Raw genomic sequence first — 144,179 nt, 5'->3', positions numbered from 1 at the left:
CGCGATTTTGCTATGCTATGCACTGCATAGCAAAATCGCGGCAAATATCGCTCCGCCGCGCGTTCGCGTTCCCGGCAAAAACGAATCGCGGTAGTGGAAATGACCTACCGCAATTCCTATGTTAAAAAGCAAACCGTAGCGATTGTAAAATCGCTAGCGGTTTGCGTTTTTGCGATTCAGCCAGCGCAAACGCGCTGGTGGAAAAGGGCCCTTAAGGTTTGTACACATTTTATAAATAAAAAAAAATGTATAGTGCTTTTTTCCTGTTGAACTCAAAGCGCTTGAGAGGTAGCTACTAGGGGCGACACTCAGTAGGCAGTAGCAGTGTTAGGGAGTCTTGCCCAAGGATTCCTTACTGAATAGGCACAACCAAAATTTGAATCCTGGTCTCCTATGTCAGAGGCTGTGTCCTTAACCAGTACACTGTCCAGCCACTTTTTTAGGTTAAATTCATCCGAGGTGGTCCCTAAGGCGAGAAATGAGTGTATGTACAGCAGCACCAATATGTTGATGGGAAATCTGGCATGGTGGGTCATGTTGCCTGAATGTAGCCCAACAGTACTGTACTCTCCCTCGCTCCCCTCCTTCCATTGTGTGTCGTCCCCCATAGAAACAGAATGCATCACTAGTAGCCTGCAGTGCACACCGGGCATTTTACAACAAGCACACTACCTTCATAACATGAACAACTGCCCTGTAACATGCGCGTTTTCATACATGCTTGAGCCCAGGAACACGCAGCCATTGTGCAGGCGCATGCGAAGGAGCCGCCAACCTAACTGGTCGGTGTCCACTATGGAGGGCTCCCCAGGAGAGTAGCAGAGAGCGGAGCTGCGGTGAGGGACACATAGGCTTCTAGGGGCTGGAGGAAGCCAAGTAAATCTGCTATAATTAGTTTTGCCTCCTGTATCCTTTAATTTGTAATATCTATACTTTATGTCTGTGTATCTTACTCTCTATGGGCTCAATTCACTAAAGCGTGCTAACACTTAGCACAACAGTGATAAGCCGCTTTGCACGTGATATCATGTGCAAAGTATCATTATCACGTGCTAAGTATCATTATCACGTGAAGACACTGCAGATACTTAGCATGTGATAATGATACTTTGCACGTGCAAAGCCTTTAGACGCGCGTTTGCACGCATAAAGCCTTTACACGTGATAACTGAGTTATCACGCTTTAGTGAATCGAGCCCCATGTCCATTAAGCAACTGCCAAGTCAAATTCCTTGTAAGTGCAAACTTATTTGGCCAAATAAAAATTATTCTGATTTTGTATCTATGATCTATCGCCTGAAAGAACTGATCGCTCAAAGACCCATATACTATTTTTTTCCAAGGAGATATGCGCTTTGAGTCCTATGGGAGAAAAGCGCTTCACAAATATTATTGTATTGTATTGTATTATTGTATTTTAAAATCTTAAGAAATAAAGTACATTTAAAGCTCCCAGCATATAAATAAGAAAATACTGAAAATAAGTTTAATATTACCGTTTTACCTACTTGTTAGTACTTTTTCAACTGCTGAATTTTCTTTTAACCACTTAAAGCGGACCCAAACCAAACATTTTTTTTTATTAAAAATATTTAGTTGCACCACTCTGACACATACAAAGATAAATAAACACTCCTTCAAACCTATGATAATTTCAGTGCATGCTTTTCATCCTTCTTTTTTTATAGCTAGGGTTATACTGGGGGCAGCCATTAGCAATTCCTCCATTGCCGGACACCATCTACTCCACCAGTTTGCCGGAAAAATCCTGGCAATTTGAAAGGAAGGGAGGGGTTCCTCCAATAAATGTAAAATATTTTATATTTGTCATCATGCAGCTGAAAAAAGGCTGCTATTTATTATTATAATTTAGAAAATAGATTTTATTTCTGAAATCTTGTATTTTTAATTTGGGTCCACTTTAAGGACCAGGCTGTTTCTGCAGTATCTGTGCTGCGTGGGCTCTCCAGCCCGCAGCACAGATCATGATTACAGCAGGGCGATCAGACTTCCCCCCTTTTTTCCCCACTAGGGGGATGACCTGCTGGGGGGGTCTGATCGCCGCCGAGGAGCCCCCCTCCGCAGCGATTTCCGCCCTCTCTGCCCTTCCCTCCCTCTCCCTTCCCCTATGGGCTGCGCAGGACGGATATCCGTCCTGCGCCGTATAGGATAGGCTTCAGCCTATCAAATGACGGCGATCCCCGGCTAATCAGAGGCCGGGGATCGCTGATCTCCTTCACGCCGCTGCTGTATTGATATAAACAGCGGGGATTTCTTCCCCGCGTGTTTACATTATGCGTGCAAGCCGCGATCAGCGTCTCGCACACTGTTCACGGAGACACCGTTTCCATGCAAAACCACAAACGACCAGCCGCCGCCTATCGGCGTTAGCTGTTCGTTAAATTAAGATAAGTCAAAAAAATTATCTCCTGGGAGAAAACTCAGGAGAAAAAGTTAATTGGATAAGTGCCAAAAGGTATCTACATTTTTATGGAAAAACCATTACAGGACAATTATAAACATTGCAAGCATAAACGCAGCAGGCTTAAGAGGTTGTCTACAAAGAAGAAACACCACAGGCTGCAAAATGTATATCCAGGGATATCCACGTACAGTATCCATGCATAATTATTAGCGGTATAACTAAAGCACTGACTGTTAAAGAGATGTAGTATTTTGACAATCGTACTGAAATAGTGTACTGCGGTCACGTTCTATTATTATTTAGTGCAAAGAATCATACTTTGAATCATTTGGCATGGCATGAAAATCATAGTTGGCTACAGTCCAAACTGGAAAATGAACGTGCAGACTCTGATGCTGGCTTATGGAAACAACAGTGATCAGACATCTTTTTCTGAAATATCAGATTAATATTTCCATTGACATGTCTTGGCTGACAGTTATTCACAGTTACCCACAAACATGAAATCCTTGCCTAAGGGCCCGTTCAGATCAGAAATGCGGATGGCCATGCGTGCGGAAACGCGTGCGGACCGCAACGCGTACGAACGCATGGCCATCCGCGTTTGTGTGCGTTGCGTGGCTGACCCCATCACTGAAAGTGAATGGGACAGCCACGCGTTTTTGCAAAATCTGCGTGCAGCATGCGTCCCCGGACCGCACAGGTCCGGAACGCATGCAGTGTGAACATCAGACATTGCACTCTATGCAATGTCTGATGTCGTGCGTTTTGGCCACCTGCACGCGTTTCCAAAACGCGGCTGGAAACGCGTGCAGTGTGAACGGGCCCTAATCCTGTTAAAAACCATAAAACTGCATAACTGTTTTCTCATATCTGTGGATAGCTTAATGGCATGGTGCATGGGAGTCTTTGTAGCTGTGACAAGTTTCTGACATGTTGATAAGCAGTTGCTACTAATGTTAACCAATATTATTATTAATGATTTATATAGCGCCATGATCTTCTGTGGTGCTACACAATGGACGAAAGAAACAAGCATAATTAGAAGTGGAAGACACTGTATGTAAAGGTGCATACACTACTTCCACCAACGACGGGTCTGTCAGACCCTCCCATTGGGTGGACATTCTGCCGCCAGTAGCACGTGTGTATGCCGAGCGGATCGTTCAGAAACAGCCTTATCAGTTTGTTACAGTAGTGCATGTGTACGCACCTTTACAGTGAAAATTGTATGGTGATCATTAGCAAAACATGCAGCAATTTATAAGACTCAAAAAGAGAGAGCGCTGTCCTTGCAAGCTTACACTCAAAATATGTGACACTGGAGAAGTCTGTCACTGCATAGATGTGTATTGTAGCCAGCTACAAAGTCTCTTGTGTGACATGATTAAAAGACAGGGATGAAACAATATACCTAAGTTCTTATGGTTTTTAGTGTGATTTGCCTTCTTAAAACAGAAGGTATTTGCTATAATTCTGCTTTAAGGGAACATCTGTAGTTACCCACAATGCACCACTACTGAATATGCAAATTATCTCCTTATGCTCCTGAAGCCGGGCTTACACCCAGAACTGCTGGTGTATAGCCAGCCTATAGCTTTAAATTGTATAGAGCTGTAAAGCTATAAAGTTATAGGCTTGCTATTCACCAGCAGTTCTGGATGTAAGCCTGGCTTCAGGAGCATAAATAGATAGATAGATTTGCATATTCAGTTGCAGTGCATTGTGGGTAACCACAGATGTTCACTTAAAGCTGAATTATCACAAGTACCTTTTGTTTTATGAAGGCAAACCACACCAAGCATTGCTTTTTAGTAGGAGGGCCTTTTGGTCTCTTTTAGGCCCCTATACTTACCTAGTGGTGTGGGTCACCCCGAGCTGCTTGGTTACTCTATGGTTTTTAGAGATTCCTTCACACTGTTCAACTAACCTTCAGTTTTCTACTATAGTCCTGCTGCAGCCTGCATGTTTCTCGTTAAGTCTTTGTTCACACCACATAAAGGCTGTGATTTACCAAGACAAAGAATTGCAAACAGAGGAGTAAATACGAACAACAAATGTAAGGTGACCATACAGCAGGGGATTTGGCGGCTGATCGACCATCCAATTAGATAATTATTATCGAATAAGATGCAAATCGCCAAAAGCATGCCCGGTCGAAAATGCAACCAATTTTGGCATAAAATTGTTTGAATGTATCGATTGGACATGCTTGTTGGGACACAGCAACGAAGAGGAAAAGTATTAATGCAGGGGCATGGGGGTGCATGTATACTAGATGGGCGGTGGATGCATCGTCACAAGGTCTATTCCTGAGAGATTTAATGCAGAAATCTCTCGGGAATCGGTCTGCTGGTGTATGGGCAGGCAACAGTTCAGGCATTAGGAGGGGCGCGCGGGTGGAGGGGTTGGCTGGAGGTGTTAATGTCAGACATTAGAAGGGAGGGTTAGTATGAGAATAGGGGGCCAGATAAGTCTACAGAAAAATATTGGTACATTACCGATATTTTAACTAACGGCATCACCTGGTGTGAGTGCTACAGGTGGCACAGCAATACGTATATGGATCCCCTAGCTTGGTATTTTTTTCCTGCAGGAATTGCAAGGGAATTTTCAGCAGCACAGTGCCACTGGGGCAACAGCATTCAATCTGTAAAGATAGTTTCAGGAGAAAAATATTGAAAACGTGTATCAGGCTTCAGAGTGCAATCGATTGCACGAGGTTTGCATCTGACTGTGTGTGTCCATGTATCTTGTGTCCATCTTCCACCTTGTGGTGACTGGGGGTATTGCAGGCTGTGATCACTATCGTAGCCTTTCTCCCTTCCCAAAGCAAGTTCTTTCCTCTTCCCTTTTCCCTAAATTAGGGCTCTCCCTTCTTGATTTAGAGTTAGGGCATAAGGTAGGAGGAAGTTGGCAGGCGAATCTCCTGTGTACCGGTCTGCAAAGCCAGATTATAAGTTTCAGGTGAGGCAGTTGAAGCTCACATCATCATTCCGCATCACCCAAGACTGTCATTATAGACAGACGATGTGTGAGTGACTGCCCCACTGCTGTTCTGCCTCCAGCCTACACATACAAGATCCCGAGCAGGACTATTAAGTAGAATCATGGCATCCAGCAGCGTAGCTACAGAGCCAAGGGCCCAGTGTATATTATAAAGTGGGCCCTCAGCATTGTATCGCTTGATACAGAACACCAAAAGCCAGAGCCGGTTCAAGTAACAATTGGGCCCTAGGGCAAGATTAGCCTGGGGGCCCCCCAACAGACACCCCTGACCAAAAAGCGTTATTAGAGGCCCTTTGTTGCAACCAAATTTCCCTCCTGGGCCCCTGAGCTGGCTGCTGACCCTCCCCAAATCACCTCCCAACTTAACAGACTCTGCAGAGTCCCTGGGGAGCAACAGTTAAGATGAGGGAGGGACACCTTGGGGGCCCCTACAGGCTCTGGGGCCCTGGGGCAATTGCCCATTTTTTCCAATGGTAGCTCCGGCCATGTCAAAAGCAGCTTTACAAGAACAGGCACAGTGTAAGAGCGTTGTAAGGTAAAGACAAGGAATGGTTTGTTAATGTTTGCCACTATTCAAAACACATATAGAGATAATCATTACCACTATAGCACCAATGAAGAGCTAATGCATCAACAGGAGGAGGGCCCCCATGTGGGTCCCTCAGGTCCATAGGCCCTGGTGCAGTCACTACCGCTGCATTCCCTGTGCCACTGGGAGCACCGCTAACATTCAGGGTATGGGTCCCAAATGTTTCACTCTTGTGGTGCCACTGCTTCTTGTGTTTTTTTTTTAGTTCTGACTCTTGTATATCTTAGTTTTATTGTGTTTCTTTGATAGCATATGGTGTTTTCGTCTTGCGTTCCTGTCTAGCTAAGTACTGGTTAGATTGCCTTTGTGGTCATCCCTTTGTTGCTAGTTGTGCTCTTTGTGTCTTTAGTATTGTCTTTTCTCTATTCCCTTGTGTTCCATGGTTACTGTGGCAGCCCTACATTTACTCCCACCATCCCTGTGGCCCGTGCTCCACATTTCCCATGTTCCTTTGTTCTCTGCCTGGTTTGATTGTGTCCCTTTAGTTCTTCATTACTCTTATCTTTACAGTTAATTGTTACAGTTAGCTGTGCCAGTATTTCCAATTACCCTGGGAAACCTCCTTTACCTTCAGGATTATCTGCAGCTATATATCTAGACACTACAATGAGTGGCAACACTATTAGAGACAGCACACTAAAGGTGGCCATACATCAGACGACTTGGCGGCCAATCAACCATCCGATTTGATTATTGTAATTGAACTGGATTAAAATTGGTGCTGCCAAGTGCATGCCCGACCAACTATGCGGATAGATTCGGGACTAAAATTGGTCGCATTGTCGATCGCGCATGCTGCAAGATTTCGGGCCAAAGTTGGTTGGTCGAGTGTAAAGCAGAATGGTGGGCGATTTCAGAACGAGCGACAAAACAACAAAACCCAGGCCTCTTCCGCTGTAATGTATTAATGTCCCCCAAACACCCCCCCCCCGGTGTGTACATTTATACATTACCTGTCCTGTAGCAGCCTTCTGCGCAGTGTCGGCTGTTAGAACCCGGAGAGATGGATGGATATCGTTAAAGGTTGACACAGGACAGGTAATGTATAAATGCACACACTAGGGGGGGGGTTGGGGGTAGGCACATTCATACATCAAGGGGGCAGCAGCAGGGCAGACGTGCCGGGCTCGGCCGATTCCTTGAAAATTACATGCTGATATCGGACGGGAATCGGGCTGTAGTATATGGGCGGCTTTGACAAAGAGACAAATTTATCTTTAATCAGCTTCGATTAGAGATACATTTGTGTCTTTGTCGAATCTGCCCATAATCTTCAGGTGTATGGCTACATTAACTCTAGCTTAGATTTCAGCCTTAAAGGGTAACTAAAGTGAAGTAAAAGTGGCCAGTTTAACTTACCTGGGGCTTCTTCCAACACCATGCAGTCCTCGTGTTCCCTCACCATCATTCCACTCTTTTCCCTTCAGCCGCTGCGCTGTGTTTGTTGTACAGCGCCATGGAATACTGTAGGTTGGGGCTTTATAAATTAATATTAATAATCTGCATTGGGGAACACTGTAGCCATAAATGGGTACACCTGGTTAGCGTCAATGTTCTGGTAGCCTGTGGCATTAAGAGAGTAATTTGGGAAAACATTCCTCAAACCATGACTCCACCACCACCCACTTCTAGATTTGTCATTTGGCAAGACAAGTCCATGGATTTGCGTTGTTTGCATTACATTCTAATCTCGCCATTAGCTGGGTTGAGAAAGAACTGAGACTCATTGGACCAAGCAACCTTTCTCCATTCATCAAGTGTCCAATTGTGATGCCTCTGGGCTCATAGCAGACATGCTTTCCTGTTTATCTATGATAGCAAAGGCACCTTAGATAGTCTCTGCTGTTAAAACCAGGATTTATCATATTCTGTGTTTAGACATGCATTTTTTTAACAGTTGAAATTTTATTTATGAATTGTACAAAATACAACAATTAAAGCAGAACTGAAACACGGTAACCTAATTCCCCTGCTGCGGCTCACTTTTCTTCACACAGTGGAAGCCAACTTCTAGGTCGATGTCCAATGCGCCCTGGCCACACGTATCCTGGTAAGCGTTCCCGAGGCCAGGAGCATCCTGCCCAGGCACAGTACCAGAAAATCTCTACGCTCCCGGCGATGGGAGCGTGAATGAGGATGCGCCAGGCACAGTGCACTCCAGCTAATCTAGTCAGACTTCAGTCAGAAACACCTGATCTGTATGCTTGTTCAATAGGTAGGAATATTCAGTAGTCCATAGCTAGTAATATTAGAGAGAGAGGCTCAGCAGGACAGCCAGGCAATCTGCATGGTTTACAAGGACATCAATATGTGAACCTCCATATCCCTCTCAGTTCACGTGTTCTTTAATTATTTTAATCTTTTATAGTAAAACCAGGCCTTAATTACCAAATGTCCCCCTTTATTCTCCTCAGGATGTACACAGGATTGCTGTAGTGAGACCCATTTCTGTATGCCTAAAGGCCCATCCATGCTTTTTATTGATGCCTCGGACAACATCGCTGGGCCGACGCTGTACAGACTTGTGGTTACTTGTATAGCTGATAACCCATTCTGTGGCAATGCGGGGAGGTGGGGGGCCGATGGAGCAGCACAGACGTGACTTCACGTGGCAGATGGGGCGAGCAGTGTTTACAAAGGTATTGACTGTCGCTCGACTAAGTTTATCCCCCTCTGTGGGCTACAGTACACATGCTGGATTATCCACGGTCGTGGTCAGCTGGCATGTGTGCGCAGCTTTACAGTGGTCTGGCTCCCATTCACTGCATTGTCCACTGCTTCCTTTTCCTTACTACTATCTGCTATTGCCCCTCCCACCCCCAGAATTTGGGAAACAAAGTGTTCACCTGGTAGGAGATCCTGTTCTGCAGTTCAGCTGCCATGTCTTGCCTTTTTGGCACTTAATGACAGTCTCTGCTCTAATTTATCCCAAAGGTGTTCTGTAGTGGCAATTGGTGATTTAAGGCTTGGATGCATCTGCATGGCCATGCAAACCCATTCCATAAAGGATGAAGCTCTCTAGACAATGTTCTTACGCTAATCTGATAGCCATATGATTTTCTGAGGTGCAATGTCCACCTCAGTATGCACTGACCCAGCTCTGTGATTTTAAGTGGGCTACCACTTAAATTGCTCTTACTTTCACTAACAATTACAGTAAAATATTTAGTTGCAAGGAAATTTCATGAATTAACTGATTGGAGAGGTGGCAACAAGCCCTTACACCATGATAGGATTCCTATCATGGTGTAAGGGCTTGTTAATACTGGCACAAGTGGTAGACATGGATTCTCTCAGGGTATGGAGTCAAAGTGACCACAGGTCTTCACCAGAGAAAGGTGCAAGGGATGATGGGCCATCAACCCTAGTGGGTGGCAGGTTACTTTGCTGCTTGTTGGTCACCACCAGATCATGACCACTGGGAAGGTATTACCTGGCCCTCAGAAGTTGTGTTCTGCTAGGTAAACTTTTATGGCTGTACTTTGCTTACCAGTAATGTTTCCCGTATTCTGGATAAGGTACTGACAAGAGAAAAGCTGTCACTTTCATGCCTGAAAAGAGAGAAGCTGTCACTTGCATGCCTGAAAATTAACGTTTTCAGGCAGCAAAATAAAAAAAAGATAAACAGCCTGGTTATTAACATGTTTTGCACTGTACATACACATGTTTATCTCATCATTTCACAAGTCAACTCAAGTACACTTTAATTTAAAGTACCCATGAAGTGTGGGAAAAAATGTGAATTAATCCTATGGTGGGCTAGATTAAGTGCTGTTGACCATTCCCTGATCCTTCCCATTCCCCCAATATTTAACCGGTCCCTTCAGCCGAATAATCTGGAGGAAGTGCAGCATGCTTCTGAGTTGCGAGCTGCGCATGTCCAGCAGAGCCGGATTTACCATAAGGGCTGGTTCACACGGGCGTCTGCCCCGCGTTTACCGCCAGCGTTCAGGACTCGGTGTTAAACGTTCCCATTTACTCGGTGTAAATGGGAACGTTTATACCGGGCTTTTGCTGGCGTTTGCGTGAACGTGGCGTTCAGATCCGATTTTCCCTGGCGTTCGAGGCGACCCTGGACGCTACATGTAGGGAAAGCCACTGAAAACTCAAATGCGACACTGCCACAACACCGCCGAACGCAACGCCTCCGAAAGCCGGGCAGACTCTCGTGTGAACCAGCCCTAAGGCACTGTAGGCACGTGCCAACAGGCACCATATGATGAAAAGGCGGATCACTCCCCTCCCCAAGGGCCTTCTCCCCTCCTTTCCTATGCAGAGTCCTGAAAAGAGTGTAAATGAGAGGTTACTCACCTGTCTCTCGGTATTCCACTGACGAGGTCTCTCTTCAGCCAGGGGCACCTCTAGCTAATTAATACTGAGGTTGTTCTAGCTACCTATTACTTGGGGCAACTCTAGCTACTTATTGTTGAGGGTACTTCTGGCTACCTAATACTAAGGGGAACCTGTATCTACCTATGATGGGCAAGGGAAGTAAGAGAGAAGTGACAGCTGGGGCAGCCATCACACGTCAGGTACAGTCTGGTAGGGGTTTGTAGGTTCAAGGAGGGCAAAGTGTAAGGTGCCAGGACATCTGTGCCTATAGGCTCCTGTGTGGTAAATCCGAGTCTGATGACCAGTAAAGGAAAGTGCTCATGTGCGAAAGAAAGAAGATGCGATGGGTGCTCTCTTTCACTGGGCACATGCGGTTCGCAACACCCACATGTGCAGTTCAGACTCGCTTGTTCATCACAGGGTGAACATCTGGGAGGCTGTTAGTGAAGCTGTCTGAAGGCGGAGAACAGTGGGGGACTCCAAAAACAATGAGCAGTCAGAGGATGGTCAGGAGTAAATGCACTCTTGCCCCACTGTTCTTTTTATAAACTTTATGCACACTTAGGGTGTGCTTTGAATAAGGTTAAGAGGGCACTTACTTACCATAGCTTAGCTTGTCCTTAGTTGTCCAACATTGTTTTCCCATGCAAGCTGGCATAGGTACAAGACTGAATACACAGGGCCAGGGTTGCTGCTTTTCCTAGGTAAACGTCAGGTACAGCACACTCCTGGCTCAACTCTTACCTGTCTGGACGTTCTTTCATGGTCTCCTATGCCAATACCAACTCCTCTCCACGCCCACTGTCTGTGGGAGTACCACAAGGGTCCGTCCTTGGACCCCTCCTCTTTTCTATTTACACCCATGGCCTGGGACAGATAATAAGCTCTTTTGGGTTTCAATACCACCTCTATGCTGATGACCCCCATATTTATTGTTCTGCCCCAGACCTCTCCACACTACTATCAAAAGTCCCCAAATGTCTATCCGCTGTATCTACATTTATGTCATCCCGCTTCCTTAAACTCAATATGAGCAAAACGGAGATTGTGATATTTCCACCTTCGCTCTCTGTTCCACCTCCCATTGTCACAATCAATGTAGAGAACACCCCAATAGCATCAACCCCCAAAGCTCGTTGCCTAGGGGTAACTCTGGACTCTGAGCTCTCCTTTAAACCACATATTAACACTTTAACTACCTCCTGCTACTTCCATCTCAAAAACATCTCCAGAATCCGTCCCTTCCTTTCACAAGAAGCAACTAAAATGCTTGTGCATGCCCTAATCATCTCCCGTCTTGACTACTGCAACACCCTACTCTGTGGTCTACCAAAAAGCAGACTTGCACCTCTCCAATCCCTACTAAACTCTGCGGCCCGTCTCATCCACCTCTCTTCTAGATCCTCTGAGGCAGCCCCTCTCTGCCAATCCCTCCATTGGTTACCAGTTGCCCAAAGGATCCAGTTTAAACTTCTCACACTTGCATACAAAGCTCTACACAAGCTGGCGCCTCCATACATTTCCTCTTTAATCTCCAGATACCTCCCCGCTCGGACCCTCCGTTCCTCACAGGAGACCCTTTTGTCCTCCAGCCTAGTCACCTCCTCTCACTCTCGCATCCAAGACTTCTCACGGGCGGTCCCTCTCCTTTGGAACTCTCTCCCTCAGCCGGTTCGTCATGCCACGAGTCTGGAAACCTTCAAACGTACTCTGAAAACACACCTGTTCAGACAAGCCTATAATTTGCTATAGGCAGCACTGAAGTCACACTGGCTCACCCACTAATCCTGGTGTTTCCTTCCCCTTTGTTTCCTCCCCACTACCCTCTAGATTGTAAGCTTGCAAGGGCAGGGACCTCCTCCTAGTGTTTCTCATACTGCTGTAATTTTAACATATGTATATGTACCAACTACATATCAACTATGTATGTATCTGTATTTATTCTATTCAATGTCATGACTGTACAGTGTCTTGTATTTCTTATGTATATTTGTTCCCCATTATTTGTTTGTACTATGTCCAGCGCTACGGAAGATGTTGGCGCTATATAAATAAAAAATAATAATAATAATAAACCAAGCACGTGCTTGGGGCTTCACAAGTCACAGGGGCCTCCTATGCTGCCAGGCCACCCTGCCTGTGACTTGCATGGCGCAGTGACCACAAAGTATACTTCATACACAGAAGTGCCGCACAGTTACTGTGCACTGCTCTCCTTTCTTTGGGTCTCTGCTGATCTGCAGGTCTGTGAGGATTGGGTATGCAGAGGTAACATGAAGTTACATACCCCAACTGACACCAATGCCCTCTAAGGGGGGACACCTTTGGCAAGATATACTGGGGGTAGCTATCTATATTGGGGAGACCCCTTTGCTAGCTATACTGGGGGAGGCTTCCTATACTGGGGCATAGGCACCTTTTGAAAATTTTCGAGGGTGGCAAAAAGGGGTTGGCAAGCTGTGCGGTGCCGAAAAATGAGGGGAATGGGTGTGGCAATGGACTAGAATATGGGTGTGGTCACAGGCGGAGCCAAATTTACATGAACTTAGCAATGGTGGGACATTAGACTAGGGCTATGGTAGGGATTAGATTGTAAGCGCCTCCGACACAGATGCCCCCCCCAGTTTAGGTAGTGACAGAGACTCGCCATGTTTAGTGACAGGGACCCCCCCAGCCTAGGTGATGACAGGTGCCCCGCAGTTTTAGGTAGTGACAGGAACCCCCCATGTTTAGTGACAGGGACCCTCCCCGAGTTTAGGTGGTGAAAGGTGCCCCCCAGTTTTAGGTAGTGACAGGGACCCCCCCAGTTTAGGTAGTAACAGGTGCCCCACAGTTTTAGGTAGTGATGGGGACCCCCCATGTTTAATTACAGGTGCCCCCCAGTTTTAGGTTGTGACCGGGACCCCCACTCACCATCAGTCACTCCCCCTGGCCGTCCCTGCTGCCTATCATGTAATAGACAGCGTGCCAGCAGCCAGCATCAGACCTCTGATCAGCCGGCGACCAGTGAGAAGCAGGCACATGGTACTCCCATGGTCACAGCGCTGCATATGCGGTAGTGATGTCACTTCTGCATATCAATGCAGTGTCAACGAGGTCCTAGCGCCCGCTCTCAGTGCTCCCCGGCTGATCGGAGGTCTGACGCTGACTGCTGGCACTCTTCCTATTACATGATAGGTAGCGGGGCGGCCAGGGGGGGTGACTGACAGCCAGGTGGGCGGCTGAGGGTCGGGGGGGGGGGGAGCTGCTCTATTTCACCCCTATGTGCGGAAGCCCATGTACTGGGGGGCCACCTTGGCTACCTATACTGGGGAAGGCTACCTATAATAGGGGGGCCACCTTGGCTACTTAAACTGGGGAGGCTACCTATAATAGGGGGGCCACCTTGGCTACTTATACTGGGGAGGTGCACCTTTGGCTACATACCAAAGGGGGCAATTGCCCCAGGGCCCTCCAAGGCATCTCCCCCCCCCCCTTCCTCTCCAGCTATGATGACACTATTCATGCCTGCAGATAATGAGGAAGAGAAGAAGTCCAGAGGATACAGCAGAGTGCTGCCTCCTGTGTCCTGCCTGGATTAGATAAGACTCTGCTATGTGTACACTCTGCATTTGTAGGTTAAAAGAGAAGGGGAATAATGGCGACCCCACCAATGCTGTTTGGGGACATATGATGGACTCCTAATGATATTGTGTGGCTGGGGGAAGGGGGGTAGGATGGGACCTGGCAGCCAGCTCAGGGGCCCAGGATGTTGAATATTCTGTGAGGAGTTGGGCTGTGCTAGGGGGCCCCCAAGCTACTTTTGTCCCGGGCCATATTGTAGCTAGATTTAGCTCAGCCTATACTGGAGGGCTACCTTTTTCTTTTTTCTTTTTTTTTTGGGGGGGGGGGGGGTGGATGCAGCTCTGGCTACCTTTAATTTCAGGAGAAGAAACCTCTCATGGGAGAAGAAACCTCTTATGGGGGGGGGTTGTGTACTCATATTATGTGCCGCTAGGGGAAACAAACACCTTACCAGCACTCTTGCACAGGGTGGTAATTGCCCATGGAAACATGTAAGTCATCAGCTTCCTTTTCCATTTTCTCATAAAGTTCTCGAGTGCAATTTTAATTTGACAATTCATAATACCATGAAAAATTGTGAGTAGCGGACTGTAACAAGGTGACAGATAATATAAGTGAAAGTAGCAGAGGCCTCCTTTAGGAATACCATCCTATTACAGTAGAGTCTCGGTTATCCAGGGTTAAGTGTGCTTTCTGGTTGCTTGAGACTCATGGTTAAAAATAGCCCTAGCTAATACAGAACTAATTCTCCCTCTATATACTGTACATACCATGAACTCTGTATTAAATGTTAAAATACAGTAACTGAAAGTATATTAACCTTGGAAGAGCCGTGGAACTCAACAGCCGACAAGTAGAGATGTGGCGAACGGTTCCCAAACCGTTCGCCGGCGAACATCTCTGAATCCCTGCGGGGGTTTACTACTTCCGGGTCGCTCTGACCCGGAGTAGTATGCCTGCGCTGCCCGGCGGAGCGTGTCCTAGATCGCGCTCCTGTTGCCGGGCACTTTCTGCGCATGTGCGTGACGTCATGAACGACGTCAAGCTCATGTGCAGAGAGTGCCCAGCAACAGGAGCGCGATCTAGGACGCACTCCGCCGGGCAGCGCAGGTGTACTACTCCGGGTCAGAGCGACCCGGAAGTAGTAAACACCCCAGAGATGTTCGCCCGGCGAACTGTTCGCCACATCTCTACCGACAAGCTGCTTAAGAAGTTGGCCTTCACCACTGTGAGTATTGTGGGGGATTTGTGCTGGTGGGTTAGCTGAGTTCTGGATAACTGGGACTCTACTGGTTCTCCTAACGGAGGCCTCTGCTGATTTGATTTAACATTTGTTGTCACTCTTCATAGTGATGCGACTACCATCAATAGTATGTTGACACTGCTACTAATTTTTATTTCATCACACTAAAGCGTGATAACTCAGTTATCACGTGTAAAGGCTTTGCACGTGCAAAGTCTCATTATCACGTGCTAAGTATCATTATCAGGTGCTAAGTATCATTATCGCGTGCTAAGTATCATTATCACGTGAAGTCACTGCAGAACACGCAAACGGAATGTAGATCATGAATTATTACTGTATACAGTACATAAAGCGACGCACGTTAAACTTTGCGCGCGGCGTATTACATTAACTCACATGTCAATGTAAGCACTATTGCTGATTTCATTACCAAACTCTATATTCTGATCGTGCGAAGCGCCATAGTTTTCAATGGCATTCTGTACTTAGCGCGTGAAGCGTAACGCTGTTCGTGCGATAAAATTTAACACACGAACGGTGGAATCTGCTCACACGCACAATGCTTTACACACGTGTTTGCACGTGCAAGCCTTTACACGTGATGAGCTATCACGCTTTAGTGAATCGAGCCCATTGTGCACGTGAACAGTTTCCACCATTCACGTGTTAAGTTTTATCGCACGAACAGCGTTACGCTTCACACGCTAAGTGCGGAATGCCATTGAAAACTATGGCACTTCGCATGATCAGAATATAGAGTTTGGTAATGAAATCAGCAATAGTGCTTACATTAACATGTGTGTTAATGTAAGCTGCCGCGCACAAAGTTTAATGTGCGTCGCTTTATGTACTGTATACAGTAATAAATCATGATTTACATTCCCTTCACGTGATCTGCAGTGACTTCACGAATTAATGATACTTAGCACGTGATAATGATACTTAGCACCTGATAATGATACTTAGCACCTGATAATGATACTTAGCACGTGATATCATGTGCAAAGCGGCTTATCACTGTCGTGCTAAATGTCAGCACTCTTTAGTGAATCGAGCCCCATATACGCTTTGTGGGTGGTAATGTCTTATTTTTAATATGAAGGACGTTCCTGCACAGAAAGCTCACAGCATTTGCAAGCATTGATAGACTGCAGACATTTGCATTCTACTCATGTACCTCACACAGGTCTGCATTCCTGCAGCCATCGCCTGTACCCTCCACAGGATAGATGGGAGTGCTTTCCTGAGGGAAACTACCAGCTCTATCCCACGGGTAACATGCCTTCCTCTGCTTCCTATTCGCCTGGTCAAACACACAACAACTTTTGGAGGGTGAAGGGGCGCATGACCTAAATGGTAAGAATTCACTACTACCTAGTTTCTTCTGTTTAGTTTTAGTCTAGGGAGAAATAGGGCCAAAGGTTTGAAGATTAAAATGTAAACACCAAAATCTATTATAATTACAAGAGTGTTTCAAATTATTTCCTTAAACTATGGCATAATTTACCTCTAGTCAAGGTCTCTATTGGTGCTGAAAGAGGAAACTGCTTGACCTCTGTGCGACCTCTGATCCTTAGGGTCAGAGCCCATGGAATGCACAGATGTCATGGTTCATAAGTAAGGACAGAAAAGCTCCGAATTCCCAGGCAGAGAGGCGCCAGTGTGTGGATGGATCTAACATGTACACCTTCTCCACCCCCCACACTTGGATGTTCTGCTCCCCACACATGTTCTACATTCCTGTCTAACATGTATGTGCCCATCCCAGACTCCACAACAGGACCCACTGCATACACTCACCTCTGGCTTCCTGGAAAACAAATGCACTGCACAGAAAAACATTCCCCTGCTCGCTACCAACTTTTTTTCCCTCAGTGGTTTGTGAAAAACAGTCTGATTTATAAATGGTGTATGCAACAGTACAAATGGACAACACTGAAAGGAAATACAATCTTGATGCCCCGATTTCTCCCCTCACACCTCACAGAAAGAGAATGATTTGGTTTGTACAGCACCACGGAATATGTTGGTGCTTTATAAGCCAATAATTCAAATAATTACCATTAATAATTTGGCTTCCTTATTTCAGTAATGTGTCTAATTTAAGTGCCATTGTTCATTGACAGGAATGGTGCCTATATATGGAACAATCAAATAGTTAGATTTTCCTATTTATTCGACCAAAACAATCAAATAGAAAAGAAATTGAAAATATTATTTTTTCGATCAATAAACAACGATCGATTATTCAATTTTTTAATAAAAATCTGATCGGATGTATTGGAAAATTTAGGTCGATTGCTTGGAAAATTGAATGATGTATGGCGGGTTTGATAAAATAATCTAATAGATCAAAGGGCTAATTCACACTACAAGAGCTTTTGTAAGCGCTTTGTGATTTTACGAGCTCTTGCACTGGAGCGATGTGATTTGGTAAAAATCCCCCATAGCATTGCATTAGCAAGAGCTTTTCAAATCTCCAGCGTTTAAAAAGCTCTTGCAGTGTGAATTAACCCAAAATGTAAAAAAAAAAAAAAATTTGAAATTGAATCTTGTATTGTACCTTTGGTGCCCATTAACGATACAATTTTTTACTAAATGCAATCTTTTGATGGGATTTGAATGATCGTAACTAATTGGATGGCAATTATCGATTGCTCACATTTACAGAATGATTCTTTCTTCAAATTCGATCATGAAACTTTTGGATCAATTTTATCCTATTTAGCAATCAATCAAAGAATCGTTCTATATCAATTGCCTTTGTAAACGGCAAATTTTCTATACAATTCGAACATAAAAATTGCACCGAAAGATCGCATTTGGTGAAAAAAATTGTACTGCACCATTTTTCAGACATCTTTGAAGTCTGGCAGGTTGCTATCAGCAACCACTTGTTGCAATGATCAGCCCACGTGAATGGTGCACAATTAGCAGGGAAGCACTGTGTAGAAGGTAAAGTTAAGGTAGCTATACACTTACCGATATTTATGTTCGATCAACCTATGGATTCTATTTTTAAATGGAATTGTGGGTTCAATGAAAAATAATCAACATTGGCCTGAAAATCAAAATTCTGATGATCTAGCAGAAAATTGCACAGAAATCGGCTGTCATTTCATCTGTTTTCAATCGACCATAGATTGATTTACTGTTTCTGACCATGCAATTTGACATCAATCTCAGGGCAGCTTTTAGTAATCGAAACACATATTTGATCCATTAGGATTATAGCTACCTGATATTGCTGCCACTGTGTGGGGCTCGCTACCACTGTGTGGGGCTTTGATCGATTTCTTCTTAATCTTAATTAAAAAAAAGTTGGTTGTTCTATTGTTCGATCAGAACTCAGTGGATGTATGGCTACCGTTTGGCATACAAATCCATACACAAGACCTGCCCAACCTACATCTCTGACCTGGTCAGCAGATATACACCTGGCCGCCCACTTCGCTCCTCCAATGACCTCCTCTTAACCACCCCACGCATCTCGCACTCCCATGCCAGACTGCAGGACTTCACTAGAGCTGCCCTTATCCTGTGGAACTCTCTCCCACTGCCCATCAGGCTCGCTCCCACCTTCAACACCTTCAAAAAAGCACTCAAAACTCACTTCTTCAAGGAGGCCTACATCAACTCAACACTACCATAATCCTTTCTGCCCATAACTTCTTGCTGCACCCCCTCCTTTTGTGTCTCCAACCCTTCCCTCTAGATTGTAAGCCTTTGGCAGGGCCCTCTCCCCTTGTGTAACATACTTGACTGTGTGCACTGTACCCAGAATTTGGAACTGGTAATTTTTTACCACTACCATTCCAGTTTATGATCTGGCATTGTACTCCTATCTGCATTGTGTTGTGTATCTTCTTGCTATTACCTGTATTGTTGTATCTATGGTATGTTACCTGTATTGTTCTTCACCCCTGTTATCATTGTCTGTAATCCTATTTATTGTACAGTGCTGCGTAATATGTTGGCGCTATATAAATCTAATAAATAATAATAATACCGTGCTGCCTTTTTTTGGCTGCTAAATTACCATCAATACAAATTCATGACATTTGCCAGGCATATACACTAACTACAGTATCCACAATCAGCGATCAATTCTACAGCCTAGATTAGGGCAGATCAAGCGATCTCTGCATCAGGTCATAGTTTATGCCAGGACTGGTCTTCTATCTAGCTAATTGCATAATCAGCTGCCAGGGAGCCAAGCATTTCCCCTGGCCTGAGACAGACATTGTGAAGAGCTCAGCTGTCTTTGTAGCTTGTGTGTGGTAGTGGTGGGGGTTCTTCATCAAAGGGATTCACATACCATCAGCTAGATATTACCAGCAGTAGTACCTCTAAAGACATCCTCCGTGAACATCCGCCACTAAAGCATTATGAAATGCTGCCTTTCATTCCTGGATGTTTTGGAATTCATGCTGCAGTTTATAACTGACACAAAACAAAGTCTAACATTAAAAAAAAACAAAGAACAAAAAGAAATGTAAGCACACACCACACATTGAATCTCCTTTCCTGGTTTATAGGGTATGTATATGATATTTTCCAAAGGTGTGCATATGATCTCTCCAAATACATGTTTACTGAAAAATGGTTTGAACAGTCCAAAAATGTTCAATGATTAGCTTAGTAACCTCTTCCCAGTAGCTTGCATAGCGCTCTTAACCCCTTCACTGCTCCAGGTCATACATTGCTGAGGAATGTGCTGTCAAGCCTTGCAGCCACCGATGGTCAACGTAGGTCAAAGGTTAAACAGAATGTTGGAGTTGCATACTCCTTTCAAACTGAGTTCTGCCTGATCAAAGGATCCCCAAATTAGTTTGCCTTTCAATCACTATAATTGTCAGCCTGGCTCAGAGCTGGAGAAACATTCTTTTAAATCCTGGTTCCAATCTTTGGGGATTTTTTTTAAAGGGGAGGGGGGTGTAGCTGGTGTATACTGTTAGCCTAGGGGGCCCTGAAGTAACGGGAAGCTCCCTCACACCCAGTATAACCAATGAAAAGTTAATTAGTGAAAGTTGTCCTTTACCAATTAAATTGTCTCACTGTGACACCTTCTCCATGAAGTAAGAAGTACATAAATGACCAATCAGGGTGCAGTTTCTGCAGTGCTACAGGCTGAAGCACAATTGCAGGCAGATGTTTTAAAAACAAAAACAAAAACTAGTTTAATAGCTTTTTTGGTTAAAAAAAAACAAAACAAAAAAAAACAACTTTTTTTTTCTTAAACACAACTACGTTAAATACCTGAATCTGCCTCTAAGCTGGCTTCCGGTAACCACACTACAAGAGCTTTTCTAAGCACTTGTGATTTTAAAAGCTCTTGCTAATGTTGTCCTATGTGAGTGTTCACACTGGAGCGATGTGATTTTGTAAAAATCCCCCATAGCATTGCATTAGCAAGAGCTTCTAAATTCTCTAGCTTTTAAAAAGCTCTTGTAGTGTGAACGGGTCCAGGGCCCTTTTCCCACTACCGGTAGCAGCGTTTTGTGATCTGATTTAGATCGCTTGTGGATTGCAAATCGTTAGGTAATGTGGCACTGATGGAAACCGTGCTGGTATGTTTCCATAACTGCATTTGCGACGTGAGTCTTCTGGATGGCAATTGCCAGTCCTTTTCCCATTTTTCTTGCATAGCAATTGTGGCGCTATAAGATTTTTTTCCGGTCTGGCCATTAAGATTTTTCTGCCCACCGATTTTTCCCCTCCCGTAGCAAATCGCAAACACACCGTATACTCATCTGATCGTAACTGTATCATGTTTCTTAGTGAAAAAGAGCCCTTATGCCTTTATATAGCCTTTACATTGCAATTTGTATGATGTTCCTTGCTTTAATGATGGTCTGATCAATCTGTTCAGCTCCTTTACAATTAAATAACAGAATGGGAGACTACACACAGATATATAGATTATCTGCAGTGTAGAAAAATATGGCCAACTTAGCCATGTTTGTGTTTTGCTGATGAGAGAATCACACAAGAGGCTGAACTGATGTACAAATCTTTTGGCAGTGTGATATTACATACTATTATTATTATCCTATATTATTATTGATTTATAAAGCACCAACATATTCCATAGCGCTGTACAAAGAAAGAAACAAACATAGGGTACAAAATAATACAGACAAGGGTATACACCAATATGTAGAGTTGGTACAAAATACAGGTTTGTTACAAAATACAGAATTGGTAATTACAGTGACAAAATTAATATGAATAAATGTGTAACAAATTCCAAGACACAAAAGGATGAGAGAGTCCTGCCCTTGCGAGCTTCCAATCTGATGTGTCAGCATAATATGCAGTATGTCAAAAGGAAGAAAGTACCCAGAAACAGCACCCACTAACTGTGACAATCTTACCTTCCAGCAGCAGGTCCCGCCACGTCTCGGACGGGGTCCGTGCTGCTGGCGAAGCTCCCACGCTGACATCTTCCGGCGGCATCCTCGGCTCCCCTGTGGCGGTGAATTCTAGCGCACGCATGCGCAATGCGTCCAAATGGACGCGCGTGAGACCTGAAAGGTCTTATAGCTTAAGGAGGCGGGTTTGAACAACGTCAGCGGTGATGTCATTTTGATGACAATACCATGCAGGAGGTGCTGCTAATTTGGGAGTGGTTTCTGGGATTGTGTATTTTGTATTTAAGGCCAGAGCTCTCAGTCGCTCACCGGCCTTGATACTAATCAGTTTGCTGGTTCTTGGCCTAGTTAATGAGTTTTGAGAGCTACATTTATATATTGTGCTTCAGCACAATATATATGTACTCAAGTCAGTCAGTATCTATTTTGTAATTATATTTTGTAAAATTATCATATCCTAATATTATATTTAGAGTAACATCATATTGTATATTTATCTGTGTACCGACCTCTTGCCTATCTTGACCTCGCTTCTGTCTTGTCCTTCTGTTTTACTGCCAACTGATGCACATGTTGACTCGGTCTGTCCCTGACTATTCTACTGCTAAATCCTACCACTACGACTGACATCTGATTCACGTGAATGACCCTGCCTGTTTACTGACTCTGATTTTGCCTAACGACTTTGTACCTCGATACTTCTGACTTTGTGTACGACTTCGGCCTGAACCTTACTACACTTTACTCACTACATACTACGCTTTACTCACTACTTGTGAATAGTACTAGTTACACTAACTCATCACGTATCAGCGTAATACTAACCAAATTCAAATAATAGAAATCTATTATTGACAAGATATTGTATATTACTAAATAAAAATAATTTAAAAAAAATCACCAGCAGGTGATGTGACATGGGTAGTGTCATAAGTCATAACAGAGTACAGTAACATAATAGTACATGGTCCAATTGATCCAAAAATATATGCAAAGATAAAAGCATGTAAAAAAAAAAGAGGTGGATAATCAATAAACCAAATGAACCGCCAGAGCCCCGAATTACCGATACGCGCCCCGCGCAGCATAGCATTGCTGCTATGGGGTGCCCAGTTTCGGCGCTCGGCTCTCAGAGCCGCGCGTCAGAAACAGCTGATCCGCAAGATGACTGCTGCATGAGGTCCATTCTCTTACAACAATTAAACTAACTAGGCTTCTGATGATCCCTCTGGTCTTGGCCTGCTCTTGCTAGTTTACTTTAGGTCTGATTCTAGTGCTGCTTTGGTTCCTTATGTTTGGAGGGCCAGTTTGTCTCTGAACAGGAAAATTGTATCTAATGCCTGATAGTGGAACTACTCTTCCAAATGCTGGATCCACACCATACAATTTTTTGGCAGATTTACCTGCCAGATGGATTATTTCCAGCATGTCCGATCTGAGGATCGATCGATTTTTTTTTAGCAATTTTCTGATCGATTTCCATAGAAACAAACGGAAATCGATCAGAAAATTGATCCCCAGATCGAACATGCTGGAAATAATCCATCTGGTAGGTAAATCTGCCAAAAATTGTATGGTGTGGATCCAGCATTACAGTGGCTCACAGACTAGTTCAGCGCACAGCTGCATAAGTAAGCATAAGGTTTTGCAAGTTCCTGTATACTTTTCTATAGCAACATAAAAGGTCCTCTGCCTTTATGACAAATGTGGCATGCAGTAGTCAGTAGTCAGTAGGAAAAAACATTTTTATGACAGTTGATGGCACTAATAGGCAATTACTATGTAATGAGATTTTGAAATGTGTATATACTTTCTTACGTGTGGTTCTTCTATTCCTGCATCCCAGTTCCTACTCTGTTGTGAGGGTGCACCCGTAAATACTGTACTGCAGCTTACAAGTTACCCAGAACATGGAAAATGAGATCACAGTCCGCTGCAAGAGGAGGCCTACTATGAAACTTCCACCACAGCATGAGTACACCATGAAATTACCCTCTTAATGTGCTAGATAATTCACATGTCTTTTGACATTTGTGTAGAAACCCTTTGGCAATACTGTTATGGGAAAAATGTTAAAAATGTAAGTCTGTTTAAGCCCAGTGAATGTAATTACTTCATCTAATGTTGCTATTGTGGAGCAGAAATATACCAATGTTTAACAATAGTCAATGCATTTCCCAAGGAAGACAATCGTCATTTTAAAATAGTTTTTCAGCCCACAATAGTAAAATTACAAGTTTTTTATGCTCTCCCACACACTTAACATTTTTCCTCCATTTATTCCAAGTGCGTGTTAAGAAAATGCAGGTTTAATATATAATGAAACGAGGAAAAAACATCTCTTTCAGGTTAACTACATTCATTATAAGCATTTTAGCAAATGTTATGGCAGATGCTTTTCATCTCTTCTGCAGATATAAAATGTAATGTGGGCTGGTCTGTCTAACATATTCTTCTGATCACTATCAGTGTGGTAGAACTAAACATTACAACAGTGGCGGCCTAACTACAATTCATGCCCCGCCCCCAATGATGGGGCCCCCCAGTGGTGTAATGGTTAAGGGCTCTGCCTCTGACACAGGAGACCTGGGTTCGAATCTCGGCACTGCCTGTTCAGTAAGCCAGCACCTATTCAGTGGGAGACCTTAGGCAAGTCTCCCTAACACTGCTACTGCCTATAGAGCGCATCCTAGTGGCTGCAGCTCTGGAGCTTTGAGTCTGCCAGGAGAAAAGCGCAATATAAATGTTATTTGTCTTGTCATTGATCACAGTGCTTCCTTTGTTGCCCTTCACTGCTGTGGGCCCATCTCACAAGGGTCATGAAACAAATGTGGCCATCATGATCTTCACACCCATAACAAGTGTAGCTTGTAGTGTGATTTTCTGTATATATAAATTATTTATATTGCATCTATAATAAAAGACATCCAAGTCAATTATTTTCTAAGTTGCATCCTACTATTCAGCCAACCAGACCGAATCCTAGCTTTCGGAAAAGATGCTATTCAGAAGTATTGTTCATTATAGCCAGAATAGTGTGTTTTAACCGTTTTATTCGCAGGTCTTAGAATCAGTGAAGATTAGGTCCTCTGTCCGTTACAGAGGTGGTGGCAGTTTTGTACCCTGAAATATTGTAGTTTTGTACTCTTGTAGCTCGCAAGCTCCTAGGGAGGCGTGTGATAGGGAAGATTAGTAGTTGGGGCCCCAAACAGCTCTGGGCCCGCTTGCAATTGCAGGAGCTGCTCCCCTCTAGTTATGCTCCTGCATTACAAACCCCTGGCATTCCTTTGTATATACACAAATAATTAAATGTATCTCACTAAAATCTATCTTCTGTTATAGGGCGTGCCTGTGGATTAGGTGAGCCGCGCGGCCGCTAATTGTATTTACACATGGGGAGTGAAGGAGACATGGGGGGCTTGGAGCACAATACAGGGGGACAGAAAGGGACAAAGGAGGACACGGGGACACACAGGGGAACCAGGGGATGGGACAGAAGGGGACAAAGGCGGACACAGGGAGACACATGGGGGCTGAGGAGGACAGAAGGGGACAAAGGAGGACACAGGGAGACACATGGGGGCTGAGGAGGACAGAAGGGGACAAAGGAGGACACAGGGAGACACAGAGGGACAGAAGGGAACAAAGGAGGACACGGGGAGACACAGGGGGACAGAAGGGGAAAAAAGGAGGACACACAGGGGGACCAATGAGGATAAAAGGGGACAGAAGTGGATACATGGGGGCAAAGAAGGAAACAGGGACGCACACAAAAGGAGGACACAGGGGACACACAGGGGCAGCAAAGGAGGATAGAAGGGGACATATGGGGGAGCAAATAAGGACATGGGGACACATGGGTAGCAAAGGAAGACACCCGGACAGAAGGCGACACACATGGGATGCAAAAAAGGACACAGGAACAGAAGGGGACACATGGGTACATAAGGGAACACTGGATGTCACATGGGGACAGAACGGGACACAGAAGGACAGATGGGTGACACAGAAGGACACATGGGGACACAGGAGGACACAATAATTGGGGAGAACATCTTCAAGATACTCCTGGACCATGGACGCACCAGGTTTAGTATATATGTTATGGCCAGGACCTGAAGTCTGGCCACTTCGGGTTCTGGTCAGCCAAAATGCGAAGTGGATGTGGTACTGTGGCCAATGTGAGAAATGAATAAAGTCTGGCGGATCAAGCTCCTCTCCTTGCCCCCCTCGATGGCTCCTCCCCTGCCCCCTATTATAACCTCTGGCAGGTGGTCCAGTATCCATACCCACCCTCTACCTCCCCACCCACACCAAGTTATTCATCACTGCAGGGAAGCACTTGGAGGAGCAGACAGTAGGAGTGCTGTAGACATTGCTCCCACCAGCACCCATTCTGTAGTGTCCATGTATAGGAACGAAATAGGTGGCACGAATCCCTGCTTCTCATGGTACTTCCCTGCAGTTACGAATGAAAACTTGTTGTAGGGGAAGCGGGGCGAGGGGGAAGATACAGGGTGGGTAGGGATACTGGACCAGCTGCCAGTGGTGAGAGGAGGGGGCAGGGGGAGGAGCCAGAGCCGCTGGACCCTATTAATTTCTCACATTGGCCGCAGTAGCACAGCCACTTCGCATTTTGGCCGGCCAGAACCCGAAGTGGCCAGACTTCGGGTTCTGGCTGTAACATATATTTTTTTCCCTGTTTTTTGTCTTCTAAACCTAGTTGCGTCTTATAGTCCGGAGCATCTTATATGCTGAAAAATACGGTAATATGATCTAACCTATTTTCAAGCGAGGCAAAATTAATTTATTCTCTTTTCCAATTAAAAACTTTAGTCTAATTAGCCTTTTATAGTATGTACTGATAAAGCTCAAAGGTCAGGGAAGCACAAAAGGGCTTGCTGAATATTTTGGTTATTTAATTTCTATGTTAAATATATTTTTGAGCAGAGTTTGGACACTTTAATAGAAATCTTTGCCCTTTGGTCAATTACAAAATAAGTATGACAAGGGATCATTTTGTTCAATTTACAGTATAAGGGATATGGTAATGTTTAGAGAGGAACTCCAGTGAAAATAATGTAATAAAAAAGTGCTTCATTTTTACAATAATTATGTATAAATTATTTAGTCAGTGTTTGCCCATTGTAACATATTTTAAATCCCTGATTTATATTCTGACATTTATCACATGGTGACATTTTTACTACTGGCAAGTGATGTAGCTGCTGATTGCTGTTTTGGCAGTTGGAAACAGCTGTAAACAGCTATTTCCCACAATGCAGCAAGGTTCACAGACAGGAAACTGCCAAGAGTACGTACTCAGAATTTCTTTGTGGGAGGGGTTTCACCACAATATCAGCCATATAGCGCCCCCTGATGGTCTGCTTGTGAAAAGGAATAGCTTTCTCATGTAAAAGGAGGTATCAGCTACTGATTGGTATAAAGTTCAATTCTTGGTCGGAGTTTCTCTTTAAGAGCTGTTGACATGTCCAAAGACTCCAGTGAGATGTTCACTTTGGGTTCTGACTTTCAGGCCCATATATAGGGCATTTTATTTTGGTAATTTGCTTTGAAAGTCTGGTACACAATATAAATCAGTCTCTTTCCTCTAGGATATGTATAGCAAATAGTCTCATAAGGCGTTAGAGAATCTGCAGGTATTGTATTTTTAAAAAGGCAATTTAAGAGAACAGAAAAATAACATTGAAATTAGACATGAACATTGATAATGTTGCTGACCTGTCTTTGGAAATCAGTGGGAAGGGGTAATGCTTGAACAAAAGGATCCCTTGTCATACTTATTTTGTAATTGACCAAAGGGCAAACATTTCTAGCAAAGTGTCCAAACTCTGCTCAAAAATACCTAAAGCTACTTACATACATGTGAATGACGAACAAACTTTTAATTGATGAAAGAACGACCTAAGCAAAGTCAGTTTTTAAATGTGTGTAATGATCTGATCGTTAGAACAAACGTTACATCACATAAAGCAACTATTACGCTTGCACATAAAAATGAAACGTTCCATGGAGAAATAGCGAAATGCGCATGTCAAGTCTAGTACGAACGACCGTTTCCAATGATGTACTACTTTTGCAAACAATCGTCGTTGGGAAAAATCCGAAAAGCTAGATCGTTCATTTTTAACAAACTAGCTCGTCCGTCATTAGACTAAATGGTCGTTGGCTGCTTTTTTTTAAACGATCGTCGTTTGAAACGATCGGGGAACGATCGTTTCAAACGACTATAGTCGCATGTGTGTACGCACCTTAAGACCTGCAGACTATATGTAAAATGCCCTATATATATGGGCCACACATTACCATTCGAAAGAAAAAAGTGTTTAATCTGGCAATATTAAAATATTTTTATCTGACATCTGTGTTTTATTTAAATTGCTCAAATGCTATACATTTATCAGCCTGCCAGAATTTACAGAGAAAAATAAAGTTGCTTTTTTGCAATTATTGCAATATATGATGAAATGGCAAGTTCCATCAAAGGGATCGCTTACTAAACCAGTCCTTAAATTCACAACTGAAAAATGCTTACATGTGTGTGTTATGCTTTCACTTTTATAAGTCCTATCACATGTTGCTGAGGAATCCAGGCCCCAGTCCCATTAATATCAGCAGCCTGGAGTGCTCTTATTTTTATATCTACTCTTATGCTGTTCACAACTGCAGACATCTCTCTTCCCTCAAAGCCTTGTACACTTGTGCAAGTACTGGTGATCGATCTTGCGGGTGATAGATGGGGTTTGAGTTTGTACAGATGGAGGGGAAGAAGGGCCAATGGTGCGGCGCACATCAGAGCAGCACACAGATCGGGCCGGGTGGTAGAAAAATAATGGCCTCAACCAAGACAATCTGCCAGGCTGATCACTGACCGATGCATTGAGGGGGATTGGGGGCCACTGTTTAGATCTCAGCAGAAATCTAATCAACAGCGGATCAAACTACTAATAATGTAGTAATTTATCACTTCATGCCGTACAACACTATGCGACTGTTCCTCTATCAGTGCCAACATTGCACAGCTGGCCATGTGTGGAGTTGGGTGGGGCATAAGCCAGGGAGGAGTCTTTCATTGTGATGGCTGTTATTATTTATATCCATGTGATCAAAAGCACAGCCCCAAGCATTACCCCTTCCCACTGACTTCCAAAGACAGGGACTGTCTGATGTCAGCAACATTATCAATGTTCATGTCTAATTTCAATGTTATTTTTCTGTTCTCTTAAAGGGGTTCTTTCGCGAAAAAAGTAGGCAGTTAAAAAATGTGACAGATGACAGGTTTTGGGCCAGTCCATCTTTTTAAGGGGGATTCTCAGGGCTTTCTTTGTTTTCAACAGCATTTCCTGAACAGCAGTTTAACTGCCAAAATAGCAAGATACCAGCCGGCCTCCCTAATCACTTGCACACTATTATGTCAGTTAGATTTTGCAACTGCTGTTCAGGAAATGCTGTTGAAAACAAAGAAAGCCCTGAGAATCCCCCTAAGGCTCCCTGCACACTGCAAATCCATTTTCCGATTCCGATTCCGATTCCGTTTCCGATTCCGTTTCCGATTCCGTTTCCGATTTTCCCTGAATACATTCAACAGAAAAACGGATCAAAAAACGCAGCATGCAGTTAAGATTAAAAATCTGAATCGGAATCGGATGTAAAAACAGATTAAAAAGCGGAATCGGAATCTGAAATGCATGCAGTGTGCAAGAGGCCTTAAAAAGATGGACTGGCCCAAAACCTGTCATCTGTCACATTTTTTAACTGCCTACTTTTTTCGCTAAAGAACCCCTTTAAATTGCTTTTTTCTAAATATGTGTGGAGAGTGGGACTAAGGCTACATTTCCACCATGATCTTTTCAAGGTATTTGCCTGGAACCTGAAACGTCATTATTAGCCTTAAAGTCTCCATACACTTGTACCTTGCCACCCAATGTGGCAAAACAATCAATTCCTCTCTGATGGGAAAGGAAGTGATTTCTACCGCACATATCACATCAATATTCAATAGATTTCATCTAGAAAACTGCTGAAAATTGATCAGACCATAGCATTGCACTGTGGTTTTGCCCCGCTACTGATCAAAGCAAATCTGTTGTCCTGTCCGATTGATAGAATCAGTAGATTGAAATTCTGTTAATCTGACATGTTGGGGCAATAGATTTGTGGCTAATTTGATAAGTGTATGGTCACCTTTTCTGGTGTTACTCAGTTTCTCATGTCTTGTGTACTGTAAAGTTCCCAACTTCCCACAAGATAACAAATGAGTCATCCTGGGCAAATGTAGCTGTGTTCTTATTATGTCCTGTTTCATTGACGACATCCATCTCCACTCAAGGGAAAACTGTTGTAGCTGGATGAACTGTGCAGACTGCTTGAACTAGCGCATATATCACAGGTTAAGTAGCACTGCATTAAATTATAAGCAATGGACTGACATAAGAAAGCCAGGACAAGTTACTAGAAGGGTGACATCTTGCAGTGCTGTTTAAGTTAAGGACTCTGTCTGTTTCAGTTGTTTCTTTAGTTCACAGAGAAGAAAGATGTAAGAGAATTTGAGGCCCAAGAGGTATATGCCGTAAGATATCTGCAGTGAAAGAGGCCTTTGTTTCTGGGTGTGTGTTTAAAGCTGGAGCGATAGATCAGGAGGGATACCCAGGGATATCAGCTCCCTGATGGATTCATTACATTCCCACAAACTTGCAATCTCAAGCTTGTTTGATTAAGTCTCAGTTGCCATAGTTACAGAATGGGGCCTTCTGGCCAGCATGACCCATGACCCCACTGAAAGGCTAGGAGGGACATGATCCTATAGATTTGACCCAGCTATTTCAGGGCTCCTAGCCTGGGGCAAGGAAATATCTCTTAGAGTTAAAGGGCTATTTAAATTTTATTTTAAACATTTTCTTCAGGAAATAACCATATATCCCATTTCCGTGTGTGCCCTGAGTGACCTTCATCTTTCCTATGTATGTTTACCAGCGTAGGGGAAAAAGTTAAAGCCCATGGAGTGATTTATTGGCACACCACAAACAGGATGCCACAGATTGATTCTTGCAAAGTCAAGTACAGCAAGCTTTTTTTTTTTTTTTGCATACTTCTCTTAATGGTGATGAAAAAAGTAACGTATTCCATTCAGGCTGATGAGCAACTGCAGCAAAAAATGTAAGGTAGGTTCACACTATAACTCCTGAAAGCCGGCCAGGGAGAGTACAGGGAGGTCCGACGGGGAGCTTTGTGTTGCACAAGCATCCATCAAGACACCATAGTGGTGTATTTGTATGTCCAGGGTCACATTTGTGGAAAAGGTCACAAAGGCCTGGGTCTTGGGTGGCAGGAGGCAAGAGGGGCACCTGAGCATGAAAGAAGTGTTGCTACATATGAAAGTGAAGGCTGAAAATGGAGAACAACCAGTGGCGTCATTAGGGCTAAAGATCTGAAGCATGTGCTCCGGATCGCCGCACACTGTGCACCGAACCTCTGGTCACATGATGCGGGGCACTTTAGTCCCCGAAAGGAAGCAGCAGCATCTGTTGCTATGACGCTGTCACTCTCTGCTCCCCTTGCAGCACAGTGGCCAGCATAGCTAGCATCAACCCTGCTGCTCCACCCCTTCTCCTTGTCACTTCCAATATTGGCCACACTGAAGCTCTGCCTCCCAGCCATTTTGAATGGAGCGTGGTCTTCCTGGGCCTGATGGGGAGAATCATCATCAGCAGCAGCAAGTGTTTCCCAAGGAGAGAGGAATGAACGACAAATGAAAAATGGAAATTGATGCCTAATGGAGCTGTACATGATAGAGAGGGACTATATACATAGATCAAACAAACGAAAGTAAGATCCGCAGCGATGTCTTCACACGTAACTTTATTTAGGACATATCCCAATACAGTTAAGCCTGGTAGCTGACATGTTTCGGACCGAAGCCCTTAATCATATGATAAATAAAGTTACGTGTGAAGACATCGCTGCGGATCTTACTTTTGTTTGTTTGTTCCATTGGGTTTGCTGCCTGTGATCCTGCACTGTCTACCACAGCACAGTAGATCGGTTTTTCTCGTTTTTTATTATATACATAGATGATACACATGGAAGAGGGGGCTGCACATGGAACCGGAGGGGTGCTGCTCACATGAAAGGGGAGCCCTAGCATACTTATCCTAGGGGCACAAAAAGTATAAATCCAGCCTTGTGCATGTCCCCATGTCACGTGACTCCAAATCCTTTTGGTTGCAGAGATCCACATTGATATATCCAAAAGCATTCCTTTTTAGGAGTTCCCTGTCAAAATCACCTCAACTGGCAATGATATTCAATTAGTAATGCTCATGACGTACAAACTGTATGGTATGCCACACTGTAATTTTGCTCTAATGGGGACACAAACACTATTAAAGCACACCTAAAGTGAGAGGGATATGGAGGCTAATTTCATTTTAAACAATGCAAATTGCCTGGCTGTCCTCCTGAACATCTGGCTCAGCCCTTTTGCCACAGACCCTGAACAAGCAAACGCTCTGACTGAAGTCTGACCTTGGTGATTCAGACACTACTGCAGCCAAAGAGATCAACAGGACTGCTGGTCAACTGGTATTGTTTAAAGGGGAACAAATATGGCCACCACATGCCTCTCGCTTCCGGTTTCCTTTAAAAGCCTTAAAAAAGTCTTAACCCTATCTCTTCCCACTGTACTAAAAAAATACCTTTTGTGTCTGTAAACTACTAGAGGTGCCCAAAAAGATTTCTACAATCATTTTAAAAGGTTTGAAAGAAGGGGTAATGTTGGCTTACCTCCCTCTGAAGATACACACTGTGTGTATGTGGTGGAATTTTACAATTTTCAATTTTATGGCACAAAAACACAAGGACTATGGGCTTTAATTGGTGGTTGCATTCCTTGCAACCTGACTTGTGAGTGCAATTTATTTATTTACATATTAATTGGTTGGTGTACCAATATACTACACTATTGGCTCCTGGTCTTTGTTTTGTGTTTTTTTGGTTCCCTGTGTTCTGCAAAGATCATTGGGTTCCCATCTTTCAAGTGTATGTTCAAGCACATGCCTTTGTAAGGATGGATTGTAAGATATAATGTTTGTGCTGTCTTTTGTCCACAAGATGGCAGTGCAGAGTATGTATTAGAAGAGCACATGGAGTTGGCCTCCCAAAGCTAGGGTGCACAGTAGGTTTGGGTCTCTAGATGTCAAAACACTTAAAACCTTTGAAGGAGTAAACAATAATCTAGAGAGGAGGGGTGACTAATCACATGAGTGGATTGCACTGGTACACTAGTCCTCCTGACTGAAGTCGCAAGATGAATACTCACCTCTCAAGACAGGAAGATGGATCCCAGTGATGTCCCATGAAAACGAGCGCTCTCCGATCCATCTTCCTGGTGGCGGGTATACAAGACGGCACACAAAGGGCGCGAATGAGAGTTCAAGTTCTCACGGTACTTTGTGTTTTGGTCATATCTCAAAGATCCGGTCCGCCGTGATGGTTATTTTCGACGCGTACGCGTGTCATTTGCGTAATCGTGTGCCTTTACCCATGTCGCAAGAACGCATAAACAATCTCTCGTCACTCAAAAAATCCACTGTCGACGGTAAAATCACATAGTGGATATGGGCTTTTAGGGTGGTCATACACTATTACATTAGTGAGAGATCAGGTAAAAGATTAATTTGTTCCAGATATTGATCTATTACATTTTTTACTAGTCTGCACCATTATACTGTATGTAATACAAGATTTCAGCAGAAATTCTTACATCGATCTCAATGCTGCAGCTGCAAACTTTGTTCTGCCTGATGCAGTACAAACCAATGCTGCTAGTGAAACCCTGGAGCGAGTTGTTAAAATAGTCATTGTTGGCACTGAACTACCATCACTGGAACTCTTGTATAAGACTCGCTGTATGAGAAGGGCTAAAAACATTATCAAGTATAAGACTCACCCTGGAAATGACTTGTTTGAGCTCCTTCCATCAGCTAGACATTTTAGGTCAATCCACATACAAACAAGCTTTTTCCCATCTGCCATAAACTTGATAAACTCTGAATCCTCTCTGAAATAATGAACTCTGTGTACAAATTGTTTAAATATTTGAATTACCTGGCATATAATTCCTTCATTTCTACCTTTGTTACTTTCACTATGTTCCCTACATGCACCATGGTGCTGTCATAAAAAGTAATTTCGTTGTGTTACACAATGACAAAAAATGCTTGAATCTTGAAATGTAGAGCCTCAGTTTTCACCCTGCTTCTGCCCTAGGCCACCTGGCAATTTCTAGTGGGATCAATTGTCAATTATCACCTTTCTAATCTTTATAGGATCAATATTTTTGTTTAAATGTTTTTATTCGTTTTAAGGTACTGTTATGAGATACACAATATCTATGCACTATATACCGTATATTCTGGCGTATAAGACAACTGGGCGTATAAGACGACCCCCAACTTTTCCATTTAAAATATAGAGTTTGGGATATACTCGCCGTAATAAGACTACCCCTGTTCCAATGCACACCAAATAAAAATAAAAAAAAAATCATACACTGGTGCTATGTATGAACAGATACTGGTGCTGTACTGTATGTGGTACCCAGTATATAACAGTATATAGGTGATTGACTGGTTGGATTGGTCAACTCTCCCTCTCCTAGTGGATTGGTCAGCTCTCCTTGTCTACCTGTTTATCAGAGCAGAGCAGTATTGCAGAATAGATTGAGCTGTGCCCATATGACACACCTCTTTCACCCTTCTGGCCCACCCTTGTATCCTATTTACCTTCTCCTCTGCCTCTCAGATCTCGCACAAATGTGCGCCTGCGCCGCTTCACTACAGTCCTCAGCAGCGAGATCTGAGAGTCAGTAACAGGATATTGAGTATCACCCGACATCAATGACACCCGGCGTATAAGACGACCCCTGACTTATACGCCAGAATATATATTTTTTTAATCGAATCTGATGAAAATCGGTGCCGCACAGAGCACGCCCGATCAACAATTCGACCAATTTCAGGAGGACAATTTTGTTTACACTATTGGGATAGAAGTCAAGTTTCATAATATATATGAATTGATACCACAGCATGGATTACTGCAATATAAAAAAATATAACTTTTATTGCTCATAAATATAAAACCTCATAATAAAAAACCCTCTAATAGGGTACTACCAGCGAAAGTCCCACAGTTCGCACTGTAACATATGTGACAAGGCGATAAAAAAAATCGCCTATGCACCTAATCTGAGGCCTCTAAATACAGTCTATTGAATTTTAGAAAATCTGTTTAGATATGTCCATCTATGGTTCAAAAATAAACAGGTAAATGATTATGTGCTCCAAAGGAGAGTCATCCATCATCCATAGATATGCAGGGAACCATAAAGCAGATTATGCTGTGAGCTATACTATATAGTATGCATAACAGATGTTACCATCAGATAGGCCTAAGAGGATATAGTTCGATATACAAGTTTGTGTACTTGTTTCCAATACTGTTAACTGTGCCTTCTATAGATTGCCATGAGTGCAACAGAGCAGACAAATTAGAATGGTCTCACCATATTTATCCTCAAGTCTCAGTAGATTCACTGGATATTTTCAGTAAACCAGCTTGAAGACCTTCATCCACCACTCTGGCGACGTCTCGCCTTGTGGCTATAGCCACTCAATGTCGCACCCTCGGCTGCCTTAATAGCATATATAAAGTCCAGAGTTTCAGGAGGAAATTAGTTGCATGTATCGATCAGCCAACATGCTCGGGGTGACCCGACCTGACAACAACCACGTGCGGAAGAACGAGGACACTCAGTGTGGACAGTGGCAGGTAAACTATAACTGCAGGCACCAGGGTGGTGGGGGGTAACATAAGACATTAGGGGGACAGTGGCCAAGGGTGGCGTAGCGGCATCACAAGGCAGATTCCCACAAGATTTCAGGCTGAAATCAATCAGGAATCAGCCTGAGGTTTATGTTGGCCAACAGATTTCTCTCCGATCAGATTTGATCAAAGAAAGCTCTCTTGGTTGATCGGACGCCAAAATCACTAGATGTATGGTTACCTTAACATGTAAATGTGTCAAAACTGCAGGTTTTTACACTAAGTTCAAATCTTATTTAGCTCAAACTGCTACAAACGTAAAGGGAGAAAGGAAACTCATTTAAGGTTTGATACATAACTAGAGGGAGGCTCTCTATATTATAGAGCCTTTCCAGTCTTCTGTCTTTCCTGTGAAGTGGCTGGATAGTGTACTGGTTAAGGGCACTGCCTTTGACATGGGAGACCAGGGTTCGAATCCTGGCTAGAAAGTACCTATTCAGTAAGGAGTTCAAGGCAAGACTCCCTAACACTGCAGGGTGGCCTCCTGAGCGTGTCCCAGTGGCTGCAGCTCTTGAGCGCTTTGAGTCCGACAGGAGAAAAGCGCTATACAAATGTTCGGATTATTATTGTTTCTGTGCCATCCACAGGTGAAGTTATTCAACTTGCTAGGTTGAATTGCTCATTGGTACTCCTTTGGCAGCCTTCAGAACTACTCACTAGCCCAAGTAGTTCCGAAGATGAGCCCATCCGTACTGCGCACAAGTCTGACCTTGCACATTTGCATTAAGGATTCGCTCATTGTCAGGAACCGGCCCCGCGGCACACCTGCAGATACGGTTCCCGACTGTGGGTTTGACCAGATTGAGAGGGAAGCAGCCTTATTCAAGCTACAACAAGGCTGTCGCCCCTCAAAGCACTTCTCACTGCCACCACTAGCTGCTGTTAAACACTTCCACGATTCCCACTCTGCTGTTGAGTGATCTGCACACAGTCCGCGTTTTCATATTTGGGTCAGCTTTGCGCTTAGGCCAAACACGGGAACGCCACACACACACAATACAATCGTACAGTAGCAAGGCACAATCAAGCACTGAACTTGTAACGTAAATTACACTGCAGTCTCTTTCTAGGCTATTTTTATTATTTATTATTATTATTTATTGGATTTATATAGCACCAACATATTACGCAGCGCTGTACAATACATAAGATTACAGACAATGATAACAGGGGTGACCGACAGCACAATACAGGTAATACACAATAGATTATTATTATTTTTTATTTATATAGCACCAACATCTTCCATAGAGCTGTACATAGTACAAACAAATAATGGGGAACAAATATACATAAGAAATACCAGACACCGTACATACAGTCATGACATTGAATAGAATGAATACAGATACATACATAGTTGATGTGTAGTTGGTACATGTACATATGTTAAAATTACAGCAATGTGAGAAACACTAGGAGGAGGAGGCTATGAGCGTTGGCTTAGTACAGCAGAAGTCAAACTTATTATATAAATATTTAATATTCCAAACAGTGGAACAGTGCAGACAAGAATACAGTATATACAAAAAGATTTACAAAACAAAGTAAAAATCACAACGATAAAAGTTACAAAGATACACAAGACAGTTTGCATAAAATAAAATGGGGATAAACGTTACCAGCATATAGATCTGAGTGTTGTTGCGAGGAGAACGCGGTTCTGGTCAGACCAGGTTAGTCCTAGCGTATTGCTATCTCCAAAGAACTACGAGTTGTGACTATCCTAGCTGATGTTTTATAGCAAAATGTGTGGCCCGGGGCCACTCAAATGTCCAGATCCAGGAATAATCCAATTTCCTCAGGTGTGACAGCCCATCCTTGCTGGCCATGACATGCCACTTCAAAGCTTTTCCTGTTTATACATATAGACTTCAAAACACTTCACACACTTCCAGCAGGCTGTCATATGTAAACTTCAAACATTCATGTGTTAGCTGCCAACTGTCCAGACTCATTTAGTCTGGATTGTATATTGGTCAACAGGTAGCTGTTTACATGAATACTGTCACAGGAGCCCTAGTGGCTGACCGCACTTAGCCTTCTAAACGGTGCCAGCGCACAGATCGTGCGAACTCTGGTCGCAGTCAATGCGCAGGAACCGTTAAGAATTAGCCGCAGACAACTCAGAAGGGAGCCTGTGAGACACGGGTGATTACAACTTCACCCACTGGTTCAGAGTAAACTGCCACCACCGCGGTTATCATGGGAACGTGGAGCCCACTAACTGACTAGTCCTGCGAATAAAACGGTTAAACACACGATATTCTGTCTAGCCAACAACAAACAAACGGTAGCGTATCTTCAGAGACTCGGGATCAGTTCTGTGTGTGCTGATAAGCAGGGTAGCGGAACAGTGAATGACTTGGAGGAAGTCTTTTATTCACACAATATAAATAATTAATATATACAGACAATTATTAAAATCACAATTATTAAGACGGTAATAGCCAGTATGAAAAATAAAAGAAGGGAGAAAAATACTTAGTTCCTGGAAAGATGTCCTTTTTGTGGGAAAATCATCAGTTCAAGCAAAACGGTTTCAAGTTCTTAGAGTTCTTTGTTTCAGAGTAAAGTTCAGCAAGATTTAAAATCCAAACAAAATGGAGGATGTCCTTTGTTTCAGCTCTGTCAAGATGGCCACCACTTGTTCCTCATAGTGGCCGTGTGTCATGAAGATGGTAAAGGGAGGAATTGATGCCCTCCTGCTGGCCAGGTGCTTTTGATGAAGCTGGTTTGGGGGTGTGGCAGTGCCAGCCCCCTCTGAGCTACCAGCAAATGACAGTTCATTCCCTCTGAGAGATTTTAGAGCTAAACTTATGAATTGCTGTAACTCCTGAGCCATACATGTTACATTTAGGGGGGTAACAGCTTCATACTTGGAGGAAAATACAGATTAATATGATATCCGACATGGCTAGTGCAGCAGATCAGGGTCCTGGGTAGATTCATACCTGGGTTGTAGGGGCCCCGGGCCCCTCTCGACTGGTATCAAGAGATCCAGCATGACCCTACGGATCCAATGATACCGCTCTCATAACCACCCTATTTATTGTATTCTGTAAATGGGCAAAAGATTATATAGTACATTCATTTCTTCCTGCTAAGGCTGGAGTCAGCCTGACTGGAGTCCAGCTGTGTCTGCTCTTGGGATCTCCTTTTTTTGAAAGGCCCTGTTGGCTCCTTCAATTAACATCTGAATGTGAGATCAGCTAGGTGTCACCTTATACCTGATGGATGGGCCATCAGCACAGCTTGAAGCCAGGGACTCTCTGGGCCCAGGCTCATTAGCATATCAAAAGAGCCATCCAGCCTTTAGGATGGTGCTCTCCCTCTGCTAAGAAAAGGACTTCAGCTGCCCCTACCCACTCAACCCAGATTGTATCGATTTGAAGCGCAATCGATGCAGGGAATCGAGTGCGATCGCTTTTTCTTCATGGGCGGTTCCAGGACGCGCCTGCGGCCCCGCAACCGTCCGTGACAAATACAAAGTTCAAAGCAATGCAACACCTTTCCAGGATGCAGGACAAAAGCAGAGGTTGTTATGTAATTACCTGTTTCCTTGTTATGGCACTCTAGACTTCTGTACTACAAGTTACAGGTGACAAAGCAAAGTACACATATGAGACAGTATTTCATAGCAGATCAAAGGTAAATGACCTCACTGGCTATTGACTAATTAGCCATCTCCTAATTAGAGGCTAGGTAGACAGTCCCTAATTAAATGTCTAGGTTCATTTGCCTATCCAACGTAATTGATCTATTTAAATGCAGACAATGGTAACTTTTCCTGCTGGCCACTGAATGCAGAGTTAATTTACATTCACATAAGGAACTCACATTCGCAGCCCGGTGTCCATTTACCCTGAAGCCAGCTGGCTTTGAGCAGACTTACACAGATGACACAGGCAGAAAAGGTGAAAATATGGCTTCCACGAGATACAATATGGCTGCTATGTTCTGCATATTACCGTACATATCATCATCACCACATATATCCTCACACTCATCTTCTGGACTACTTAGAGATGCTAGTAGTTCCAAAAGCTGCATCTGGTGTACCGAAGAAAGTGAAATAACTTACATTGGGAATGACGCAGCAATGACGGGATGGACTGAGGACCGGGAAAGCTCTATGGTATGCAGAGGCTTCCCACTTATTAGGTATGTATCCAATCTGAAGTGAGTTTCCTCCCTTCATCTTTGCTTTAAATAACATGATCTTGCCCCTTACTGTCATCTATCTGGTATTGGGCAGTGTATTAATGAATATTGCTTAAATCCAGACAGTGAGACCACCTACTGATGTTTAGGTTTCAGAGGTTCAAAGGCTAGATTTATACATTAAGCCAACATTCTTCTGGCTCCCTTTCCAAGTGTAGCTACTGCCCTCCCATTCCATGTGCATCCCCCTCTTCCATGTATATCATCCACGAAAAACAGTGCTTTTTCTTTCATATACAGTTCCCTTGGACAGCAACTCCCTTTTCCATGTACTGCTCCCCACTTGCAGTCTCCCTGTTCCATTTGCAACCTACTCTTCCATTTTCAACAACCCCACTTCCATTTCTAGCTGTCCCTTTGGACAGCTGTTGCACAAGACCCAGGTCTCTGTGGCCTTTCCATTCATTGATCTGAGCCCCCATTAGAAAGACTGATGGCTTCTATGAGAAGCCGCAATCTTTCTGAAGAAAAAAAAGTTTCACGTCCTCCCTTCACTTCCTGTAAGCATGATCACACGCTTGCAGGATGGAAAATAAATGACTACTCAAACTACATCTATATACAATTTTTTTATAAACAGACACACAATTACATTTAAAATTAACTGTTTACCCCCACACTCTCCAAAAATACCCGAATACATTTTTTAATAAAAAATAATAATAATAATATTACAAACAAAAAAATAGTTACCTAAGGGTTTGAACTTTTTTTTAATATGCATGTCAAGAGGGTATATTACTATTATTATTATTTTTTTAATTATAAGCTTGTAGATAGTGATGGACGTAAAACTGAAAAAATGCACCTTTATTTTCAAAGAAAATATTGGCGCCATACATTGTGTTAGGGTAATAATTAAAATGGTGTAATAACCAGGACAAATGGGTAAATAAAATATGTGGATTTTAATTCTGGTAGCATGCATTATTTTAAAGCTATAATGGCCGAAATCTGAGAAATAATGAAATTTTTCATTTTTTTTTCTTAATATTTCCATTAAAATGCATTTAGAAAAAAATAATTCTTAGCAAAATGTACCACCCAAAGAAAGCCTAATTGGTGGGGAAAAAAACAAGATATATATCATTTCATTGTGATAAGCAGTGATAAAGTTATTGCCAAATGAATGGGAGGTGAAAATTGTTTGGATGCATAAGGTGAAAAAACGACTAAAGGCTGAAGTGATTAAAGTTAGAGAGAATGAAAGGAGAGGAAAGACAGAAAGGGAGGGAGGAATAGAACTGTTGCTGGAAGTGGGGAAAGGGGGGGGGGGGGGGGTTGTGGAGAAGTGACAGGTCTAATGTTTGCCTGGAGCTTTTCAATATAGAAGACCACCACTCTTTCCAGATAATTTTAGACCTGCAACAAGGGGGTTGGTGGTATCCTCAGGTATTCTTTATATAATGCTGGGAGTACACGTTCGTTTTTGAGGCAGATAGATGGTTAGATAGATAATTTCCAACATGTCCGGACTCCCGTTCGATCGTTTTGCTGCTCGATTCCTGATAGAAGGGAATGGAAAAAGATGAGAAAAACTAGCGGAAGATAAGAGTATCGACTGCAAAATTGAGCAGCAAAAACGATTGAGCGGAGAATCGAGCGGCAGAAACGAAACGTGTATGCCTAGCATAAGGGTAGTCGGGTTTTTTTGAATTTAAGCATTGTGACAACAAAGCTCTCATTTTTTCAAATATTATTACACATGACAGCCGGGACTTAGAGACTATTTCTCCCACACAACTGCTATGATCTGTTTTATGGCCGTGTAGAAGTATGAAACTATAATTCTGGAGGTTTTTTTCTGTATTTTGTACCTACTCTATTTTGTACACTGGAGTATACCATAGTCTGTATTATTATGTACCCTATATTTGTTTCTTACTTTGTACAGCTTCATGGAATATGTTGGCGCTTTATAAATCAATAATAATAATAGGTGCTGGCTTACTGAACAGGAAGAGACAAGATTTGAACCCATGTCTCCTTTATCCATTTGGCATTGGATCAGTTAACTCTCCACCAGTACAATCCTAGAAGGACAGTGGTTTTCCATAGAACTTCAGTAGAAATGTTCAATGTAGTAGATCCACTGTTATCAGTAAATCGCTTTTTTACTATAGTCAGGCCAGCTTGACTGAACAAGCTGAACATTTCACAAAGATGACACCAATGATTCAGGGTGGAGAAGGCCCGGATAAAATATGGGGAGTTTAAGTAGGAGGCTGATTGTACTTAGCAAAACATTACCTAGCTGCCAAAGTAGAGGCTCAGATACAGTATGTATAAAAAAAAATATACCGTATATAGGGCTTGATTCACTAAACCGTGATAAGTCATATCACAGCCATTTTCACGCGAAAACTCACCATTGCGCGCGAAGATTTGCAATCGCGCGCAAACGCGAAAATGCACGCGAAAACGGCTGTGATATGACGGTTTAGTAAATCAAGCCCCTAGCGTAAGGTTAGGTCTGCTTCAAAGTAATACAATAAGAATTGAAAAATTATCTGATGAAGTAGGAAGAAACCAGACCACAAACTACATCTGTATTTAATTCTATGCCTTTGGTGCAACGCAAGTGAAAAAGTTGCGCTTTGAACAGCTGCTAAGAGAAAGACTTAAAAAAAATTGTTGCCTTTACTCTGAGCACTGTTGGTTGAACACAAAACAATTAGCATCTCGTACACAAGAAGCCAGATCTTATTTCCAGGTTGTGAAGGAAGAGGAAGTGTTGGTGTGCATTTTATTGAGCTGGTCTCACAGAAAGCTGTAAAGGATGGGAGCAGGAAGCCTGCAGGATACAGTCATCCTTTTTTATTCACAAAGCTGGGATCAGATGTCAAACCACACACTGCAATCTGTTACAGGGAATACCATGAGGACAGCAGGCAGGGGAGCTTAGTCCCCTGGAGACTACTTCACAGAATGCCAGAAATGTGCTGCCAGGAACCCACCACTGAGGTGCTTGCATGAGGTTTTGTTATACCACATCACAGTTTACACAAATGCACTCTTCAAACACATTGTACTCATTTCATTTGTGTTTACTTTTTTTCTAGAGTAGCATGATTCACATCTGAATCAAACAGCAGATCCAGATACAGTGAACAACATGGTGCTTGAAGATTTTTGTACATTTTGAAAGTGCAGCTGGCAGCCTTTCATTACATGCTAGTTCGCCTTCACGTCTTAGCTAATTAAAATACTGAGCATCATTTAGATAAACACTTCCAGAGGTGTTAAAGATGGCCACACGCAATACAAGAAAATTATCCACTTTTACTGCAATTTTATAAAAACAATAGGTTGTGCAGGAAAATAATCCATTCGAGAAATCTGATCAGATTTCCTGTAGTTTTTTGGGGGGATTTTTTTCTTTTGTTTAAAAGAAAATTGCAAATGGTGGATTTTTTATGAAAATTGAATGATTGAAAACTGAATGGTAGATTGACAATTTCTTGATGTATAGACCCAAGCATTTTCTTTTCATAATTAGGGATACGTTGAAGATTGGTGATACGTTGGTCAGATTTTTGAAATACATATCCTCACTTATTTCCAGATACAAACCCAATCGCAATCTGCACATGATCTTCTGTTGTCCTCCGCTAGAATTACCTCCTTACATTCACGTTTACAAGATTTTGCACGCACTTCACCCCTCCTCTGGAATGCCCTCCCACAACACATCCGTCACTCGCCAACCTATGTTACCTTTAACCTCCTTGGCGGTTAGCCCGAGCTAGGGTCGGGGTGGAAAACCGCAGCTAAGAGCGGTGATCTCGACCTCTGCTCAGGGTAGCCACTGGAGGCTGAATGTAGAGCAATGCGCGCAGCGGGAGTGTTTCTACACCTCCTTCCCCTCCAGGGGATCCCGACGTCGGCTGGCATTCTTCTTTTTCTCTTTTAGGGCTCTGCTTCCTGCTGGTGAGATCGCCGGCTGTCATCATGACGACAGCCGGCAATTTCACTTTAGAGTTGCAGCGCCCCCCGGAGGATGGAGGCTTAACTGCAGCGCTGGAGCCAGGGAGGTGAGTGATTGCTGCAGAGGCGTAGCTAGGGTTTTCAGCGCCCGGGGACAAAGACTATTAATGCGCCCCCCAAAGTTAAGGTTGCAGCGCGCCTCAACAAAAAGGGGCGTGGCCACATAATAAATGTGGGCGTGGTTATGGGTGGAGCCAAATATATATGGAGGTTAACAGGCTCACGCTCACCCACCCTCCCTCAGTATGTACCTTCCAGCATGTTCCAAGACAAATTCAGCAATCATGAGCCCCCCCCCCCTCCCCCCATCAAGACAAATTCAGCAATCATGAGCAAACATGAGGCCCCCAACATGACCAACTCAGCAATCATGAGGCCCCCAACAAGACAAATTTAGCAATCATGAGGCCCCCAACAAGACAAATTCAGCAATCATGAGGCCCCCAACAAGACAAATTCAGCGATCTTGAGGCCCCCAACACGACAAATTCAGTAACCATGAGGCCCCCAACAAGACAAATTCAGCAGTAATGAGGCACATAAATAGACAGCATTTCACATAAATAGGCAGAATGCCCCCTTAATATGGTAGACACCTCTCACCTGGCAGCAGTTCTCCAAAATACACTCAATCTGACAGCAGTGGTTCCCCAAAAATAGGTAGCCCCAGGTCTATAGGTGTCCCCAGAATAGGTGGCCAGCAGTATAGATGTCCCCAGAATAGGTGGCCAGCGGTATAGATGTCCCCAGAACAGGTAGCCAGGGGTAGAGATGTCCACAGAACAGGTAGCCAGGGGTATATGTGCCCAGTATATGTAGGCAGGGGTATGTGTGCCCAGTATATGTAGCCAGAGGTATATGTGCCCAGTATATGTAGCCAGGGGTATATGTGCCCAGTATATTTAGACAGGGGTATATGTGCCCAGTATATGTAGGCAGGGGTATATGTGCCCAGTATATGTAGGCAGGGGTATATGTGCCCAATATATGTAGGCAGGGGTATATATGCCCAGTATATGTAGGCAGGGGTATATATGCCCAGTATATGTAGGCAGGGGTATATAAGCCCAGTATATGTAGGCAGGTGTATATGTTCTCAGTGTAACGATTGTGGAACTTTCTCCGTGATCAGTGCACAACGCGTGCGCTGACACGGCGGAAATCCTCCACAAGCGTATATTTGCAGGCACCCAGCAAAATAGGGAAATTCCTGTCGGCAGATGGCGCTGGGGAGTGCAGAGGAACCAATCCTCTGTACCTCCACAAGTGCCAGACAGGAATTGTACGAAGCGCAGAACGCAATCGCAAGAGAGGCAATTGCGAATGAGATTGAGCAAAGGGACAGGTTGTATGTGTGTGCGCCAATCCAGTCGCCACCCCGCGACCGCGCACACACACAACAGCAGATACAAAATAGGAACGCGATCGCGAGAGGTGCGATCGCCAGACGTGACACAAGGCAGATCAGAATAGAATACGAGGGTAGCAAAGGCACAGCAAATAATACAATAAGGAGATACGGAAAATAACAAACGCTAGCTAACCGCGAACACTGCACTCATTCGCAACAGTGCACGCGGTTATGCGCGATCTCCATGTGATAAGCACAATAGAGACAAGCACGCCTAACTAACCATTAACAGACAAACATGAAACAGAGGACGCGAGCGCTTGCTTAACGGTTACCTCACCGAGCCTCCAGCAAGCGTAGCGGACAAGACAGACACACGAAAACAGGGACAAACGAGAGATAGGATCCACAGCACTAGCGAAAAGTGGCTAGCGTGATCCAGGTACAGAGTAGCAGAACAGAAGGATCCCCAGCGCTAGCGAAAAGTGGCTAGCGCGATCCCAGAAGACAGAACAGAAGGATCCCCAGCGCTAGCGAAAAGTAGCTAGCGCGATCCCAGGAGACAGAACAGAAGAGATAGCTGGTAGCAACCGCTGCGCCAGCTATACTCCAAGAACAGAGATCAGAACCATTTCCTGTCCACCACCGCTGGGACAGGACAATGGCAACAGGCAAGACAAGACAGAACAGGCAATACAGATAATACAACCTGACTGGGCTAGAAGGGGAGCCTAAAGCAACCCCCAGGAATTAACTATACTAGATAGCAATGGCTGACACTCCAGCAGTGTCCATCAGGAACAGACCATGGAAAGGAAATGACCAGCAAAGCCTTCTGGGAAACATAAAGCTCTTATAGTGCCAGTCATCAAAGAAGGCAGGTAGGGGATTTGCATAACGAATGTATGCAAATTCCCCAGCAAGAGAACAGACCAGAAACTTGCAATGGAAAGACAGGTCTCTGTTTCAGAGACCTGCAGCCCACAGACTGGAGGAATGGACAAACAGCTGTCTGCCTGTGCAGCCAGCTGAGCGGATCATCACACTCAGTATATATAGCCAGGGGTATATGTCCCTAGTATATGTAGTCAGGGGTATATGTCCCCAGTATATATAGTCAGGGGTATATGTGCCCAGTATATGTAGGCAGGGGTATATGTGCCCAATATATGTAGGCAGGGGTATATATGCCCAGTATATGTAGGCAGGGGTATATATGCCCAGTATATGTAGGCAGGGGTATATATGCCCAGTATATGTAGGCAGGTGTATATGTTCTCAGTATATAGAGCCAGGGGTATATGTCCCCAGTATATGTAGTCAGGGGTATATGTCCCCAGTATATATAGTCAGGGTTATATGTGCCCAGTATATGTAGTCAGGGGTATATGTCCCCAGTATATATAGTCAGGGGTATATGTGCCCAGTATATGTAGCCAGGTGTATATGTGCCCAGTATATGTAGTGGGGGGTATATGTCCCCAGTATATGTAGTCAGGGGTATATGTGCCCAGTATATGTAGCCAGGGGTATATATGCCCAGTATATGTAGCCAGGGGTATATGTGCCCAGTATATGTAGCCAGGGGTATAATATGTGCCCAGTATATGTAGCCAGGGGTATAATATGTGCCCAGTACATGTAGCCAGGAGTATATATGCCCAGTATATGTAGCCAGGGGTATATGTGCCCAGTATATGTAGCCAGGGGTATAATATGTGCCCAGTATATATAGTCAGGGGTATATGTGCCCAGTATATGTAGCCAGGGGTATATGTGCCCAGTATATGTAGCCAGGGGTATATATGCCCAGTATATGTATCCAGGGGTATAATATGTGCCCAGTATATGTAGCCAGGGGTATATATGCCCAGTATATGTAGGCAGGGGTATATATGCCCAGTATATGTAGGCAGGGGTATATATGCCCAGTATATGTAGGCAAGGGTATATATGCCCAGTATATGTAGGCAGGGGTATATGTGCCCAGAGTAGGTAGCCAGGTGTCCCCCTCCCTGGCTCCCCAGCAGGAGGAGAGCAGTGCAGAGAAGAGGGAGAGCTGCTTTCCCTTCCTCGCTGTCCCCTCCATTAATGTCCGGGTGGCTGGCAGCGGTGGGCGGAACTTACCTCCGTCTCGTCGCAGTACCGGATGGATTTGCCGCTACTCTGGTCTGGTCCAGACCAGAGCAGCGGCTGTGGCACCCGAACTTCCGGCGCTGGAGCGAGACGGAGGTAAGTCCCGCCCGCTGCGCCAGACACCCGGACATTAATGGAGGGGACAGCGAGGGAGGGAGAGCACCCAAAGGTGAGGGAAGGAGGGGGGAGATGGCCCCTATTCCCTACCGCTGCTCACAGCTCTCCCTGTTCTCTGCGCTGCTCCCCTCCCCAGGAAAAAAAAAAAAAAAGCAGCTCAGCTGGGCGCCCTTAGGGACCCGGCGCCCGGGGGCACTTGACCTACCCCGACCCCCCCTAGCTCCGCGCCTGGATTGCTGGGCTGCTGCAGATCTCCCTGGCAGCATGATTTTTTCCAGGTTTTAGGGTCTGAAAGGGTGCAAAAAATTGCACCACTTTTAGACCCTAAAATTTGGAAAGAATCAAAACGCCAAGGGGGTTAAATGCTCTATAAAAACTCATTTGTTCCGACAAGCATATGCGCTACCTTAGGCCACTTCCCTTTGTCCTAAGACCAAATTGCACTCCTACTAGGTATCCTAAAACAGACTGCCTCTATATATTTGTTATATACTACCCCTCCTCTTGTTCCCTACCCCCCATTCCCTTTAGATTGTAAGCAGGGCCGGTTTAAGCAACAATGGGGTCCCAGGGCAAAATAAACCTGGGGGCCCCCCCCCAACAGGGGACCTTTTTTGCAGCTGGTATAGTCAGGGTGTGAAGTCCCAATCGGTCGGAGCTCCACATTCTGGCTATCCCAGCCTGCATGGGGGACAAGGGGTTAAAAAGTTTCAGGAGGGGGGACCCCACATAATTTATTTATTTTTTAAATTCCCACACTCTAAACATAAAAAAATTTGGGAAAATAGGAAAAAATGGCAGGGATCTTCATACAACCATATTGCGGCTGTATAGCGATCCCTGGCCAAAGCGGCTGCGTATAGACCCCCTGGAAACCCCGTCAGGAAATTTATTGCGCTTTCGTTTGATGCATGTAAAATTAAACTACCGTTAGGTTTGCTACTAAAAGTGACATTTACCGCATTTAAAAGTATATTTTTTTCCTTCGAAACTTTAAAATCGATTTTCTCAAAAACTATAAGGTTTTTTTTAAAAATAGTTTTTTTTCCTCTTATTCCTAATGATCTCCTTAACATATCCTGCAAATTTAGGGTTTCTAGCATTTAAGGAGGATTTGCTATTAACCATTAAAGTCGGCAGGTTTTTAAATGTGTATTTTTTTTCCTTTGAAACTTTAAAATCGATTTTCTCAAAAACTATAAGGCCGATTTGAAAAAAAAAATTTCCTCTTGTATCCACTGGGGGCCCCTACAAGCTCTGGGGCCCTGGGGCAGCTGCCTCCTTTGCCTCTATGGTAGCGCCGGCCCTGATTGTAAGCTCACAAGGGCAGGGCTCTCTCCCCCTTTTGTGTCTTGGAAATCATTATACATTTTATTTATCATGTTACTTTTATCACTGTCATTACCAATTCTGTATTTGTATTCTGTATCATTTTCGTATTTTGTCACTAATTATGTATTTTGTATTTTGGTGTACACCATTGTCTGTATTATTATGTACCCCATGTTTGTTTCTTACTTTGTACAGTGCCACTGAATATGTTGGCGCTTTATAAATCAATAATAATAATAATAGTCAGAAAAATTGATTGTAAGTCTTAAATTGAAAAACTAAAAAATACATCAGATGTCAGCTGAGAGTAAGAAAATATAGATACTTTTTTATGTTGAATTTTATATATAATTTTTTTTTTATATTAGGGACCTGCTATGAAAAATAGTATGGTAGTAGACAATGGTGCCAACACCTTAGAGAGGTGACATCCACATCCACGTGCCCTGCTTCACACTTGTCACTTGTGAACATGTGGGGTTGAGTTATGTGGTGTTTCTCACATGGCAGGTCATCAGCCACTTATACTGCTCCCCAACTAGATTGCATCAAGAATGCAGCCTGCTGCACCACAGGTTGTGTGTGGACAGAACAGCACAGTGCAACTTTAGCCAATGCATAAGATGAGTGAACAGCGCAGGGTGGTTACACATTACCTTCTGAAGCTGGGCACTCAGACATCAACACAGTCACCTCCCTACATCAGCAAAGAGCAGTGGCATTTCAAGCATCTGTAGTGAGGTGGACCCTGTCTGACAGCATGATCCAATTACAGACAAACACTCTTACCATATGTAAGTAGATTACAGCTGTCCTGGTTAAATAATGGTGACTGGATAACCGCCATTACAAGCACACACAGTTGACCAGCGTCTGTCTGTGCTTGAGAGTCTGGTTCACAAACGCCTGACCCAGTACCTCAATGCCAACTCCCTGCTAGACCCACTGCAATCTGGATTTCAGCCTGCCCTCTCAACCGAAACAGCTCCCACCAAAGTGGTCAATTACCTTGCCTTAGCTAAAGCTGAAGGCAAATACTCCATTATCCTCCTCCTTGACCTTTCAGCAGCTTTTTGATACAGTGGACCATCCCCTACTCCTCCAGTCCCTCCAGTCCATGGGCATTCATGACCTAGACTTGGCCTGGCTCTCATCCTACCTCTCCAGCCACAGTTTCACAACCTCCTTCAATGAGTCCTCATCCATCCCCAACCCCCTCTCTGTAGGAGTCCCCCAAGACTCGATCCTTGGCCCATTAGTCCTTAGTCATCGTTCTCCCTATACACATCCTCCATTGGCAAGATTATCTCCCCCATGGGTTTTAACTATCATCTGTATGCAGATGACACACAGATCTACCCCCACACCCCTGACCTATCCACCACTACCATGGACAAGGTCTCCTCCTGCCTATCAGCCATCTCCACCTGTATGTCCGCTAGGTTCCTGAAACTAAAGCTGGACAAATCACAATTTATGATCTTCCCACCCTGGCCATTCCTGACCCTCCCAGATGTGTAGGTCACTGTTAATGAAACTACCATTCGCCCTACCTCTAGAGCCCGCTGTCTGAGTGTCACCTGGACTCCACACTCTCCTTCACCCCCACATCCAAAACCTCACAAAGTCCTGCAACTTCCACCTCTGTAACATCTGCAAGATCTGCCCTTTCCATGCCATTATAATTTTCCGCCTTGACTACTGCAACACCCTTCTGTCTGGTCTCCCTATGACCCGAATTACCCTGCTGAAGTCCATCATGAATGCGGCAGCCAGAATTATCCACTCCTCCCATCGCTCCACCACGGCGGCTCCCCTCTGTGAATCCCTCCACTGGCTTCCTATCCAGTCCAGAATCAGACTCAAGATACTGTGTCTGGCCTACAAATCTGTCCACAAAACCTGTCCAACCTACATTTCCAATCTTACCCAGAGAAACATACCTAGCCACTCACTCCGCTTCTCCAATGAACTTTGCTTGCCCCCTGCACCACCCAATCCCATGCACGCATCCAGGACTTCTCAAGAGCTGCTCTAACACTATGGAACTCCCTAACTCCCCCCATTATTTATTTATTGGATTTATAAAGCGCCAACATATTACGCAGCGCCGGACATTAGTTTAGGTTACATTAGGGTTTCTCCCTCCTTCAACATCTTCCAGAAGGCCCTCAAAACTCACCTTTTCACTCTGGCCTACCCCCCTCACTAGTGCTCTAAACCCGCAGCAGAACTCTGGTCCCCTACCTTTCGTGTCCTTACCTCTCCCTCTAGATTGTAAGCCTTTGGGCAGGGTCTTCCTCCTGGGTGCATATTATTTCGGCGCAGCTCAATTCGGAGCGGGGAGAGCTGAATGACGGCTCTCCCCACTGCCACTAAACTCTGAGGCAGCGTTAAATACTATTCCCCCTCCGAGTTGTCGCAACTCGGAGGGAGATGTAATTCTGGGTCTGGCAGCTGCCAGAGCCCCAAATTACCGCTACGCGGGGCGCGCATCATAGTATTGCTGTTATGATGGCGCCCAGTTTTGGCGCTCGGCTCTCAGAGCCGTGCGCTGAAATGAGCTGATCTGCTTCCTCCTTTTGTCTCCTACCTGTTCTTGCACCTCCATTACCGTCCTATGGATCTGAGTGAACTCTTGAGTGAACTCTACTTGCCTAATCTCCATGCTCCCATACAATGACTGACTAAGCATTACCTTGTACTCATACTGTGCTGCGTGATCTGGTTTGCATATATTCCTGTATTGTCTTATTGCTGAATGTCACCCCTAAATATTTTCTGTAACCTTAACAAATGTCCAGAGCTGCGTAAAATGTTGGGGCTTTATAAATACAATGAATAAATAAATAAATAAATACCAGGCCTAGTGAAGGCTAGAGCAATCCATGACCTAACAGGGCAGAAGAGCAGGTTTCCTGTGAGTAGTCTAGCATCTTGGACATATACCCTACACTCCTAGTATTTCTGCTGGGCATTAGGCCAGCTGGTAGGCAAGGGTAAGGGTGCACTGGAGCACACTGGTAAGTCAGAAGCCTAAAGCTGTGGTTCTGGACAAGGATTAGCTGAATGAGGAGGAGAAGTGAGCAATGTCTGATGGCCTGGACAGTACGGAGAGCTAAAATACAGGAGAGCAAGATCTGGGAGTTAGGTGACACTGAACTCCAGCAGAAGCAGTCAAAAGAGGACATAGACATCCTAAGCAGCCAGAAAGAGATTGGCTGCCAACATTATGCACTACTGGTTTCCATCAAGAAGAGAGAATTACTGTTTGGCTACCCCCTCCACATGGCACCCTGTAACACATTTAGTCCCACCCACATGACACCTACTAACTCCCATAGCTCCATTCGGCTGGCACACGGCACTCACATGGCACTCAGTACCTTCCATAGTCTGCACCCACATTCCAACCACCTGCTTGGCACCTAGTACCCCTATAGCCTGCACCCACATACCTAGTACTCACATGGCACCCTGTACCATTATAACATACACACATACCCAGCACCCACATGGCACTCAATATTCTCGTAGCCCCCACACACATACCCAGAACCCACATGGCACCATAACACCTGCAGCCCACACCCACATACACAGCACTTAAATCGCATCCTTTACCCTTGTAGCATGCACCCACATACCCAGCACCCATATGGCACTCTGTACCCCCCCTAGCTTGTACCCACATAGCACCATGTAACATGTTTAGCTCCACCCATATGACAACCACTTACTCTTATAGCCCCACTCAGCTGGAACCCAGCACTCACATGTCACTCCGCATCTGCGTACCCATCACCCACTTGGCAACCAGTACCTCTATAATCTGCACCCACATACCCAGCACTTACATGCCATCCTGTACCTTGTAGCACACATTCACATACCCAACACCAACATGGTACCCTGTACCTACATACCCAGCACCCACATGATGGCACACAATACCCCCATAGCCCACAATCATATACCCAGAACCCACATGGTACCCACTAGCCCCTATAGCCTGCCCCCATATGGCACACAGCATCTACTTGACATTCAGCACCCACATGACACTCAGTACCCACAAATCTTGGTTCCAGCACCCAAATGAAAACCCAGTGCATCCTATAGCCTACATTCAACACCCACGTGGAATCCACTACCCACATAACATTTTCCCAGCAGCCACATGGCAACCAGCACCTATATAGCCCCCACCCAATAACCACATGGCACCCAGTACAGTTTAGCACCACCTGCAAATTGACACCCAATACTCCTTAGCACCTACTGCAAGTTGGCACTCAGCAGTGCTTGTCACCAACTGATTATTGGCTCTCATTGCTGCTTAGCACCCACTGCAACTTGGCACCCAGGACTGCCCAGCACAGCACACCCTACAGCTTGGCACCCAGTACTGCATATCACTCAATGCTACTTGGCACACAGTACTGCTTAGCTCCCTCTGCAGCTTGGCACCCAGTACTGCTTAGCACCTGCTGCAACTTGGCACCCACTGCTGCTTATCACCTGTTGCAAATTGGCACCCACTATTGCTCACCACTTGCTGTGACCTGACACCCATTATGGCTCAGAACCCAGAGCTGCTCAGCACTCATGGCAACTTGGCACCCATTGCTAATTGGCACCCAGTACTGCTTATCACCAGCTGCAACTTGGCACCCAGTACTGCTTATTATCTGCTGCTACATGGCACCTTGTACTGCTTACCACCTGCTGCAACATGGCACTCACTGCAGCTCAGCACCCAATAATGCTTAGCACCCACTGTAACTTGGCACTCAGTACTGTCCAGCTTGACACCGAGAATGCAAAACCTATATTAAAATGAAGTTTAGAAGAACAAGAGAAGCGGGCACTGTCCAAGTGTTGCATTTACTTTTTAAGAAGTTGCATATTCAGGTGAATAATTGAATATACATCTGCTTGAGAAATAAATGCAACACTTGGACAGTGTCCGCTTCTCTTGCTCTTCTAAACTTCATGCTGCCTTCCTATAGCACGTCTAATCATCTGCACAGCAGTGCTATACCAGCGGTGAGCAAGGTGAAACAAAGCAGGATCATCATTCAGGCAACCTTGGCCGGTGCCTGGGGCCTAGTAAGTGTCAAGGGGCTCACCTGCCACCTTCTTTGACTTCTCTCCACTTCAGCTCACCAAATGGACCACAAGGGGGCCCCAAATCCACTAATGTGCCTAGGGCCCCATTACATCTTAATCCATCTCTAAGGACGGCGATCCCCTGGCCGTCTCCTCATAACCAAAGTGCCACAGATTTCTTTCTCTTTTGTTGTACTTATATTAAAGGATACGTCCAGGCACAAAAAAAAATGTAAAATCCACTTACCTGGGGCTTCCTCCAGCCCCTGGCAGGCCGACCTGTGCCTTCGCCGCTGCTCCAGAGGCTCCCGGTCTTCTCTGCTGCAGACGTCAGGTTGGCCTCCGGGTCGGCTTCTTGTGCGCTCCACCACGCGGGTCACGTCATCAGGACAATACTCCACAGGCGCATTAGTTCTGCGCCTGCGCAGTTCCGTCCTGATGACGTCGGTCAGACCACGTGACCCGCGCTGTGGAGCGCACAAGAAGCCGACCCGGAAGCCGACCTGGCTAGGTCGACTTCTGCAGCGGAGAAGACCGGGAGCCACCGGTGCTGCAGCGAGGGCACAGGTCGGCTGCAAGGGCCTGGACGTATCCTTTAGAATGGACTTGGTTCTTTAAAATCTGTTAGCAAAAACAAATATATATGTACAGTGAACAGTGTAAAGGGGCCCATGCACTGGTCGATTTCAGCTATCGATCGATTCTATAGAAATTCTATAGAAATCGATTCTATCAAATTCCCAGATCGATCGATTTGTGGCCAATTTCGATCGATTTGATCTATCTGCCAGGATGGAAAATCTAGGTTGTTCTGCTGCTGGCAGAAAATCGATGGCCCATAGAGTTGCATTGAATCTAATGGTCCAATAATGCATTTAGATCGATTTCCAATAGATTTCATTCTGAAATCTATTGGAAATCTGTTCCTTGTGCGTGGCACACATCAGATTCCTGTCAGATTCGACCTGACAGACATCTGACAGAAATCTGATGGCCGGATCATCTGCAAATCTATAAGTGTATGGCCACCTTAACTCATTGGGGAAGCACAAGATACAATTATACCGTGCTGGCAGGTCTGTGCCTAGAAAAAAACCCTGCAAGACCATGAATCTAATGGGACAAAGCTCCAACCAGTCATAAGGTGGCCATACAGTTATAGATTTGCAGCAGATTCGACCATCAGATAGATTTCTGTCAAATGTCTGTCAAGTCAAATCTGACAGGAATCTGATGTGTGCCACACACTAGGAACAGATTTCCATGGGAAATCTATTGGAAATCGATCTAAATGCATTATTGGACCATTAGATCCAATGCAACTCTATGGGCCATGGCAGCAGATCGACCTAGATTTTCCATCCAGTCAGATAGGTCAAATCCATCAAAATCGATCTAAATCGACCGCAAATCAATCGAAAGATTTGATAGAATCGATTTCCGATCAATCGATTGGCTGAAATCGACCAGTGTATGGGCCCCTATAGACCAGCTCCTACACAGCAGGTATAATTACTTGTGATAGCCTGCACCGCAGGCTATAGCTACAAGCTAAACCCATACTAAACCAACACACAAAACAGTAGAGTAGCTAAGGAGCTGTGGGCCCCGATGCAAGCTTTACATGCCCCCCCCCCCAAGCACTCTATACATAACAATTGATACGGCGCACCAAAACCTGATGAGGACAACCACAGTGTCAGAGGGGCAAGTAAGGGATGGGAAACAGGTTGTTAATGCTTACTACTATTTAAAGCATCTATAGAAGTGATTATTACCGGGCCAATAGAGATCTAATATTGTGCTTGAGGGAGGGCTCCTCGGGGGCCCTCTGACCCAAGGTCACCACGCCATCCAGCCACAGTGGCCACGCTCCTCCCCCTGAAGGCCATTGGCTGACACGTCAGAGTATGCGTCCATGTGGAGAGAGAGGAGTACTGCTGCTGGATGAGTTCTCTCGAGTCACTGACTGGATAAGGCAAGTGCAGCCAGGGCTCACTAGTTAGAGGCAGGGTGGGGGATGTTGGGAAGCCAGTCAGCCATTCCATATGTGAGAGGGAGAGAGCGGGGGTTGTGTTGTTCAGCCCATCTACACCATACGATTTGTCATGTGATCGATATGCGATCGCTGATCAAATTGATAAAATCCAACATGCCCGATCAGGTTTCAATTCGATTTGCGTTGATAACGAACGCATATCGAATCGAACCCTGATCAAACATGTTGGATTTTATTGATTTGATCAGCGATCACATATCGATCGCATGAAAAATCGTATGTGAGAGGGAGAGAGAGGGGGTTGTGTTGCCCACAGCACAGCAATGTAAAGCCCCATCTACACCATACGGTTTTTCATGCGATCCATATACGATCGCTGATCAAATTAATAAAATAAAACATATCCGATCCGGATTCGATTCGCGTTGATAACAAAAGCAAATCGAATCAAATCCTGATCTAATATGTTGGACTTTATCGATTCGATCAGCGATCGCATATCGATCGCATGAAAAATTGTATGGTGTAAACCTTTCAGGAATCCCCCCTTGAAAATCCTGGATTTGCCCCTGCCACTGACACAAAACATACAATAAAAACCTCCCACTGTGTTTAAACCTATTTTAGTTCCTGGACGTAGTCTCTACGTCCAGGAACCATGCACGCTCTGGCGCGCTCCCGCGGCTGATCGCGCGTGTGCACGCGCGCTCCCGGCCCGCGGTTCGTTAGCCAGGCAATCAGTGAATCGGGCTATAGTGCCCGATCACTGATTCTTCTCCCCCGCTGAAAAAGCGACAGCTTCTCCCGGAAGCTGCGCTTTTTCTGGCTGTTGCCTCCCCCATGCGTCTCTCTAAGCGTTTGTTACGCTTAGAGTGACGTCATGTAAACAAATTCATGGCCGCCATCTTGTGGCCAAAAAGTAAAACTACAACTAAAATTAAAAAAAAAAAAAAAAAAACACACAATTACATTATAAAACTATTGTTTACATCCCACCCTCCCAAAAATACCCAAATAAAATGTTTAATATAAAAAAAAACAAAAAACATTACAATAAAACAAAACTTAAATATTTACCTAAGGGTCTAAACTTTTTAAATATCAATGTAAAGATGAAATATTTCTATATTTTTTTTATTTTAAACTTGTAAATAGTGATAGATGTAAAACAGAAAAAATGCACCTTTATTTCCAAATAAAATATTGTCGCCATACATTGTGATAGGGACATAATTTTAACGGTGTAATAACCCGGACATATGGGCAAATACAATACGTGAGTTTTAATTATGGAGGCATGTATTATTTTAAAACTATAATGGCTGAAAACTGAGAAATAATGAATTTTTTCCGTTTTTTTCTTATTCTTCCTGTTAAAATGCATTTACAGTAAAGTGGCTCTTAGCAAAATGTACCCCCTAAAGAAAGCCTAATTGGTGGCGGAAAAAAACAAGATATAGATCAGTTCATTGTGATAAGTAGTGATAAAGTTATAGGCTAATCAATGGGAGGTGAACATTGCTCAAGTGAAAACGACGGAACGCGAATGGGTTAACCTCATAAAAGGGGTAACAAATCACAGTGCAAGGTGCATATTGTGCAAGGTATGCCCCAGTCAGAACTGATTATGTATGGCAGAGAAAGGTTCATGTTTTATATATGTGTGCTGATTTCATGTACATCATGAGAGCCTATAAATCAATATACATGAATAAACGTAGATACATGTGCATGCATATGAGATGTTTTTGGTTGTTATAATATGCTTTAAAATTACAGTACTGGTAACAGTTTATACAATACTGTAACAAACTTTTGAGACGTTCGAGACGTCTGTAACTCAAGATGTTTATAAAGAAGGAGTGTGTCTGCTTAGTTTATTGTTACATACTGCTGTATGTTTTACGTTGTACTAATATGCAGCTACTATCCCCTGTACAGTGTACACACACAGTGTAGCTAATGAAAGGCAGAACGACGTACAGCGTGAGCACGCTCCACATCATTGCCCTCAAGAGAGATGGCCGAAGCGGAATAGGGGAATGGGAATAGGGCGGCTTCTGATTGGGCGCATAAAGCTTACGAGATCACGCGGCGCCCGCTCTCAGGCAGGCTACATGATGGGTGCTTTCCACTAAGCCGCTGGTGTCTGTTGAACACCTGAGGACAGGAAAACCACAGAGGGAGGCAAAAGATGGCAACAAAAAGTAAGAACGAGAGAAAAATAGCTGTCCAACTGTCCCTAGCGCAGACAGTGCTGCACAAATGTACCATTGATCAGGAGACAGTGTTCTCTCTGGGGGTACTAGTAACAAGAAAGGATAAACTCTGGGCAGGATGGTGAGGGAGATTGAGCAAAAAAGTTATGTGCCCAGGGAAGAAGACGAGAATAAAGAATAGTAGGAGTTAAGATCCTTAGAAGTATGGTAGCATGGTGGTGTAGTGGTTATTGCACTTTCACCTTACAGCACTGAGGTTCCTGGCCCTAATCTGGGCAGAACACTGGCGTTTTTAATCTTTATTGGGTACACCTGTTAATTACTTTTTAACACATGTAACTCAAATGGCTAAAAAGCCAATCACATGGCAGTAGGGATGAGCGGTAAAAATTTCTCAAAAAATGAAAACCTCCCACCAGAGTGTGTACAGGGTCACTTTAAACTGTGCATCTACTTGGGGAGGAGTATGAGCAGACTGGTTTGAAAAGATCGAGATGCAACAGTAGCTCAAATAGAGTGCTGTAAAAATAGCGCAGGAGATTTTGGAGCAGCCAAATGCCACCATAGGCCGTAATAGGAATTACTGCTATAGCAGCGCTCAGTGAGTGATTTGGGCGCCGTCAGAAGATGGAGCACACATAACTGCAAAAACACTGTAATTTAGCCGCCAGCAATAGTTTGATGCCGAATGACGTCTTTCCCCACTATCCATGGCAGCCTGGCGGGGGAATAGTAATTAACTCCGCTGGGACTTGTGCAGGAGCAGGGTAAGCTGTTATCGGCTTTCCCCTGCGCAAAAATCTCCCAACTGCTATGTAATAGGTATGCGCTCAAATAACCACTTGTTTCTATCAAGGTTTGCAGAACACATAACATATTGAACCTTGAAGCAGATGGGCTGCAGCAGAAGAGAACCATACTGGCTTTCAATCCTGTCCGCTAAGGGCGAGGCTACAATTAGCACAGGCTCACTATAATCCTATGTAATAAAACCCTAACTGTCCCTGTGTCATCCTCCTGTCCCTATGTCCCATGTGGTTTGGCTACTGTGCATGTGTGTAGCCATTGGGACAGGAGAAGGACGGGGCCAGGGGGTGCGGGCAGGTGCGCGTGTGCACGCTGATATGCGATGAGAGAGACCTAGAGCCTGTTTTTAAACGGGCTTAGGTATACTAGTTGGAAAATAAAAGATTGGATAAATATTGCCTGGTCTGATGAGTCTTGATTCCAGCTGTGATACTCAGATGGTAGGGTGAGAATTTGGCATGAACAACATGAAAGCACAGATCCATCCTTCCCTGTGTCAACCATTCAAGCTGACTGTATGAGTGTAATGTTATGGGGGACGTGTTGTTTGCACCCTTAGTACTAGTTGATTATCATTTAAAGTACATCTGAAGTGAAAAGAATATGGAGGCTGCCATATTTATTTCCTGTTAATCAATACCAGTTGCCTGGCAGTCCTACTCGGAGCAGTGCTTTTCAGCGCTGCTAGATTTGGGCGCAGCCAGCGCCGCCATAGACTGTAATGGGAATCAGTCTATAGCGGCGCTCAGTGAGGAAGGTCGGCTCCGTCAGAAGACGGAGCCGAAGTTGCTTAAAAAACACAATAATTCGGCCTCCAGCAATCGCTGGAAGCCGAATTATTTCATTTCCCCACTATCCATGTCGGCCCGGAGGGGGAATAGTAATTAAAACGCCCCGGACTTGTGCAGAAGCAGGACCAGCCATTTAACAGCTGGATCCTGCGCCCAAGTCTACCAGCGCCGTATTCAAATGTACGCGTCCTACTGATCTATTTGGCTGCACAACACCAGAAACAAGCATGCAGCTAATCTGGTCAGATCCGACAATCGTGAAGGCTGTTGCCGCACGGAAAACTAAAATTGCGAAATAGTGAGGTAAATACCTCATGTTAATGCACAACAAATTTCACATGCAGTAAAACAAGTGAGATGTGTTCAGTATACTATCACCAGCCTGGAGTTGTTGGTATGATAACAAACAGCCATTTGTGAGGTTACAGGAGAGAGAAGGGAAAATAGAGGGTAGAGAAAAAAGGACAGCTAATTAAACGCTTCAGGAAAGTAAGAAAAACATATTTTTTCCTAAAGTAAAACACAAATTCACAGTATTATTGTGTAGCAATTAAAATTCCAATGGTTTTGAGCCGATACAAAGGTGATGTTCATTTTGCTATCTGTATGAGGCCTGAGTGAGTGTTTAGGGAGTGCTTTAAATCGCTAGAGATTTCCCTAAACGCTCTGCCAATGTAAATGGATGGGACAGATTCCACTACCGCGATTGCGATTAAGCAAATCGCAATCTCAGGACATGCAGCATTTTGGGAGTCTTTTCATTCTAATGTATTGTATTGGAGCAGGGAAACTGCTCCCAAAATTGCTTGCAAAACACTCTCACAAATCGCTAGTGATTGCAATAGTACTTTGCGCTTTCTAGTAGGTTTCAGGCCTCACATATGGCTTCCATTTTCCATGCACTGCAATAATCCTTCAAATACTGAATGAAGTACCGCAAGAGGTAAAAATCTTTGTGAATTGTGAGTTACGAACGCTCGACTTACGAACGACCCGCCGATACGAACGAACGGCATGGATTCTCTGTTTCCATGGGAACAAGCCAATTTTTTTTTTCAAATTGGACTTGTAGTTTTAGAGAAAATCGACTTAAAAAAAATAAAAGAAAAAATGGCTTTTAAACGTGTATAAACATGTACAAAGGGCAGCGGGGACACTGGAGGCACAGAGGAGGTACAGGGGACAGAGATGGCACAATATTCCAACTTAAGAACAGATTCAGGTTAAGAACGAACCTACAGTCTCTATCTTGTTCATTAACCGAGGACTATCTGTATTACAAAGTGTAAAAATCTTAGTGAATGCTAAGAAAAAATAAATTACTGCTTGAGGTAATTTACTTCACGTGAAATGAATATGTCATAGGGAACTGAGCCCATTGCCTGTTGCAGCTGGGTTATATCTATGCATAAATGAACAATAGGCCAGAGGAGCGTAAAAGAACATTTCACCCTTCATCCACTTGCTGTACAGTCGTGCTGCCTGGTACTGTAAAGGCCCGTATCCACCTTGCGATTTTTCCAACAATTTTCCTGATGACTGGTGATTTTTTTTTTTGAGCGATGAGCGGCCGTTTACACGATCTCGCAATATGGGCACAGGTACACAATCACTCGATTCTTGCTTAGAGTCGTGCAGCGATAACTGTCACAGCGGAGTGGATCTTTAAGATCCCCGACGACTCCCGCGCTAAGTACCATCTCCCTGCATCGCGAGGTGAGTACATAGATTTAGGGCAGTTTAGTCTGCTTTATGGACTGAATAGGAGAGCAGGAGGAGCCATGCTGCTGGGACAGCAATAAAATAATAGCACTGATTGTTAGTGAAGCAACATGACACATCACTAGTATCAATGTCCATGATGTCGGAATCGTTATAGGCAGTGAAACTTTAATGTATTTACAAGTGTTTACAAACTGCGCCAGCCTTTGTCCTGAACGGTTGCTTAGGGCACCACGATTTTCTTGCTTGGAAGGGGTGCCAGAACTGCCACAAAGCTCCATCCCTCTTGCTACCTAATTCTTGGGGGCACCTCTGGCTGCCTTATAACGTGAACACCTTTTACTTCCCTATACTAGGTGGCACCTCTGGCTACCTTATACTGTGAATGCCTTTGACTACCTAATACTAGGGGGCACCTCTGTCTGCTTAGGCCCCTGTGCTTGTTTTTCACTTGATCTTCAATGTGTTGTCATTTTTTGTTGATAGTCTGCAATCAGTTACATAAATATCCAGCTCAGCTCACTGTCGAGCACCATGTTCTGACCTATGCAAATTGGACTATGAGCTATAGGGAAAATAGCTATAGCATCTGGCTTGTTCCACAACTAAGTGAACTACTGAAAAGGAAACGGCTAATGCCATGAGACAGCTGTACCTAAATTGTCATCGAACAGTTACTAGGCACAGCTAGTGGATGTCAAAAATGTAAAAATATTTGTCTTTTTGCAATGTATAAAGGAGTTTTAGTTTGACGTCCTAGTTAGTTGGGAAACTTAAGGCAGGTTTTAAATGCATTTTAAAGTTCAGCTGAACTCCAGTCCCAGATGCCGAGGAGGCAATGTGTACATTAAAAATGCCTACTTATGTGTCAAAATCTTTTTCTCTCCTAGGCTTCTTTTCAATTTCAGTGCGAAGGTGACTAATCCCTCTTTGCAGCTCTGTTCCCTGACTACACTCGCTTCAGAGGAGCTTACAGTAACTGATAACAAGTGAGTTATTTTTCATTCTTTGAATATGCATTGTAACACTCACGTTAAAGGACAACTGTAGTGAGAGGTATATGGAGGCTGCCATATTTATTTTCTTTTAAACAATACCAGTTGTCTGGCAGCCCTGCTGATCTATTTGGCTGCAGTAGTGTCTTAATAACTGCAGAAACAAGCATGCAGCTAATCTTGTCAGATCTGACAATGTCAGAAACACCTGATCTGCTGCATGCTTGTTCAGGGTCTGGGGCTAAAAGTATTTGAAGCAGGGGATCAGCAGGACAGCCAGGCAACTGGTATTGTTTAAAAGGAAATAAATATGGAAGCCTCTCACTTCAGTTATCCTTTAAGTGGACAGGTGTGATTGAACCTTATGTCTGCAGTTATGAATTGTTAAGGCCTCTGTCACATCAATGACATTGTAATTCCAACTCTTCAAAATGCAGGAGCAAGGTTAAATCAGTTATTTTTTTAATGTTGTCCATACACTTCATTGTGGTGCATTAAAGATCTCCTGGATGCTTTATTTGGTTGACCTATCTCTTAGCACTTACTGCAGTTGGGCTGCCAGGGAACTGTTAAAGGGATACTGTAGGGGGATCGGGGGAAAATGAGCTGAACTTACCCGGGGCTTCTAATGGTCCCCCGCAGACATCCTGTGCCCGCGCAGCCGCTCACCGATGCTCCGGCCCCGCCTCCGGTTCACTTCTGGAATTTCTGACTTTAAAGTCAGAAAACCACTGCGCCTGCGTTGCCGTGTCCTCGATCCCGCTGATGTCATCAAGAGCGCACAGCGCAGGCCCAGTATGGTCTGTGTCTGCGAAGTACACTCCTGGTGATATCAGTGGGAGCGAGGACACGGCAACGCAGGCGCAGTGGTTTTCTGACTTTAAAGTCAGAAATTCCAGAAGTGAACCGGAGGCGGGGCCAGAGCATTGGGGAGTGGCTGCGCCAACACAGGATGTCTGCGGGGGACCATTAGAAGCCCCGGGTAAGTTCAGCTCATTTTCCCCCAACCCCCCATACAGTATCCCTTTAAAATCCCTGTGGCTAAACAGAGGTAAGCCTATCTTATTATTTGCAGGGAAAACCTGCTACAGGTCTGCAAATGGTTTATCCCAGTATGCTGCCAGCCCAGTCTGACACAGAGCACATGCAAGCGCTGTAACACATCGCACCTAAAGCCAAGCGATTCTAGTGTGAGCAATTCAGAACAGTCTGCATGGACTGCCTGCCCTGGAACAAAAAGTGTGCTGTGTACATCATGCCATATAGTGTGAATCCAGCCTTAGATGTATAATCTCAATGTCCATATAAATGAAAAGACCTATTGTAGGATACCTGAAGAGAGTGCAGGAGATGCTTGAAATTGTAATGTTTTTTTTTTGTAGACATCTAGAAAAACAGTGACCAATGACAAGAACATATAAATACAGTTTTAGAAATGTAATAGTTGTTTTTTTGTTAACTACCCTGTTTCTCTGAAATTAAGACATCCCCTGGGCGTAAGCCCTAGCAGGAAATTTGAGCATGCTCAAAATATAAGCTGTACCCCAAAAGTAAGCCCTAACGGCAGTAAGGGGAAAAATTCTGGCAACTTGTGCCATTACTGGAGCCGATGGTCTTGTGGCAGGGGGGGGGGGTTTAATCATTGAGCCAATCACTGGTCGACTCCAGTGGGAACACAATACTTCCCCATAGGCTTAAAGGGAACCTGAACTGAGTAAAATTATTTGAAATAAACACATGACATAACTGCCAATGAATATTATACTAACCTGCTAACCTGTAGAAACACAGTAGAAAGGTAATACAGTGATATATGTTGAAGTTTTTAATCAGTTTACAGTTCTGAATTGCATTAGGAAATAAATGGCTAAGGGTGCATACACACATGCGACTATAGTCGTTTGGAACGATCGTTCCCCGATCCTTTCAAACGACGATCGTTAGGAAAAGAGCAGCCAACGACCATTAAGTCTAACGACGGACGAGCTAGATCGTTCAAAACGAATGATCTAGCTTGGTGGATTTTTCCCAACGACGAACGTTTGCAAAAGTAGTACATCGTTGGAAACAATCGTTCGTACTAGGCTTGACATGTGCATTTCACTATTTCTCCATGGAACTTTTCATTTTTATGCGCAGGCGCAATAGTTACTTTTACGTGATGTAACGTTCCTTCTAACGATCAGATCGTTACACACCTTTTAAAACTAACTTTACTTAGGTCGTTCTTTCATCAATTAAAAGTTCGTTCGTCGTTGACAACAAACGATCGTTGTCGCATGTGTGTACGTAGCATTAGTATATGAGAAGCAGAAAATCCTTATTGTATCAAATATTAGGGTGGCGTTTGCATGCCGCATCACTCCAGGTTTATAGAACAACTTTCTTGGAGCACCCCTTCTCATTTGCAGTGTTTTTTATGTTGATACATATTATACAATATTTGATTTTTTTTCCCTGTCTATACTGTTTGCAGTTCAGAGAAGCAGGTGATTATCTACCCAGTACATTTGTTAGGAGCAGCAAATCTGCTTTCTGAGAGCCTGAAAATGAAGACTGTGCTCATGGTAGCAGAGAAGCCTTCCTTGGCCCAGTCTATTGCCAAAATCCTTTCCAAAGGTAAGATGTGATCGTAACGGCTTCATGTAGTCTACTCCATGTGTGCAGTTTTGGGGTACAAAACAGCCTACATGGAATGCAAAAACATCAATCAATGCTTGCTTAAAGGATAGGTGCATTAATAAATAACTGTGCCTTCAAATTGTTCCTTACAAAGTGTTCACTCTCGGAGGGATCATATGCAGTCTCCCTGCATGCAGAACTGCACTAGCTGTGATAGCTCATGTTAATCAATGGGCTTGTTCACATCTAATGTGCTGCTCGCTGCTGCGTTACCATTGCCCACAGTCGGCTTCTGTCAGCAGACTTTGGATGATGTGTGCAGAAAACACAGATTAAAAACAAAAAATAATCTTCAGAAAACTGTAGTTGTTTTCTGCAGCCGTAAGAGTGAACCCTCTGTGACACCTTCCATGGACTGTAATTCCACAGTGTCCTGTATAGTTATGTTTTGAGACAGGACCGAATAACTGGAGGTATATTATATCCACAGGCGGCCTCCTGTCTGTAACATATCCTTTTTATATTTCCATCCTCTGCTGGTTTTTGACAGACTTGGTACTTTCAATGAATGTCAATGGTATTATACTGTATCTAGGAGACACATGCTGGTTTCTTTACTAATGTACCCCAGACCTCCAGTGGTGGTGAATCTCACAGGCATGAACCATCCTCTTTCAGGGCAGTTCATCTGGAAAGGGACTACAAGTAGGAGCACTGGCCTTATGTCACTACTGCTGTCACTACCGTGATAAGGGGAGACACCACGGTCCCAGCTTATTGTATGCACTTTTTGCATATCAAATTTGGCCTGGAGAGGGGGGGAAGGTAGAGTTTGACATGTATGCTCTAGGGGGAATAACTTGTTGGGTGTGTATGATTATTCCCTTTTTGTCCTGTGCTGCATGCACAGCTATTGTACGCTCTGGTCTTCTCAAACTATTCATTGTTTTATGTGAAAGTTTCACCTTTATATATGTTTTTTTTGTTTTTGAAAAACCCCCAAAAACTGAGCATTTGATGATAGTGAAATGACAATGCCACAACTATGTTTTGTTCTAGAGCTATACCTGGAAAAATAATATGCAAATTATTACTAGTTAGTGAGTATTCCCGACAGTGTCCACCATGTATGCCCAGTGCAGAAGAATGCATGATTTTACTGTGCAGCATCTATCAACATTTTAATTAACCTCCTTGGCGGTAACCCCGTGTGTGACACGGGGTAAGCCGCCGGAGGGTGCCGCTCAGGCCCTGCTGGGCCGATTTACATAATTTTTCTTTCAATTGCTCTGATCGCCGCCGCCGATGCGCCGCTACCCGCCGCGGAAACAGGCCCCCCCCCCCCCCCCGCATACCCCTTGCGCAGCCTGGCCAATCTCCGCCAGGCTGCACTATGGGGTGGATCGGGACTCCCTGTGACGCCATGAAGACGGGGGAAGCCCTCAAGGAAATCACGTTCAGAACGGGATTTCCTTATGGGCAAGCGGCGCCAGCGGCGATCGGAGGGGACGGGCGAACGCCGCGGGTAGGGGGGAAGCATGTAGCTAGCGCTAGGCTAGCTACATGCTAAAAAAAGGCGAAAAAACCCCCTCCCGCTGCTGCGCTGCCGCGGGAATTATACCGCCAGGGGAGTTAATCACATTTCCATGAAAAAGCATCAGGGAGGGATCACTCTTGTGTCTGTGGAATACGGCAGCAGTTTTCTGCAGACAGTTTAGTTTTTAGTATCTGGTTTCTGCACGAGTCGTGTGTGTGTGTGTGTGTGTGTGTGTGTGTGTGTGTGTGTGTGTGTGTGTGTGTGTGTGTGTGTGTGTGTGTGTGTGTGTGTGTGCGTGTGCGCGTGCGTGCGTGCGTGCGTGCGTGCTTGCAGTTGCCTGCCTCACGTTTGTGGGTATTTGTATCCGAATAACCACAGTTTCAGAATTCCAGTTTTACAGCTGGTGGGCAGTTTGAGTATTTATATATGTGTAAATTAAAGAATAGTTGCACGATGGAAATGAACTCACCACCAGTGTGAAGCTGATGGCAGGTGTGTCAGTGAAAAGTAAACCCAGGTCTTAGAGAGGGAAAAAGTTGTGCAGCTATTGGAAATCTAGCTGAAAGGGTGAAACCCCTCCCACAGTGTAGGCCTAATTAAAATTCGACCTACTGATGCACAGCCTTGTGGGTAATGACATCACATGCAGCTCATTCCTGATTGGCATATGCTGATATTAAAGGCTGGATATCTAAGCACTCATAGCTCCTACACATTTCCGAACGACCTTTGTGCCAAATTACAGCCCCACAGGTTCACAAGATAGCATCGATATACCCTATCTCAGGAGCCAGCAGGACTGGCACAGACGTAGTTTGGGGGGGGGGTACCCTCCCTCCCTCCCTCAAATTTTATGTTGGAGCTATGAGCTCAAAGATATCCAACCTTAAGTATCAGAAGCATAATATAATATTGTAGAAATAGGAGGATCAGACACAGCATCGGCATAGCAGCCTCATGGAGAGCAGAGAAATAGTAGTAGCAGCACATGATCCGATACAGCACTGACATAGCAGCCTGGTGGAGAGCAGAAAATAACAGTGAAACCCGGTCTCTTTCATACTAATATTTGTGCCAAAATTTTGCTGTGATTGCTTTTGCAATTCTTGTTCAGGGAATGAGCATTTCTCCCTGAATGAGAATTGCAAACAGTTGTGTTAAAATAGTGGGGATTTTGCAGCGATGGTCAGTGTGAAACAGGGCCCTAAGCAATGTGGATAAACTTGGCTACCTTATAAGGAAAAAGGGGGCGTGACTTCAACTTAGGGAACAAAATGCCCCTCTAGCTCTGTGCACCAGTAGTAAACATGATTCCTACCATGTTGCATGAGGCACATTTTTCTACGCCACCCTGCTAGGGTAAGAGGATTTAATTTCCTTATAACACTCTTTTCCTTTGTTTTGTTAAAAAAAAAAATCTTACAGTTCCTTTTAAACTCATTACTGCTTTCTTTTGCAGGATCTGCAAACTCTCGGAAGGGATTAAATGGTGCATGTTCTGTCCATGACTACTCAGGTTCATTCATGGGACAGACCGTGCGTTTCAAAATGACGTCTGTGTGCGGCCATGTAATGAGCTTGGATTTCATAGGTATGCTTTAAATTATTATCTTTCACAATCCCAGGTAAACTGGAGTTCCTTTGCCCTTCTTTAGTGATGTCTGCTGTGCAGATGGGAAGAATATTACTTGGTAAACGTTGCATAGTGTATGTCTAACCTTATAAAGCTTCCATAGTCTTGCATGCTGAATATTTACATATAATTATCTCAATGTAGAGTTCCTCTATTAATCTCTGCCTCTTGCTGGTCACTGCTCTGTCATGTAAAGCCCACTGGCCAGTGGAAAGTCTGATACATGTGACTGGCAGAGCAGAAAAGAGGGAAGTTGCCAGAGCGTGCCTATCACATCTCCAGCATGTAGGGTAGTGTGTAATGGCCCGTACTCACGGGCTGCAAAACTCGCCTGTCGCCAGCACACGTGAGCGTGTGGGCGAAACAGGCCGGCGACAGCTTCTCGCCAGGTCCCTCCGCGTACACATGCGGAAGAGGGACCAGCGGCAAGGCGGAAGCTGTCGCTGACGTTCCTCCTCCCCCCGCCGGAAGCTCACCGGAAGGTCTGTGAACCTCAATGGAGGTTGCTGTCGCTAGTCCGCGTACTCACGCAGACTAGCGACAGTTGCGGCGGGGGGGCAGCGGCGACTGTCGCCATGCGATTGAAAGTTTCAATCGCATGGCGACATAGCGACGGGCGACAGTTCGGGGGCGCGCGCGCGTGCGACGGCCCATACTCACGGGCGACCTGTCGCCGCAACACGCGCGCGCCGCGTGTTGAGGCGACAAAAGTCCCTCGTGAGTATGGGCCATAACACAAATTAATCTTACATCTTTGTGCCAGAAGCCAACCTACAGGTCTGTTTGTATTGCCATGTCTACAAAGTTTCGATTATTAAAGAGTAACTGTCAGGCTGCAGAAGCTAATTTAAACCTCTATTCTCCTGTGTTAAACAGTTTAGAAGGAAGCCCAAAAGCAATTAGTGAAGATAAAAATCTCAGTTACCTTTGATGTGTGCTTATCAGCAAGTCTGTTATTCTTAAGAAGACGCAAGCCGCATACCATACTGCAAAGCATTCTGGGGCTCTCCCCTCGGCTGCTAATGAGACTTTACAGCAGCTTGTAATCGCGTAGCACTGATAAATCTCGGGCAGAGTACACTGCAGGAGTCAGCTTTTGTTCCTAGCCACATGACTCATTAATATTCACTGCACACTGTGTTATTTAGTACCAGCTTATCTGTGATCAGGAAGCAGGCAGGACATGACGACACATTTGACAGAAAAACATGGAGCCTGCCATGAGCTGTCAGGAGCATCTATCTCTGCATATACTATATACAAATTCTGTGAAATCCAAACGTGGACAGTGAAATGCATATGTAATGTAAGTACAGCCAATCTTTAGCTACTGATATATGTGTTTATTTTCTCTGAGACCTTATACCTAACAGCTCCTCTTTAACTAGTGGTCTCATAAGTATGTGAAATGTAACAAACTCTGTGCTACTATAATTTTTTTAACCAGTGTAAAATACAGTTTGTGCCTCTGTCAGGTGTTTATTGTTGCATGTATCCTAGTCATTGTCTGGTGTTCAGTAAGTCTAACTTTCTAGTTCTTGTTTCTTAATCTTCTCCCTTTCTGGAGAATCCCTTGGGAGAGAAGGGGACACCAATCAGCAAATGGGTGTAAAAACCGTGGCATGGGTAATGGTTAGACTCTGCTGGGTTTTTATTGTTCTTGTATTCCAATTGATGACATTTCCCCTTTTTGTCCAGTGACTGATGACACTGGGGCAGAAAAGCATACTTTCAAATATGTATGGCTGTCAAAAGAAAATAAGTTTGGATAAATATCTTAGCTGGACATGTTTTGTAGTTGACAGGTTTCTCCTTCTGGGTGGTCTTATCCGGCTTCCTGTTATGCCCCTTGAACTAAATATTCAAGGGAAGTGTCGCAGTAGGGACCAAAACAGCTGGAAAACCTATCAATGCCTCTAACCCTTCCTCACTCTGATTAAAATTTAACAACTTTGGTTGGGTTCCACTATAGATCAAAGCAGCTTTTTCAAGAAGAACCAGTTGTAGGACCGCTTGTATCTGAGTGCACAGTGCATCTTCTCCTCAGCTTAGTGAGCTGTAAAATCCACAGTCAAAACAAGTACCAAAAGTTGGTAATTGTTAGTCAATAGGCAGAGTAAGAGTGGTGGACATTAAAATCCTAATCTCCATGGTCCACTTTAAACCAAGTCAAGAAGATTAAAACCGCATATGTCCATTTCTTAACCTAATAAATAATTTGCATTGAATGTATAATTCAAACATTATTGCATTTATTGAAATAAAATTTTATAAGAAAGTGTCCTGCTCATCTTGGCAGTGGTTGTTTACTACCTTTCACTTAGAAAATAAGCAGGAGGTACCGTAGTTTGGTTAGAAGTGTATGTTACAGCTTATAGCTAATAAATGCCTAAGAACTACCAGTGGTCTCCACATCACAGTTTGAGAGCTACTGCTTTAAGGACAACTGTAGCGAGAGGTATATGAGGCTGCCATATTTATTTCCTTTTGAGCAATACCAGTTGCCTGGCTATCCTGCTATTTCTCTGCCTCTACTACTTTCAGCCATAGACCCTGAACAAGCATGCAGCAGATCAGGGGTTTCTTACATTATTGTCAGATCTGACAAGACTAGCTGCATGCTTGTTTCTGGTCTTATTCGGACACTACTGCAGCCAAATAGATCAGCAGGGCTGCCAGGCAACTGGTATTGTTTAATAGGAAATAAGTATGGCAGCCTCCAAATTCCTCTCACTCCAGTTCTCCTTTAAAGAGCCACTTGGAAGGATGGGAGGAAGTGAGTGCAGGTAAGTGTACCCTGCATATGTGTCCGGCAGCCATTGCTTGATGAGGCAGTCTCCTAGCAAATACATGGGTGTGCAGTGCTCTTCCTTCTTGCTGCGATGTGAATGAGCAGTTATGGACTCCCGTGGGAGTCTTTAGTTAATTGGCTGAATGGATTTGAAGGATGCCATAAACAGGAAGTGGTGTGCGACCATTTAGGAGCAATATCTTCCAGCACGCTGATACAGCTGTGCTTCTGAATAGGTATGGATACTTGTAATACCATGTTTTTCTTTTCACAAAACCTGTCCGGATCATTCTACATAGCAGACAAATATTGGGGGTTGATGCACAAAGCAGGGGTAGTACAGTAGAATCACTTTATAGTGAACTCCAAGGGACCTGCCCAAGTAATTTACTATAGCAGACGTTTGCTTTATCAGAATTCGCCATACACTGCAGATTTATACAGGCGTGTGGCTGGGACCTGGAGAGGGAGCTTACTACAGCCAGAGGTTCATTATATCAGAGTTTACTATGAGATTCTACTGTAGTGCTGTGCGCATGTTGTACATGGCAATAGTACTGTTACGTCCCCCAGCAGTGTATCACAACCTGTGGTACTCAAGAAATGTGAGCATTGCTACTGTAAAGCACGTTACTAATAAGCATTACCATAGCAACATCCGTAGTACTGGCGTTCCAGGGGTCATACTAATAGCGTAACTCACAGTACACTGCTGGCGGTAGTAATGGTAATATTGTATCAGCCCCATTGTCACTCAGCTCTTCCAGTCAGGAACCCTCTGGATTGGCTTGTTTCTATACATACATTTAAATGCATATGCACGTTGGTAAACAAAACTGAAGTGTTCATTTAGGGTACGTTTATACAGACTATTTTTAAAACGTCCTCAACTGCACTGCCTTCCATCTGCTCACGTGTGGAAGGGACAGGTGGTTTATACTTTTACTTACTCCCCTCAAGATCAGGTTAGTGCATAGAACTTTAAAGGATACCCGAGGGGACATGTGACATGATGATAGACATGGATATATGTACAGTGCCTATCACACAAATAACAACACTGTGTTCCTTTTTTTCTTTCTCTGTCTGAAATAGTTAAATATCAGGTATGTAAGTGGCTGACTCAGTCCTGACTCAGACAGGAAGTGACTACAGTGTGACCCTCACGGATAAGAAATTCCAACTATAAAACACTTTCCTAGCAGAAAATTGCTTCTGAGAGCAGGAAAGCGATAAAGGGTCAACAGTTCATAGATTTTAGCAATGGCATACTTCAATGAATGTGTCATTGAGCAAAAACAATAAAACAGTTAAAACTTAAAAAGTAGATTTAAACATAAAATAAAACTGTGGAATATCTTAAAACGTCATTTTTAGGAGAAGGAAGATGGATACAATCGTTTATTTCATTAGTTTTTTGCCTTGGGTGTCCTTTAAATTTGTTTGGAACTGTGTAATTGTTGTAAAAACATGTGACAAAAGAGTTTATATTAATACTTTTAGAAGCATTTTGAGTTATTTCGTTTCAGTGCATCCGCCAGACTTTACTATTTCTGAGGCAAGTTTTTGCTGGCATAGTTTGCAATCTCAATGCAGTTAGGTATTTTTCCAGCTGAGCAGCATGCTTGCATTTAAACACAGTTTCAAGGCAATTACTTCAGTGACTGGCTTCCCATACTCCTCTGGGTAGTCTAAGTGCAGGAAGCACAGGAAGAGGTTTAATGAGGTAGCTCAGCGTGCTGCAGGGCCCTACATGAGGTCTTAATAAAAGAGGAAGGGGCAGATTTTTCAGCCACGTGTTGCATGTCTGCGAGGGAGCAAGTCACAGTCTGTGAGGTACAGGAATGTCATGTGCAGGAGCACCCTCTGCTGGCACATCTCTTCCAGCTTATCTGCATCAGTCATGGGTTATCTGCTGCCCTCCAGCTGTTGGCAACACTCTCACTATAGCCGGCAGACATTCTGAGTTTTTAGTCGTATGGCAACAGAGAAGCCTTTACAGCTTTGCCTAATTTCTTATATGCCAGCATTTGGTTAAAACAATAAGAATATAAGAATGGAACCATGATATGGGTTGGACAGGAATAGTTTATCTTACGTAGCCTGCTGTGTAAGGCGGTTTTATGTTTTCACATCTAGTGTATATGTGCTTTAAAATATATAAAGTAACGTAGATGAATTCTATATGCACCAATAAAGTAGAGCTCACTATGCTAAAACTTTGGATTAAGCCTTAGCTTCCGGTCTAATCCTATCCAGAATAAGCAGGGCTGAAGTAGTTAATAAGACTGTAGTCCGTAGACGCAAGACTGCAGTACAGGAAAGGAGCCTTGGTAAGGTTCTTAAAAATCCGCAAAATCGCAGTGGCAAGTGTGCTCACAAGAACTTCCCACTTCAGGCCCCCCCCCCCCCCCATGCAATATTTTAAAAAGGTCAAGATTTTAACTACTTGTTGAAATAAAAATATTGCCCTTTGCGTGCTTTTAAAATAAATGATATTTCTTCCTTTCCCATTCATGGGTATTGCAAAAGACAGGAAACGAGAAAATCTCCACACCTGGATCACAGATCGCTCTAACGCAGGGGTAGGGAACCTTGGCTCTCCAGCTGTGATAAAACTACAAATCCCAGCATGCATTTGCCTTTATTAATGATGACTTTGGCTGTCAGACTCCTGCAATGCATTGTGGGACTTGTAGTTCCTTAACAGCTGGAGAGCCAAGGTTCCCTACCCCTGCTCTAACGCATTGACATTGGTTCTTACACGTCCCCGCTATAAATAAAAATGATTAAAAAAAAGTTGTTTTTAGTTGAGCTATAACCATGCTTTGGTAGATTGACCTTGTGTTTAGGGTTATGTTGTTACATGGCACAGTTGCTCTAGAGTTTGTTCATGTAAACATACTGACTTTTTGCTGCAAAGTTTCCTTGTACAATTCAGAACTCAACTTCATCATTAATATGCAAGCCATCCTAGTCTGCAGGCAGGTAAATAGGCCCAAACCAATGATACTTCCACCACCATGTTTTTGTTTTTACCTCATCTATTCATAGAACATTCTTCCAATGGCTGTCTACCTAATACTTTTGGTCTTTATACAGCTGTAGATTGCGAACAGGTATTTTTGATTAGTAAAGGCTGTCTCTTTGGAACTGTGCATTGCACACCATTGTTCCTCAGCGTTTATCTGATGGTGAACCCATGAATTTTGCCACACCAGTGCAAGAGAGGACTTCAGTTCCTTTGAAGTTATTTCAGGGTTCTTTGAGATCTTCCAGAGCACTACATACCTTGCTCTTTGTTTATTGACCACTACTGGGGAGGTTAACAGTGGTGATGATACATTGGCTCCACTTATACATTAGCTACCTGAGAGTGGGAATGGTAGAGCCAGAGTTCTTTAGAAATAGGTTTGTAACCATTTTTTTCAACATGGTGAATATCAGTAACTGAGTTTCAGAGGCCTTCAGGAACATGATATGATGTTAGTGCACATTGACTGATGCATTTCAGTGTGCCTGTCCTGGCATCTTCTCTGTTTATCCAGATGGATTCCATACAAACAGAGGGAGTATGTATAAAGTATGTCTTGCAGACAGTGCCCTTGTCACGTTGCAAACCCAGAAAGGGCTCTAGACAGGGCTGTGGAGTCGGTACAAAAATCCACCGACTCCTCAGTTTAGGATTTCTCCGACTCCTCGACTCCTCTAATTTGCATATTACAATCTTGTTGATTGAAAGTATGTAACATGAAATTCGTCTCTTAACTGCCAACGCTTAGGAATTTTAAAAGACAACTGAAGTGAGAAGGATATGGAGACTGCCATATTTATTCCCTTTAGTCATAGACTAAAACTAGTCCTTGGTAGAGTACTTGAAAAAGGTACAGACTGGAACAATCTATCAGGCCCTAGGCAACTGATGTGCAGGTACTCTGCAGGGGAATAAGGAGATTCTTCCTCTTACACATTCTTCATGCGCAATCTGAACATGGATCAAGCCCTAGGCAATGCGACTGTGGGTACATGTAAGAATGATGTGCAGGTACTCTGCAGGGGAATGAGGCGATTCTTCCTCCATTACACATTCTTCATGTATAATCTGAACCAGGTTTATGGGTGATAGACAACACCTCTGAGTTTAATGTGCACAACATTCTCAGTGGATTCCCTGCAGCTCTGTGGGGGGAGTGCATATTTAGAGTATAGTACTACTGTGTAACAAACCAGAGACAGATGAAATTAAACTTTTATACATACCTGGGGCTTCCTCCAGCCCCCTTCAGGCTAATCAGTCCCTCGCTGTCCTCCTCCGCCACCTGGATCTTCTGCTTTCAGTCCAGGCACTTGAGCCAGTCTGGCGTAGTGCGCATGCACACACTTCACCGCCGGGAGCGTACTACAACAACAACAACAAATAACATTTGTAAAGCGCTTTTCTCCCGTGGGACTCAAAGCGCATAAGCATGGCTCCGACCATCGTGGTACAGAGGAAGAATTTTATAAATCTGGAAATGCCAGGCTAAACAGGTGGCTTTTCAGTCTGGATTTGAATAGCTCCAGGGATGGTGCTGTCTTTACTGGGTGTGGTAGGGAGTTCCAAAGAGTAGGGGCAGCATGACAGAAGGCTCTGTCACCAGATTTTTTGAGGTGCACTCTGGGAGTGACCAAGTTTATAGAACTTGCTGATCTGAGGTTGTGAGAGGTGTGGTGCAGCTTCAGCAAGTCCTTCATGTATCCAGGGCCCAGATTGTGCAGGGATTTGAATGTCAGCAGTCCAATCTTGAAGAGTATTCTCCATTTTACTGGTAGCCAGTGCAGTGAGCGAAGGATCGGTGTAATGTGACAGTGGCGAGGCTGGTTTGTTAGCAATCTGGCAGCAGCATTCTGCACTAATTGCAGGCGACGCAGGTCTTTTTTGGGGAGGCCAGCATAAAGGGCATTGCAGTAGTCCAGCCGTGATGTGATGAAGGCGTGGACTAGGGTTGGAAGATCCTCTGGGGGAATCAGATGTTTAATCTTTGCAATGTTCTTCAGATGAAAGAAGGAAGATTTAACTACAGATGAAATTTGGTTTCTGAAACTCAATTCCCCATCGATTAGTACGCCAAGGCTGTGCACAAGGTTGGAGCTGTTTATGTCTGAATTCCCAATCCTGAATGGTGTTGCTTTAGGATAGAGCTGTTTTGATGGCGAGCACTGGCTTTGGACAAACAGGACCTCAGTTTTGTCAGCATTCAGTTTCAACCAGTTATCATTCATCCATGCCTGAAGCTCAGCTAAGCAAGAGTTTATTTTTGGGGTAGGGTCTGTTCCACCAGGTTTGAAGGACAGGTATAGCTGTGTGTCATCGGCGTAGCAGTGGTACGTCAGGCCATGTCGTTGGATAAGTGTACCGAGTGGCAACATGTAGATTGCAAACAGCAGAGGGGATAGGATTGATCCTTGTGGCACTCCGAATTGTAGAGGTGCAGGTTTGGACATTATAGGTCCTAGGGATGCTCTCTGTGTTCTGTCAGTCAGGAATGATCTGAACCACTGGAGGACTGATACACTGATGCCACAGTACTCCTGCAGTCTGTTAAGCAGGATTTCATGGTCAACTGTATCAAAAGCCGCTGAGAGATCCAACAGGATTAGGATGGAGCATTCCCCTCTGTCCCTTGCCATGAGCAGATCGTTGCAGACTTGGATGAGGGCTGTTTCACAGCTGTGGTGTTTCTTAACCATCTTAGCGGTATGGACGAGCTCAGCTCGTCCATCACCGCCGATGGCTGCCGCTCAGGCCCTGCTGGGCCGATTTTGCTCAAATAAAGAGCAGCACACGCAGCCGGCACTTTGCCAGCCGCGTGTGCTGCCCGATCGCCGCCGCTCTGCGGCGATCCGCCGCGAGCAGCGGCGAAAGAGGGTCCCCCCAGCCGCCTGAGCCCTGCGCAGCCGGAACAAATAGTTCCGGACAGCGCTAAGGGCTGGATCGGAGGCGGCTGACGTCAGGACGTCGGCTGACGTCCATGACGTCACTCCGCTCGTCACCATGGCGACAGGAGAAGCCAAACACGGAAGGCTGCTCATTGCGGCCTTCCGTGTTACTTCTGGCTGCCGGAGGCGATCGGAATAACGCCTCCGGAGCGCCATCTAGTGGGCTTTCATGCAGCCAACTTTCAGTTGGCTGCATGAAATAGTTTTTTTTTTATTTAAAAAAAACCCTCCCGCAGCCGCCCTGGCAATCTTAATAGAACGCCAGGGTGGTTAAAGCCAGATTGTAGAGGGTCCAGGATGTTGTTTACTGACAGCCTGGTTTCAAGTTGCAGATAGACAGCCTTTTCAATAACTTTACCTAAGAAGGGGAGGTTGGAGACAGGTCTGTAGCTGCTCATAGCATCTGGATCCATGGAAGGTTTTTTTAAGAAGGGGCTTGATGATTCCTACTTTTGAGGTAGGAAACCTCCCTGCTTGCAGAGAGCAATTTACTATTTTGTGAAATGCTGGACCAAGCAGGTCAGGGCATTTCAGCATATGTTTAGTTGGTCCAGGGTCCAGGTCGCAGGTTGCCTGGCGGAGACGACAGAGGATGTCTGAGATCTCTTCCTCACTAGTACTTTTGAAGTCCGTCCAGGGTGTTAGGTTGTTTTTGCAGCTATTTCCATTAGTTGCATGAGTCTTGGGTGCTGTGGACTGAATGAGAGACCGAATAGAAGATACTTTGTCAGCAAAGTAGCAAGCAAATTTCTCACATAGCTCCTTTGAGGGAGTTATAGTGGGTTTTAGACAGTATGGATTACATAGTCTATCAACTGTGCGGAATAGTTGGGCTGGTCTGTTGGCGGCCTTTGCGATCTCCTGTGATAGGTAGGAGGATTTTTTTCTTGGTGATCGCATCTTGGTAGCTTTCCAGGTGAGAGACAAGGGTGTGTTTATCTTTTGAATTACTACACCTGCGTAGCACTATTGCGCAGGTGCAGAATGCTCCTGGCTGTAGGAGCGGCATTTGGCCGGACTGTGCTGGCTGGCTGAATTAACGGGATTCATAGCAGAAGATCCAGGTGGCGGAGGAGGACAGCGAGGGACTGATTGGCCTGAGGGGGGCTGGAGGAAGCCCCAGGTATGTATAAAAAACTTTTCTTTTCATCCGTCTCAGGTACCCTTTAACCATTTCCGCCGCCCGGACGTGAAGCTCACGTCCGGGCGGCAGCTCTGCAGCGCTCCCGCGCTTAGCGAGAAGTGCAAGGAGGGTAAACAAAAATGAAGGTGGCCATCTTGTGGCCAAATAGTAAAACTACAGCTACACATTTTTTACATTACAGTTTACACATATAATAATATTAAAAATGACCTGTTTATGCCCCACACCAAAATATTAACCAAATAAAAATTTTAATGGAAAAAAAAATTACAATTAAAAAAAAAAGACATAAATAGTTACCTAAGGGTCTGAACTTTTAAAATATGCATTTTAAGGGGGTATACTACAAGCATTTTTTAAATTATAACTTGTAAATAGTGATGGACGCAAAACGGAAACAATGCACGTTTATTTCCAAATAAAATATTGGCGCCATACATTGTGATAGGGACAAAATTTAAATGGTATAATAACCGAGACATACCGGCAAATAAAATACATAGGTTTTAATTATGGTAGCGTGGATTATTTTAAAGAGACTCTGTAACATTAAAAACATCCCCTGGGGGGTACTCACCTCGGGTGGGGGAAGCCTCCGGATCCTAATGAGGCTTCCCACGCCGTCCTCTGTCCCACGGGGGTCTCTCCGCAGCCCTCCGAACAGCCGGCGACTGTGCCGACTGTCATTTCAATATTTACCTTTGCTGGCTCCAGCGGGGGCGCTGTGGCGGCTTTCCATTCCGAACTACACGGAAATACCCGATCTCATTCGGGTCCGCTCTACTGCGCAGGCGCAGGAGACTTGCGCCTGCGCAGTAGAGCGGACCCGACGGCGATCGGGTATTTCCGTGTAGTTCGGAATGGAAAGCCGTCAGAGCGCCTGCGCAGGAGCCAGGAAGGTAAATAATGACGTCACCGCTGCCCGGACTCCACGGAGGGCTGCAGCGAGACCCCTGACGGATGGAGGACGGCGTGGGAAGCCTCATTAGGATCCGGAGGCTTCCCCCACCCGAGGTGAGTACCCCCCAGGGGATATTTTTATGTTACAGTTCCTCTTTAAAGCTATAATGGCCGAAAACTGAGAAATAATGAATTTTTTCTATTTTTTTCTTATTAACCCTGTTAAAATGCAATTACGGTAAAGTGGCTCTTAGCAAAATGTACCACCCACAGAAAGCCTAATTAGTGGCGGAAAAAACAAGATATAGATCAATAAATTGTGATAAGTAGTGATAAAGTTATTAGCGAATGAATAGGAGGTGAAAATTGCTCCGATGCATAAGGTGAAAAATCCCAGCGGGCTGAAACGGTTAATTCATAGTCACCAAACCAAATTTTAACAACATATCAAATTATTTGATTGCGCAAAGGGAGTGCATAAATTTGCATAAATCAGCATCAACGCAGAATTATTTCAATCTCATTGACCATCTCTATTAATGACACAGCTACACATCAGGCTTTATTCTTACAGCATAGATGTTATTTAGTATATATGTTACGGCCAGAACCCGAAGTCTGGCCACTTCGGGTTCTGGCCGGTCAAAACGAGAAGTGGCCGGCTGATGCGGCCAATGTGAGAAATGTCCCCTCATTTCGGACTTTGGCCGGCCAGAACTCGTTGTGGCTGTATGTGGCCGGCCAAGTCCCGAAGTCCTGCTCCCTCGGCTCTCCCCCGCTGCCTGCACTAATCAAACCTCAGATCAGGGCGACCGGACCGAAGAGGCGGAGAGAGGCAAAGCACACAAGTTACCCGCAGGACGTGAACACTTCAGTGCGGAAGCGCCAGTCATTTGGCACTTCCGCATGTGAAGTGTATAGGTCCGGGCGGGTAGCGTGCGCGCTGCTCTGCCTCTCTCCCTCTCTCCGCTTCTCCCCGCCTCTTCGGTCGCCGTGATCTGAGGTCTGTGAGTAGTGCAGGCAACTCTCCCAGCGCACACGAAAGCCCCCCCCCCCCTCTCAGCCAAAAAGCCCCCCCCCCTCCAGCCATGCAAAGCACCCCCGGCCATGCAAAGTGCGCAGCCCCCCCCCCCATACAAAGCACCCGCAGCCATGCAAAGTGCGCAGCCCCCCCCCCCATACAAAGCACCCGCAGCCATGCAAAGTGCGCAGCCCCCCCCCCATACAAAGCACCCGCAGCCATGCAAAGTGCCTAGTGAAGCACCCCAGCCATGCAAAGTGCGCAGCCCCCCCCCCCCCCCCTACATGCAAATCACCCCCAGCAATGCAGCAGTAAATCACCCCCAGCACCCGCAGCCATGCAAAGTGTGCATTGAAGCCCCCCCAGCCATGCAAAGCACCCCCAGCAATGCAAAGTGCCCAGTGAAGCCCCCGCCATGCAACGCGCCTAGCGAAGCCCCCCCCCCCCCAGCCATGCAAAGCACCCAGAAAAGCCCCCAGCCATGCAAAGCGCCCAGAGAAGCGCACCCAGCCATCACTAATCACCACTGTAATTTGATCTCTCCCCTGTGTCACTCGACTGCCGCGGCAGAGCAGCTAATTTTAAAGCGCAGGATGATAAATTTGTCTGCTTTCGTCAAGAAGTAGACACGCTGCTGATTTGTTGCAGGATTGTGTATTCGCTGTGACAAAGAACGTTTTTTTTTCCTGTGAAGGGTATTATGCTGTTGTGTATCTTTCAGAGCAGAGAGGAGGTTCCGAGTGCCATTCATGGTGCTGGACAGGACCCAGGATGTTCTGGGATCTGTGCGTTTTGGACTTTGGCCAACTGACTTTGGCCGCTTCTAGAACTGGCCGGCCAATGTCAGAAATTCCCAGCATTTTGGACTTTGGCCGACGTCAAATCGGCCACTTCTAGAAATGGCCAGCCAATTCTAGAATTGGCCGATTTCTGGTTTTGGCCGTAACATATATAAGAGATTCCTGTGTACGCATCATATATACAGTCACAATCAGATATGTATATCTGACTTTAAAAATACGGAGACTGCTTTATTGAAGCAGCACAAGTAACTAATTTTGATTGGTTTATTTTATTTTTGTGGACGAAGCACAGCTATTACTGTATATATACATTATTTATGATGACTATTATCTGAGAAATAGAACATTTTATCATATTTTCTATTTTAATTACAGTTTAAATTCATTAGGAGTCAGAGTCGGTGCATTTTTTCCTGACTCCCACTCCGACTCCAGGCACCCAAAATTGCTCTGACTCCACGACTCCCACCCCGACTCCACAGCTCTGGCTCTAGAGCTGCAAGATGAGTGCTGATTATAGACACACCATAAATAGACTTACATTTTTACCCAGTTGCTGCTTTAGGCTGCTTTCACAGTGGGACATTACAGGCGCACGTTAGAGCAGCCTGTAACGCAGCCCAACTCACAGCACTGAAAAATCAATGGGCTTTTCACAGTGCCCACGTTGCGTTGGAGTATAACGCAGCACGGTAAATGAAAGTGCAGCGTGCTGTGCGTTATACTCGTATGTGGCTGTGTTCGGATGTTTGCACATGCTCGGTACTGTTTTTTTTTATTTTATTTGCCGCATGCGCTGTTTTCGTTTGATAGTATGCGTCAAAAAGTACGCATCACGGACGCATGAAGAGATGCATATCGCGGCTCTATATAACGTCCAACTTCAAAGCTAACATGCGTTGCGTTAGGGCACGTTATGCGACCTTAAAGAGGAGCTGTTAGGTATAGGGTCTCAGAGAAAAAAAACACATATATCAGTAGCTAAATATTGGCTGTACTTACATTGCATATGCATTTCACTGTCCACGTTTGGATTTCACAGAATTTTTATATAGTATTTGCAGAGATTGATGCTCCTGACAGCTCATGGCAGGTTCCATGTTTGTCTGTCTTGTATGAAGCCAATTGTGATGTCATATCCTCCCTCACCCTGCTTCCTGATGGTTCGACTCACAAAAAAGATCCAGATCAAAGATCCTAAATGGTTCATGATCCAGACAACACAGAAGTGCAGTGAATATTAATTAGCCATGTGGCTAGGAACAATACCGGACTGGTGCAGTATACTCTAACATAACGTGCTCTGTGAACAGCACTTGATTTTTCAGAGCTGTGAGCTTGGCTGCAAGATACAGGCTGCTGTAACATGAGTCCCTGTGAAAACAGCCTTAGGGCGGGGTAGTCAAATGAAGGGGAGGACCAGGGAGAAGAAGCAGCCCCAGAATGCTTTGCAGTATCATGCGGCCTGAAGACCTGCGGCCTCCTTAGGAGCTTGGGAATAAAGAGGCTTGCTATTAATCCAACAACAAAGTGAGAGAGATTTTTAACTTCAGTATTGCCTTTTTGGCTTCCTTCTAAACTGTTTAACACAGGAGAATAGAGGTTTAAATTAGCTTTTTTAGCCTGACGGTTACTCTTTAACCTTCCTGGCGGTAACGTTCGGGGTAAGCCGCACAGGAGGTTTTCTCAGGCCCTGCTGGGCCGATTTCCTTTTCTTCTTTTTTTTTTTTTTTTTGCTCGGTGACGTCATCCCGCCCGTCGCCATGGCGACGGGGGAAGCCCTCCAGGAAATCCCGTTCTTTGAACGAGATTTCCTGATCAGAGATCGCCGGAGGAGATCGAAGTGCGCTGCTCCCTGGCGGATTTTAATAGACCGCCGGGAGAGTTAACGTCTCATCTAACGCAACGTCCAAGTGTGAAAGAGCCCTTAGAGAATGTTTCTTCTCTTGCTGAGAACCATGCATGTCCTTTGCATGTATTTTCTACTAGTGATACGCAATGTTCTATTTGTAATATGAGCAAACTGTATTATTTAATATATAGTCGAAATTGGTTGAAAATAAATATTTTATAGAAGTTTCTCATATGACACATACCTGGGGGGGAATAAACATAAATGGCTATCAAAGTGCAAGACATTCCCCTGGGCTTGTGGTTGTAAATGCTATGGCGGAAGCCCAGTTGGTGAGTGGATTATACAATAGACTGTGGTAACGTCAAGGTTGGTGGCGAGTAGTGCCAGATGGACTTTTCTAAACTTTTATCGGAGGAGACCTTTATGCCTTATGTGGTGGCTCCTGTTGGGAACTGTTATACTGTAACTGGGAATCTGGCCTCTGAGTCATTGCAGGGTTATGCAGTGCCTGCTCTTACTTACTTTGTGTTAACAACTCCAGGAAGTTTTTCTGTTTATTGGAGATTATATTCTTCCCTCAGCCAACTGTATATATGCAGCTTATCTACAATTAGTGAAGTTGGGGAAGTGCGATGAGTGGGGTGGGTTTTGTGACTGACTGAGCACTTTTTTCTTTAGCAGAAGTTGTTTTTATCTCTCTCTTTATGGAGTTTCAGTTTTTTATTTAATCTTTCCTCACCCCAACTTACATTCTGAAATTTATCACAGGTGGCAACATCTTTAGTCCTGGCAGGTGATCTCTGCAGAATGCTTGTTTGAGTCCTGAAGCCAATAGAAAATATACCTGGATTCCACATAGCTGAACAGCCTAGGGAAGGCAGGGTTAAACCCCAATATTCAGCAATATGTAGATAAAGGAAGTGTTTGATGCTGACCAGGATATTAGTGGGTATCCTCAATAATTTACTACATTCAACTACAGTATATGTCACTGGAGTTCCTCTTTAACCTATTTTGGTTCCTGGACGTAGTTTCTACGTCCAGGAACCATGCGCGCTACCGCTCGCTCCCGCGGCCGATCGCGCGCGTGCACGCGCACTCCCGGCCGCGGATTCGGTATCCACGGAATCAATGTATCGGTCTATGGTGCCCGATCACTGATTCCTTTCCCCCGCTGAAAAAGCGACAGCTTCTCTCGGAAGCTGTGCTTTTTCTGGCTGTTCCCTCCCCGATGCGTCACTCTAAGCGTGTGCTACGCTTAGAGTGACGTCATGTAAACAAACTCATGGCCGCCATCTTGTGGCCAAAAAGTAGTACTGCACCTGAAAGAAAAAAAAATAAAAATTAACACACATTTACATTATAAATCTATTGTTTACCTCCCACCCTCCCAAAACTACCCAAATATAATGTTTACTATAAAAAAAAACATGTAAATATTTACCTAAGGGTCTAAACTTTTTAAATATCAATGTAAAGATGAAATATTTCTATATTTTTTTTTATTTTAAACTTGTAAATAGTGATAGATGCAAAATGGAAAAAATGCACTTTTATTTCCAAATAAAATATTGTCGCCATACATTGTGATAGGGACATAATTTTAACGGTGTAATAACCGGGACATATGGGCAAATACAATACGTGAGTTTTAATTATGGAGGCATGTATTATTTTAAAACTATAATGGCTGAAAACTGAGAAATAATGAATTTTTCCATTTTTTTCTTATTCTTCCTGTTAAAATGCATTTACAGTAAAGTGGCTCTTAGCAAAATGTACCCCCCCAAAGAAAGCCTAATTGGTTTCGGAAAAAACAAGATATAGATCAGTGCATTGTGATAAGTAGTGATAAAGTTATAGGCTAATGAATGGGAGGTGAACATTTCTCACGTGAAAACGACGGAACGCGAATGGGTTAATGCTATTAATATTTCTCAAAATATTGTTTTTCAGTCTTTAAAACATCATTATATTGTTTCAGGAAAATACAACAACTGGGACAAAGTAGACCCGGCTGAGTTGTTCAGCAAGGCACCTACAGAGAAGAAGGAAGCCAACCCCAAGCTCAGCATGGTGAAGTTCTTGCAGGTTAGATGAATGATCATCACAGCTTTTCTCACAAAACTGGCGTAAGATGGTTGTAGATCTGGCCATTGCAATTTCCAGTCTCTCTGCTTCAACAGAGGGGACAGCTGGTTTGCGGGGGTATTGCTCTATCTATTCCTGGTTTTATCTGGTACTTTCCACTGTTATAGAGATTGTCCATCATGGTTGTTGCTAGCCTTTTTGTCACCCCAGGCAAGAAAACGTCCTAGGAGAAAACTTAGATGAAATAGTGAATTGCATATGGGCCCAGAATTGAAGCCAAAGGAGTCTTGTGTTGCTCTATCTTCCTCCTCCTCTATCTACCTTTCAGAACGTGGTCCTTTAGGAATTAGGGTCAGTGAGCTTTGTGCAGACGATCTGTAAAGTAGTTTGTGGACAACAGCTGAAGGATTCAATGAAAGCTATTTCAGAGAATAGACAATTTGATTTTAGCCTAACCACGCAAAAAGCCATTCTGTTTCTGGAATCGCCCTTCAATATTTCATTATTTGAAAAGCCGGTGTTCAGTTTAATAATATAATATGAATTACCGTATTTCGCGCCGTATAAGACGCTCCGGAATATAAGACGCACCCAGGTTTATAGAGGGCAAAAAAAAACCAGGGGAAAAAAATATATAAACTAAACCTGGTGCATCCATATTTCAGGAGTGACCTCCCCCAAATGGTGTCCTCCTGTGTACCTCATGTGCCCTCTTATCTCACCCTGTCTACCTAAGTTGTCCTGTGGTCTCCCCCTGTGTCCTCTGGTCTCCCCCCTGTGCCCTCTGGTCCCCCCCCCCCCCTGTAGTTACCCCCCTGTGGTCTCCCTTGTACCCTGTGGTTGCCCTCCTGTGTCCTCTGGTCCCCCCTGTGCCCTGTGGTTGCCCCCTGTGTCCTCTGGTCCCCTCCTGTCCCCTGCGGTTGCCCCCCTGTGTCCTCTGCCCCCCTGTGCCCTGTGGTCACCCCCCGTGTCCTCTGGTCCCCCCTGTGATCGCCCCCGTGTCCTCTTGTTTCCCCCTGTACTCTGTGGTCTCCCCTGGGGTGTCCTCTGGTCACCCCCCTGTGTCCTCTGGTCCCCCCTGTGGTCACCCCCTGTGTCCTCTTGTCACCTCTGTACCCTGTGGTCCCCCCTGTGGTCCACCTCCTGTGTCCTCTTGTCACCTCTGTACCCTGTGGTCCACCTCCTGTGTCCTCCTGTCTCCTGTGGTCCCCCCTGTGGTCGCCCCTGCTGTGTCCTCTTGCCCCCCCAGCGTCCTCATGTGTCCCCGCTGGCCTGGCCTGCCCCTCGCTTATGTCTCCGGCCCCCCGCTTATGTCTCAGGGTCCCCTGCAGTCAGCGGTAGCAGCTGAGCTTACCTCCTCCATGTGTCCCCGCTGGCCTGGCCTGCCCCTCGCTTGTGTCTCCGGTCCCCCGCTTATGTCTCCGGGTCCCCTGCAGTCAGCGGCAGCAGCTTACCTCCTCCATCTTGCCCGCGGCGATTGATGACATCCGGCTTTCCCGTGCGGCTTCCTCTAGTGCCGGCTTCTAATGACGCGTCATTGATGACGCGTCATTAGAAGCCAGCACTAGAGGAAGCCGCACACTGAAGCCGGATGTCTTCAATCGCCGCGGGCAAGATGGAGGAGGTAAGCTGCTGCCGCTGACTGCAGGGGATCCGGAGACATAAGCGGGGGACCGGAGACACAAGCGAGGGGCAGGCCAGGCCAGCGGGGACACATGAGGACGCTGGGGGACACAGGCAGGGAATCCCCGATGGCGGCGGGTCGTATCGGCGGGCGCATGGAAGTCGGGGATTTCCTGCCTTTGCCGTATAAGACGCAGGGACTTTTTCTCCCCATTTTTGGGGGAGAAAAAGTGCGTCTTATACGGCGAAAAATACGGTACTTTGTGAAATAATATACTGTTTGATACTCTAACATTTCTGATTGTGCTTTGTAGATGCCATTTATGCTTACTTCTATAGCTGTTGGTGTTCCTCAAGGCTCAGGCTTTGGCCCTGCATTCTTCTCTCTTTACTCCTCCTCCTCCTCCACATAAAAAAGGTGCTCATAATCTAATCCCTACATTAGTGATAGTCCAATGGTCCCTAATATAGTCTTTGACCAATTTGAAGGGGGACAAGTTAACCTAGAAGTATGTTTTTTTGGATGTGGGAGAAAACTGGAATTCCTTGAGAAAACCCACACAAACATGGGAAGAACTTGCAGACAATATTTGGACTAGGAATTTAACCCAGCCCTTTCATTATGGGTGACAGACAGGTACCTAAGATTAAAGTAAATGGGAATCGATTAAAAATCAACTAGGTGTTTACCAAAGGAGAGGGAGGGCTCTGGGTGCTATAGAGCCTTCCTGCTCCTCTCAAGGTCTCCACGTTCCAGCACTGGCTCCCCGGTAGCAATATTCGACCAATTGGTCAAATACTGCTTTCTGCCGTCGAAGGAGGATTCGAAAGTCTTTGGGACCCCGACTGCTCCCGAAGATGGGTGGCTTCGTACTGGGCCTGTGCTAGTGTGCTCTCACGTGTGCAGTATGGAGCCGCCCGAGTGCTCCCAAAGCCACCCGCAGCGAGGGATTCAAGCGGGGAGCTGGTTTCTAAACGAGGGGACCGTGAGAGGAGTGGGAAAGCTCTATAAGACCCAGAGCCTTCCCTCTTCACAGGTAAGTATCTGGCTGATTTTTTTTTTTAATTTTTTTTAACAACTCCCATTAACTTTAAACCTGGATGAAAACTAACTGGTCTTCTCTTTCACCTTTAAAGCCATTGTTGTAACAAATCTCTAAATCATTTCATTTTGTTATTTACATTTTGTGCAACATCCCAGCTTTGTGCAAGGGAAATTGTAATATGAAAAACCCAGGAGGAAGGTTTATTGTATCCAATTTTGTATCCCATTTTCTCAGTTTTTGGGTTGTGAACTCTGTTTGGCAGAAAATTCCTCTTTTCCTTTGTACTAACTTTGTACTGTAAAGTATATAAGTTTATAATGTACATCCTTGTTAGTTACTGTACTGCTCTGCATGCTATGCTATGTTATTAGTAAAAGACAATGGGCTTGATTCACAAAGCGGTGCAAAGTGTTTGCACGCCTGTGAAAAGCCCTTTATCACGCCTAAACTCAGTTTAGGAGTGATAAGAAGAAACTCGCGCGATCTCCCGCGCGCAAAGTTTTGCGCGCGTAGCGCACCGCGCTGCGCGCGCAGTGTGCCGTGCTTCGCGCGCAGCGTCCATTGAGCCCTATGGGACTTTGCGCGTGCAGCGCGGTGCGCTACGCGCGCAAAACTTTGCGCGCGGGAGCTTCGCGCGAAGAGCAGCACAAATCGGTGATAACTCAGCTTTGCACCGCTTATCACGCCTAAAGTCTTTTAGGCGTGATAACTGAGTTATCACCGCTTTGTGAATCAAGCCCAATGAGTGGCTTTGCCTGTTTTTAAGCACGTAATTTAGTACCGTATATCATGTTCCGGTATTACGTGGAAATATGTAACACTGAAGCTTGATCATTTTTCTCCATCTCTTTGCTTGGGAAGGTTGAAGGACGGGGCTGTGACTATGTGGTCTTGTGGCTGGACTGTGACAAGGAAGGAGAAAACATTTGCTTTGAGGTAAGTTTGTTGTGTCTTGAGTATTCATTACACCTTTTATAATAGTAGTGCGTAGCTATAGTCTTTCATAAGTATTTGTGTCCCTAGAGATATTAACGTAAGACATGTAGTCCTGTGGGTTTCAGGAACTATGCAGGGATATTGACATCTGACTGTGGTCCTAGCTTAATGGAAACCAAAAAAAATCATCCATTTGATTACTTTATTGTGGACAGAATGGGAATAGTTTGAAAGTGTGTCAAGTTGTTAAGGCTGTTTATACCCCTTATGGGGAGAATTATCTCCTACCAGTACCTGCTTCAGGGATAACCTCTTTTGTGAACCCTGGGCGCCTGCTGTACTGAAATTTGGAAATTTGTTTTAGTTGGAACACAGACAGCATGAAAGATGTAGCAGAAGTTTTTAGCGCCATGGAAGATGCTGGCGATAATGATAATAATCCATCCACACACCAAAAAGTTTTCCCTTTGGAGAGATTTAACAACACTTCTTGTCCCAATAACAATCCACTTCCCTCTGCGCTTATTTATCCAGGGGAAGGTGTGAATGTAAGCAAGTGTGATTCTCTAAACTGTTTGAAGTACATTCTCCTATCTCGAATCGCACCTAATAAATTACTCCATGTGATGACATGTTAAAATGGTTTATGTATTTTGTTATGATTTTATGTATATTGTCACTTTGCCTGCTGAATGTTTAGGGCCTGTTCACAATGTCTGCTGCCGGACCATACTTCTGATTGAATGACAGCAGAGATCATGTGACACAGAGCATATGAGAAAGCATGGACCAGTTCACATGTCAGTCTCTGCCATGTCTGAGTTTGTCCATTGGGTTACCACAGTGCACAAAACTCACTGGTACTAATTTTTCAGACAGTGGATGTGTCCTCTCCCAAGTGCAGGAGACCTTGCCCTAATGGACTGCAGTGTGGCAGCATATCTGTGCTATGTATATGCCAGCATAGTGTGAACCGAACTACATGCTTCTTATTTTTTGTTCTAATGAAAATGTTTCCTGTGTACATGAAGTGCCTGACTGTCCTCTGCCTCAGGTCCTGGATGCTGTACTGCCAGTAATGAATAGAGCACATGGCGGAGAGCGAACTATTTACCGTGCCAAGTTCAGCTCCATCACAGACACGGATATCATGAATGCCATGAACCGATTAGGGGAGCCCAATAAAAATGAAGCGCTTTCTGTGGATGCCAGACAGGAGCTGGACCTTAGAATTGGCTGTGCATTTACCAGGTAGAAGTCACGACTCTCTCAATCTCACTCTTACACATACGCCTTTGTCTGTTTTTTTTTGTTTTGTTTTGCTAATGGTTTGCTTCAGGTTGAGGCTACTGCTCGCTCGCTTTTGAGATCACTACCATGTAACTTACATTTTCCTCAATTCACTAAGATCATGCTGGAGATAAGGCAAGAGAAAACTTGCCACCACAAAGTGAGAGAGTTATCTTATCTCTTCATTCCTTATGATGGGTACACACGTTAAATTTTTTCGTGCGATAGATGGATCAGATAGATAAAATCCGTCATGTCCGATATTGCTCCCGATCGTTTCCGCGCTCAATTTCTCATAGCGATGAATGGAAAAACATAAGAAAACCGAATGAAGATAAGCGAATCGAGCGCGAAATCGAGTGTGAAATCGTGCCAAAAAAAGATCGGGTGGCTAAATCGCACTAAAAAAGTAACGTGTGTACCCAGCATTAAGTTACCTCCTCTGTAGTTAAGTTATCTCTAGTTATTTTTACAGCAGTTAATTAACAGCCTGTCTTTAACTTTAGAATTCTGGAGTTATTTTAGGGAATGAAGAGTTAGCTTAAAGACGGAAGAGGTAAAATGTTTCCTGAATACTACATGCCTTATCACCATGGTGATAACTATCGAAACGTTAAAGACAGGAGATAAGCTTAGTGAATTGAGGCCATAGTGAGTATTGCATAATGATTTATGTGTCATGTTGTCTACATTACTGCATATCCAACTTTGTCACTGACTTCTATCTTTTTCATAAAAATGTACATTTAAAATGTTATTTGGAAATACTGGTAAAAGGGGTAGAAGTGATATGGGAAAACAAAAAAAATATGGTTTATGTTTGTATTCATTTGTTGTTAAACACTTATTCACAAGAGGAAAAAAACAAAGCGGGCAATAAAATAGTCAGCCTTTGTTGGGGTCCTTCTAGACCAGGGGTGTCAAACTCAAATACAAAGTGGTACGAAATTGAGCTCTGGGACCAAGTCGCGGGCCGACCTCTTTGTCTAGTGACCCTCCTTCCTCCCTCATAAAGTTCCCTGATGTTTAATGGACCTCTCTCCCCTATACGGTTCCCTGATGTTAAGTGGTCCTTCCTCCCCTATACAGTTTCCTGGTGTTTAGTGGCCCCCTCCTGCCCCTAGAAAGTTCTCTGGTGTCTAGTGGCCCCCTTCCCTCTCATATGCAGTTTCCTGGTATCTAGTGCTGTCCCCCTCCCCATATGGCTTCCCTGTTGTTCTAGGCCTTCACCTCCAATATAGCTTCTTTGGTGGTCTAGAGTGGGCCAAACATAATGCAAAGTGGGGAACCCATCTGAGGGCCAAATCTGATGGATCTGAGGGCCAGATTTGGCCCACGGGCCGGAGTTTGACATGTATGTTCTAGACCTTTATGTATGTAAATCTGAACTACAGAGATGTCAGAAAACAGTGTAGTTTAGTTAGTCATCTATTCTTAGTTTTAAACTCTGTCATTGCAGTTTTACAATGCAGGAGTGCAGGTTTAGACTACTACAGTTGTAGAGTCATGGCTAAATCTCTTTTGGGTCGATTCTGGCGTGTGATTCTGCGCCCGATTGTTTTGCCCGCTCGACCCTCCCTTATCTCCCGCTCGTTTTTCTTATCTTTTTTCAATTCACTTCGATGAGAAATCGAGCGGCAAACTGATCAAACGGTGATTGGACATGTCGGAAATTATCTATCTAGCCATCTTAATGGCTCAGAATCGAGCCGTGTATTCCCAGCATTACGCAGCGCTGGACATTAGTTAAAGTTACAGACAATATTAACACCCTTTCCACTCGCATGTCCTGCGTAGCTGTACAAATAACGTATTATTAAACGTTTAGTTCTTTAAAATAAGATATACTATGTTACTATATTATGTTCTATGTTAAAATGGGGGAGAGAGTAAGCGGGAGAGTGCATTTCTGTAAAAAAAAACAACAAAAAAACAAAAAAAACCTCTGAGCAGAAACGACTCCCTTTAGGAAAAAACTCCGAGTGGAAAGGGTTAAAGGGAAGGTTCAGGGACTATGAAAAAAAAATAAAAATCCTTATCCACTTACCTGGGGCTTCCTCCAGCCCGTGGCAGGCAGGAGGTGCCCTCGGCGCCGCTCCGCAGGCTCCCGGTGGCCGACCCAACCTGGCCAGGTCGGGCCTCTTCTGCGCTCCATTGTGCGTTCCACGCCGGCGCACTGACGTTATTGGACGTCCTCCGGGCTGTACTGCGCAGGCTCAGTAGTCGGGTCGGCCACCGGAGACCACCGGGAGCTTGCGGAGCGGCGCCGAGGGCACCTCCTGCCTGCCACGGGCTGGAGGAAGCCCCAGGTAAGTGGATAAGGATTTTTTTTCATAGTCCCCTTTGATGACTATGAAAAAAAGGGTGACACACAGCAATAAGACAGTACAGGAATACATGCAAACCACATAGCTAAACTTCACTGGGAGGGCAAGGCTACATACAAATATACAGCAATATATAAATATAGGAAGCGTTTTGATGCCAGTGCCTTTTTAACTAGAACTATTGCTTTTCTCACGTTGGGGTTGATTCACAAAATCTTGTCTGCTTTTCATTAACTTAAAAAAGTAATATCAAAATGTACTTGAGTGTTTTTTTTTTTTTTTTGCTTTGAACAAACTGAAATGTTTCATTGAATAGGTGAGAAATTAGTAAGGAGAGCTTCATGAGACTTTTTTTTGAGTCAACCCCTTTATACTGACAACTTTTATCACTTAGGTGTTTAAAATGCATTAGGTGGGCAGCAGACACGTTGAGGAAAATCATATAAAGAGCATAATGTGTTTGGTCCTTTCTACTGTAGTGCAAAATGATTGCTAAAGGTGTCTCATTGATTTTCTTTCTTTTGGTGATCAGGTTTCAGACAAAGTATTTTCAAGGCAAATATGGAAACTTGGACAGCTCTCTAATATCATTTGGACCATGCCAGACACCCACATTGGGATTCTGTGTGGAAAGACACGACAAGATTCAGTCATTCAAACCCGAGACTTACTGGGTTCTACAAGTCAAGGTATGCAGTATATGGTATCAGCACTATATTATGTACCCAGTTTGTGGACTGGGAACAATGTGAACTACTGTTTTTCTATGCAAATGTGGCAGTGGATTCATCCCTGACTTTGCTACAGAGTAAAAACAGAAGACAAAACACTTCTATTTTGCTGAAGTAACATTGCTGATAACAGGACAGGGCTGAAAATGCAAATAGTCATTGCTTCTGTTTGTTGTGCAGTGGAATAAAACAGATTTTACAGCAAACTGTCATGGCTGCTGTTTAGAATTCTGTCTCAGAAAATCAGCCCTTGAACTGAAAATATAACTTTAAATTATTCTTATCTATCATTAGTACAACACATACAATTGATTATCCCACAAGTTTATTTTCATTTCAGGTTTGCTTTAACGTTCTTGATGATAGTTTTCTTTTTTTTTTCTTTAATTAAATGCTTTATTTCAAAATAAGAGAAAACCGAAGGCAGTGACACTGGGTTAAACACTACATTTCCATTTGTGTTAGATATATGTGATTTAATTTTGCCTCATACTTACGTTATACATCATGTTTGTGATCCCATGCTGCCTTTAAAGGTATCCTATCAAGGCATACATGTGGAATCTACCTTGTCAGTTTTTAAAGGAAACATCCAAGCAAATTACAAAAAAAGGTCCACTTACCTGGGGCTTCCTCCAGCCCGTGGCAGCCGTCCTGTGCCCTCGCTGCAGCTCCGAAGGCTCCCGGTCTTCTCCGCTGCAGTACCCGACCTCGCCAGGTCGGGTTCTGGATCGGCCTCTTCTGCGATCCACGGCGTGGGTCCGTGACACAGGAGTTCTGTGCCTGCGCAGGCGTCGGCCGGACCACGTGACCCGCGCCGTGGAGCGCAGAAGACGCCGACCCGGAACCCGCTGCGCCAGGGGAGAAGACCGGGAGCCTCCGGAGCTGCGGCGAGGGCACAGGACGGCTGCCACAGGATGGAGGAAGCACCAGGTAAGTGGATCTTTTTTTTTTTTTAAATTTGATTGGACACTTACTTTTAAGTTTCTGTGACTGTCCATCTTATCCTTGCTTAACTGCTTAGTAATTCACTGACCAAGAAAGGAGCTATGGCAGTGAGTAAACCTGTATGCTGCATGTTTGTTTCGATACTGAAGGATAGCATCTCTAGAATTTGCTTCACACAAAAATGTAGAACAATTGTACTCACAATATTTTGGTGCAGACAAGTTTACCTTCGTGTTCTGTATCTTCTCCAGGTGAGCCGCGGCCAAGAACACCCTCTTACTTTGGACTGGGATAGAGTTCGGGTCTTTGACAGAGAGATTGCCCAAATGTTCCTAAATATCACAAAGACAAGCAGGGAAGCAAAGGTAACTCTACATACTTCATACTAGTTCAGTCTACCCTGCAACTATACATCGATCTGAGACATATCTGTGTACTTTGAGTCCTATGGGAGAAAAGCAGTTTACAAATGTTTTTGTATTATTGTAGAAGGCTGCCACATATCTGTTCAGTGTGTATACATGACTGTATCACAAACCATGTAACCTGTGCCGCTGGTGGTACACTAAGGGCTTAGGATTTGTTTGTGTTATAATACTACACTGTAGTGTCCATTACAAAACAGGAATTGGAAGAATTACGTCTTCTCATCTTCTCATTTCTCTATGGGATGGGATTATTCCGATGAGCAGCTACATTATGCCATTTGAACTTTTGTTCTGTAACATCAACAGTAATGTATGTTAAATTGTGGGTGAGTGTCAGCTGGATAGCGTACTGGTAAGGCTGTTGCCTTTGATGTGGGATTCGTGCCTTTCACCAGGGTTCCAATCCTGGCTCAAGCCAGTATATAAAATAGTAAGGAGTCTTTGGGCAAACCTCCCTAATTATCCTGGGCGCCCTAAATGGCTGCAGCCCTGAAGCGCCTTGAGTCCGTCAGGAAAAAAATAGTTATACTTACCTGTTAGGTAACAATTGAGTATAGTTCCTGGCAGCTGGTCTGCAAAGGTTTGTAGACAAGACACAGAAGCATAGAACATTTATATCCCACTATTCTTTTTATCTCAGGTTCTCTTTAAAGAGTACCTGACATAATGTGACATGATGAGATAAACATTGATGTCTCTTTGGCTGGATTCACAGTGGTCAGTTGCATAACGCACGAGTTCAGATGTGTGTGAACTGCAATGGAGACTGGACATAGACTTTAAAGGGACTCTGACCATTAAATAAAATCAAAATCTGAACTTACCTGGGGCTTTCTCCAGCCCACCGTAGGTCGGGAGATCCCTCGGCGTCCTTCTGGCCCTTCATGCACAGTACTGTCACGCCGGCCACCATGATGATGCGAGGCGGATGGCCTGGTGACAACTGACGTCATCTTTCCGGAAGAAGGAGCCCGACACTTGGTCCCGGTGTCGCCGGGAGCCATTTCGGAGCAGGGCCTGGGAGAAGAGCCAGAAGGACGCCGAGGGACCTCCCGACCTACGGTGGGCTGGAGAAAGCCCCAGGTAAGTTCAGATTTTGATTTTATTCACTGCTCGGAGTCCCTTTAATGCAAATCCTGCATGCAAAGAGTTAGAATAATGTGATAAGTTACAACACAGTACTTTGAACAGCCCCATAGAAATGTATTGGCATTGAGTTAGCATGCTGAATTATCCTGCAATGTAATTGAGCACTGTGAACCAGCCCTTTCTGTTTTCCAGTACAGCAAGAGTTAAAAAAAAGTGTGTTTTCTATGCAAAAGAGCTTGTTGAACCGCTTCTTGTATTCAGTAGGGTTTCCTGAAAAGCAAATAAATCAGACAATTCCAGTGAAGTAAATATTGCAGATGAATCCTCACAATAAGTTAGTCATTGGTGTCCACTGTAACACAAATTTGAAATATGGACAAATAGGTTCATGTAAGAGGTGCAACATATAAATATTTTTCAAAGAGAAAAGGTGGACTTCCGGCACTCTCCAGTACAAGCTTCCTTTATTCAACAGGTTACAGCAGGTATACACAACTGCCCTCGGTCTACAGCGGTTTCACGTGTATGACACGCCTCTGCAGGACACATTGGCCTGATACACAACACTCCCCCCTGACCTATATTCAGATGAATGCATCGCACCGCCCATTTAGGGAGGAAAGGTGGCAGTGTACTTAAAAAAACAAAAATCCCAGAATAGGACCCTTACATTTAAATTTTAATAAAGAACCTAATTCTAATGCCCCTATTTGGGGTAAAAATGCAGGAAACTGTTAACCTCCCTGCAGTAAGATTTCCAGATTTTTAGGGTTTAAAAGTGGTGCAATTTTTTGCACGCTTTTAGACCCTAAATCCAGGAAAAAAATGATGCTGCTAGAGAGCCTGCATCAGCCCCAACACTTACTCACCTTGCTGGGATCCAGCACTGCAGTTCTTCCTCCATCCTCCGGGTGGCTCTATAACCCTGATGTGAGATCGCTGGCTGTTGTCATGATGACAGACGTCGATCTCACCTGAGGGATCCAGAGCCTCCGAGGACAGGAAGGAGAATGGCTGCCAGCGTCTGGATCCCGGGGGAGGTGAGTAAAACGCCTGCTGCACAAGCCTCTAGGTTCCTGCTCCTGGTTTCCTTTTTCTACCCAGAGCCCAACTCGGGGATACTGCCAGGGAGGTTAACAACTGAAGCAAGAAGGATATGGAGGCTGACATATTTATTTCCTTTTTAACAATGCACATGCCTGGCTGTCTCGCTGAATGTTTGCCTCAGATATTTTTAGCAATAGACCCTAAACAAGCATGCAGCAGATCAGGTGTTTCTGACATTGTCAGATCTGACAAGATTAGCTGCATGCTTGTTTCTGGTGTGATTCAGACACTACTGCAACCAAATATACCAGCAGGGCTGCTAGGCAATGTGTATTGTTTAAAAGGAAATAAATATGGCAGCCTCCATATTCTTCCCACTTCAGTTCCCCTTTAAAGCAGTGTTACCACAGAATAAAGCAGTGAGATACCAGCTGAACATTGCAAAGAATCAATGGTTGTCCAGTCTGCAGACTGCACTGAATATGTTGGGCTGCTTTCAAAATATTTTGCAGTTCATTTCTTAGCACTTTTTTTTAACCTTGATACAATTATTTTTGGGCATTATGTAACTGTGAATGCTGGAATGTACTTAGTATTTACTATTTTCCCAACAGGTGGAATCTGTCACAAAAAAAGAGAAGGCCAAGCAGAGGCCACAGGCGTTAAACACTGTGGAAATGTTGCGTGTGGCAAGTTCTGCATTGGGTATGTTGGACTTCTGAGTGAATTCACAAAGCTGTAACCATTTGTTCCCCTAGAGCCAGGCAGCCTCTGCACTTAGAAGAAGACAACGTTAGTATTTCATCACTTAAAATAAATTCACTGGTTATAGGTAGATCTATTGAAAAAGGTGAAACATTGACAAGTTCACTATCACGAACCATTGTGATATGCATTATTTAGCAAATTTATAAAACAACTTTGGCCAAACAATAGCTTCCTTGTGTGTTTGGACAGGTTACATGTAAACCCTTTGTAAATGAATGTTGGTCAAACTCTTTGTAAGTGAATGGAAACCAAGAGATCCATAGGGCCTTTGGCTAGTGTACATTGCATTTACTGATGACAGTGGCTGCGATCATAGCTAGCAGTACTGCTGCTCTCTTTTGATGTAATTAGCAGTGAATAGAGGTAATAGCCAGTCTGCGACAACATTGTATTGTTAGGCAGCTGAACTGCTTGGCAGTCTCCAGACTGCCAGCCTCAAGCACCATTTGCTGCTATTATCCGCACCCGAATGGCAGCATTTGGTAACGCCATGCATGTCACGTTTGAGACGCGGTGGCGTTGCCCAGCGGTAAAAAATAAATAAAAAACTCATGTCGCATCCGAAGATGGCAACCTTTTTTCTCTGAGGCATCTACATGGAGGGGAGTGCCTGTCCACCACCTTTGCCCAACACTAGCAAGCACCCGGATAGTGAACAGGAGCAGCTGACAGGCGGTGAATTCACCTCTTCAGCTCCTGGTGGAAAAGAGGCCTTAGAACTCTTGATTCCTGAAATTGGTCACTTGGATTCCATAAAATAATCATGAACAGGTTGGGGAAATTTATACCTAGTCTGTTACTATCTATGCTGGTTTTGATGGGAGATTACATGTTCATTGCCATGTAATATGGAAGAGTCTGATATTGTCATCACATCTAAAATCATACAAGAATTAAACAGAAGACATGCAACTCTGGGGGTAAAAGGTGACATAACAGGAAAATAGGGAAAGTGCTTTTGAACTTCTTGTTCAGCCTCCAATGGGTGGGGCTATATCACATGGGTAATCCAATGGCCTCAATTCACTAAGCTTATCTCCTGTCTTTAATAACATTTCTAGAGTGGTTACCATGGTGATAAGGCATGTAGTATTCAGGAAACATTTTACCTCGGGCAAACCTAAAGTTAACTCTTCTGTCTTTAAGTTAACTCTCCAATCCTTAAAATAACTCCAGAGTTAAAGACAGGCTGTTAATTAACTGCGTGTGAAAATAACTACAGAGGAGGTAAATTAACTACAGAGGAGGTAACTTAGGGAATGAAGAGATAAGATAACTCTCTCACTGTGTGGAGGTAAGTTTTCTCTTGCCTTATTATCTCTAGCATGATCTTAGTGAATTGAGGCCAATGTCTCCTATGAAACGGAATAGAAAAGAGTTATTTGGTGCAAAAATATCGATTTTTTTTTTTCTTTTCTTGCACACATATTATCCAACCACCAGTAAGTTGGATGCAGGGTGAGCCAAATGATGACCCCTGCTGCCGCTCAAATTCCCAGTGGCATTAAATACCTTTTCCCCTCTGAGGTGTAGCAACTCGGAGGTACAAGTAATTTGGGGCATTCAAATTACCCATCGCTAGGGCATTAGACGTTAGCATTAGCGCTATAGCGGCACCCAGCTTGAGCACTACACGGCCGAAACCATTGGCTTCGTTTTTTTTGTTATACAAACCAATATTCATTTTTCCTCTAATTTGTAAGACAAGAGAAACCTGACAGTAGCTCTACTTTTACTTGGTGCAGTTTGTAGTTTGTACTAGGTTTAAAATGTTTGCGTGTTCATGTTTAACCCCCTTGGCGGTATGAAAAATACCGCCAGGGGGCAGCGCAGCAGTTTTTTTTTAAGTTTTTTTTTTTTTAAAATCATGTAGTGAGCCCAGGGCTCGCTACATGATAGCCGCTGCTCAGCGGCATCCCCCCAGCCCCGCCGATCGCCTCCGGCGATAGGCGATCAGGAAATCCCGTTCAAAGAACGGGATTTCCTGGAGGGCGTCCCCCGTCGCCATGGCGATGAGGCGGGATGACGTCAGCGACATCGGGACGTCATTGGGAGACCCGATCCACCCCTTGGCGCTGCCTGGCACTGATTGGCCAGGCAGCGCAGGGGTCTGGGGGGGGGGGAGGCGCGCGCCGCACCGGATAGCGGCGATCGGGCGCGCGGCGGCGGCGAACGGGGTGCTGGCGCAGCTAGCAAAGTGCTAGCTGCGTCCAGCAAAAAAAAATTATGAAAATCGGCCCAGCAGGGCCTGAGCGGCACCCTCCGGCGGCTTACCCCGTGTCCAGCACGGGGTTACCGCTAAGGAGGTTAAAGTGTACCAGAGCTGAGCTAAAATAAAAGTTTTATACATACCTGGGGCCTCCTCCAGTCCCATGTGCACGGATCGCTCCCACGCTGCCGTCCTCAGTCTTCTCCGTCTTCTGTACCAGGTCCTATAACTTCAGCCAGTTGTGGCCAGCCTGAGGCAAGTGAAGTGTGCTCTTTCTGTATCTTTCCAGCAGCTGCCGGAGAAATAGGTAGAGGGCGCACTTCTTTTGCACAGACTGGCCATGACTGGCTGAAGTTACGGAACCCGGTACAGAAAACATAGAAGACTGAGGACGGCGGCGTGGGAGTGATCCGAGCGCATGGGGCTGGAGGAGGCTCCAAATATGCAGGGCTGTGGAGTCGGAGTCGGGGCAATTTTGGTTACCCGGAGTTGGAGTCGGAGTCGTGGTTTCATAAACTGAGGAGTTGGAGTCGGAAGATTTTTGTACCGACTCCACAGCCCTGCAAATATGTATAAAACGTTTATATTCTCTCAGGTCTGGTACACTTTGAGTGCTTAAAACCTCCTAAAATGTGGCTGTGGACAAAATTGGTGTTGCTTCAATGTGTTTGATTGGAGGCTACAATGTTCAGCAATCGTAAGGTATTGAATACAAACCTTATTAGCCTCTGGGAGACAAATACAGAAGCCAAATGCTACAAAATGGCATGGGAAGTCCGCCAAATGTGAACATGTTGCATCAAGTATTTTGATGGAGAGGGCATTTTATAAGACTTTGAGGGCAACATGGGAACGATGCAAATCCTTCAATTTACAGCTGTGAGTGGTCCCAGAATCACTCTCAGCAACAATTACATTGGATATGAAGTATGGAAAGATGTGGGATATGTCAACATTTAAATACCTTTGTACACAAAATCAGCACCACCACAACAAATATGTGTGAAGTGCCTCTGAAGCGTGGTAAAAAAGATTAGATACATATTATTATTATTATTTAGTATTTATATAGCGCCAACATCTTCCGCAGCACTGTACAGAGAATATATTGTCCTATCACTAACTGTCCCTCAGAGGAGCTCACAATCGAATCCCTACCATAGTCGTTTATGTATGTATTGTGTAGTGTATTTATTGTAGTCTAGGGTCAATTTTAGGGGGAAGCTAATTAAAGTATCTCTGTTTTTGGGATGTGGGAAGAAACCGGAGTGCCCGGAGGAAACCCACGCAGACACAGGGAGAACATACAAACTCCTTGCAGATGTTGACCTGGCTGGGATTTGAACCGGGGACCCATCGCTGCAAGGCGAGAGCGCTAACCACTATGCCACCATGCTGCCCTGTGTAGTAGGAAGCCTCTGGATAGTCCAGAGGCTTTCTGTATCTTCTCACATCTCAATGGTCCAACGAAAGGTTCCTCTAAACGTATTCAACTGAAGCCAGTTGAGTAGGTTTCTTCCGGCTGTGGATGAGCGCATCTTGACTGGGCATGCGCAAGTAAGGTCTGCACATGCCCTGTAGAATGAAGCATTCGTGCATAGAGAAGAAAAGATTTGCAGTAGCGGCTTAGTTCTATTAGACATGCAGGACCTTACTCAAAGCCATGGTCAGATTTCTGAAGTATTAGGCAGGCTCCAGGGAAGGGAACAGGCCACACATCTTTAACACTGGAAAATGGCTGTTATGTGAGGTAAGGCAGGCAGGGTTGTAGTCGCTGCTTTTACCTTGATGTCAGTTACTTATTTTTGACTGTACGTGGCCTACACACTGTGCCTTTGTTCACAGTATATGCATTCTCATACGCATTTCACCAATGCATATAGTGTGTGATACACAAGGACAGCAGAAGTGCATAGACTGCATTGTCTGACCTCCTCACTTATGCGCTGCAGTGCATTATTGTAAGGTACTGCTGCATGCATTTTTGCCCACAATAATGCAGTGTTATTCCATTCATTGTCAGTGAATGGGATCAGCGCTGCAAGAGCAATCCAGATGACATGCATTGAGTTGTAAACATACAACCATTAGTGTTGCTTAGTGTGAATGAAGCCTTATGTTGGGAATACACAATGAGGTTTTTTTTTTGGGCAGATTTTCTTTCCATTTCGTTTTTCTGATCGATTTCCATTCACTTCTATGAGAAAATCAATCAGAAAAATGATCGAAATCAGAGTGGACCTGTCGGACATTTATCGAGCCATCTGTCTGCCGAAAAAAACAACTCATGGTGTATTCCCAGCATTACACTTTAAAGAAAACGGAGGGTGTAAGCATCAGGTATTGCTGCTTAGCTTTTTTTTCTTACCCTGTTATAGGAATGGGTCCTCAACATACTATGCAGATTGCAGAGAGATTGTATACCCAGGGCTATATCAGCTATCCCCGTACAGAAACCACACACTATCCAGAAAACTTTGACCTGAAGGGCACCCTAAAACAGCAGGCCAACAATCCATTCTGGAGTGATACGGTGAGTAACAAAGCTGCTGTTATTTTGTATTATGATTTTTTTTCATAACATTATGCATCATGCTTTATCTGTACAATAAATTATATACACATGTGAAGTGATGGGAAGGAAGTCGAGAGCATATTCAGGAATTTCAGGGATAGCAGAGAGTGTGTCTGCTCGTGTAGTGATACACGGGTGCATGGGTGACAGGTTTATAGTTATTACAGTCACCTTATGTTTGGTAGTGAAGCACTACAGTCGTATGAAAAGTTTTTTGTGAACCGATTACACAGGGTCCATTATAGGGTTAGAGAATATATCAGTTCTGTGTTTGCCATAGTAACAAGGTCATTTAAAACAACCATCTTCAAAAGACTGCTGTTATGTTATTTACTCTGTGACCTGCACTACATGACCTTAAAGAGAGACTTAAGCAAAATAAAATGCTTACTTTTACTTTTTATTTATGTTAAGCACAATGGCTAGTGCTAAAACGCCGCTTCCCTGCGGCAGAACGAGGGGTTTATACCCTCAAAATCCCCAGGGCTAAAATCGGGGAGCACTTCCTCATAAAGGCAGAGCTTTGGGCTGTAGCTCTGCCTCTACTAGCGTCAATCCCCGCTGATCGCTGCCTCTCCCTGCCCCTCTCAATCTTCCTTCACTGAGAGGGTCGGGGGAGAGGCGGAGATCCGCAGGAGATTGGCGCGAATGGAGGCAGAGCTGCAGCTCAAAGCTCTGCCTCCCTGGGCAGCAAAATCCACGACCAAGCAAGTCGTGCCCTGTGATTAGGGGGGTATAAACCCATTGTTTTGCCGCAGGCAGCCATAGTGCTTAACATAAATAAAAGGTAAAAGCAAAGATGTTATCTCGCTTAGGAGTCTCTTTAAAGGCCAACTCTAGACAGAGATGTTTTCCCAGTCCAGTTTAGGTGTTTAGTGACTAACAGAGATCATTTTTTATCTGCGTATATGATCCTGGATGAGCTAATGTCAAATCATCTCAGTTGTAATGTACGTGGTCAGGAGTGCCTTGTTATTAGACAGTTCAGTCGGTTTCCTGCTATCTCAGTAGCATTGTATTGCAAAGTGGTGCAGAAGCAACATCTGCTGCTGTTGGCTCCTTAACCACTTGAGGACCACAGTGCTATACCCCCCCTAAAGACCAGGCCATTTTTTTTTACTAAATTGGCCACTGCAGCTTTAAGGCCTAGCTGCAGGGTCGCACAACTCTGCACACAAGTGAATTTCCCCCCCCTTGACCCTTATCTCCCCACCAACAGAGGTCTGATCGATCCCCCAGTGTTTATTTTTTATTTTTTTTTATTTTTTTTTTAGAAATATTTATTTTATTAGTTTACTAATTTCCTTATATTTGTATTATTTTTTTTAAACCTGCCTTCAGCCTATGACAGCCGATCACCCCTGAGTCTCTGGAAGGGAAAGCCGTGTCACACGGCTGTCCCTAGTACAGCACTGCCTTAGATCGCTGCGCTGTGTGGAGTGAAAAGACGGCAGTTTTGCAGTCTAACAGTCTCCTAGCGGCAATCGCCGCTGAGAGACTGAAGGACCGATGGGCGTTAGGCGGTCCCTGCCGCGGTCAACAAGTAGTTGAGCAAGGCTACTTCATGTCACATGACTACATTTTTAAACTAGCATTTTGGGGTTTATCATAATCTCTCACAAGAATGGTGATGTTTGGGCACTCTGATTACTGAGGGCCTGAGCCCACTGACGCAGTTGTGTCCGCTTCTCTCCACTTTCTCAGCGTCTGTAACATTAATGTGTAACTGAAAATTGGACACAACTGCGTCAGTGGGCTCTGGCCCTCAGCGCTAAGATGTGGTGTTTTGATCTCTTCCTGGAGTTGAGCTTCAACAGACTTGACAATACATTATGTTCACATTTCAGGTTAAAGCTTTGCTTGCTGCAGGTATAAATCGTCCAAGAAAAGGAGCAGATGCCGGAGACCACCCCCCAATCACACCCATGCGTTCCGCAACCGAGGCAGAACTTGGTAGGTTGTGGAGTCCTCCCACATCGGTTAAGACAAGTTTATAGTTGTGTGGTTTATGTCAAACCATGTCAAAGCAATAATACTAGAGGGCCTAGTCTGTGCTAGAAACGTAATATTGATGAGTTGGATGTCCCCCCAACCCATTTACTCTAGTGACTGGATTGGGTCTGTCAACAATTCCTTGCTGTTCGAAAAAATTATCTATGCTCATAGAAACTCTAAACTAAAATTGGAGTTTGTGGATAGGCAGCCCTTAAATAATAGCAATAAAAAAACCATTTACATCTCTAGGACTAAACCAAGATAGTTATCTTGGTTGAAAAAAGACATACGTCCATCGAGTTCAACCAGTATAAGATGTTACTATAGTTAGTACACTCCCTTATATGACAGTAACCTTGGGACTACAAATATTGGTGCCACTGAGAGAGTTGGGCGCTAGGTGGTGCCAAAGGAAAAATATTGATAATATAGCATTAATTATATTTTACTTTGTGTCCTAGTGCCCTATTCTCACACTAACTGCCCACCGGCCACACAACCGCAATCACTAGCCATTCTGCTATTCTAACCACTAGCGGATTGCATGCTGATTGGCTAGTGTAATTCATCAGTATGTAGTAGCCAATCAGATACTACTGTAGCCAGTGGGATACTAGTATCCCCATCAGGCACCCGAATACCTAGATTTTACATTGGCATCTATTAGCCGCCTGCCAATCACAGTGCCCAAATGACATGATCTAAACTTTGGTAAGGTAACTCTGTAGGAATGAGTAACTTTCCTCAAATGAATGTTGCTCTAGATCATATTCCAGCAAATGCTTGTGTGGTATTCAAGGTTTGGATTTATACTTTTAGTGGCCCTTTAGTGCAACTTTCCTGTTGCTCCCCTTCCATGTGCAGGAGTGTTCCTTCCCACATTCCCTGTGCAGCCCCTCACCCATATGAAGCAGCTTCTCTCTTTCATATACAGCTCTTTTTGGCAGCAGCTCCCCCTTCTATATGTTACCCATTTGCAGCCTTTCTTTTCAATTTGCAGCCACCTCCTTCATATGCAGCAACACCTCTTCCATGTCCAGCCACCCCCTTGTGGTGGCTCTATGGCCGTCCCAGAAATTTGGCCCTGGTGGTATTACCCTGTTGATGAAGCATAACTACTTTCATAATAACTGAATTTTGAATACCGGCATATGCTACCAGTTTTCGTAATGTTTTAAAAAAAATTAACTGCTAGTTAATTTAAAGAGAAACCTTGACCAAGAATTGAAGTTCATCCCAGTCAGTAGCTGATACCCCCTTTCCCATGAGAAACCTTTTCCTTTTCTCAAACAGACCATCAGGGGACGCTGTATGGCTAATATTCTGGTGAAACCCCTCCCACAGTGTGATGTCAGGACTATGTTCCTGATCGTTTCCTGTCTGTGAACCATTATTGCATTGTGAGAAATAACAGCTGTTTTACTGTTTCCAACTGGCAAAAAAAGAAAGCAGCATCTCCTTCCAGTGACATTACCCACCAGCAGAAAACATTGTCACCATGTGATAAATGTCAGAATGTAAATCAGGGAGTGGAAAGATTTTACAATGGGCAAACACTGACTAAATCATTTATACATAATTATTGTAAAAATGAAGCACTTTTTTATTACATTATTTTCACTGGAGTTCCTCTTTAAGGTTTGTTTGTTTGATGTTGTACAATGTCAGTTGTATAATTGTACTATCTTCTCTCAACTGAATCCAATAATTTTCTTTTTTTTAAAAAGTGGTATGATTTATGATTAGCAATAAGCTCCAATTCCTGCTTTACATGTTAAACATCTACTGATTTAGACCAATAGCTGCTGATTCATTCGTTCACTAGCAGTCTGTTAATTGACTGTCAGCTGCTGAGCTTCATTGGCTCAGTTTGAAGCCAGCAGAACTTTGCATAGAAAGTTATTAAAATCCATCTGTATTTATGATACAGTAACTAAGTGTATGCCTTTCCTGTGCATGTATTTATGGGAGAGGCATGCAAGGAACTTAAAGCTGTTATTTTTTTTAAAGGGATACTGTAGGGGGGTCGGGGGAAAATGAGCTGAACTTACCCGGGGCTTCTAATGGTCCCCCGCAGACATCCTGTGCCCACGCAGCCGCTTAACGATGCTCAGGCCCCGCCTCCGGTTCACTTCTGGAATTTCTGACTTTAAAGTCAGAAAACCACTGCGTCTGCGTTGCCGTGTCCTCGATCCCGCTGGTGTCATCAAGAGCGCACAACGCAGGCCCAGTATGGTCTGTGTCTGCGCAGTACACTCCAGGTGACATCAGCGGGAGCGAGGACACGGCAACGCAGGCGCAGTGGTTTTCTGACTTTAAAGTCAGAAATTCCAGAAGTGAACCGGAGGCGGGGCCAGAGCATTGGGCAGTGGCTGCGCCAACACAGGATGTCTGCGGGGGACCATTAGAAGCCCCGGGTAAGTTCAGCTCATTTTTCCCCCGACCCCCCTACAGTATCCCTTTAAGCTAATACTTGTTTAATGATGCTTCAATTTTGTATTGTAATATTTTATTTCAGTGTAAATACTTGCCATGTTATCACAGCCTGCCATTTGCACTTTAACCTGATTTTGCACTCTGGTTCCTTTCAAGGTGGTGATGCTTGGCGACTGTATGAGTATATCACCCGACATTTCATTGCCACTATCAGTCATGACTGCAAATACCTCCAGACATGTATATTGTTTAGTGTTGGAAGGGAGCAGTTCTCAACCACGTGTAAGGAGGTGATCTCTCCTGGTAAGTGAATTCAGGGGTAAGCTCATATCTCACAATAGCACACATCAGCTTAAAGCGGACCTGAACTCAGAACTTCCTCTCTGCTCTAAAAGAAGCATAATAACCTTTTTAAAGAAAAATATTTTTGTTACAGCTGATACAAATCCTGCTGTAAATCTGCACTGTGTCAACTTCCTGCTTTCATAGAAACAGACATGTTAATATCCTGAAGTTGAGAGAGATCGAGAGCCCAATATAGTGTAGTATGTCAAAAATGTTTGATTAAGTAGAAAAGTGAGATGGTTATACTCACAAACGTGGGTTACTGCCTAGGTAACCACTCAATATGCAGGTGAGGAGATTAGACCTGTCCTCGCTCAGGATTAAGAAGTTGCTCTCTGTAGAACGGAAGAAAAGGGGGTAAGATCACCCCTCCACCTGGGGTGGACTCAAATATACTGGTAGGAGAATAGAGGCGCCAGCAGAATAAAAGTGGATACAATTGTTAAAAATTGCTGGGAGGAAATGGTGGACTTGCCTCCGTAAAGCAGACACAAAGGACGAATGGGGTACTTTCAATAAATGTGTATGTTTACATTGTGACAGTCCTTTGTGTCTGCTTTACGGAGGTAAGTCCACCACTTCCTCCCAGCAATTTTTAACAATTGTATCCACTTTTATTCTGCTGGCGCCTCTATTCTCCTACCAGTATATGTTAATATCCTGTGCTTTCAAACAAGCCTCTCTGCAGTGACAGCCAGCTGACACAGCTGAGTGATCAAATTACAACTTGTGATTAGTCACAGATGAGGGGTAATTAGACAGGCTAAACTCTCTAAATACATACAGGGTGCTTTTCAATCTGTCCTGTGCAAGAGTTCAGGTCCACCAGAAAAGTTTAAAAATAAATGCTTTATAAGACATCTCACATTTATTGCAACACAGTTCAGTTGTGGTAAAGAAACCACACATCTATATTGATTGATTATTGATATGGCAAGAGTTTGTGTGGTAGCCTAGGTATCAACCCCTCTCTGATCGGAATCTGATCAGAGAGGGATTGATCATTTTGACACATCAGGTTGCGATTTATGTATGGCCACCTTTACGGTATTATGAAATAGACAACAAATTTATCGCTAGAAAGAAAATTCTGCAGCTTTGCCCAGCAAGGAGAATAAAGCTGCGCACCAGTAAGACAATGGTATTTAGCCATCTGTAAAGTGTCAGAAATGAAATAAAGTGCAGGGAAATGTAGTTCAGGTTTGCTTTCACTAATCATGGCATCCTGCTCATTTCTTGTTGATTGTATTTCAGGATACACTGAAATCATGCCGTGGCAAGGTATTCCACTGGAGGAGAGTTTCCAGCCTTGTGAAAGAGGTGACAAGTTCAGCGTAGAGGAGGTGAAACTGCTAGAGAAGCAGACATGTCCGCCAGATTACTTAACAGAAGCAGAGCTCATCTCTCTAATGGAAAAGCATGGCATTGGTGGGTAAAACAGCATGTGTTTATATGTCTTTATTCACTAGAGACCTTATGGGTAATGCATCCAGGCAGCTAGTGCCTAGTCGTATGTAACATGCATGAAAGCACGCCTCCAAACAAGTCATACTGCACATCTATTGTGGGCCACCTCAACAGTGTTACTGCAAAGTAAGGGAATGGGGACAGAGCTATGGAGTCGGAGTCAGTGGTTTCATAAACTGAGGTGATTTTTTTTGTACCAACTCCACAACCCTGGTAAGTATTGGACTAAGGAGTCGGGAGTGAGAGTCTGAGCAATTTTGGGTACCCGGAGTCAGTAGTTTCATCAACCAAGGCGTTGGATGATTTTTGTACTGATTTCCACAGCTCTGATTGAGTAAAATAATTATCAATGTATCAGATACTAACTACCAAGTGATTCATTTATATATTGGGCAAAAAATGCTAATTAGCCAGTTAGTCTGGCTATATATACATTGATTTTTTTTGCAGGCAGATTCAATTACTCTAATCTGGTGGAAATATTTAGTCCACCAGGCTGCATTGATCGCACTTTGTATCAATTTTGTGGCAAAAATAGATTAAAATCTGATTGGACAGGGTGGAAAATTTCAGTCAAATGAACTTGATGATAGATCAACAGCCCATAGTGTTGCGCAATATCAAACAGTGCAATGCTGCTGTTCGATAGATTTTATGGTGACAAGCTTTGTTGAATATTTGTGGCCGCACTTCCATCCATGTATGGGTGGAGCCACACTGCGCAGGCGTGGACCTTACTTTGTGCCCCGCTCATACACATAGCTTGTGCACAATTTTTTCCTCCATGCATGAGTGGCACCCTGCTACTCTGCAGGCACAAACCGTAGTTGCACCTGCGCAGTGTGGCCATGTGCGTACATAGGTAGGAGTGTGGCTGTAAAGAAGAAGAAGTGATAACGAGCAGCAGTGCGGTGAGACATCCAAAGGCTTCCCTCTACTTAGGTAAGTATTATACTTTTATTTTTTTCCCCCACATGTTATGTGCATCAGCTAGGTGCCGACCGTGCTCTGCTGAGTACATAACCAAGAACATTGTACTGTGAACTAGAATTTTCAATCCTTTTGAGATCTTTTTATGGTTTGTGCATTTTATCTGACTAGACAAATAAATATATTCAGTTGTTCAGAAGTTTGTGTTCATATATAATCTTGTTTGACTTTTTAGTAAGACCATTTCAAACCAGTTCTGCTCATTAAATGTTTGTATTTAAATATGTATAATCTTCCCTCATTGCAGCTTGCTCAGGGATGCAGTTTTCACCCTTATTTGTAAACTCTGACACCTACTAAAATATACACTGTACTTTTTAGGTACGGACGCTAGTATACCTGTGCACATTAATAACGTGTGTCAGCGTAACTATGTGACTGTGGAGAGTGGCCGCAGACTGAAGCCTACCAGCTTAGGCATTGTGCTAGTGCATGGCTATTACAAGATAGGTGAGTAAATCCAGGACTACAGTGTGTGTATACAGTGTCAAGTCGCATGGTCTAATATCTTGCTCTTGTATGAAAACCCCCCTCTGACAGTCTGAGCTTGTTTTTCTGATATACTACAGTCATTACTGACCCAAGTTACCCACATATACCCATAAAAAAAAACTACTGGATCATCTTCCACCTTTTAAACCAGACCTCCTCAAATCTGTTAAGGGGCGGACTAAGAAATTTTGCTGATGATACCTAGGTACACTGTGCCAGTTATAATCCTACCTAATAAAGAGCAAGCGTCCCTGCGTCCCATGTCCGTGTGTCAGTGCTTTTTTGCACTGCGCATGTGCAGAAAGGAACGCAGAGACACTGAAGAGAGCTGGGGGAGGACGGGACCAGGAGGGGCAGCCGTGTGTGCGCGCCGCTGGTGGGTATGCGCGCTGATATGTGTGGTGACAGACCTAGCCTGTTTTTAAATGGGCTAAAGTCACTAGTTAATTACATAAGACATGACCCCCATTCCCATGAAAGAACGCACGTACCATATAATATGTGCAGCCACCCTCTACATATGATGTGATGGGATGTGGGTGCAGCCAAATAATAAGCATATCTTATGTGATTGAAGGTTACATGCTGTACCACTATGTTTGTGTGCCCCACACTTCCTGACCGTGACTTATTAGGGTGTAGGATTTGGAGATTGTGATTCCTCGCCTAAAGGTGTGTACACACACTGGATTTTTTAAAACTACGGGTCGTCAGACCTGCCCGCGGGGGGTCGTTCTGACGACAGTTTGCATGTGAGTACAGGCTGTCGTCAGGCTGGAAAGGCTGGTTTTGACTGACCCGTGGGCCAGTGGCAATATACAACCGAAAGAGGCAGCTACTGCACTTTTAGAGCCACAACCAGCTGCTAGTGCAGCTATTCACGGCTTCATTGAGCTGAAAAGGGACATAGTACATGCACAGCCCTGCACATTTGCACTCATTGCACTGGCCAGTTGGTGCCCCACCCACACATATATAAAAATAAACGTGTAGAGGCTGGGCAGTGCAGTGTCTAGTGATGTCACTTTTAATGGACAACTGTAACGAGGGATATGGAGGCTGCCTTATTTATTTCCTTTTAAACAATGCCAGTTGCCTGGCTGCCCTGCTTATCTTCTGCCTCTAATACTTATAGCCATACACCCTGAACAAGCATGCAACATATCAGGTGTTTCTGACATTATTGTCTGATCTGACAAGATTACCAGCATGCTTGTTTCTGGTGTGATTCAGGCACAAGAACAGCCAAATAGATCAGCAGGATAGCCAGGCAACTGGTATTGTTTAAAAGGAAATAAATATGGCAGCCTCCATATCCCTCTCGTTACAGTTGTCCTTTTAACTGGGCATGTGTGCTGTCAGCATGTGCAGCAGTGTGTCAAAAGTGAAACCCATTAAGAAAAAAAAAAATTGATGCTCAGTGCCCTAACCGATACCTGTGTTTATGGTCCATAACATTGGGGCTTACAATGGAGTAAGTAGATTCACAAATGTCACTTTCAGCAGTCTTGAAGAGACCATGCCTCAACAGTCTTAAGCTGTTTTGTTGGCTCAAGGGGGCTTACACAATATAAGCAAGGTGGCATAGTGTTTTGGTCATTAGTGTGTATGAGCTAAAATTGAAACTCGTGCGGAAAAACACCCTTTAGTTTGTTATTACTTGATGAAACTACTGTAAAAATTTAAATTGATGCATACTTTTCTGGTGTATGAAAAACACTTTGACATGAATTGTAAAACTAGTTCTTGCTGGCAGTATTTATTGTGCCCAGTAGAGTAACCTGCATGGCATGGTGTGTATGTTTTGTTCTAGTGTGGTGCTTACACAGTGTACGTTTTCTGTGATGAAGAAGCTCTTTCTTTATGCTGAGTAGTTGAATAAGCTAAGCAGATGGTGGCATTGGGATATGCAATAAACAAAGTTCATTTAGCACCACTCTATTTCAATGCTCCTCCCATCATTCCACCACGGCGGCTCCCATCCGTGAATCCCTGCACTGGCTTCCTATCCAGTCCAGATTCAAGATACTGTGTCTGACCTACAAATCTGTCCACAAAACCTGTCCAACCCACATTTCAAATCTTACTCAGAGGTACACACCTAGCCGCTCACTCCGCTCTTCCAATGAACATCGTCTGACCGCCCGCCGCATCACCCAGTCCCATGCACACCTCCAGGACTTCTCAAGAGCTGCTCCAACACTATGGAACTCCCTACCTCCACCCATTAGGGCAGCCCCCTCCTTCAACATCTTCAAGAAGGCCCTCAAAACTCACATTTTTACTCTGGCCTACTACCCCCCACAAGTGCTCTAAACACGCAACTGAACTCTGGTCCCCTACATTTCGTGTCCTTACCTCTCACTCTAGATTGTAAGCCTTTGGGCAGGGTCCTCCTCCTTTTGTGTCCTACCTGATCATGCACCTTCATTACTGTGAACCCATGCTATGCATCTGAGTGAACTCAACTTGCCTAATCTCCATGCTCCCCTCCAGTGACTGACTAAGCATTACCTTTTACTCATACTGTGCTGTGTGATCTGGTTTTTCTTGTATTCCTGTGTTGTCGTATTGCTGTATGTCACTCCTAAATATTGTCTGTAAGATAAACTAATGTCCGGCGCTGCGTAATATGTTGGCGCTTTATAAATACAATAAATAAATAAAAAATGCTTTGAACTTGTATCTTCCTTTTAGATCCAGAGCTGGTCCTACCTACAATCCGTAGTGCACTAGAAAAGCAGTTAAATCTTATTTCTCTGGGAAAAGCTAATTACCTTCAGGTCCTGGAACACACGCTGGATATCTTCAAGAGAAAGTTTCATTACTTTGTGGACTCCATTGCAGGTGATGTCTTAGCGGGTCTCACATACTACAGGCTTTTCTTGCTATTTATGGTTCTACCGGTTTGATTTCTGCCATGCAGAGCACAAAGGATGTGTAATAACTGTAGGTATAAAATGTAGGTGATTGTGGATGTATTGTGTATAAGTAAAATTGTTCTTGTGGCATCCCACTGACATAGAATATACAGAATTGTAAAATCTCACCACGTGTTAAAGGATACTTAATAAGAACACTAATCAACATACATCCCTGTTCCCACTTACAGTAACAACGTTGTAAGGCACTTGTTTCTGCTCCCACATATGTGCACCCACAGGTACTAGGCTCTCACAGCAGCTGGCACACTTACTTGTTATGCTGCTGAATTATAGATGGAAGAGAGCCTCAGCTTCCTAGTAACCAATTCTGGTTCTGGCCATTGCAAGCCACAAGACCTCTGCTACCTCATGTACTGGGGAAACAAGGGAAGTGTTATTTAGGATAATATACAGTTGGTATTGTTTAAGATTCCGTCAGGATGGAGAATTGACTGTGACCAATCCAGCTATTTTCCCGTGGATGACAGTATTTCTATGTCAGGATAACTGCTGACTATTTTTAGTTGGATAGGTATCAGAATCTCTTTATGTTATATCTAATGCTGGGAATAAACGGCTTGATTCTGAGCCATCTAGATGGCTCGATAGATAATTTCCGACATGTCCGACGTCCCGCCCGATCGTTTTGCAGCTCGATTCCGCATTGAACACAATGGGAAAAGATAAGAAAAACGGAAGATAAGAGAATTGACTGCAGAATCGAGCAGGGAATCAATCGAGCGGGAGAATAGAGCTGCAAAATCGAGCCGTGTATGTCCAGCATTAGATGACCACTGTTTGCTCTCCCCCTGGAAATCAGCTCTTTTTGTGTGCAATCACTACCTCCAGCTGACTTTGCCAAGCATTCCTTTTTCCATAGCAGTTGCCAGAAGTGTTCATTGTGGTCATTTTACCTGCCCTCATACACTCATAGAACTAATGAAAATGGTTTCCTCCCACAGCACTGTACTGGGATTCCAGGATTTTTAGGGATATTCCAACAGAGTGTAAGATAGTTAACCAATAAATTTTATATATATATATATATATATATATATATATCTCCTTATAAGCAATACCTGTTGCCTAGCTATCCTGCTGATCTCTTTGGCTGGAATAATGTCTGAATCACACACCTGCAACAAGCATGCAACTAATACAGTGAGACTTCAGTCAGAGCTCCTGATCTGCATGTTTGTTCAGGGTCTATGCCTAAAAGTACTAAAGGCAGCAGGAAAGCCAGGAAATACATAATTACAGTAAGTTGCTTATTTCTTAAAACCATATTAAAGCCAATTTCCTGGTGCTGCTCCCTCCACCTCTGAAGATTTAGAAATAGATTATACATATAGAAACAGATAGCGTGCATCTTCCGTCTTAAGCATGTAGATTTATTGTCAGTGTTGTACATCAAAATTGGATTCTGTGCATGGCATATTCCATAACTGCATACAAAGTTTGCCAAGTATTGCGCATATATAGTACCTTGCGGTTCCTTGTGTGGGCCTGTCAGCGTGGGAGGTGGGAGTGAGGGACTGATGTGGGCCTAGCGACGGCCGTTTCGCGTCCTCCTGGACGCTTGGTCACGCCGTGTTCCACTGCAAGCCTGCGCCGTCTCGCCACTGCATACATACGGGAAAACCCACCTCCACCGTGGCGTCACAGCGCCGGCTGTGATTGGGGCTCAAGTTTCCACCAATGGGAGAGCCGGAGGAGTTACACCATGCGCACGGTGCCCGGCAAGGACCAATACAAGCGGACAAACTGTCGCATAAACACACGTCATTAATGACGCGTCTCATGCGGCTCACCTCCAGCGCATGCGTAAATCACACGCACCGCTGGAGGGCTCGCGCACTGGATGAAATATCACCAGTAGAGAGCGCCAACGCTGTATGTCCTTTCTTCAGCCGGCACATCGCAAACAACTGGCACATATATTTCTGTCACCATTGGGTAGGCGCCTCTAGCTCATCCACCGGTGGAAAAATAGAATTAAATTAGTGATAGTGCATGATGTGGCACACCATTAAAATTAATTACTGGGACTGAGAAGCAGGATATTTACAATTGCATTTGTTATTTCTTCGGACAGTTACATCTACTCATGTGGCCTTTAACCTCAAACAGACAAAAAAGTAGAATAGAAAAGGGACAGGGGAAAGATATGCCGGCCGTCACTGGCCGTCTCAGACATATACGTAAATTATACTCAAATATAAACCATTGGATATATATATACTGACTGAACAATCATATATAGCACTCGTCAGCAGCATACTCATGCCTAACACTAACAATTGGTACTGGCCTCGGCACAAACTCTGCAACACCCCATTTCCTCACAAATCGGTACCCCAATTTATGTCGCTCGACCCGAAGTTTATGGATCCAAAGTGCTTGCAAGCTCCACCTTATCATTAAGGCCTAATGGGCCCAGGGCTTCAGTTTGTAAAATCAACCAGGTCTCCCTTCTCAACAATAACCTGTCCCTGTTACCACCCCGTCTTGCCTTATCTACTCTCTCCAAGCCCGCAAATTTTAAACCCTTGGTATCCCCTTGATGGTGTTCTCTCATATGGGCAATGAAACGGGCACAACCCCTACCACTTTTAACCGATCCTAGATGTTCCCCTACCCGTTCTTTTAGTGGACGCGTAGTTTGCCCTATGTAAAACCGTTTACAAGGGCAAAAGAGGACGTAGACCACATACTTGGTTTGACAAGTGATTAGGTCCCATCAGACACTCCTTCCCTACTTGTACGTATTTCTGAGAAATCATGCGAGGGCAGAACTTACAATGTCCACATCGATGATTGCCTTTTAGCATACCTTTACTCAACCATGTATCTTTCCTAGGGGAAATAAACTCACTGTGGGTAAGCATGTCCCCAAGTGTTGGTGCCCTCCTAAAGGCCACTCTCGGGGGGCCTCCCACAATCTGTTTTAGGGACTCATCTCTCTCTATCAGCGACCAATTAGTAAAGATGGCTTTTCTAACCATGTCGGCCATAGGTGTATAGTCAAAGGTGAAGGTCATGCGATCCTGCATAGACCTGGGCTTATTTCTGGGTGTCAGTAGCTCCAGTCTGGGTTGGTGTTTAGCCCTTCCATATGCCTCCTCTAACAAACTGGCATCATATCCCCTATCGGTCAGGCGTTTGGTGAGATCTGCTGCCTGCATTTCATATTGCATTTCGTCAGTATTATTTCTCCTCAGCCTCAAGTATTGGCCATATGGAATGGCTTTTATGACATGTTGCGGGTGAAAGCTTTTAGCGTGGAGGAAAGAATTGGTTGCCGTAGGCTTTCTATATCCCTCGCAACACAAAACTCCATTCTTGACCATAATTCGTAGGTCAAGGAAGGTCACCTCTGTATCGCTTTTCTCAGCGGTGAACTCCATGTTAATTGTGTTGCTGTTGATATACTGTAGAAAGCCATCGAACTGCTCATCCGTTCCCGACCACACCACCAGGACGTCGTCCACGTACCTCGACCATTGTCTGATGTGCCCGCGGAATGGATTACTGTCCGAGAGCACAGCAGACTCCTCCCATGCCCCCAGAAAGAGGTTCGCAAAGGAGCATGCCACAGGGGTCCCCATGGCCGTACCCGCTGTCTGATGGTACCAATGCCCATCAAACAGGAAGGCATTGTGCTTTAATACAAAGCCCAGGCATTCACAGACGAAGTCTATGTATTCGTCGTCTCTGTCTGTGCGAGTCAGAAAATGTCTGACAGCCTCAATCCCCAAATCCTGGGGGATACGGCTGTACAGACTGACCACGTCGATAGTGGCCAGTCTGTCACCGGGGACCCATGTGGCACGCTCCACCATCTGCAGAACCTCCAACGTATCCCTCAAATAAGAGGGCACCCCCTTAAGGAGTGGGCGCAGGAGATGGTCGAGATACCTGGACAGCCTCTCAGTGAGAGACCCACAGCCGGAGACAATGGGACGTCCCGGCGGTGCGGTCACGGATTTATGCATTTTTGGTATGTGGTACCATACCGGACGGCGCGGATAGAGAGGAAGCAGGTCACGGGCTAGTTTTTGTGAAAGATATCCTCGCTCCGCACCTCTGCGTAGCAGAGTGCGCAATTTGTTTTGGTATTTAGGAGTTGGATCTCCCTGGAGCGGACAATACGTGGCTATGTCACTCAGTTGCCTTTCGGCTTCATTTTTATACTGAGTTGCTGACATGATAACCAGGTTTCCACCCTTGTCCGCTCCCCTTATCACCAAGTCCTTGTTTTGTTTCAGCCACTTAAGGGCCTCTCTCTCCGCGCCGCCCAGATTCGGCACCGCAGTTCGATAAATCTCTGCCTTAATATCTTTCATCACCTTATCAAAAAAATGATCTATACTCGATCCCGGTGTGACAGGGAAAGGCTGTATAGACTTGCAGGCCCTGAAATCACCACCGCCACCCAGGCTAAGAGCCTCTGGCCTCCCAAAGTCCGTCCACACTTGGTGGCCCCCATCTGCCCACAGTTCCTCCATCATCTGACTAAGCTCCTCATCCGTGGGGTCCCACTGAACCAGCGGGCTAAACCCCAAGGTATCAGTGTTGTTCCCCTGTGTCATTTGAGGAGGCTAAGCTGAAAGCAAGAGTTGAGAGAACCCCTCTACTGGTCCACTGGCAGTTTCGGGTATACACCCCTGCTGACCAGTACTCAGACCTGTTGTCACTGGGGCTTCATTTAGATCAATGGGCTCTTTGTTGAACCTCTGGCATATCACGATCTTTCTTGTGGACTTGTAAAGGTCTATTGTAAAGGCCACTATATCGAAGTTCCTCGTTGGACAAAAGTTCAAACCTCTAGATAAAAGGGAAATGCAAGCTGGAGGGATCTCCATCCCGGAAATGTTCATGACTTGCAAGCCATCAGTGGCTACATTCCCTTCCGCTTCTTGCTGCTTGGTTTCGTGCTCTCTCTCCACTGATTCTGGTTCCGACAGCGAAAACGAGCAATCCAATAACCCTAAAAAAACAAAGAAGTATCCTAAAAAGAGACCACAGAAAAAACCTCCCAAGGGTCCTAAAGATGTAAACAACAAGGAGGAAAGGAGCCAAGGTGCCGAAACAGCAGCCAAAGGAGAATCTGGCCCTTTAGACGTAGAACCAGACGAGGACGAGGATGGAAACGTAGAAACAAAATCCAAGAATGTGCATTGGGAAGGGAGTGAGAGCACGAAACCAAGCAGCAAGAAGCGGAAGGGAATGTAGCCACTGATGGCTTGCAAGTCATGAACATTTCCGGGATGGAGATCCCTCCAGCTTGCATTTCCCTTTTATCTAGAGGTTTGAACTTTTGTCCAACGAGGAACTTCGATATAGTGGCCTTTACAATAGACCTTTACAAGTCCACAAGAAAGATCGTGATATGCCAGAGGTTCAACAAAGAGCCCATTGATCTAAGTGAAGCCCCAGTGACAACAGGTCTGAGTACTGGTCAGCAGGGGTGTATACCCGAAACTGCCAGTGGACCAGTAGAGGGGTTCTCTCAACTCTTGCTTTCAGCTCAGCCTCCTCAAATGACACAGGGGAACAACACTGATACCTTGGGGTTTAGCCCGCTGGTTCAGTGGGACCCCACGGATGAGGAGCTTAGTCAGATGATGGAGGAACTGTGGGCAGATGGGGGCCACCAAGTGTGGACGGACTTTGGGAGGCCAGAGGCTCTTAGCCTGGGTGGCGGTGGTGATTTCAGGGCCTGCAAGTCTATACAGCCTTTCCCTGTCACACCGGGATCGAGTATAGATCATTTTTTTGATAAGGTGATGAAAGATATTAAGGCAGAGATTTATCGAACTGCGGTGCCGAATCTGGGCGGCGCGGAGAGAGAGGCCCTTAAGTGGCTGAAACAAAACAAGGACTTGGTGATAAGGGGAGCGGACAAGGGTGGAAACCTGGTTATCATGTCAGCAACTCAGTATAAAAATGAAGCCGAAAGGCAACTGAGTGACATAGCCACGTATTGTCCGCTCCAGGGAGATCCAACTCCTAAATACCAAAACAAATTGCGCACTCTGCTACGCAGAGGTGCGGAGCGAGGATATCTTTCACAAAAACTAGCCCGTGACCTGCTTCCTCTCTATCCGCGCCGTCCGGTATGGTACCACATACCAAAAATGCATAAATCCGTGACCGCACCGCCGGGACGTCCCATTGTCTCCGGCTGTGGGTCTCTCACTGAGAGGCTGTCCAGGTATCTCGACCATCTCCTGCGCCCCCTCCTTAAGGGGGTGCCCTCTTATTTGAGGGATACGTTGGAGGTTCTGCAGATGGTGGAGCGTGCCACATGGGTCCCCGGTGACAGACTGGCCACTATCGACGTGGTCAGTCTGTACAGCCGTATCCCCCAGGATTTGGGGATTGAGGCTGTCAGACATTTTCTGACTCGCACAGACAGAGACGACGAATACATAGACTTCGTCTGTGAATGCCTGGGCTTTGTATTAAAGCACAATGTCTTCCTGTTTGATGGGCATTGGTACCATCAGACAGCGGGTACGGCCATGGGGACCCCTGTGGCATGCTCCTTTGCGAACCTCTTTCTGGGGGCATGGGAGGAGTCTGCTGTGCTCTCGGACAGTAATCCATTCCGCGGGCACATCAGACAATGGTCGAGGTACGTGGACGACGTCCTGGTGGTGTGGTCGGGAACGGATGAGCAGTTCGATGGCTTTCTACAGTATATCAACAGCAACACAATTAACATGGAGTTCACCGCTGAGAAAAGCGATACAGAGGTGACCTTCCTTGACCTACGAATTATGGTCAAGAATGGAGTTTTGTGTTGCGAGGGATATAGAAAGCCTACGGCAACCAATTCTTTCCTCCACGCTAAAAGCTTTCACCCGCAACATGTCATAAAAGCCATTCCATATGGCCAATACTTGAGGCTGAGGAGAAATAATACTGACGAAATGCAATATGAAATGCAGGCAGCAGATCTCACCAAACGCCTGACCGATAGGGGATATGATGCCAGTTTGTTAGAGGAGGCATATGGAAGGGCTAAACACCAACCCAGACTGGAGCTACTGACACCCAGAAATAAGCCCAGGTCTATGCAGGATCGCATGACCTTCACCTTTGACTATACACCTATGGCCGACATGGTTAGAAAAGCCATCTTTACTAATTGGTCGCTGATAGAGAGAGATGAGTCCCTAAAACAGATTGTGGGAGGCCCCCCGAGAGTGGCCTTTAGGAGGGCACCAACACTTGGGGACATGCTTACCCACAGTGAGTTTATTTCCCCTAGGAAAGATACATGGTTGAGTAAAGGTATGCTAAAAGGCAATCATCGATGTGGACATTGTAAGTTCTGCCCTCGCATGATTTCTCAGAAATACGTACAAGTAGGGAAGGAGTGTCTGATGGGACCTAATCACTTGTCAAACCAAGTATGTGGTCTACGTCCTCTTTTGCCCTTGTAAACGGTTTTACATAGGGCAAACTACGCGTCCACTAAAAGAACGGGTAGGGGAACATCTAGGATCGGTTAAAAGTGGTAGGGGTTGTGCCCGTTTCATTGCCCATATGAGAGAACACCATCAAGGGGATACCAAGGGTTTAAAATTTGCGGGCTTGGAGAGAGTAGATAAGGCAAGACGGGGTGGTAACAGGGACAGGTTATTGTTGAGAAGGGAGACCTGGTTGATTTTACAAACTGAAGCCCTGGGCCCATTAGGCCTTAATGATAAGGTGGAGCTTGCAAGCACTTTGGATCCATAAACTTCGGGTCGAGCGACATAAATTGGGGTACCGATTTGTGAGGAAATGGGGTGTTGCAGAGTTTGTGCCGAGGCCAGTACCAATTGTTAGTGTTAGGCATGAGTATGCTGCTGACGAGTGCTATATATGATTGTTCAGTCAGTATATATATATCCAATGGTTTATATTTGAGTATAATTTACGTATATGTCTGAGACGGCCAGTGACGGCCGGCATATCTTTCCCCTGTCCCTTTTCTATTCTACTTTTTTGTCTGTTTGAGGTTAAAGGCCACATGAGTAGATGTAACTGTCCGAAGAAATAACAAATGCAATTGTAAATATCCTGCTTCTCAGTCCCAGTAATTAATTTTAATGGTGTGCCAAATCATGCACTATCACTAATTTAATTCTATTTTTCCACCGGTGGATGAGCTAGAGGCGCCTACCCAATGGTGACAGAAATATATGTGCCAGTTGTTTGCGATGTGCCGGCTGAAGAAAGGACATACAGCGTTGGCGCTCTCTACTGGTGATATTTCATCCAGTGCGCGAGCCCTCCAGCGGTGCGTGTGATTTACGCATGCGCTGGAGGTGAGCCGCATGAGACGCGTCATTAATGACGTGTGTTTATGCGACAGTTTGTCCGCTTGTATTGGTCCTTGCCGGGCACCGTGCGCATGGTGTAACTCCTCCGGCTCTCCCATTGGTGGAAACTTGAGCCCCAATCACAGCCGGCGCTGTGACGCCACGGTGGAGGTGGGTTTTCCCGTATGTATGCAGTGGCGAGACGGCGCAGGCTTGCAGTGGAACACGGCGTGACCAAGCGTCCAGGAGGACGCGAAACGGCCGTCGCTAGGCCCACATCAGTCCCTCACTCCCACCTCCCACGCTGACAGGCCCACACAAGGAACCGCAAGGTACTATATATGCGCAATACTTGGCAAACTTTGTATGCAGTTATGGAATATGCCATGCACAGAATCCAATTTTGATGTACAACACTGACAATAAATCTACATGCTTAAGACGGAAGATGCACGCTATCTGTTTCTATATGTATAATGTTCAAACCTCTTCTTTCCAAATTGTGGAGCGGAGCACACGTCTTGTATAAGCAATTGTCTATAAGCATATGAAAGTATAGCCTGTCAGCCATTATATTGACCACCTTGGGCACACCTTACTCGCACCAAGACTGGAAGCAACGCACCCCTTAAAGGAGAAGTGCCACGCCATCCTGTTCCCTTCTATAAAACGATTTAGAAATAGAACCCCCATTACAGCTAGGCTGTCATCTTCATTTGAATCACCTGACTTACTTTTGCACTACCTGGTAACATTGCAATCCAGGCAATACCCATACAACTGGACTATGCTGGATGAAGGTCAGTCCAGGCCACGCCCCCTTCCATAAACTAGTGAGGGAGCCAAAGTTGCCAATGAAGGATTGGTGTTTCTGGAATGTTCAGGTATAGGGGAAGCAGGGTTGGAAGCAGGATTGGGAAATACAAATGAGTGGCTTTAAATGTTCATTAAATGTTCATGCATATTAAACTATATAATGAAAACTTTTTTTTTCATGAAGTATACTGCCAAATATATAATTAACTGTTTTCTTTTTTCTGGGGATGTTCACAAGTGATGATGTTCCCTGGTGTAACACACCCCCAAAGTCACTCTTTGACCGTCTCGTCATCATTTTTACTCAGGAATGGACGAGCTGATGGAAGTGTCTTTCTCACCGCTGGCTGCTACTGGCAAACCACTGTCCCGCTGTGGCAAATGTCACCGCTTTATGAAGTATATCCAGGTATGAGTCATTGCTTCTGGAATGTTCTGCTGTAAGTGACTAGTACTATCCAGAAAGTACTGCATCTGCGGTTGTCAGAAGGTCTACACCATTGTAATGTTATATTAGTAGGTACAAGTCACACTAAGGCTCCCTGCACACTGCAAATCCGTTTTCCGATTCCGATTCCGTTTCCGATTCCGATTCTGATTTTCCTTGAATACATTCAACAGAAAAACGGATCAAAAAACGCAGCATGCAGTTAAGATTAAAAATCTGAATCGGAATCGGATGTAAAAACAGATTAAAAATCTGAATCTGAATCTGATTTGCTTGCAGTGTGCAAGAGGCCTAATAGAGCTTCTTCCCAACAGATTGGGAGTGAGGGTCTTGTGTTAAAAAAGGAAGGATAAGGAGCAGAAAGGAAAATGGAGAAATGGAAGGTGCCAGACTGCTTAAAGAGAACCTAAACTGAGAGGGATATGGATATTTCCTTTTAGACAATACCAGTTGCCTCGCAGTCCTGCTGATCTTTGGCTGCAGTAGTGGCAGGATCACAGACCTGAAACAAGCATGCAGCTAATCCAGTCTGATTTCAGTCAGAGCACCTGATCTGCATGCTTATTGAGGGGCTGTGGCTAAAAGTATTAGAGACACAGGATCAGCAGGAGAGGCAGGCAACTGGTATTATTTTAAAAGAAAAAAAAAATCCATATCCTTCTCAGTTTAGGTTCCCTTTAATATTTAAGGTGATAAGCAGCCAGAAGAGTTGAGCTGACAGCAGATTAAAGGGAACCTGAAATGAGAGGTGTATGGAGGCTGTCCTATTTATTTCCTTTTTAAACAATACTAGTTCCCCGACAGTCCTACTGATCCTCTGCCTCTAACACTTACAGTGGTTTGCAAAAGTATTCGGCCCCCTTGAAGTTTTCCACATTTTGTCACATTACTGCCACAAACATGAATCAATTGTATTTGAATTCCACGTGAAAGACCAATACAAAGTGGTGTACACGTGAGAAGTGGAACGGAAATCATACAGGATTCCATACATTAAAAAAACACACACAAAAAAACTGCAAAGTGGGGTGTGCATAATTATTCAGCCCCCCTGATTCAATACTTTGTAGAACCACCTTTTGCTGCAATTACAGCTGCCAGTCTTTTAGGGTATGTCTCTACCAGCTTTGCACATCTAGAGACTGAAATCCTACCCCCTTCTTCTTTGCAAAACAGCTCCAGCTCAGTCAGATTAGATGGACAGCGTTTGTGAACAGCAGTTTTCAGATCTTGCCACAGATTCTAGATTGGATTTAGATCTGGACTTTCTAACACATGGATATGTTTTGTTTTAAACCATTCCATTGTTGCCCTGGCCTTATGTTTAGGGTCGTTGTCCTGCTGGAAGGTGAACCTCCGTCCCAGTCTCAAGTCTTTTACAGACTCCAAAATGTTTTCTTCCAAGATTGCCCTGTATTTGGCTCCGTCCATCTTCCCATCAACTCTGACCAGCTTCCCTATCCCTGCTGAAGAGAATCACCCCCCGAGCATGATGCTGCCACCACCATATTTGACAGTGAGGATGGTGTGTTCAGAGTGATGTGCAGTGTTTGTTTTCCGCCACACATAGCGTTTTGCATTTTGGCCAAAAAGTTCCATTTTGGTCTCACCTGACCAGAGCACCTTCTTCAACATGGTTGCTGTGTCCCCCACATGGCTTGTGGCAAACTGCAAACGGGACTTCTTATGCTTTTCTGTTAACAATGGCTTTCTTCTTGCCACTCTTCCCTAAAGGCTAACTTTGTGCAGTGCATGACTAATAGTTGTCCTATGGACAGATTCCCCCACCTGAGCTGTAGATCTCTGCAGCTCGTCCAGAGTCCCCATGGGCCTCTTGATTGCATTTCTGATCAGCGCTCTCCTTGTTAGGCCTGTGAGTTTAGGTGGACGGCCTTGTCTTGGTAGGTTTACAGTTGTGCCATACTCCTTCCATTTCTGAATGATGGCTTGAACAGTGATCCGTGGGATGTTCAAGGCTTTGGAAATCTTTTTGTAGCCTAAGCCTGCTTTAAATTTCTTAATGACTTTATCCCTGACCTGTCTGGTGTGTTATTTGGACTTCATGGTGTTGTTGCTCCCAATATTCTCTTTGACAACCTCTGAGGCTGTCACAGAGCAGCTGTATTTGTACTGACATTAGATTACACACAGGTGCACTCTATTTAGTCATTAGCACTCATCCGGCAATTTCTGTGGGCAACTGACTGCACTCAGACCAAAGGAGGCTGAATAATTACGCACACCCCACTTTGCAGTTATTTATTTGTAAAAAGTTTTGAATCATGTATGATTTTCATTCCACTTCTCACGTGTACACCACTTTGTATTGGTCTTTTACGTGGAATTCCAATACAATTGATTCATGTTTGTGGCAGTAATATGACAAAATGTTGAAAACTTCAAGGGGGCCGAATACTTTTGCAAACCACTGTAAACCATAGACCATAAACCAGCATTTAATTTTTAACACAAATTGGGCAAGATTTACCTACACGCTTATTTCAGGTGTGTGATTCAGACACTACTGATGCCAGAATGGTCACAGGACAGCCAGGCAACTGGTATTGTTTAAAAGGAAATAAATATGTCCGTCTCCATATCCCTCTCACTACAGGTCATGTTTAAGTTTTTTAGTGGAGAGAGCTCTGGACACTCCTCTAGTAGAACAATGTATAGAGCAACATTCTGTGTGTTTATATTCCTAAGCAGCTTCTGTATCTAAAATGCCAGGTTCCACGGAGGCATTCACAAATAGGCTAATGTAGTAAAATCCGTACACATATACAGACTCTCTTATGAAATGGATATATACCACCTTATGTAGTTTACTTGCATTGCCTGCAGGTGACTCTGGAGCTGAGGGTTACCTCTGTCAGATCCTGCTAGAGGGATGGTCTTGTCATCTGATTGCCCTCTAGCCCACAATGGCTGCTGTCTTTCTGCTTCTCAATGTGTAGACTGCACAGGCCCGATTAAGCAATGGGTTTAGTATTTGATGCAGTTATACAAATAAGCATTTATTACCAGCATGGGGTCAGGTAGTTTATAGGAACCCATTGTCCTGACTGACAATAAGTGACAGGAAAAACTGGATTCTTAGCTGAAGACTCAGCAGCAGACCCCGTACATGAAGAAAAGTAGGGGGCATACATTTTAATCTTTCATAAGTAAGCCTGCAGAGTTATAAAATGTAAAATAATCATATATTTCCATATATTTGTACCTTGCAGGGAGATACATGATGGACTACAGCAATCCGTTTGCAGTCCCTGGTGCTTATTATAGTTGAACATATTTGTGCCCTAATTTTACAAATCTGTTACAGTAAAGCAGGAATAACTTCCTCTCCTGCATCACCAATTTTTTAAAAGTGGTTTTAAAATACATTTTAGAAGCTTCCCCTTCCCTTTCTGATATTCCAACATGTTTTGGACTGTAAGCAGAGCTGTGGACATTAAAGCCCATACAAACTTTTGAAAAAATACATTTACTTAGGTGAGAACAGGCCTCAGCCTCTGCACCATTTCCTGTCTGACAATGAGGCCTTCTCTTTGCAGCACTGGTGGTTTTCCTCAGTGCAGCATCTCTGGTTTCTAGTGTAAAGTCCAGACCACCTGCTCCCGCTCAGGCTCAATGTAAAATGCCAGCCGTGAAGTGACTGAGATTTTCTTCAAACTGATTCCTAGTGAGGTACATAGCTTGGGTCGTGTACATATAGGACCGAAAGGTACACTGCGGTGCAGGAAAAATGCTTGCATTACCTTATCTACAATCTAGTAACATGTTTTTACCATGATCAATGCATACCTATGGGTTTAGACATAGCAAAATGTAGAACACATACTGTTTTCAGTCCATGATTAATGCATTTTGTGTTGCCAGGCTAAGCCAAGCCGCCTGCATTGCTCACACTGTGATGAGACCTATAGCCTTCCTCAGAATGGGACCATCAAACTGTACAAAGAGTTGCGGTGTCCACTGGATGACTTTGAGCTTGTGCTGTGGTCGTCAGGCTCCCGGGGAAAGAGCTACCCGCTGTGCCCATACTGCTATAACCATGCTCCATTCAGGGACATGAAAAAAGGTTTGTCTGTCTACTTCCTCATATAATAATCTCACTGATGATCGCTATAAAAAGTATTTCTGTGTATAGCTTGCTATGATAATATGGCAGCCATATTTAGTTCTTACTTAAACGTCTTCCATATGCTGCAGAAGGATAGTGCTTTTGGCACGTCGCATATTCCTGTGCTCACACATTACTAGAAAAAAACCACTCATTTGAATAGTCACCAGTGAGCAGTCATTTGCTGCACCATCAGCTGGATGCTGCTTTTCATTCTCTAGTGACAGCCAACAGATGCTCTCATCATAAGCAGTCATTTTACGGTATATCTGCTGCATTTGGATAATTCTCAATTAAGATACCTAAAGACATGATGCTTGAGTTGAGCAGCACCTGCTACAAGAAAGAACATTTGTATACTTTAGAAATTACCTGAAAACCCAGTTGTTGGTAAGACTGTCTTACATACTGAGAAACCGCTGAACACACAAGTATGGCAACAACATCCAGCTGTGAGAAACTCCCCTTTACCAGCGCATCAGCTCACCTGAAGCTTTTTGGCGGAAATATTTCTGCTGACATTGATGGGCCAGTCTACAGACAAGACTGACTGCTGATACTTGCTGGCCTAGTATCTGCACACTAAAATATCTCTTCTAATGCCAGCAAAGTATAATGCCTGATACACACCATGCAATTAGCCGACAGACAGGTTGAATTGATTTCTGTCAGGTTCGATCTGATTTCTGTTTTTTCTGATCACGTCAGAAAATCGATTGGAAGTCAGATCGGACCTGTTGGAAATAATTGATTTGACCCTTCTATCTGATGGGAAATTGCAATGTTGTGTACCAGTGATCAGTGATGAGCTCCGGATCAAATTCGAATGAAATCTGAATGATTCATTCGGATTTCATTCTGCTAATTAGTGCAGCTGAGCGTGTGTGTTTAACTTACCCAGCAGCCTCCTTTTTTAACCCATCCCACAGCGCGTCCCACTCTGCATTCCAAGCTGCCTCACGTGACTACTACGCTTCTTCCTTCAACCCGGAAGGAGGAAGTGTTTGTAGTTGAGTGACTGCGGTGTGGGACGGGTTAAAGAAGAAGGCTGCTGGGTAAGTTTAAACCTCAACACTGCAGCCTTTGTGTCAACATTACAGTGATTTGGATACTTCCGGCACACCGCATCGGATTGTGTGAACTGTGTACTGTGTGTTGCAGCACACTCCCATTGTGGTCACTTGCTGCGTCGCCCGTTTACTTTCATTGCTGCATGGGTCATGTGGTGACGCTGCAGCCTTTGTGTCAGCATTGTAGTGATTTGGATACTTCGGGCACACCGCATTGGATCGTGTGAACTGTGGAAGTTTCATAGACTCGCGTGCCCATGCAGCGCGGAAGCGTAACGTGGGGCTACGCAGAGGGCAAGTATACAAGGGGCCTTAATAAGTCAATGATGAATGTCAGTATGGAATTTAATTTTGGTGTGGTCTATCCTGAGACTCCTCGCCATCAAATGTTTTTCAGCAGTAGTGCTCATGCGACAGACAGGAAAGAGAATAAAGGTGCCCATACACTCGCCAGATTGGCAGCAGATAGATAAGAAATGCATCTGATGATCTATCTGATGCGTTTTTAGAACATTTTTTACCAGGATAGAATTCCAAAAGATTTCAGTTTGAAATCTATTGAAATTCGATCTGATGGCATTTTTTTGCCATCAGATTTACATTAAGGCCAATGCAAACTGATAAGCAATCTCATCAGATCGACCTAAATTTTCCACCCTGCCAGTTCGATGGAAATCCATCAAAATCGATCGAAATCGGCCATCGATCGGTCGATTGGCCAACCGATTTGCAATCGATCTATCGATCGATCGATCGGGATCGATCGGTCGGCCAGAAAATCGGCTGAGTGTATGGGCCCCTTTAGTGAATCTGTCTTTACAGTAAAATAGTGAACATATGGAACAGTATGATGATAGAATGTGAAAGAAACTTCAAAATTGTCATCATTCTTTATTTTATACAAACTGTCATTTAGGCCATCTGAGAGCCAACTGTTTGAGACCAGCTTCATCACAGCGCTCTTTACATAAGTCATATCATCTTGATGTGCTTAAATTCTGTTGTTACTAGAAAATAAAATGAAAATAACACGCCATCAACACCACAATTAAGCTCAAGCAATAAATATTGGCGAATAATATACACACATCATGAAACAGTTAAAAAAGAAAGAAAAGAAATGAGAGAGAGGAAGATAAGAGAAAGGAAAAAGGGAAGAAAAGAGTGAGATAGGACTAAATGAGCCAATCCTAATAGTGTAAAATTACATGTATCGTGTCACACAGATCTTTTTGGAGCTTCATCCAAATCTCGCCATTAGCTGCTGTACAATCTCTAGGATCCAGCGCCTCCAATTTAAGAAATTCTGTTTTTCCAAATTGGTAAACACGTTATCACAGTGCTTTTCCAATTTTTGTATAGTTAAAGGGACTCCGAGCAGTGCAGAAACTATGGAAAGATGCATATCATTTTAAAGCTCTCTTTCTCCTCTTTCCAATGATATATAAACCGCCGCCCTACGCCTTTTAGTTTTCGCTATTTTCGCGATTGAAATTGCCGCGGCCGCGATTTTAATCGCGAATATAGAGAAAACTAAAAGGCGTAGGGCGCCGATTTAGGCGTCGCCAGAAAGAGGAGAAAGAGAGCTTTCAAATGATATCCATCTTTCCATAGTTACTTGTATTACACAGGACGACTTTTTCTCAAAGTCAGCAGCTGCATTCTGCTGAATGGAGCTGCTGACACTGGGGAAAGTGTCGTCCTGTGTAATACAAGTAACTATGGAAAGATGGATATAATTTTAAAGCTCTCTTTTTCCTCTTTCTGGCGACGCCTAAATCGTCGCCCTAAACCTTTTAGTTTTCTCTATTTTCGCGATTGAAATCGCGGCCGCTGCAATTTCAATCGCGAAAATAGCGAAAACTAAAAGGCGTAGGGCGGCGGTTTATATATCATTGGAAAGAGGAGAAAGAGAGCTTTAAAATGATGTGCATCTTTCCATAGTTTCTGCACTGCTCGGAGTCCCTTTAAAGGGATCTGAGTACCAAATTTTACAAAGATATGAAATAAACTTCCCTTTACCACATGTCCTAGAGGCAGAGGAAGAGCCATACCCTTTTTAAAGCTACTACATTGAACAGAATACCATCTCATAACCAGCTTATACTGTAGCAAATTTCTGGAATTAAAAAAACGTGGGCCTCTCCCTCCCCTTTAGATTGTAATCCTTTGGCAGGCGCTCAACCCCGGTGTATCCTTGCAACCTCACCAATATACTTCCTATAGACTAACTCAGGCTTGAATTACGGTGTATCTGTAACCCGTTCCCAAATTGCATGATAATGTATCTTACACCCTTTTTGCGTGTATAACCTCTCTAACACCCCTTGTTAACATTGTATGTATCCCTATTTATTGCCCAGCGCTGCGTAATATGTTGGCGCATTATAAATGCAATAAATAGTAATACTGATGCATAACCAAGTAGAGCCATCAAATCTACGCTGTGGATCTACCTCTCAGGCTAGTCGAGTCTTGTCTTCACTGACTATTTCACAGCTTAGTAAAAAATGATACGTCCGGGAGAATTTTAAGTGGTCTAGTCATATTCAAAAAATGTTTTTAGAGTTCTGAGAGCTGCAGTCTGACAGAGTTGTGCTTCTTCTCCAGTTTATTAACAGAGCTGGTGAACTTCCAACATTTTATTTTTAGAATTCTCAAGACGTGTATCCAATGAAAATAAGCTACTGTTTATTTATTTTTTTCAGTTATTGGGAAGTGTACTGCTTTCTTGTCTGCCTCTGCGGTTGAATAACCAATTCTTTTTCTGTCTGTCTTCAGGTATGGGGTGCAATGAGTGCACTCACCCAACGTGCCAACACTCACTGAGTATGCTTGGCATTGCTCAATGTGTGGAATGTGAGAATGGGGTGATGGTCCTGGACCCCACTTCTGGTCCTAAATGGAAAATGTCGTGTAACAAGTGTAATGTTATGGTGCACTTCTTTGAGAATGCTCACCGGGTGCGAGTGGCTGCAGATACCTGTGAGGTTTGCGATGCTGCACTTATACATGTAGACTTTAACAAAGCCAAGAGTCCATTGCCTGGAGACCAGACGCAACACTCTGGATGCGTGTTTTGTGACAATGTCTTCCAAGATTTGGTAGAGCTCAAGCATGCCACTATGAGACACCCAATGCACAAGGGTGGACAAGGAAGAAAACAGGGAAGGGGGAGGGGCAGAGGTCGGAGAGGTAATCCCAAGAAGCCCAAGGACAAAATGGCTGCTCTAGCAGCGTACTTTGTATAGTATGAATTTTAGCTCGATCAATAAAGTCCTGTCCTATTAAACGTGTGAACAGAGATTTATTTGTAGCTAACAGATATGTCAAATACATGTTGAAATATCATTATTCTCTGCTTTTTTCCACATACTGTGCGAGTTTCTACTTTTGTTGTGTTTTGCCTAAAAACAAAAAAGTGGGAGCCCTGCCTGTCACTATGTGCCACTACTTTCACAATTTACTAATTAGAAAGGAGTTGCAGTAATCAAGGCAGGAGATGATGAGGGCATGGATGAGCAGCTTGGTAGTGTGCAGGGTCAGGGAGGGGCGGATCTTGGAGATATCACGGAGGTGGAAATTGCAGGCTCTGGTGACGTTTTGGATGTGAGGGAGAAGGAAAGGGCAGAGTCCAGGGTGACGCCCAAGCAACGGGCCTGGAAGGTAGGTAACGAATGGTCTATATGATACACCTTTTATCCAAGAGAGTTAAGTAAGCTCTGTTTATAAAAGTGTGTTCTCATCTAAGCAGTTCGTTTCTGATCCACTTAGTAAAGGGCTGCCTGTACCATTTTCTGAGCGTTTTTGCTCAAAAAAAGGTATAGAGAAATCGCAAAGCGCCTGAAAAAATGCTTTGTATAGCGATTTCCCCAGCACTTTGATGAATAAATACATTGTATTTATTCATTTCCTTTCTTGCGTCAGGAAGTGAAAAAAGCTGAATTGCTCTGCAAAAGCATGTAGAAAAGTGCTTCAAAAAACCACATCGCCCACCCGAGCGCTGGGAAGGGGGGAGAAAAAAATCGCCCACAAAATCAAAAATCGCCATCAGTGATTTTGATTTTAGATTTGAACAAAGCCTGACTGCAACACAATTCCACCATGTGCTAATAAACACCTTTTGTGCTAAGTGCCCTTCAAGTGAGATCAAACAGCCAACCCCAACATCAAAGGGGCTCACCAGATTGTTGCCGCCTCACAGCCAGGTGGATCTAGCGTACTGTCTGAACTAGTCTGAACTCCGAGGTAGCTTCAAATAAATGGCTTCAGTATAATCAATCTCCAGGCAATACTTACTCCAGTTAAAAACAAAATACAAATGGACAGACCATTGCGTAATTCATAAAACTCCTCACAAATATTACACTTACAGCTTTGTGGGAGGAAAAAGCATCTAGAAAGAAGCAGTGCAGTGTCCACCAGGCACACATAAGCTAATTCTGTGGCATCCTGCCAGAGCCCCTCACCCTCAGTGTCAAAACATATCTGCACACAATTCTCCTGGTGCCAGCTACTTCCTAGTGTGTTGTGGGTAAACTATGATTGCTCAACATGTTTCGTCCAATGGGACTCCTAATGGACTGACCGGCACTATTCTGTTCAGATACGTTTAAACACTGAGGGGGAGGGGTTTCTGGCAGCATGCCTCAGAATTATCCTATGAGTTCCCGGGTGGACACCGCACTGCTTCTTTTTTTTTTTTTAGGCTTTTACCTCCCGCGGAGCTGTAAGTGTAATATTTGTTCTGTGTGAGTTTTGTGGTTTTTGTCCATTTGTGTTTTGTTTTGAGCTGGAATAAATATTGCTTGGAGGGTGTTTTTCAGTACATGGTGGAATTGTGTTGCAATCATTTACAGTACAATGGAACCTTGGTTTGCAAGCGTCATTTGTTCCGGGAAAAAATCCTTTAACCTCCCTGGCGGTTTGTTAAAATCCGCCAGGGGGCAGCAAATACCTTTTTTTTTTTTTTTTTCATGTAGCGAGACAATGTCTCGCTACATGATAGCCGCTGCTGAGCGGCATCCCCCCAGCCCCTCCGATCGCCGCCGGCGAACGGAGATCAAGAGATCCCGTTCAAAGAACGGGATCTCTTGGAGGGCTTCCCCCGTCGCCATGGCGACGGGGCGGTCATCGACGTCGTGACGTCAAAGGGGAATCCGATCCACCCCACGGCGCTGCCTGGCACTGATTGGCCAGGCAGCGCACGGGGTCTGGGGGGGGGGAGGGGGGCGGCTGCGGCGACGGGTATAACGGCGGATCGGCGGGCAGCGGCGGCGATCGTAGGTTACACGCAGCTAGCAAATCGGCCCAGCGGGGCCTGAGCGGTGCCTCCCGGCGGCATAGCCCGAGCTCAGCTCGGGCTTACCGCCAGGGAGGTTAATCCACAGCACTCTTATATTAAAGAGAAACTCCAACCAAGAATTGAACTTTATACCAATCAGTAGCTGATACCCCCTTTTACATGAGAAATCAATTCCTTTTCACAAACAGACCATCAGGGGGTGCTGTATGACTGATATTGTGGTGAAACCCCTCCCACAAGGAACTCTGAGGACTGTGGTACTCCTGGCAGTTTCCTGTCTGTGAACCTTGTTGCATTGTTTCCAACTGCCAAAAAGCATGCAGCAGCTACATCACCTGCCAACAGTAAAAATGTCACCATGTAATAAATGTCAGAATGTAAATCGGGGATTTAAAAGATTTTACAATGGGCAAACACTAAGGGCCCGTTTCCACTTGTGCGGTGCGAATTAGTAGCGGAAAATGCAAAACCGAATTTGCACGCGGATGCAAATTTGCGGGCATTTTCGCATATGTTAGTAAGTATGCGAATTTAACCATGTTAGTGCCTGTGTGCATTTACATTGATTTTATGCGAAAACGCCCGCGAATTTGCAGTAAAAATCGCTGTAAAATTTGCATACGAAAACAAATGCAAATTTCCTATTATATACTTTGTATGCGAATTCTGATGGCTCTGCCGGGCAGATTTTTTCTGCACACAAAACCTTTTCTGACAGGTGGAAACTGGTCCATTCACTTGTATTGGTTACGCGAATCTGCATGCAGAAAACGCATGCAGATTCACACAAGTGGAAACGGGCCCTAAATCATTTATACATAATTACTATAAAAATGAAACACTTTTTTATTACATTATTTTCACTGGAGTTCCTCTTTAAAGCAAATTTCCCCATAAACATTATAATGGAAACTCAGATGATTCATTCCACAAACCAAAAACATTTCGAGAAAAAATATTTAATACAAAATACAGTGCCATATATAAAGTAAAAAAAACTTTCACTCTAAAAGAATTATTGCTATTTGTGGGCTAACACCAACCTTTTTTTGTGTTTGTGGCTTTAACAAGGAACTTATCCAATGACAGTTGCTTTTGTCTACTTTGAGGATTTCACTAAATGTGACATTATACACTCCCTACCCTCAGATTAACCAGTTATGCCGCTCACAGCTGTATATCTACGCCCCACAGGACTTCAGTTCTCGCACAGGGGCCTAGATTATTATCTACTGCCGCAAATGGCCGCTGCACGCTCTCTCCTGCGTGCATTCTCGCTGCAGCCCGTTAGCTCGTAGATCTGCGAATGGGAACTGCGTTCCATTCATCGATCTAAGTGCCGGTGTCGATCGCCAGCATCAGTGAGATTCCTGCAGTCATTGTAATGAACAAAGTTACACTTGCACGCATTACTTCCCGATCGCATACTGTTAGTATGCAGCAGGAAGAAAAAAATGTGAGGACATCTTGTGGTCAAATAGTAAAATTACACCTAAATCCTTTTTTTTTTTTTTTTTTTACATAAAAATACATAAATACCATTAAAATTAACCTCTTACCTCCCCCACTCTCGCGTAGTTACCCAAATAAACAAATTGCGTATATATATATATATATATATATATATATATATATATATATATATATATATATATATATATATATATATATATATATATATATATATTAGTTACCTTAGGGACTGAATTTTTTTTTTTTGAACAATAGACTAAACCTTTTTTTAATTTGTATGTAATGGGGATATATTACTGTTGTTTTGCACTCATGGGCTTGTAATTAGTAATGACACAAAACAGAAAAAAATAGACCTTTATTGCCAAGTGAAATATTGTGGCCATATATTGTACTCGGGAAATATTTTAGTTTCAAAATTACTTTATTCCGTTTTCTTCATAAGAAACATACATATAAAAAATGTGCAGTGGGTACAGTAGTTTGCAGTTTGCGGTAGGTGGAGAAATTACCATAATGACTTAGGGAAATGTTACAGCATGAGATAACCTACAGTTTACAATTATAGTAGAAGAAAATACAAACAAATGCATAATAGGTGATTAAAGTATGATTAACATGCCAACAAACGCTGGAAGTTTATCATGTAACAGATTTTGCTTAGGGCATAGGGTAGAGTGAAAAACAGTGGGTAATCTATAGTCTTGTTGAGTATTTTGTACACCAAACAAAAGAAAAGCATAAACGTGAGTTATCTTTAAAATTGTGCAAAAGTTCGGTTTGCGCCAACTTTCGTAAACCGCAATAGACTTCAATGGGGAGGCAAACTTTGAAAACTAGAAAAATGGCCACAAAAGGCATGTACACACACCAGAAAAATTAGTATAGCGGCCACTGCTAGCAGCAGCCTTAAAAATTCAAGAATCCACCTGGAGTCCTGGACCCTGTTGGTGGTGGCGGAAAAGGCAGTCAAGCGGCCTGCGGGCAGAGGTGCTGTGTGGGGAGCGACTTAGTCTTGGGGCAGGCAGTCACACGACGTGCAGGCAGAGATGCTGTGTGTGGGGACTGACTTAGTCTTCGGGCGGGCAGTAGTCCTCTGGGATCCATGCCTCATTAATTTTGATAAAGGTGAGGTACTGAACACTTTTGTGACTTAGGTGACTTCTCTTCTCAGTGACAATGCCTCCAGCTGCACTGAAGGTCATTTCTGATAGGACGCTTGAGGCAGGGCAAGACAGAAGTTGGATGGCAAATTGGGACAGCTCTGGCCACAGGTCAAGTCTGCGCACCCAGTAGTCCAAGGGTTCATTGCTGCTCACAGTGTCTACATCCACACTTAAGGCCAAGTAGTCGGCTACCTGCCGTTCCAGGCGTTGGTGGAGGGTGGATCCGGAAGGGCTAAGGTGAGGCATTGGACTAAAGAATGTCCGCATGTCCGACATCACTATGAGATCGCTGGAGGGGTCCTGTCCTTGCCTGCGTGGGCATGGGAGGAGGATTACTGGCAGTGGTACCTTTATTGCGTTGTGCTTTGACATCACCCTTAAACGCATTGTAAAGCATAGTTGCCAGCTTGTTCTGCAAGTGCTGCAGCCTTTCTGCCTTCAGGTGAGTTGTTAACATGTCCGCCACTTTGTGCCTATACCGAGGGTCTAGTAGCGTGGCCACCCAGTACAGCTCATTCCACTTGAGTTTTTTTATACGGGGGTCCCTCAACAGGCTGGACAGCATAAAAGATGCCATCTGCACAAAGTTGGATCCAGGCGTACTATCCATCTCCTCTTGCTCTTCCTCAGTGGCGTCAGGTAAGTCCTCCTTCCCCCAGCCACAAACAATACCATGGGAACGTTGAGCAGCACAAGCCCCCTGCAACGCCTGCTGCGGTTGTTCTTCTGACGCCGCCGCCTCCTCCTCCAAAGAAACACCTTCCTCATCATCCGAGTCTGACTCCTCTTCCGCACATGACTCTTCCTCCTCGTCCCCCCTCTGTGCTGCCGCAGGTGTTGAGGAAACATCTGGTTCTGATGAGAATTGTTCCTACAACGCTTCCTCACGTAACTGTTCCTCTTTTTCCACAGCTTGATCCACCACTCTACGCACGGCACGCTCCAGGAAGTAAGCGTACGGGATCAAGTCGCTGATGGTGCCTTCACTGCGATGGTGCCTTCACACCTCCTCAAACGGCCGCATGAGCCTGCATGCATTTCGCATGAGTGTTCAGTTGTTTGGCCAGAACATCCCCATCTCCCCAGATTGTGTCCTACTGAAATTGTAGAGGTACTGGGTGATGGCTTTCTCCTGTTCTAGCAGGCGAGAGAACATAAGCAGGGTCGAATTCCAGCGAGTCGGGCTATCGCAAATGAGGCTTCTCACCGCCAACTTGTTTCTCCGCTGAATCTCGGCAAAGTGTGCCATGGCCGTGTAAGACTGCTTGAAATGCCCACACAACTTCCTGGCCTGCTTCAGGACGTCCTCTAAGCCTGGGTACTTTGACACAAATCTTTAAAATGACTAGATTCAGCACATGTGCCATGCAGGGTACATGTGTCAGTTTTCCCAAATTCAAAGCGGAAATGAGATTGCTGCCGTTGTCACATACCACGTTGCCGATCTCCAGCTGGTGCGGGGTCAGCCACTGATCCACCTGTTTGTTAAGAGCAACCAGGAGAGCTGCTCCAGTGTGACTCTCCGCTTTAGGGCAAGACATGTCTAAGATGGCGTGACACCGTCGTACCTGGCATGCAGCATAGGCCCTGGGGAGCTGGGGCTGTGTAGGTGGAGAGGAGATTGCAGCACTAGTAGAGTTGAACTGCCACTCAGCCAAGGAGGATGATGACAGTGAATAGGATGCAGCAGGAGAGGAGGTGGCAGGAGGCCTGCCTGCAAGCCATGGAGGTGTCACAAGTTGGTCCGCTGCACAGCCACATACTCCCTGCTTGCCATCGGTCACCAGGTTGACCCAATGGGCTGTGTAAGTAATGTACCTGCCCTGACTGTGCTTGGCAGTCCAGGCATCCGTGGTGGACCCTTGACCCAACGCTGTGTGCCAGAGTTGACACCATTTGCCTCTCAACTTCATGGTACAGTTTGGGTATCGCCTATTTAAAGAGAAATAATTGCGGCCTGGCATCTTCCACTGCGGTGTCCCCATGGCCACAAATTTACGGAAGGCCTCAGAGTCCACCAGCTGGTATGGTAACAGCTGGCGAGCTAACAGTTCCGCCAAGCCAGCTGTCAGATGCAGGAATAGGGGGTGTCTGTCAGAAATTGGCTTCTTCTGCTCAAAGATTTCCTTCACAGACACCTGGCTACTGTGGGCAGAGGAGTAGGAACCGCTCAAGGTCAGAGGCGGAGTGGAGGAGGGTGGCTGTGAAGGTGCAAGGGAGAAAGCGACTGAAGATGATGCACCATAGTGCCATCACCCCATGGGGGCTCAGCGGTTTGGACATTTTTTAATGTGTCTGCCTCAGTTTGGAGCAATGCCATCTGTCCTCTCTGCCTCCAAATATTGAGCCGTGGAAAGGCCAGCACCCACGTAGGGACTCCTTCAGGTGCCGAAGGAGCTGCTGAGACGCTGGAGGGTCCTGTGATATTGATTTTATATGCGCATTTTATCTACTTAAATGTAAGTGCACTACTTTTTTATGAGACCTACAATAAAACGGAATTACGCTATGGTCGACTGTGTTTGAGTCCTAGGAGAGGTTTATCTGCCAAAGAACTGGATCTAAGTTGTTACAACACGCTGTATCGCTGGTCTGTTGCGGGTCGGCCCGTGCATCTGGTGAGCGCCCTGTGTGTTTGTGTGGTGGAGGCACGCTGGGTGACATACTGTAGCTGGTTTGAGGGTGCACAGGGTGGATAACTGACCAGACGGTATTATACTATTGCTGCTGTGTTTATTGTTTTTTATATATGGCGAAACCCTGAGAAACTTTGTGGAGTGGAGGAAGAAAGTTTGCTGGCAAGGCCAAAAACGTTATCTGCTGATCTGAGAGGATTGGCCTATCTATATGGTGAGCGTATAGTGTTACCATTTTATTAATTGATGCAAGGCTATGGAGATCACGCATTGAAGCGGGGCTGAATTGGAGGAAGCAATCTGATTTGTCTCTATGAACTTTTTATTATAAAGTTGGACGTTTTACTTAAAGGGACATTTATTAGTAATGCATGTATGAGGAAAATCTGTTGAGCGCTCTGTTTTTTTATAGTATCTATATATCTGAGGTGTAGCACACACTTTTATGCAGACAGCGACCCAGATTTATTCATTTTTATTTGTCATTTTATTTTTATTTTTTAGGTGGCAGTTAAGGGTTGGTGAGTGAGGAGCGCACGGTCATTTAATTATTAAAATTAACTACCTCTGTGAATTTCCACAAGAACATGCACTGTTGGTGGGCCTTGAGGACAGAGTTGGAGAACACTGGGTTAAAGGACACCCTAGGAGAACAGCTTAATCTGTCTTTACTTACCTGGGGCTACTTCCAGCTTCCCTCATTTCAGTCCCTCGCTGCAGCTCCGGTCTTCCTTGGTGTTTTGCTGGCCGTCCGTAAAGATCACCGATCTGTCGGCACGACGACGCTTCTGCTCCTGCGCACGCCACCTGGAGTGTACTGCGCCTGCGCATTACTACTGCACAGGCATAGTACACGCCTGGTGACATGGGGGCATTCACATGCGGGTGCTCGCATTTGCAGAAGCACCAACCTGCTGCCAGGTCTGCGATCTTTACAGAAGGCCAGCGGGACACCAAGGAGGACCGGAGCTGCGGCGAGGGACTGAAATAACTTCTAAGGACAGGAAGAAGCCCCAGATAAGTAAAGACAGATTAAGCTGTTTGCCTCGGAAGTACTATCCTGCAGCATCAAAGGGAGACAAAAATGGGACCCACTACAAAGCGTTATCGCAATCGCTAGCGATTCGTGGTAGCGCTTTGCAAGCGATTGGGGAGCGAATTCCCTGCTCCTGTACAATATATTAGAATGGAAACGCTCCCAAAAATGCTTCATGTCCTGCGATTGCAATTTGCCTAACCGTAATTGCTCTAGTGCAGGGGTGTCAAACTCAAATACAAAGTGGGCCGAAATTGAGCTATGGGAACAAATCGCGGGCCAACCCCAATGTCTAGTGGCCACCCCTCTCCCTTATAACATTCCCTGGTGTATAATAGCTCCCATCCACCCCCTATACTGTTCCCTGGTGTCCAGTGCCCCCTCCTTCCCCGATGCGGTTCCCTGGTGTCTAGTTGCCCTCCTCACTCATCTATACAATTCCCTGGTAGCTAGTGCTTTCCCCCTCCCCATATGGCTTCCCTGGTGACCTAGGGTTTACCCTCCAATATATCTTCTCTGGTGGTGCTAAGTGGGCCAAATACAATGCAAAGTGGGGAAACCTCCTGAGGGCCAAATCTGATGGTTCCAAGGGCAAGATGTGGCCCACAGGCCAGAGTTTGACATGTATGCTTGAGTGAAATCTGTCCCATCCATTTACATTGGCAGAGCGTTTAGGGAAATCACTAGTGATTTAACCTCTTGCCGACCGCGTCACGCCAGCAGGCGTGGCTGCGGCGGCAGCCCCAGGACCGCCTAACGCCAATTGGCGTAAAGTCCTGGGGCTCTGTTTTGCAGGAGATCGCGCGCAGGCTGCGCGCGCATCTCCTGCTTAGGGGGGGCAGAGCTCCGCCCCGCCTTCAGTCTCCGAGCGGCTATTGCCGCTCGGGAGACTGTTAGACGGCGTGATCGCCGTCTATTTACTCTGTGCAGCGCTGCGATCAGCAGCAGCGCTGCACTGGGGACAGCCGTGTGACACGGCTGTCCCCATGGGGGACAAGAGAGCGATCGGCTCTCATAGGCAGAAGCCTATGACAGCCGATCGCCGTAATTGGCCGGCTGTGGGGAGGGAGGGAGCGAGGGAGGGAAGGGATTTAAAGGAAGAGGGTTTTTTTTTTTAAAAAAAACGTCAACACAAATATTTATTAAAAAAAAAATAAACATGGGGGGAGTGATCAGACCCCACCAACAGAGAGCTCTGTTGGTGGGGAGAAAAGGGGGGGGGGAATCACTCGTGTGCTATGTTGTGCGGCCCTGCAGCTTGGCCTTAAAGCTGCAGTGGCCTTTTAAACTAAAAATTGCCTGGTCACTAGGGGGGTTTAGCCCTGCAGTCCTCAAGAGGTTAAAGCGATCCATAAACCCTCAAAAAAACAAACCAAAGAAAACAGTCTCATTTTTATTTTAAGCTATATAGCTTTTTTTTAATAACATTGCAGAATTCTCTAATATTTGCAGTTGCCAAACTACACTCTGCCTTTTACACTATGAAACAGAGCAGAGCTAATGACCCTTTGAACTTTCTTGCAGTAAAATCTTATCTGAAGTTGTCTTTCACTGTTTCTTCGATGTATTAGTGCTTCAGAAAATAGCGCTAAATTAGTCACAGAGCTCAGAGAAGCTCTTTTGCAAAGAAAACAAGTGAAGTTTCTTAACACTACCTGTACTGGAAACAGTATGAGACTTGTATCTTTGCTACTAATGTTCTATCTCTTAAAGAGGAACTGTAACGGTAAAACGTCCCCTGGGGGTACTTACCTCGGGTGAGGGAAGCCTCAGGATCCTAATGAGGCTTCCCACGCCGTCCTGCGTCCCTCGGGGGTCTCGCTGTAGCCCTCCGTACAGCCGTGACGCAATATTTACCTTCCTGGCTCCTGCGCAGGCGCTCTGATGGCTGTCGGCTCCGAAGTAGGCGGAAATACCCGATCGCCGTCAGGTCCGCTCTACTGCGCAGGCGCAAGTCTCCGGCGCCTGCGCAGTAGAGCGGACCCGACGGAGATCGGGTATTTCCGTCTATTTCCGAGCCGAATGCAGCCACAGCGCCCCCGCTGGAGCCAGCAAAGGTAAATATTGAAATTACAGTCGGGCCTGTCGCCGGCTGTTCAGAGGGCTGCAGCGAGACCCCCGTGGGACGCAGGACGACGTGGGAAGCCTCATTAGGATCCGGAGGCTTCCCCCACCCGAGGTGAGTACCCCCCAGGGGATCTTTTTCAAGTTACAGAGTCTCTTTAAAGTGGACCCAAATTAAAAATACAAGATTTCAGAAATAAAATCTATTTTCTAAATTATAATAATAAATAGCAGCCTTTTTTCAGCTGCATGATGACAAATATAAAATATTTTACATTTATTGGAGGAACCCCTCCCTTCCTTTTAAATTGCCAGGACAAAATCCGGCAAACTGATGTTGAGTAAGGCCTGGTGCACACCAGAGGAGTTTTTCTGAGGGCTTGTTTCCACTGTTGCGACGCGATTTCGCCGGCATTCCGACGCTTGAAAATCGCATGCGGATGCGTTTCCGCATGCGTTTTTACCCGCGATTTCGCGTGCGATTTCGCATGGCAGGATGCCATGCGAAATTAACCATGACACTGCCAGGGCAAAATAAAATTGAAAAAGGTGCGAAATCGCGGGTAAAAACGCATGTAACAAACGCATGCGTTTTTACTATTAAATACATTAGCGGCGATTCGCATGCATTCCACTCGCAGGCGAATTCGTTGGCTCTTTTGTGCGTTTTTTTACCGCTGAAAAAAACACACCTCAACAACGCTACAGTGGAAACAGGCCTATCCACTTGCATTACATGTGCGAATCTGCATGCGTTGGACGCATGCAGATTCGCGATAGTGGAAACGAGCCCTGAGCGTTTTGAGTTTTTAAATCTGCTGCTAATGTTATCCTATGTGTCTGTGCACACTGGAGCAATGAGGTTTTGTAAAAAAAAAACCATAGCATTACATTGGGAAGAGCTTTTGAAACCTCTAGCGTTTGGGCGGAAGGAGTGTTTATTTATCTTTGTATGTGTCAGAGTGGTGCAACTAAATATTTTTAATTAAAAAAAAAATGTTTGGTTTGGGTCCGCTTTAACTGTATTTATTTTCACTTCAGATTCCCGTTAAGTCAGTATAAATTTCCATTTGTGTGTACCCAGACACTTCATATGGGTACGCTGAGGGCTGGAACCCACTAGAACGATTTTTTGAGCATTTAGGGAGCGCTTTAAATCGCTAGCGCTTTCATTAAACGCTCTGCCAATGTAAATTAACAAATTCCAAAGTAGCGGTTGCGATTAGCAAAATCGCAATCGCAGAACATGCAGCATATTGGGAGCGTTTGTGCTTTAATGTAATGTATTGAAGCACTGGCAAATCACTCATGAATCGCTACACATAGCGATTTGAGTGCGATTGCAAGCTGTAATAAAATTCTGATACATTAAAGGACCAATCAGAATTAAAATCGCAAATCTCTACACAATCGCTGGCAAAAAGCTTACACTTTTTAAAATCTCTCCCAAAAGCGACGGAAAACGCTAATGAAATCGCTTACAAAACTCTGAATAAAAACGCTAGCGATTGCGATAGCATTTTGCGATTTGTAGTGGGTTCCAGGCCTCAAACTGATTTATAAAGTTGATGCAGAATTATGCAAATTTATACTTTTTTTGGAGTGGCACACATTGCCATAGGTTGGGTGCGAAGCAACACCCAATCATATAAGCAAAAGTCCAAAGGTTGGTTAGCGCACTGTTTATTGCAATTCAATTATTTATTTTACAGTAAATGTGTCAACACCAAAACAATATGTCTGCACTTTCTGATAAAGGGACCCTGCGCGGCCCCGAAACAATTGTAAATTTTCATGTTGACGCATGCACTGAAGAATAAATTGAGTTGCAAAAAAAAGTGTGCTAACCAACCTTTGGACTTTAAATCAAAAATGTAGGCGTTTCCTAGGGCCAACCAAAATCCTTACTTTATCTCCCTGGTGAAACTTGACTGGATGCTGTCAGCAACTGCACAGGTTTTTTCTTGCTCTGCTGTTAATAAATCAGCCTCCAACCAGTGGCTACTATTGCATTTACTCATTGCTTCCTTAAAGTGTACCAGAGATGGATAAATAAAAAAAGTTTTATGCATGCCTGGGGCTTCCTCCAGCCCCCTTCAAGCTAATCGGTCCTTTGTTGTCCTTTGCCGGCTAGATGCCCTATTATCTTTGCCAGTTGGCGCATGCACAGTCTGGCTGTGCACGCTTCCCCATTGTGGTCCCACGGTTGGGAGTGTTCTGTGTCTGGGCTGTAGTACTGTGCAGGTGCAGAACACGATGGGGCGTGCAGCTGGCCCACGCATGCGCAGTACGTGCCAACTGGCTAGGAGAACGGGGAATCTAGATGGCGGTGGAGGACAGCCCCAAGTACGTATAAAACTTTTCTATTTATGATCCATCTCAGATTATTTTTAAAGTGTAACAGATTAATTAAAAGTAAAAATGCATACATACCTCGGGCTTCCTACAGCCCCATTTGGCCTGATTGCTCCCTCACCACCGTCCTCTGCCTCCTGGATCCTCCTAGTAACTTCGGCTAGTCGATACAGGCCTAGTGCGCCTGGGTGCGTTCAGTAGTACTACGCAGGCACAGAACGCCCCGACCATGCAATAAGCCCCGACTTCCGAAGTTACCAGGAGCCATAGTGGAGGATCCAGGAGGTGGAGGATAGTGGCAAAGGACCGATCAGACTGGAAGAAGCCCCAGGTATGTTAATTTTTACTTTTAATTAATTTCAGGTACACTTTAACCACTTGAGGACCACAGTACTAAACCCCCCTAAAGACCAGGCCATATTTTGTTAATTGGGCCACTGCAGCTTTAAGGCCAAGCTGCGGGGCTGCACGACTTAGCACACAAGTGATCCTCTCCCCCCCCCCCTTTCTACCCACCAACAGAGCTTTCTGTTAGTGGGGTCTGATCGCCCCCCAGGCGTTTGTTTGTCAGCATGTATTTGTTTATTTTTTAATACATTTTCCTGCTTTTTTTAAATATTCATATATTCCCCCTCCCTCCCCCTGCCAGCCAATCAGTGTGATTGGCTGTCATAGCCTTCAGCCTATGACAGCGGATCACTCCCGCAGTTACAGAGGGGACAGCCGGCATACATTTGAAATCGGCGACGGTAGACTTGGGCGCAGGACCCAGCCGGTATATGGCTGATCCTGCTTCTGCACAAGTCTGGGCCGTGTTAATTACTTTACCCCCCTCGTCGTGCTCATCGCAGCGCTGTACATGGTAATTAGCACAAATCAGTACTGACCCCCTGTGGCCAGGGTTTTAATTCAGTGCACTCCCTCCTTCCCGTTTGTGTTTTTTGTCAGCATGCACACAGTTTATGCTGGTGTATGTGCATGGTGTGCATGGATACATTACGGTAGCTACCTAGTGCGATTGGTATGATGCACTATCTGTCCCAGGAGAGGATGTGTGCTCCTAATCCCTTGACAGGTTTGATGCAATG

The 144,179-nt window shown here is 44.6% G+C and overlaps 1 protein-coding gene across 1 annotated transcript; it reads left to right on the top strand.

Moving 5' to 3' along the window:
• The first annotated feature begins 57,779 nt into the window (after positions 1 to 57,779).
• On the top strand, positions 57,780 to 130,348 carry TOP3B (DNA topoisomerase III beta). Its single transcript, XM_068243051.1, has 19 exons — positions 57,780 to 57,909; positions 62,132 to 62,230; positions 64,713 to 64,855; positions 67,855 to 67,986; positions 84,506 to 84,612; positions 88,143 to 88,217; positions 89,272 to 89,468; positions 92,367 to 92,523; positions 93,765 to 93,878; positions 96,692 to 96,782; positions 101,433 to 101,587; positions 103,477 to 103,582; positions 106,217 to 106,363; positions 107,660 to 107,833; positions 109,184 to 109,312; positions 112,052 to 112,201; positions 121,721 to 121,821; positions 125,743 to 125,944; positions 129,838 to 130,348. Exons 3-19 carry the CDS (start codon positions 64,786 to 64,788, stop codon positions 130,305 to 130,307), a joined length of 2,577 nt encoding a protein of 858 aa, XP_068099152.1. The 5' UTR covers positions 57,780 to 57,909; positions 62,132 to 62,230; positions 64,713 to 64,785; the 3' UTR covers positions 130,308 to 130,348.
• Positions 130,349 to 144,179: the final 13,831 nt, after the last annotated feature.

The sequence above is a fragment of the Hyperolius riggenbachi genome, chromosome 1, assembly GCF_040937935.1.
Source record: "Hyperolius riggenbachi isolate aHypRig1 chromosome 1, aHypRig1.pri, whole genome shotgun sequence".
NCBI classification, from domain to species: domain Eukaryota; kingdom Metazoa; phylum Chordata; class Amphibia; order Anura; family Hyperoliidae; genus Hyperolius; species Hyperolius riggenbachi.
The sequence above is the reverse complement of the archived record's forward strand: the minus strand, read 5'-3'. Positions and strand labels throughout refer to the sequence as shown.

Bases quoted from the DNA above. Each gene is read 5' to 3' on its own strand.
- TOP3B (XM_068243051.1), top strand. From the start codon at position 64,786: ATGAAGACTGTGCTCATGGTAGCAGAGAAGCCTTCCTTGGCCCAGTCT. The intron at 84,613-88,142 runs GTTAGATGAATG...TTGCTTGGGAAG, and splicing joins GCATGGTGAAGTTCTTGCAG to GTTGAAGGACGGGGCTGTGA. The intron at 106,364-107,659 runs GTAAGTGAATTC...ATTGTATTTCAG, and splicing joins TAAGGAGGTGATCTCTCCTG to GATACACTGAAATCATGCCG.